Genomic DNA, 129,540 nt, shown 5'->3' with positions numbered 1-129,540 from the left:
GCTGGGGGTCCAACCTATCTCAAAACAGTGAGCCAAAGAGGAGCCCCCCACCCCAAATGCTGTGCACAGGGTAACTTCAGCAGCACTCAGAAAGTTCTGGATGCTGGGAAGGCTAAGAGGAGCCTTTTTGTTGCTGGTGAAGGGGTTCTGAGCCCAGTGTTTCCAGGTTCTTGACCTCTTTATCCAGAGAATTGAAAATAAGGATTTGCTCATACAGAAATGCATAGATAGCAGTCTCGCTTTGTTTGGGATGAAGTGTAGGCAGATACACAGTTAAGATTGACGATGCACAAAAGTGAGGCTATAGCCTGAGTCCCATGAGGTCTCATGAAGGAGGAGCAGAGTGGTTGCTCCGTTTTGATTGACAGGTTAAGTCATATTTACTCATGGTTCTGGCAGGCTTTGCCCTTCTCCCCCCATTCCCTCTTCTGTGCTAAAAAAAAAAAAAAAAAAAAATGGTTGGCGTCCATCCCTAAAGTCAGCTGCCAAGGTCTAGTCCCTTATTTGGCCTCTTCCTCCTGAGGCTGACCACCAAGGTCCAGTTATCAGAGTATTTAAGTCCAGCAATCAAAAGCCCCCTTTGGCTGCCCTAATTAACATGCCCAATAAAAATTAAACACCTCATCCTAACATGGGGTTTCCCATTTTACCTCTATAAACTGCCATTTGCCTATGGGCCACGTCTGCCTCTTCTCTATCCAGAGGCGGGCCTCAGTCACCGTCCACCCCCAGAAAACGTTCCCCTTCTCCTCTCTCTGTGCCCCTTCTCTCTCCCCCTCGTTCCTTTTCTTTCTCCCTCTTTATCTCCTGCCCTTTGTCCCTCTGGGGCAAGTTAATCTTTGTGCTGAGAACTTGGTCTTGGGCCCTCCTGAGCCTACTCCAAGGTTCCCTACATTCTCTTCTCTACTGTGTTTGTCCTATCCCATAGTGCATCTGATTTTAATCATTTGCATAGTCATTTGTGCATAATATAAGGTAGTAAGTAGGGGATTCTCCCTGTAAGTTCACTTGAGGGATAGTTTTCCTAGTGCATTGCACACCCAAAACAAGGTCACGATAGATTAAGTTTTCTGTTCCTCATAAGGATGCATTGGGAATAAGCTTGAATAGAAACTGCCCAAATCTGATTATTACCAGGGGCCAAGAAATGTATATTTTATTCTGAGACGGGAGTAAGCCTAAGGCGCGTTGGGGGTCGGGTGGTTCTGGGGTTGCTAGATGCATTATTTGGAGGGATGTGTGCGCAGTACTCGGGAGTGAAGGATCTGTACTGCTAAGTGCTTTATGACAAGAGGGGGCCTGTGAGTACAGCCCAAACCACAAGGCCCTAGGCTAGACTACCTGTTTGCCTCCATCAGTATTACAAATCCAAGCGTATCTTCCATTTCACTGGTCCCCACAAGTTGTCCCCTGTGACCTTCACATGCTACAGGTGGCATACACTCACACACTGAGACTCAAAATTGTACTTAAAAAAAGAAAAGATTAAGTAAAAATGTTTTGGTCAGGCTGGGCCTGGTAGTGCATTCCTGTAATCTCAGCACTCCTGAGACCGAGGCAGGGAGATCTTGTTTGAGGATAGCCGGAGCCACATGAGACTCTCTAAAATAAAATGGTAAACTACAGAAACTAGTACTTAATCCCAGAATCTGATGCAGGCTGGCTTTGGAGGCCGGAGGACATGCTGCTGAGGTGTCGGGCACAGCACTCGAGTGGCTGCACTGCTCCCGTGTCTCCCCAGGATACCAAGAGCCACCTATTCTCCAAGGATGTCCTACCCCTGCCATCTTTTCTTGTTGATGATGATTTTGAGATAGGGTTTCGTATAACCCAGGGTGGCCTCAAATTTATTATGTAGTCTAGAATGACCTGAACTTCTGATTCTCCTGCCTTCCAAGTACTGGAATTACAGGTATGTGGCACCACATTCCCTTGTGATCACCTTAACCTTTGAGCTGTAGAGGATTGTTCACTAAGTGCGCTAGGCTAGCTGGCCATGGAGACCCTGGGACCCTCCTGTCCCCACTTCCCCTGTCGTACACCCAGCTTTTGTGTAGGTATTGGGGATCAAACTCCAATGCTCATGCTTGTTCCGCAAGAATCTCACTGGTTGAACAATCTCCGTAGTTGCCTTCAGCCTGGTTTTCTAGGCAGAGAAAAGCTTGCCATGGGCTTGAGAGATGGCTCAGCGGTTAAGAGCACTGACTGCTCTTCCAGAGGTCCTGAGTTCAATCCCAGCAACCACAGGGTGGCTCACAACCATCTGTAATGGGATCTGATGGCCTCTTCTGGTGTGTCTGAAGAGAGCAATGGTGAATACATGAAATAAATAAATAAATCTTAAAAATAAAAAAGCTTGCCAGCTATGTGCTTCTTTCTATCCTGGACCCACGCTGGGCACAATGCACACAGTTGTTGTGAAGCATTTTGGATGGAATCCTGCTTGCTTCCCACAGCCTGGCTTTCCTTCCTATCTGCTAAGAACTGTCTGGGCTTAGCACTCCTGTCCCGAGCTGTGGCTCCGCGCCTTCTACGCTTAGGGACCGTCAGGTTCTGTTCAGCTGCCAGTGAGGTCTGCCCCGCAGGGCTCTAGATTTGTTACTGAGCAGCGCCTGGACTGCATAGCCCCTTCCTAGCTTGTCCTTTCTGTTTTTCTTACCTTGACTTTCAGCCTAGGGGTTTATCCCCGGTCCACAGCCTGAGATAAGTCACACCAATAAGCTGGTTGGAATTTTCATTTCATTGCTATCCTATGACTTCCAGACTCCTGGGTTCTTTCATGGAAAGCAACAGGGTCCCCCGGAGCCTCAGGCAGAGGCCATGTTTTATGGCCTTGTTTTGATCCTGTGGCATTTAACTATAAAATTTTCCCTGATTAGACTTAATCAGGCAGGCCTGATACCATCTGGCCTTGTTTGTGCCTGCACCAGAGACAAAATAGTGGTTTCACTGATTAATGGTTGAAATACTCCAGTAGCAGCCAGGCCTGCCCTGAACTGGGTAATGGGCAATGTTTATTTGTGGGAATGTAGTTGTTATGGAAACACACTATTTGGTGGTGTTGGGCTTACGAGACACTTGGCTTGTCACACAAAAGCAGTGTTTTGTTTCATTGTTGTTTTGAGTTTCTGGAGACAGAATCTCCCTATATAGCTATTGCTGGCCTGAAACTTGCTCTGTAGACCAAGGTACCCCCAAACTTGAGGTGATCCTTCTGCCTCTGCCTCCCAAGTGCTACATAGGTCTACACTACCAAGCCCAGCAAAGAGCAAAGCAGTACTGAAAGGAACCATCACATACTAGACACCTCCCACTTGACAGGCAATTAGTACAAGACTTTGGTTTTTATACTTAATTTTTAAGGGCTGGGCAGTGGTGGCGCACGCCTTTAATCCCAGCACTTGGGAAGCAGAGGCTGGTGAATTTCTATGAGTTCGGGGCCAGCCTGGCCTACAGAGTGAGGTCCAGGAGAGTCAGGGCTACACAGAGAAACCCTGTCTTGAAAAAAAACATAAGATTTTCTTTTTAATCACATATATATGTGAGTCTGGGTTTGTACATGTGACTGCAATACTTAATGAGGTCAAAATAGGTCATCAGGTCCCTGGAACTGAAGCTGTAGGCTGCAGTTGAATCACCCTCTGTGGGTGTTGGGACCCACACCCAGGTCTTCTGCAAGAGCATCCAACATCCTCTTCTGGCCTCTGGGTGATGCACACATGGTACACAGACACACATGTGAGTAAAGTACCAATACACATAAAATTTTTAAAAAATTAAAAATTTGAGCTAGCTATCACAGCTAGCCACTGTCCCTAGTGATCCCCGGACAGACCACAGGGCTGGAGCTTCACTCCGTTCCTTGGCTCTACCTACCTGGAACATTTGAACATTTGCCATTTGAACAACCCGAGCCTCTGTTTCTTCACTTGTGAAGACAACCACCGTATCTTCTGTTAGGATGACTAGTGACTGGCTTATGTGGACCCCACTTAGGACAGTGACTTAGCCGGAAAGCACTTGGAAAGTTCAAGTGTCTCTGGTAGTGCTTACAATGCACTGAGAGGTGGAGTGGCTCCCTCAAGGTTCCCAGCTCGGACGCAGCCACGATGAGTCATTCTGCTGAGCCGTTCTGTCTTACCAGTACTGACAATGGACGGAATGTGAGGAGCAGTGAATATAGAGAGAATCTGGGGGCTGGGCTGGGGCTTGGGTTGGGGCTGAGCTGGAGCTGGGGGTGTGAGCTGCCGTGTGGGTGCTAGGAACTGAACCTGGGTCCTCTGCAAGAATATCAAGTGCTTGTAACCCTGAGCCATTTTCAGACCCCCAGGAGTTCTTTTTAAAGAGTTTAAATTATGTGTATACATATACATTTACATATGAGTATGTACATGTGAGTGTAGGGGCCTTGGAGGCCAGAAAAGGGCATCCAATCCCTCATAGCTGCAGTTACAGGTTGTTATGAGCTGCCCAACATGGGTGCTAGGAACTGAACTTGGGTCTTCTGCAAGAGCCGCAAGCACTCTTAACTGCTGAGCCATCACTCGGGTTTTTCTAGGTGCACCCTGGTTGATTCTACCATCCCACACCCTCAGCAGCTCCCTCGCCCCTCAGTGTGTGCACAGTGCCCTCCTGGGCTGCCTCTTTGTCCTGTTTCCCGGTTATGCCTTCTCCACCTCCTTGTGGCCCAGCAGTGCTGACTTCGGACAACAGCCCTGCTGTCTTCACCTTGCCTGCCTCTGCTCTCCGCTCAGTCACCGCAGCAGCCCCTGCAAAGTCTTGAAAATGAAACTGGGGCGGGGCACTTGTCTTCCCACCTGCGGGTCCCACATACCGTGTGGCTTCTGTGCTGGATCCAAGCAGCCCCTTGTGGACAGAAGGGAGGCTTGGAGGCCCAGGAAACTCACAGAGAAACTGACTGTGTTGGCGATCTGTGAGTGTGGCCCCTCTTCCCCGGGATTAGTGGTGCTTGAGCCCTTGTTTCCCAGCAGTGACACTACTTTGGAAAGCTGTGAAATTTTTCAGGAGGAAGCAAATCTTTGGGGTGGGCTTTGAGGTTCTCTACTGTAATCCCATTTCTGTCTGCTCTCTGCTTTCTGACTGAGGAACCAGTGTGACCAGCTGCCCTGTGATCCTGAGACCATGCCTTCTACACTGTGATAGACCTTTTTTTTTTTTTTAAGATTTGTACTTATTATATTAAGTACACTGTAGCTGTCTTCAGACACTCCAGAAGAGGGCATCAAATCTCCTTATGAATGGTTGTGAGCTACCATGTGGTTGCTGGGATTTGAACTCCTGACTCTCAGACAAGCAGCCAAAACTCTTAACCACTGAGCCATCTCTCCAACCCTATTTATTTTATGTATCTGAGTACACTGTCTCTCTCTTCAGACACACCAGAAGAGGGCATCAGATCTGATTGCAGATGCTTGTGAACCACCATGTGGTTTGCGGGAATTAAACTCAGGACCTTCGAAAGAGCAGTCAGTGCTCTCAACTGCTGAGCCTACCTGTGTGTCTTCTCTTCAACTTGAAGCTGAAACAGACCTTTCTCCTTTCATCTTGTCAGATACTGGGTCATAGGACTATAGAAGCCCACAAGACTCGCAGCACCCACCTGGTGTTACCTAAACCCTTGCTCAAGGAGCGGCCACATTAGTGGAGCTTCAATGGCACAGCTCTCTGATTGTGGCCCATGCTTGGGTGGGCTTTCAAGGGATGCGGCTGTGGGAGTCCCCCACACTCCCCTAAGTAACCAGTAAGTTCACCGGCTCACCAGGCTGGACTTGGGCGGAAATCCGTACTTACTCTGCCCTTGCACCATCTGGGGTGAATTGACATTGAGAATTAATGCAACCTCTGGAAAAAGCCCACATTCACTCTGACATTTCCATTATAAATATTTTCTTTTAATTTAAGAATACTGATTAACACAGGAAACATTTAATTCATGGGACTGTGCACGTGGTCACCAGTTACACTGTGACGGGTTAGTGTCCTCACCCCTTATTGGCACTGTTGACGGTTACTGTAAACAAGATCACTTGGTTCGCATGAGTCTGCGATGCTCGCTAGCTGTGGTTTTCTACAGTGAGCTGATATATATGCGTACAGAGAGAGACAGCTGCAGATCTGTTAGTACATGAATGTACAGTTTTGCACGGCTACGGAGCATCAGTAAAAATTATAAAAAAGCCATTTATAATAAAAAGGGAGGATATGCTAAGACTGGCTAATACCAGACCTTGTTTTCTGCACAACTGACAAGACTGGCTAGAGACGCTTGCTTACTAAACTCTACTGCACTAATGCATGATGGGTGTTCATCCAGACCTTCTGCTCAGATGGGCCTGTTGGTGGGTTCTACCCTAGGCAGAAGCCTGCCTACTAGGCTTCCTGGGTTTTCATGAACCTTCTCTTGAGTTTTGTGGAAAATTCTTTTCCTTGGAATTCTTCCAGCTCACCTCCTGTACTCCCAAAGAGGGTGTCTCAGAATGCACTGTACCCTTGAGTCAAGAACCCTTAAATTTTGTTTAAAATGGGAAGAATTATCTCCAGGCAAGAGGTGGACAATACAACTGGAGATGACTTTTTACAAAGAATTCCATTCTTCTGTCAACATGCCCTGTGGCAAGAAAATGAAATAACTCCTTTCCCCTTCACTAAAGAGAGCGATTTCTGCTGATGTCCTGGATTAAAACCCTTTGCACTCTAAGGACCTGCTGGAGAATCTGCACGTGATATTGTGGTTCTCGGGAGGCGGCAAGCTTAAACCAAGGCGATGAATTAGGGCTTGGCCTGCATTTTTGTTTTGTTAAATAAGACCTTGAACCTTGGGATTTCTGGGTGGGGCCTGGGTCCCCAGGGACAGGGCTGAGACATGCACAGGTGTGCCTCTGCAGACGCTTTTCGATTCCTTCACTCTTCCTTGCCTTTTCTGCTTGGCTAACTCCTATTCTTTCTGGAGAATTCTGCTCAAACGTCCTTTCCCTGTGAAGGCTCATTGGATTTAGTGTTCAGAAATCCTTGCTGGCACACGTGCCATTCTGACTTCAACATTAGGGGTCTGTGGTTCCCGAGAGAGTTCCTGGGAGCAAGGACTTTCTCTCATTTCATGTTTGGTGCCCGTGCTTAGCACAGGACCTGGAGCAACACAAATATTTCATGACAGTCTGATGAGTGAGTGAATAATGGATGTGGAAATAAATACGCTGGTGAGTGAAGGCTTACGGGGAGGAGGGGGGAGGAAAGGGGGGAGCAGACCCCGTCACTGATGGAAATGACCTTAAACACTGCTACAAAGAGGGGCCTGAATCTCGGACTGCAGGGCTGTGGTATAAACTGGTATCCGTGGATCTGCGGTTGCGTTAAGCGTGTCAGCGCCTTTCTTCTTCCAGACAAGTAAGTTGAGGGTCATGGCTAAGGAGCATGAAAGCCAGGTCTTTGGCTGATTCATCATTACGAGAGCAAACGGGCTGAAATGGAAACCCTGGAATACTCATCTCCCCAGGCAGTCAATGAAGGTGCCAGGATGGAAAGAGGTGTCTGGATAAAACAGCACCCCTGCAGTCTACGCGTTAAATAAACCCTGCCTCTCTGAAGGGTTGGGGGTCTGCTCAGGAGCCTCTCAGGTCAAGTCAGATCTAAGAACATCTGGCCTCTGGCTGAGATGCTGGAGCCTGCATGAGCATTGTCTGCTGGCTGCCAGGAAAGCCCCATACTCAGGAGAAATCCAGGCTTGGGGTGGGGGCGGGGACAAGTCCAAGGAAACCGTCAGGAACCAGCAAGTGGTGTGGCGTCCTTACGCCTTTATAATGAACACACTGCCCCTAACAGGAAGCCGAGCTGCAGCCCTCTGGGATGGACCAGCCCTGCTCAGGAATGGAGGGAAGGTGGGTGTGTAAGATGCACCACGGGAACTCCCAGGATGAGGGGTCACAAGTCAGAGGCCCTGGAGACGGGATGGAGGGCTTTGCTGTCCGTGTTCCTCTGCACACACCCCAGAGACAACGTCGGGTTCCACGAGTCTCCTGGCTGCTCAGGATGTTGTCTCCCTCGCCCGAGTCCAGATTGGCCCAGGATGGAAATGTTGACTAAACTATATCATTGACACAACTGGAGATCCTCCAGACAGAATTCACAGGCCAGGGACATCATCAGGGCCCAGGGCTGAGTGGATCTTGGTGTTTAGCATACCAGAAACCTCCAAACACAGTCCTTACCTCCCTACCTTGTCATCTTCCTGACAGCCATTCAGACCCTCAGTAAGTCATGAGTGGGGCATGAAGCTAGGGATTAGATGAGGGACAAGAGAACGCCATTATCTCTGACCCCAAGATAGGGTACTTGAGCCGGACAGAGACCCACCCACCTCGGAGCATGTGTAATACCCTTGAGTGGCTTCTAAAAGACTGCTTGGTCCAGGGTTGGCAGAAATATGGCCTCAGGGCCTTTCCTAAGACAGTGTTCAATGCTTACACAGAACTTCTGGGCTTTAACCAATGGCCACCATGAGCTCTGCAGGGGGTGTTCCTCAAACTGTGGTCCTCCCTACCTGCTCCTTCACAAGCACTAACCAATGAGCCTGCCCCACAAATGACCCTTTAGTTTATGCATTCGCCTCTGATAAACTTTGAAGTGAAAATATGAATTAGGCAAACTAATCAAGTTGACACCACTGAGACAGGGCTTTCTCTGAGCGTCATGGAGATGGCTTCATTACTTGAAATCTGCTAAGATGCCACTGAAAATGTTGAGGAACAGATGGGCGTGGTGATCCCTGAAGACCAGCGTGGGGCGGAAACGGATGGATTTGTCACCGCAGCCCCCCAGTACCACACCTGGAAGGAGGCAGGAATAGATTAGTGTGAGTTTCTAGGGCTACATTTGGGAGACTTGGTGGGTGAGTGGCTACTGCCATCCACCCTCAATTCCGCTCTCCCAGGCAGGGCCCTCTGATCTCCCCTCCACCATCCACCCCTCCATCCCTGCCTTCTCTCTCCCCTCACCCACCCTTTTCTTTTCTTCACTCCTATTCTTGATTTCTGTTTGTTTTCTTTTTATCTCCCCCACTTCGAGACAGGGTCTCACTGCGTGGTCCTGGCTGGCCTAGCATTTGCTACGCAGACCAGGCTGGCCCTGAAGTCACAGAGGCCTACCTGCCAGGGATTAAGGTGTGAGCCACCAGACCCACCCCCTCTAACTTTGAACGTCTGCTCTCCTCCGTCTATTGGTTAAATGGTAGAGACATCTCAAGGTAAAAAAAGTTTTGCTTGCCAAAAACTTATGGCACAGTGGAGTCAGAAAACAGGCAAACAAAGACATTAGAAAAGCACACACAGAAGGGGCGGAGCCATTACGAAGAAGGGAGGACTCTGCTGATTTTCAAAGGCAGATTTCATCATTCATATTGGGAGTACTTGTCTGGGTTGCTCACTGTCTTTGGGACTGTTTTCCACATTTAAAAAAGGATGTGAAAGCCGGGCAGTGGTGGCGCACGCCTGTAATCCCAGCACTCTGGGAGGCAGAGGCAGGCAGATTTCTTGAGTTCGAGGCCAGCCTGGTCTACAGAGTGAGTTCCAAGACAGCCAGGGCTATACAGAGAAACCCTGTCTCGAAAAACCAAAAAAAAAAAAAAAAAAAAAAAAAGGAGGTGAAGCCAGGCACGTTAGCGCATGTCTGTAATCGCAGCACTTGAGAGGCAGGGGCAGAAGGATTCCAAGTCCTAGGCCTTGGCTATACACTAAGGCCCTATCTCAAACCATAAATAAATAAAAATGTAAAAACTAGGAACATGCCTGTTATCCTACTGTTTGGGAGGCTTGTGAAGGAGGATCGCAGGTCAGGGCCAGTCTCAGTTATAGGGGACTTCAAGGCTACTCTGACCAATTTAATGGGACTCTTGTCTCCAAATTAAAAGGGGCAAGGGATGAGGTGGTTCATTAGATAAAGCACTTATGCAAACCAAACGTCCTGAACTCAATTCCTGGGACCCACATAAGGCTCGAGAGAACGTCCCCATGAAGTTATTGTCTGACCTCTGCATATCCACCGTGACACATGACACAGATCACACATGCATATACTCAGGTTAGGGCTTGCCTACAAGGCCCTTGGTTCAGTCCCCCATACTAACACCGAAAAACACACAGCAAAAGAAACAGAAGATAACAAGAAAACAGTCCGACTGTGTGCATGACCCAGAGTGGGTACTCAGATTTCAGTACAACATCCTTCCACTTAAAAACTCTCAAAAGGGGACAGGGGAGCTGGAGAAATGGCTCAACGGTTAAGAACACCGGCTGCTCTCCTAAAGGTCCCGAGTTCAATTCCCAGCAACCACATGGTGGCTTTCAGCCATCTGGAATGGGATCTGCTTCCCTCTTCAGGCATGTAGACAGAGGACTCCTACACATAAGATAAATATAAACAAAACAAAAAACTCTCAATGGTTTCCCATAGCTCTTTAGAAAACTCCAGAGCACTGGAATTGTCACAGGCCTGATCTATCCCCCAGCATCACTTCTTCCATCTGTCTGTCCCAATTTATTTCTCCACCTGTCCTAGTGCCATCCTGCCTCAGGATATCACACGCCCTTCCTCCTGCCTAGGTCATCACACATAACCACCCCCACCTCAGGTATCACACCCTGCCCTGCCCCCTGCCCAGGGTACTGTTCCTTTCTTTACCTAGCCAGTCCATGCTCATTCTCAAGCCTTCTGGGAAATAGCAACACCTCTAGAAAGCCTTCCCAGACAAACAGCGCCCCTCCACCTCCACTCTCCTTCCTTGTTCCCTGGGCTGAGGCAGTGACTGCCGGCCAAATGCACTGTGTTTGCTATCTGCTTTCCTGATAAACCATGGCATCCCGGAGGAAGGGCTGCAGGTTTCCGTGTGCCTGTTTTCACCATTAGTACAGCTTGGCTTCTCAGTGGATGCCTGCAACCCAAGAGTGGATGGAGACATCTCTCCTGGGCCGGCGGGGTGCAGCCCTGTGGTAGGGCTTGCCTAGCCTACATGAGGGCCTGGGTTCGATGCTCAGCATTGAATAAGCTGGGTGTGGTAGTATACGCCTGTAAGCCGAACACTGGGAAAGTGGACCAGACGTTCAAAGCATTCTCAATCAGCTACATAGCAGGTTTGATTTTGGATTTGTTTTTTTCCAGACAGGGTTTCTCTGTGTAGCCCTGGCTGTCCTGGAACTCACTCTGTAGACCAGGCTGGCCTCAAACTCAGAAATTTGCCTGCCTCTGCATCCCAGAGTGCTGGGATTACAGGCGTGCGCCACCATCACCCGGCTATATAGCAGGTTTGAAATGAACCTGGGACGCATGACCCGCGACCTCAAAAATACAGGAAAAAGAAATAGACGGGAGGAAAGAGGGAAAATGAATCCCACAGTACGTGTTCTTCTTCTGAGAAAGAAAACTGAGTCTGTTTATCTGCTGCAACTCCAGTTCCCCCACCCTGGACTTAATAAAGCTTAGCATACTGGGGAGAGTAGGCACCAGTAGATGCTGATGAAATGATTAAGTTCGGTGACCACCTCCCCTCCTCCTTACCTTTGTTCCTGGCAATTAGGATGAGTTTATTCCGTATGGCTTCGTCGGGAGTGTCGAAGGAACAGAAGGTGCCTCGTCCCCTCACCCTGCTGATGAACTGGGGGTACTGGGCCTGCAACAGGAAGACAAACTGAGATCAAAGCTGGTTATCTGGGTACCAGCTGGTGCTGCCATGCCCACATAATTTTTCTGTGGGGACTGGGAATCAAGTCTCAGTCTTCAGCCCTTGCTGGCCTAGAACTTGCTATGTGGACCAGGCTGTTCTCCAACATGCAATGACCTGTTTTTCTTTTCTTTTTTCCCCCTTTTATTGGATATTTTCTTAATTTACATTTCAAATGTTATCCCCTTTCCAAATCTCCCCTCCAGAAACCCCCTCCCCCTGCCTCTATGAGGGTGCTTCCCCACCCACCCACTCCCCCACCCACTCCCCCACCCACTCGCCTTCCCGCCCTGGCATTCCCCTACATTGGAGCATCAAACCCCCTCAGGCCCAAGGGCTGCTCTTCCCACTGATGTCCAACAAGCCATCCTGTGCCACATATGTGGTTGGAAACATGGGTCCTTCCATGTGTACTCTTTGGTTGGTGGTCCAGTCCCTGGGAGTGCTGGGGAGTCTGGCCAGTTGATACTGTTACTCCCCGCATGGGGCTGCAAACACCCTCAGCTCCTTTAGTCCCTTCTCCATCTCCTCCACTGGGGACCCTACGCTCAGTCCAATGGTTAACTGCGAGCATCTGCCTCTTAGTCAGGCTCTGGCAGAGCCTCTGAGGAGACAGCCATATCAGGCTTCCGTCAGCAAGCACTTCCTGGCATCCACACTAACGTCTGGGTCTGGTGGCTGTATATGGGATGATCCCCAGGTGGGGCAGTCTCTGGATGGCCTTTCCTTCAGTCTCTGCTCCACACTTTGTCTCCATATATCTTCCTGTGAGTATTTTGACCTGCTTTTCTCTCTGTTTCTTCAGTATTGAGATCACTGAAGTGAAACACAGTCCTGGCATGACCTACTCTCTATGTTGTTGACTCTTAGGATTAATGGTATTTTGGACATCAGATAGTTTAAGTAAAACATATCACTAAAGGTAACTTTACCTAGTCTAAGTTGCTTTTTATCTGGCTTCTAAGATATTTAAAATAACTGTGAGCCAGGCATGGCACTGCACATCTGTAATCCCTGAACTTGGAGGCAGAGGCAGGGGGATGGGGAGTTCAAGGCCATTCTTGATACAATATCAAGTTCAAGGCCAGCCTGGGCAACAAATTACACGCGTGGCTTGCAACAGACCGAACTGGACAGCACAGAGAAGGGAATTATGGCCACAAAAGCATTGTGGGGGAATCTTCTCAAAGGAACGTTTGAATTTCATGTCAAGAGATAATGAGGGACTAGGAATGGGGTTGAGATGGAGGAACGGATCTACAGAGTTTTGTGCTTGCAAGGGCCTGGGAACCTGAAAGCAACACAGCTAGCTGTGAACTGCTGGGCAGCAAGCTCAGTGTCTTAGCATTTCCTCTAGGCTCCGCCCAACAGTTACCTAGCAACAGCCAGGTATGAGCCTGGTTCACCTATAAAAAGACTGTTAGGGCTCCTTTCTCTCACTCTGTATGTTTCCCCTCCCTATCCTCATCTCTCTCCTCCCTCTCCCTCTCCACATGTTCCCACATGGCCTCTTCCCTCCTTTCTCTCTTTCCATCCTCTGTCCCCTTTCTTTCTCTCCCTCTACTCCCTTTCCCAGACCCTCTTCCCATGCATGTCCCAGATAAATGTCCTTTTATACTAGACCCATCATATGGCTGATTCCTTGGGGGAGGGTGCCCCAGCATGGGCCCACTAAGGCACCCCCTCCTGCCACCTCATGCCATCGCATTGGGCCAGATACCTGGAGGTCTAGCAGCCCCGTGAGTAGGGTCTTCCCAGCGTGGGTCACGTTGGTGAGCAGGTCTTCTCGCTTGATAATGTTGATGACCTCAGTCAGCAGCAAGTTCTTGGATGGGTCCCCCAGCCAGGTGTTGAAGATCCGGTAAGGCTGGAATGAGACCCGGGATCCATCAGAAGAGGCACGCCACAGCAGAGTACTTCACAGGGTCTGCCCCCACCCCCCAGGCATGACTTTCCCTGCCTCTCGGTTTGGATTCCACCCCTTGATTCTGTTCTTTCAGACCTGACTCTGCAGAGTTCTCTGTGGGCCCTCCACTGCCCAGAAGAGAAACGGCATTACATGACTGCCTTTAGCTGAGTGGTGTTTGTTTACCATTGGAGGGATTCAGTGAGTGATTCTTGAAGTTTCTAACTGTCCCCTTGCCTTCCCTGCAAAATGGTGTTATATGTGTATATATAACATATATGTGTTAATAAACAGTGAGAACGGTCCTGGGAGTCTCCCTGTTGTCTCTGCTGGAGATGAGCACTGGAGAGAGACACTGTCCCCGCAGGCTGTGCGCACGGTGAGGTCTGGTGAAGCTCTTCTGACCCTGCCATGGGCTTCTTTGGCATTTCCAGGTTCAACTGGCTGGCTGTCGTGCCCCGTGTCCATGAAGAGCTAGAAGCTGTAAACTGGTAGTGGCCATCCTGGCTCGTCATTTCTCTGGCTTATGCTAGGGAGACATTTCCTCCCTGACACTCCTTCATGTGGGTAAGCCAGGCCTGCTGCACCTGGGACCCCCAGTCCCAGGCCACCTGGCAGCATCCACAGACACTGAACCCTGGAAGCTGCTTCTCAGTCACTGTGCAGGGAACGTGATGGCACTCAGAGCGGCTACAGAAATCCCCCTCCACCACAGCCCACTGGCACTGCAGTGCGGGCTTATGTCCAGGCTAGGGGACCGCTCTTCTCTGGGGTCCGTGAGGAGTTGCGGGAGGGATTGCCAGCCAGTGTAAGCTTTGCTCCCTTTGTTTCTGGAGGTCTCTTTAGCTCTGGTTCCACAGCACCAACCGCAGGTTGTCCAGGCAAATGTCCTCTGTCACAATATTGAGATGCTTTACCTGAAACCAGTGTACTGGCTCGTTTTGTGTGTCAACTTGACACAAGCTGGAGTTTTCACAGAGAAAGGAGCGTCAGGTGAGGAAGTGCCTCCATGAGATCCAGCTGTTAGGCAATTTCTCAATTAGTGATTAAGGGGGAGGGTGGCAGGGCCCCCTTGTGGGTAGTGCCATCCCTGGGCAGGTAGTTCTGGGTTCTATAAGAGAGCAAGCTGAGCAAGCCAGGGGAAGCAGCCAGTAAGGAACATCCCTCCATGGCCTCTGCATTAGCTCCTGCATCCTGACCTGCTTCAGTTCTAGTCCTGACTTCCTTTAGTGATGAACAGCAGTGTGGAAGTGTAAGCTCAATAAACCCTTTCCTCCCCAACTTGCTTCTTGGTCAGGATGTTTTGTGCAGGAATACAAACCCTTACAAAAACAAACAAACAAACAAAAAATGCCGGACGGTGGTGGCGCACGCCTTTGATCCCAGCACTTGGGAGGCAGAGGCAGGCAGATTTCTGAGTTCGAGGCCAGCCTGGTCTACAGAGTGAGTTCTAGGACAGCCAGGGCTACACAGAGAAACCCTGTCTCGGAAAAAAACAAAAAAACAAACAAAAAAACCCCCCAAAAACCAAAGCCAAACCCTGACTAAGACACACAGGGTCTCACAGAGAAGCCCACTCAAGCCCCATCTGTTTGTTTGTCCCCCCCTCCCCTCAAAGAAGGCACCGCTTTCCTCAGAATCTACTTACATTTGAGCCTCACAGGGGTATCTCGCCTCTAGCAGGATGTCTTGCTCTTATACCGGCATATATGGTGTTCCCAGCCACCCAGCCAGAGCTGCATGATGCCCAGTTGGAAGTCAGTCATGGCCTGGCCTACACTGATGGTGCTTGCCCCTTGGAGGTTCCTAGCTCAATGGGGCCAGGGCAAGCCTGTGATCCTCTGGCCAGTCAGTAAGTGTCAGCTCTAGGGAAGACGGTGGGCAGCTCCTGCGGAACAATCCTGTTCCTCAGCCAGGTTGAGCCCAGGTGGGTTGACCTGGTTTGAGCAACCTAACACCAAACCTTTTTTTGTGTAAGTGTGTATGTATGTAGGAGCATGTGTGTCACAAGCATGATCACACACACATCTATATGCACATATGAGAATCTGTGCTGTATATGCAGTTATAGATGGGCTCTGTGAGACTCCTGACTCTATCACTAACAGGCTCAGTGACCTTGGAGACTGATGAGATATAAAAGTGTCCCCTATAGGCACACAAGTTTGAAAATTTAGTCCCCAGCTGCTGGTGGGCCTTTAAGGAGTGGATCCTTGCTGAGGAGGTGGGCACTGGGTACCCACCCACCTTAAGGTTTTATTGTCCAACCTCATTTCCCTTCTGTTTCCTGACTGTGGATACAATGTAACTAGCCATCTCCTCCTGTCATCACGCCTCCTTCATGGTGGATTAAATCCCTTCAAATTGTAACCTCGAACAAACTTTTTCTTTTTTCTTTTTTTTGGATTTGTTTTTTTTTCCCCCGAGACAGGGTTTCTGTGCATAGCTCTGGCTGTCCTGGAACTCACTCTGTAGACCAGGCTGGCCTCCAACTCAGAAATCTGCCTGCCTCTGCCTCCCAGAGTGCTGGGATTACAGGCGTGCACCACCACCACCCGGCGAACAAACTTTTTCTTAAGACATCCTTGTCAGGTACTGGGTCACAGCAATGAGAAAAGTAACTATGGCAGAAGCTTACTTAACTGCTATATCTGATCTGCTATTAGTAAAGTGCTACAAAGATAATACAAGGCTCCTTGATTAGATTGTTGTGTGAATTAAGGGACCATCAGAAATAGGCACAGAGTGTCCATACTGCATGTGACACCAAACCTCTGTGTCAACCAAGAATGGCCCTGGGTTCCTCAGGTATAGAAAGGGACCAGTCATGTGCTCTTAACAGAGCTGGGGACACTCACAGCACTTGGCCGAAACTCCTCCTTGTGGAAGAAGCCCCCAGTCATCATCTTCTTGCTGAACGACATGACATCGGCAGGGTCATCCAAGCCCCAGTGTTCGTGGGCCCAGAACTTGCCTGTACACCCTCCTCCAGTCTGAACCTCGTCCACCAAGAAGGCACAGCCATGCTGTCCCAAGAAAATGGGAGAAGAAACAAACACTTGTAAGCCTCCAGGGACTCCCCTACTGCCCCCAACCCCTGCAAGCTGGAGCCCAGCTGTGCACCTTACCCTTGTGTTCTAAACTGTAAGGTCAAGCCCCATTCCTCAGCTGTGCAGAGGAAACCAGAACAATTTGGATCATAGCTGCGCCTGAACATGCCCCAGAACTGTCCAGATGGAACAAAACCAGAACATCTAACACACCCCATACCATCTCCGAGTTCTTTTGCAGATGGCTGTAGTCCTGGGTATGACTGCGTCCGAGGGCAATGTGTGTGAGCTTGAAGCTGAAAAGTCACCCCCTCTGAGCCAGCTGCCACCTCCTCTGCATTACCCAGATTCACTAGTTCCACATGTGTATGCAAAATGGCTCAGGTTCTGCGTTTTCTTATCTGCACATGGACTGGTTTTGTATGTCTGTTGTACATATACCTGTTACCACTGACTCTCCTGCCAGGGTGCTACTAGGAAACTCTAGAAGGGAGGATCTAGCCAGAGGGAATAGGCCCCCGGGAGGCAGGTCTCTGGAGGGTTAGAGCATCTCTGGGTCGCTTCCTGTCTCATTCTGTTTCTTGTCAGCTATGACGTGATGGTTCTCCTCTGTCATATAATTCTGCTGCCATGGTGATCTGCCCGAGCACGTGGGGCCAGATGACTAGTGACTGAGCCCTCTGAAATAGAGTAAAGTCAGTCTTGCCTCTGGGGCCTTGCTCTGTTTAAGTCAAATATTTGGTTGCAGAGATAAAAAGCTAGTGCATACAATGGCCAATCTACTAATCAGTTGATATTGACATTGCCCATTTTATCCCTGCTGACTAGAGACAAGGCAAGCCTCAGCCATCTCAGGGATCTCCTAACTGAACAAGTCCCGATGTACTGGCTGGTCTTGTGTCAATTCAACACACAAAGCAGAGTTATCTGAAAGGACGGAACCATAACTGAGGAAATGCTTCTATAAGATCTGACTGTTGGTCATTCTCTTAATTGGTGATTGATGGGAGAGAGCCCAGCCCACTGTGGGTGGGGCCATCCCTGGGCTGATGGTCCTGGGCTCTATAAGAAAGCAGGCTGAGCAAGGCACCCCTCCGTGGCCTCTACTTCACTCCTGTCTCCAGGTTCCTGCCTTGTGTGAGTTCCTGTCCTGGCTTCTTTGATGATGAACAGCAACGTGGAAGTGTAAGCCAAACAAACCCTTTCCTTCCCAACTTGCATTTCAGTTATGGTGGTGTTGCATTGCAGGAATAGAGACCCTAAATAAGACACCTGATTAAAACAGTTTGGGGCTGGAGAGATGGCTCGTGTTTCAGGGCACCAATTGCTCTTCCATAGGACCCTGGTTTGATCCCCAGAGCCTACATGGCTACAACTCACAACTGTGACTCCAGTTCCAGGGGATCTGATGCCCTCTTCTGGATTCTGCAGGCATTGCATGCACATGCTGCACAGATAAAGGTGCAAGCAAAACACCCATATACATGAAATAAAATAAGTAAATATATTGAATATGAAACACATATAACTCCAGTAGTTTGGAGGCTTGTTTTGCTAGTTTGTTTTTCAGCTGTGCCTCGCTCTATCACCCAGTCAGGTCTTAAACTCTCTACATACCCAGCCTAGCCTTGAACCTGTGTTAATCTTCCTGCCTCAGCCTCTGAATGCCAGGATTGTAGACATGAGCCTTCACATCACACAAAACTTTTCTTTTCCTTCAGTGCTGAGAACTGAAGCCAGAACCTTGTGCATACTATGCCTTAGCACTGAACTATAACCCCAGCCGCAGAGGCCGATCCAGCAAAATGAATTTAAACAAAAATCACTCATGCCTCCCAGTTCAAGCCTGCTCCCCTCCTCGAATGGAAGGGAGCCCTGTCCAAGCTAAGTAAACCCCTACCATTGACCTATACTCCGAGTACCAACTCCAACTTCTCTGCCCTCAATAAAGCCAGTCAGTTTCTGCACATGTGTAAGTTTTCATGGCCCCAAGGCAGAAGTGGAGCCAACTTTTTTCCCCGGGGAACCCAGAATCCTTGTGGTCCTGTCCAGCCTCAGTCCACACACTCTCACCTTTCTGGCTATGTCTCTCAGCTTCCGGAAGAAGTCATCGGACGCGTGGTTGTCCCCGCCCTCGGACTGGATGGGCTCCACGATGATTCCAGCCACCGTTCTCTTCTTTTTCCGATATTTCACAATTAGATCCTCCACCTAGAACCCGGAAGGGGAACAACCTGCTCTCAGAGCCTTTGGACCATGAGCAGAGTCCATGGATGAGCACTGGGATTGGGAGGGGTGCCTGTGAACCCCTTGAGATCACATTGAAAGTGTGCTGTGTCTGTGGCATTTCCCATGGCAAGTGGGGACCTGCTAGGAGCCACACTATGTACAGGACTGTGCCCCTCTGTTGTTCCGACTAACACACATGGGGCGAGTAATTTAGCTTCCTGAAGCCTCCCTTTCTCAATCTGCAAGTGGATACACATATAGCTCAGACTAGCCTCAAATCTGTTATGCAGTGCCTGGCCTGGTGGTGCATCCCAGCACTCAGAAGGCAGAGGCAAGTGAAACTCTGTGAGTTCAAGGACTGCTTGAACTTCAGAGTAAGTGCTCGATCAGACAGAACTACATAGTGAAACCTTTTTAAAAATACCTTTGGCTGTCCTGGAGCTCACTATGTAGGCCAGGCTGGCTTTGAACTCACAGAGATCCACCTGCCTCTGCCTCCCCAATGCTCGGATTAAAGGTGTGTGCTATAAAGCCAATCATGGATATGCACTCTAGAGTCTCCTGCCTCTTCCTCCAAATTCTGGGATTACAAGCCTGTGGCATCATGCCAGGTTCACTGTTGCTGCAGCCGTAAAGCTCTTCCTATACTGTTCCGATTCGTGCATGAGACAGATTAAAGGCGGCTGTTTCTGTGGAAATGGAGACATGGAGGCAAAGGATTGGAAGTCCTCATTTTTTCTAGAGTGACAACCCAGGAAACAAAAAGAAGCTCTAGAACTTGGGGAAAGTGACAACCGCAGAACTAGACCACGGAGCCATTTTACTACCAGACACCCAGTTTTAAAATAAAACTGCTATCCCTTATTTTGAAGTCACTTAAAGTTGTCCCCAAAGAAATGGTGAGAAATTGGTACCAGATGTGGGGGATAAATGCAAGTTAGGAAAACAATGTCTCTTGGGCACTGGAGAGATGGCTCAGCGGTTAAGAGAACTGACTGCTCTTCCAGAGGTCCTGAGTTCAATTCCCAGCAATCACACGGTGGCTCACGAGCATCTGTAATGGGATGCAGTGCCCTCTTCTGGTGTGTCTGAAGACAGCTACAGTGGGCTCACATACACATAAAATAAATAGATCTAAAAAAAAAAACAAAGCCCAAACAAACAACAAAAGGCAATGCCTCTTGTCTCTTCCCTTACAGGCCTCCATGTCCTCCTTCCTCCTTGGGGACCATCGCCCACCTCCTGCATTTTCTGGGTTCAGACTTGGGAGACTGAGAAACAGAGATACTGGACGGAGGCTGTGGGGCCCTGGTTACCTCCTCTAGGCATCGGGCCTCCTCTTGCTGGTTGTCCGTCACGAACTCCTCCAGGGGATATTTCAGCCGTGGGAATGGAGCAATGGGCCAGTCGAAGGAAGGGATGTCAATCTTGTGAATTGCTTTGGAGTGTGTGGTCGCTAAGCAGCCTGAGCCCAGCAAAACAGAAAAACAGATACTTGGCTTGGGTCAGTAGCATACAGTGTCCTTAAAACAGGGTATGGCGAGTTTTTCAGTCCTGTGCATGTAGAACCTTGGATTGTATGTGTGTGTGTGTGTGTGTATGTGTGTGTGTGTGTGTGTGCAATTTGTTTTATGATTTATCACAAATTAAACCCTGAAGAGGAGAGACAATGGTTCAAATCCTTGCTCTGTAACTAAATGGCCTTGAGTTTCTCCCATTGCTGAGCCATAATCCATATTTGCACATGGGCATAATCAATCATCCCCTCTCTGTAGGGAACTGATGGAACTGATTGGGTTACAAGTCTTACCACATGCCTTCCCTGTAGGAAAAGCAGATGGGGCATTTTAGTATTCTATGCTATTGTTATTATTTTATCAATGTGTATAATCATGTCTGTGTGGATGTATGTCATGTGAGTGCAATGCCTGAGAGGGGCAGGAAAGGCCAGGACCTTCCAGACCTGAACTTGCATGTGGCTGTGAGCCACCCATCATGGATGCTGGGAATCAACACTTAGGTCTCCTGAAGAGTATCAAGCACTCTCAACCTCTGACTGCCTTTCTTACCCTTTATATTCTATATTGTAGGAATATATTTGTCTTTTGTATTATTGAAAGGAATCTACAGGTACACTGTTTTTTCCAAAACTTTATTTTGGAAATACTTTATTTTACATATATGAGTGTTTTGCATGCACTACGTGCTGGAGGAGGTCATCAGATTCCCTGGCCCAGGAGTCACAGATGGTTGTGAGCTGCCATGTGTGTGCTGGGAACTGAACCCAGGTCCTCTGCAAGAGCACCAAGTGCTCTTAACCACTGAGTGCCTTGTTTTAAGGACATTTATTTATTATCTGCCTGCCTGCCTGCCTGTCTGTCTGTCTATCAATCATCTATTTATCCATTATCTATCCATCATCTATTTATCCATTATCTATCTATCTATCTATCTATCTATCTATCTATCATTTATCCATTATCTATCTATCTATCTATCTATCTATCTATCTATGTATGTATTATCTATCTATCCATTATCTATCTATCTATTCATTATCTATCTTTCATCTATCTATCTATCTATCTATCTATCTATCTATCTATCTAGGTGCGTGGATGTGTCATAATGTAGATATGAGGGCAATATGACAGCTAATGGAGTCCCATCTACCATTTAGGTTCTGAGGACCAAATTCAGGGCAACAAGTTTGATGACAGGCACTTTATACCCATTGAGCCATTTCAGCCCCAAGTGTCCACACTGCAATAGCCTGTTTTGTACACTGCTAACAGTTTGTTCTGAGCTAACCTTTGGCCTAGGTGGTGCTTAGGGAGGACTGTGAGGCTCAGCAGGCTTGAGAAATATGAACGCTGCTGCACAGGGAGAGATAACGAGGGAAAAGTTCAGGAGGAGATAAGGAGGAATGGACAGATGCCAGCATCTCAGAGAGGAGGCTGACCCTTGATCCGAGGGCAATGCTGAACTTCAGAATGACTGATACCTCTGTTCTTACTCCCTGTAACCCATGCTGGCTGGAGATAAGAGGGGAGAAGGGATAAGTACACACAGATGTTCGCACATGCACACTTTTAACTCTGTCTTCTAGATACAAGGCAGCTTCTGTCCCTGCTCATTAGCATCTGTGGTGACAGACAACATTCTGGGACCATAATGGTCTTTCCTTACCCATGGTCCTCCCATGGAAAGCACCCATGAAGGACAGGATGCTGTAGTCTGGGCATCCAGGACTCTAGAATAGAAAAGAGGACAGGTATCAGTCACCATAATGAGCACAGGTGTGTGTGTGTGTGTGTGTGTGTGTGTGTGTGTGTGCGTGCGCGTGCATTCCCAGGATTGAACTCAGACTATCGAGCTTAGAACTAAGCAGCTTTGCTGAGCCAGCTCTCCAGCTCTGCACCTACCTGGTTAACCATGCAGGTCTCCAGCTCCTCTTTGGAGAAACCTCTCTGCCCTCGTTCCTTACTCTGCCAAAACAGAACAGAGTACATCAGAGACAGGCTGGGCTCAAAGAGGCATCCCTTCCCCCACCAAGGTTATGCTTAATCCAGACAACCATTTTCTTAAGAGTTGACTTAATGTTCTATCATGACACATGACACTAATTGAGCTTGCAATGAAATAAATGCAAATTCTGCTATACGATATATTAATATTTTATCAGTTGCAACTAGGGTTTGTTGAGATGAACAATTTATTTTTTAATTAAATTATTTATTTATTTATTTATTTATTTATTTATTTAGTTAGTTAGTTAGTTAGTTTTGAGACAGGGTTTCTCTGTATAGCCCTAGTTGTCCTGGAACTCACTCTGTAGACCAGGCTGGTCTTGAACTCAGAAATCCACCTGCCTCTGCCTCCCAAGTGCTGGGATTAAAGGCGTGCTCCACCACCACCCAGCTGAGATGGAACAATTTATGATAGTAAAAAAAATGAGACTATAATCCTGGCAGGAATAAAGAGCTATGGCTGCCAGGCCGCAGAAACAATCGGCCCTCAGGAACCTGAAGTTCCCCCCAGGGTCTCGAATTGTGAGAAAAAAGTGCTGAAGCCCAAGGGGCAACTGGACGGGAACTTGTCTCCCTGAGACGGATTTACAAATCGTCAGCACCTTACAGGAGGCAGTGGCAGGGTGGGGCCACACCCTGACCAGGGCTGCCTCGGTATATAGATCTCTGCCCTTCTATTTAAACCAAAGTCTCATATCTGGACCTGGGAGACAGACTGGGGTGTGACTAGACCTTTCTATTTGTCCTTCTTCCTAACATGGCTACACTGAATAAATCCCCCTGGTTTGTTTTCTCCATTAACCTAAGTGACGGCCGCCCGCTTGCTTGTCAGGCTCCGCCCCGATAGCTCCGTATAACCGCACTGATGGCAGAGCCTGAGTCTCTGGTGCCAGGACACACAGGGATGCTGGGGAAGACAGCCAGGCTCTCTCTAGATTAGATCAAGTAGAGCATGCTGGGTGGAGGGAGGGGCAACGGTGGGCACGCCTGCGCCATGGCTCACCCGGTACCACATGAAGATGGTCTTGAATGCATTCTCGTTGGAGCAGGAACCACAGGCCATGGTGATGAGCTGGGACATGCCTTTGGGCGCCACCTGCAGAGGGGTCCACTATGAGCCATTTGGACTGTTTCTACCCCGAAGCAGAATCTTCCAGCATTGGTGGGAGGGGTGAGGGAGGGAACCAGGAATGCACCAGAAACAGCAGGTTGGAAGAGTGGGCTCAGACTTTTCCAGTGGAGAAGCCCAGGAAGAGCTTTGAGGTCAGCAGAGAGGAAAGAAGGCAGGAGAAACGGCAGCGGCAGAGCCCAGGCCAGTGTGATGTTACACCTGTCCATCTCAGCACTAGCTGGGACCACGAGGTGAGACTCTCAAATTTAAATAAAAATGTGTGTGTGTGTGTGTGTGTGTGTGCGCGCACACACACACACACACACACACACACGTGTCCATGTAAATAGGCCATTCTAGGCTACATGAGACTTGCACTCGTACTCGAACTTACACACACACACACACACACACACACACACAATTTAAGAAAGAACCAAGTAGTAAATTGGTCATTTTGGCAAGGCTGTCTTTTTTTGTTTTTTTTGGTTCTTCGAGACAGGGTTTCTCTGTGTAGCCCTGGCTGTCCTGGAACTCACTCTGTAGACCAGGCTGGCCTCGAACTCAGAAATCTGCCTGCTTCTGCCTCCCAAGTGCTGGGACTAAAGGCATGTGACACCACCGCCCGGCTAAGGCTGTCTCTTATATCCTTCTTTCAAAATATTTTTCCTCCCTCCCTCCCTGCCTCCCTTCTTCCTTTTGAGATGGCCTCATATAGCCAGACAGCTCCAGCAGCAGCTGACCCCTGCCTGCCCATCCTAACCAGCTCTGCCTGGGCCACCTCTGAGGACAGACAGGCAGACTGGAAGACAGTGGTGGTGGGACCACAAACCTGGGAGGGGCCATCCCCCAAACTCACCGACATCAAGGACTCCCGGAGCTTGTCCACAAAGTTCTCTGGAGGCAGGATGCCCAGGGCAGGTCTGTTGATGAACGTGCTCTGTAAAAGACCATCAGGCAGACATGTCAGTTCTTGGGGCCTGCCCCAGGCCCTCTTCCACGAGGCATCTTTACATGGCTGAGGCATCAGATAGGCGTCCGGTGCATCGCAGGCTCACTGGTGTCACTGTAGTGGTTTAAGCCCTCACACACACAGCTGGCCTGTGGGAACGCACTAGTTTACCTTCATCAAAAGAAAAAAAAAAGGCAGGGGCCGAGAGCTGGCATGGTGGGTGAAGCACCATGTAACTGTGAGGGTTCAGAGCCCAGAACTCGTGTGCAGTGTGTGGTAGTGTGTAAAGTGTGTGGTGGCGAGAGTCCATAACCCCAGTGTCTCTGTGTCAAGATGGGAGGCAGAGACAGGAGAATCCTTAGCTCAAGCTAGCCAGCCTGGCGTGCACAGTGGGGAACAAGAGTCTATGTCACAAAGAAGAGGAAGGTAGGGACGGACATCTGGGATTGCCCTCTGACCTACACACACACACACACACACACACACACACATGCACACGCACCAGCTCCATTTTGATAGATATCAGTGCAGAGAATTCATTCCCTCTGCAAGGACGTCGACAGTGTGAGTCAATTCTGAAACTGATGCTATTCGCTCCTCATACCTGAGAAGTGAGGGGTTCAGAGGAGGGATCAGTCTATTCGAGGATGAGTCTGCCCTGCCCTGTGGCTGCTGGGCTTGCACTGGGGAGACAGCATGAACACATTTCCAAAGAAACGGGATGTATGCACTGACTCTCTGGTTCTGATAAAAATGTAGCTTCAAATGGCCTCTGGCTGAGGGACAGTAGTGCGAGCCCCTAAGAGCGGCAGATACCTTTAAGAGTAGAATCCTGTATTAATACACCTCCAGGGGCTGGCGTGGCGGCAAAGCTCAGGTGGCAGTGTCTGCCTAGTGTGGAGGAAGCTCTGGGCTCCATCCACAGCACCCCATAGATCAGGTGTGCTGGCACTTATCTGTAATCCAAGAACTGGGGAAGTAGAGGCAGAAGGATCAGACGTTCAAGGTCATCCCCACCTACAAATTGAATTCAAAGCCTGGCTACATGCGACCCTGTCTCAAAAAACCACTAAGCAAAACAAAGTTAAAGTTATTAAGCATATATAACCACGTAAAATGAAGCCTCAACGGTTGTATCTTTAATCAGAGGGAAGGGTTGTGCCTGTCTTTGCTTACAGGGGTTCTAGGAACACTCTGAGAGGTGGCGACTTCCTACCCACAACCTTCCTCCTTGTCCCATCCCACCAGGAGATGACTCCAGACAGCATGCAACAGAGAGACCAGGGCGGAAGCATGGTGCATGTGGTCACCTGCTCCCTGGTAGGCACTGGACAGGGCCTTTCCACATCCTTAAGATAACTTGTGACTGGTCAGATGAACAGCTAAGGTCGCATAAGACCGTCGGAAAACACAGATATTTACATTATGACTTGTAACAGTAGCAAAACTACAGTTATGAAGTAGCAACGAAAATAATCTTATGGTTGGGTGCGCATCACAACATGAGGAAGTGTATTAAAGGATTGCAGCGTTAGGAAAGTCGAGAACCACTGAGCTGGAGGTTTGGGCTGGGTTTAATGGCGTACTGTGCAAAGCTATGAATTCAGATTAGTTCAGGTTTTCAAGACAGCGATGAGGTTGTCACTCTGGGCTCACGGAATGGGAAGCCAAGGACACAGCTGGAGGTCGACCTGGAGCCCAGATCCCTTCCTGTCCTGGTGCTGGAGTTGGCCTTCATGCTAGTGACCAAACACACACACCTGCAGTGGACTTAGAAAAGAGCAGTCCTGGGGTTCACCCACGCAGCACCAAGCAGGGACGGGGGATGTCAGGGGGGAGGTTGTTGTGACATGAAAGGATCTATGGACTATGAAAGGGATCACACCAAATGCACCATGGCATCTTGGCTTGGATTCTAGGGCACGTCACAAAAGGAAAGTATGGGGAAGACCAGCAAGTTCTAAGGGAAGCCTGTGGCTTGGCCTTAGGAGTAGCTGGAGAAAGGAGACAAGAACTATCTTTGCAGTTTGTAAATCAAAAAGTATTCTCTTGCTATGAATAGGAACATTTATTATAAAAAGTAGGGATCTGAAGGGTGTGGTATAGCTTCCTATCAAGCTCAAGTTCAAGGCCAGCCTGGGTCACACACAGAGTTCTAGGCTGAGGATAGCTCTCTGTTGGTAGAGTGCTTACCTGCTATGCACAAAGCCCTGGGCTCCATCCCCAGCACTGCAGAGACCTAGCACCGCACCGTGGCTCATTCCCACAGTTGCAAGCACTTGGGAAGTGGAGGCAGGAAGCTCAGAAACTCAAGGCTATCCAGCTACAAAGAGAGGTTGAGGCCAGTCTAGATTACAGGAGACCCTTTCTCAAAAACAAACCAAAGCAAACAAGTAGAGACCCCCTGGAATGTGGGGGCCTCTTGGACACTTGCCTCTTTTGGACACTATAGGATGGTAAGCTCAATGCCAGTCTGAACAGTGTCATTGCTCCTCAGGACGGGACTCCTAGCAGCCATTCTGGTGGCTGTGGGATATGGCTTGGGCCAGTAGAAAGGGGGGGGCAGATTCATACTTCTGTCGCTTTCCCTGCTTTGTGACCCCTCCCTGGTGTGTCTAGGAGACATGGGGGGTGGTGGGCAGGAAGGATGAGAAGTATGAACTTTGAACTTTCTTCACTGATCAGAGAGGTCAGGCAGTTTGTCCCAAGACACACAGGCATGCCTCCAGGGTGGGTTTGCCAGCTTCTGATAGCATTCTGGGCCAGGCACTCCAGGGACCTCTGCTCAGAAATGCCAACGCTGGGTACACACTTGCTCGGCACAGCTAAAGACCTTGCTCTGTAGGTGAGAGCCTTAGAAAAGCATTTCCTTCTGGCTCTGCCCTGCTCATGAGGCCCGTGAGAAATCAGGACCATGATGAGACCAGGCTGGAAGCAAACTGCTGCTATGGGCTGAGGGGGAAAGGCCTCCGGAGAGAGACAGGCAGGCTGGCAGCTTACTTGCCTATCTGGGCCCAGAAAAGATGTGGGGGTGGCATTCTTGCTTGGCAAAGCGTGACATTAAGAACAGAAGATATCTGGGACATGTGGCTGCAGGAACAAATGAGGACAGGTTTCCAGGAGGTTTGCCTGCCTTAGAGTGCAGCAACCGGAGAACTGGCTTTGGCTGTGTAGCCTTGAGCAAATCACTTAACATCTCTGAACTTCAGGGTCTTCATCTGCCAGTGTGGGCATCTCTTGCCAGGTACTGATTGAGAACCTTCAGGAGAGAAGTCATAGATAGAGTACGGGGCTCCTGAGGTATGGCACAATAGCCTGGAGGTCTCAGATTGGTGAGTGTCTTCCCTGGCCCACTGTGCACATCTAGCCCAGGTGTAGGGAAGTCAGACCATAGCCGTTTCTCATGGCAGTGTGGCCATGCACAGGCACAGCACAGTGCACAGTGTGGGGGAACTGTATTGAGATGGCCCTAGAGACATTAGAACTGGAACCCAGATAGATTCGATGGGACAGTATCCATATCTGCAGTGACATGCAATCACCAGGCTGTGATTCACAGTGGTGCTATTGTGGCCCGTGAGGCCAGATAAGAAGCCAGGAGTGGGCTGGGGAGATGGTGGGTAAAGCTCTTGTTGGGCAAGCATGAGGACCAGACGCTAAGCCAATGCTTGGTGGGCGTGGTGGCCTACCTGCCCAAGGTGGTTCCAGCCTTGAAAGACTAGATGGAAGATGGGGTCTCACAGCAAGCTGGCTAGCAAGACTTGCCATGCCTCCTAGTGGGGAGGTAAGGTGAGGGCCAGTCCTTGCCTGGGTGAGATGGCGGGTATGTGGGGAGACAGGCAAGGTTCCTCTAAGAGCAGGGAGATGTCATTGCAAGAATCAGAGTCCTCGGGCCTTGACGGCAAGTGTTGTTGGGAAGACTGCCTCCGCAGGCAGCTGACACTGCAAATACGCGTGACATGTTTGTTGACACGTTTGCTCAGCACCAGCTGCCAAGGCATCTGGGATCTGCACAAGTTTGGAAACAAAGCAGCTTTGAGCGTAAACACATCCCCTGTGCCTCTGGCTTCACAGGCCACCTTCTCGGGATGCCCTTTGTACCTGCTCAGTTAACTGCAGGCAAGACTGTCTTCTAGTCTTTCCTGGGCAGGCAGCCCCTCTCATGCCCTCTGATCATGGCTCTTTGGGGAGAGCTTCAATTCTGAGTTTAAGAGAACACACACACACACACACTCGCACACATCACACACACACTCGCACACATCACACACACACACACACACACAGTCACACACACATACTTACACACACACTCACACACATCACACACATACATCACACACACTCACACACATCACATACATACACATACATCACACACACTCACATACATCACAACATCACATACACACACTCACATCACACACATACACACATCACACACACATTCACTCATACACACACATCACACACATCACATATACACACATCACACACATACACACATCACACACATACATACACTCACACACATCACATATACACACATCACATACATAATACTCACACACACACACTCATACACACACTCACACACATCACATGCACACACACACATTCACACACATTCTCTCTCTCTCTCTCTCTCTCTCTCTCTCTCTCTCTCTCTCACACACACACACACACACACACACACACACACACACACACACACACATTTAGAACAGGGTCTTTTGTAGCCTTGGCCAGTCTTGAACTTGTTAGATAGCTAAGGATGTCCTGGAACTTCTGACATCATTGCGTCTGTGTCCTGAGGGCTGGAATGAGAGTCATGCACAACCACGCCCAGTTTACACAGTGCCAGAGATTCAAATGTAGGGCTTTGAGTGTGCAAGGCAAGCACTTGCCCAAGAGCTACACCCCCAGCACAGGTAAGAGCTGAGCTCAGTTCTTGACCAGGTCAGGGCCTTTCTTTTTGGTCCCCTGATTTCCATTAAGGATCAAGTTTCCCATCATAAGTGGACAAATGTCCTCCTCTGAGTCACACAGAAAATCACACATACTAAGTGTGGGGCAGGACATGAAGAGATGGAGACCCCACCCTAGGCCGGTGTTGGTGGGAAAGGAAATCAGGTCAGTATGTTTGCCAACTGGCAGGATCTGCAGAAACAGAACATGGACACCCACAGGGGCCACAGTTCTGTGGCTGGCTCTATATCCAGTAGAAACACAAGTGGAGCCCCCAGTGGATATGGGCTCCATTGTCTACGGCAGCCATCTTCCTGAGAGTCCCAAAGTGGTAAACAAGCTGGTTGTTGCATATTCACATAGGCATTGCCATGAAACCACCGGAAGGGACAGGCTCCTGCCCACAAGAGGATGCATGAGGATGAAAGGCAAGGTGGTTTTTTGAGAAAAGTAATCAGACATGATAAAGAGTACACAAGGAGTGATTCTATTCATGGGAAAGTGCAGAGGAGTGACCCAGGTGTCTTTTAGGAGAGGGGCAGGGTCTTTCTCATTGGATGGGGGAATCATAGCCCCCATAACATCATAGCTGAGGGTGACCCGGTCTGATTCCTGCTACTGCGCATGCTCTCTCAGCGGAAGGTGAAGCATATCACTTCTTGTTATGTAGCACAGATTTATCGTGGTGCCTGTTCAGCATATCTATGTTGCAAGAGCAACCACAGGATGCTAGATCTCAGGTCCACCTCTGCCCCCACGACAGTGTCTATGTCACCAGGAGGCTGTCCCAAAGGCTTCTAACCTGGGAGATGGTTCTCTATTTCTTTTGGGCCCAGTGTGACCACATGAACAGAAGCAGAAGAGGAAAAAGACTTCTGTAGCCTTCTCAGCTTTGAGTAGGCCTTTCCCAGCCTTGAAAAGGCAGAGCAGTTTTCCCAACCTTGAGCAGGCTGAGCAGACCTTGAACATGACAGGTCTTATCAACCGGGACAGAGACATCTGTCCTGGCTGCAGTTTCAAGTTCCCATGGGGACCTTGCTGCTACAACATACTCCAGCTGAAGAAGGGGACAGGTTTTGTGTTTTTCCCTTTATAAATGCAAAACTTATTATTAAATCTGGAGTCTCGATCAGCACTTTTGTCTTGGCTTCATTTTTTTCTCCCCCTCCTAGTTCATTTCCAGTTTCCCTTTCAGGTAAACCCGGTTTGCCCATGGCTGTTGGACAGCTACAGGGGGCACCCAAGGGGCAGGGGGACTACTGAGGAACGCTGTCTTGGGTGGAGCTCCAGAGAAAACAGAAGACAAGTGAAAGTACCCATGAAGCACGGTAAGGAACACACAGAACGAATGCTAGCACTAACCTTTGAAAACTGTGCATTCAGGTGGATACAACTGTGAAAGGGTGCATTCAGAGGGATACAGGCTAGGCTGAAGAGGTGTTGGCCCAACATCGACTTCACCTAGGTGTGGCAGTGTAATGGGGCAGGGGAATTCTAAACAGGCATTTGTTCTCAGTCAAGAAATGCTCCGGGTAAGAGGAATAGGGTTTAAAATAAAATAAAAAGTGTAAAAATCAAAGAACAAAAATAAAAAAACAGATGCTAGAAAAATTCTTAGCTCAAGCTGTGCATGGCTCCCAGAAGTAGGAATGGTAAATATATAAATGAAAGAATTAGACAAGTTGGGGAGGAATTGGGGAAGTTAGAAATGCAGGGTGCTGGGAAACAACTATCAGAAGCTACCACGGTGCCTCCTCTCCCTTCTCTGGAAGAATTCCCAGAAGAAGGGGATGAAGAGTTAGATCTTGAACGAGAGAGAGAGAGAGAGAGAGAGAGAGAGAGAGAGAGAGAGAGAGAGAGAGAGAGAGAGAGAGAGAGAGAGAGAGAATAGGTTTCAGAAAAGGGGCATTTTATTTTATCAAGAGAAGGAAAATGGATATAAGCTATTTCAGAGCTCTCCTAGGAACAGGAGGAAATCAGGAGACACCCCGCTTCCTCTCTGGCTCCTACTGGAGATATCCTCAGTTCTAGTTAGGATATCTGGGTCTCTTTGGGATATCTAGTTCTTTTCCTTCTCTATTGTCTGTCCTTGGTACACCAATCTATCCATATGTCTGTCAATTTATGTTTGTTTTTGTTTTGTTGTTTGAATGATTGTTGTTCTGTGTTTCATGCTGAAAAAAAATGGTTAAAACTTTATCTGCTGGCTGTCCACCCTTTGATTTAGTTTAACTTGTTTAAAAGGCAGTCTCAATTTTTACAGCAGAAATTGTTTCCCTGTACTGTAGCTGGAAGCCAAGCACAGCTTGAGAAGTCCTGCTGAGGGCTGATTATCTACATAAGCCGCTCTTAAAGGAGCCAACAGCTTTTCAGCATCATTGGTAAGGGAGATGATGGCTGCTTTTTCCTAGAAAAATCTCTGTGATTGTGTTTATTGGGTTCAGTGAGTGACAAGGTGCTTTTCTCTTGAAATTACAGCTAAACAAAAAAAGTAAGAAACTTTTGTCTGGTTTAAATAAGTAAATGTGTGTAGCCACTTCACTTTTGTTTCTGACTGGTTTTTAAGGTATAAATATGTCCTGCATGTCTTGGTTATAGAATATTGGCTTATAAGTTATTGGGTATAAATAAAAATGTATAACATTGGTAACAGAAAGTTAGCTTAAAATTGGTAACTCATCCTAAACAACACGTGGCATGAGCCAACCCAGGAAACAGATCTCTAAAGATACTTCTAAATTGGGATAATATTTTATGTAATTCTTATCCTAGAACCTAGACTTATAAAGGATAGAATTTTAAATGATGTCTCTTTAATGAGGTATTAAAAGCTGTACTGTCATGCACTTACATATAAGAACTGGCAGCCAAACTTTGTATGTGAAAGTAATGCTGAGAATGGATTATTTAAAACTGAGTTTTGTTTTTCAAAATTATGGGCATGCTCTAATATTGCAAAAGAAACTTAAAAATATAGTTAAACTGTCAATGTTCCATTAGCTGCAGTTTACAATTCAATCACAAGCTTAAGATTTTAACTCAACTATATTGGTAGTTAAGAGAAAATCGGGTAAGTGGATTAATTATATCCTAAACAAATTGTGGCATAGAAAATTCAAATAAGAAAAGAGAGTTTGCTTGCTTTAAATGATTTTCAAACGTTTTTAGGAAATGTTAATTGGTTAAGACCTCACCTTAAGCTTGCCACAGGAGAACTTAAAACTCTGTTTGATAGTCTCAAGGGGAATGCAAATCCTAATTCCCCTGGACAGTTAACTGATGAGGGATGATTAGCTTTGCAGAAAAGTCAATTGTTGGTGGTTTAATATCAGTCCCTTGGCAAAAGGGACCATTAATGTGAATTCATCCTTCTTCATCTCCAAGTAAAGTTTGAACACCCTATTATGAAGCTGTTGCTATGTTAATACAGAATTGTAAATAGAATCATGAACATATTTTGTAAAAGTACTTGACGGAATATTTATTCCTTAGTCCAAACAGCAATTAAATTGGTTACTGCAGAATACTGATATTTGGCCTATTGTGTGGCAAATTTTTTAGGTAAATTTGATAATAATTATTCAAAAGACAAGTTGTTAGAATTTGCCTATGCATACTTTTGCAAATTTTTACATGCAGTCAATAAAGAATGCATTTGCTGTATTTATAAACAGCTCATTTAATAGAAGAGAAATATATGTAATTGGATCACGTTTATTCTCTTAAATTTCCCCCTGCTTCACAAATAATTGAATTATGTGCTACAGCCACTGTTTTTTGAAACGTTGAATAATCACGCTTTTAATTTGTACACTGATAACCAAAATATATTACTCATAGCTTATAATTGCTTGAAATTGCACCTTTTCTAAAGATATTGCTCATTTTCAAATTTTGCAATTATTTATGCAAATACAATTCAATTTAAGAGAATGTACTGTTTGTTCCTTAGTTTATAGGACATTTAAGAGCTCATACTATATTGCCTGGATCCCTTCATGAGGGCAATGCCACAGCAGGTTTGCATACCAGGCAGAATATGGGCTTTACACAGGAACAATTAGCCAAAATAGTAATCTTTCTTTACATCATCAAAATAGCAATAGTTTAAGGCAACAATTTGGTATTTGTAGAAAATATGCACTTCAAATTATAAAGACTTGTCCTCAGTGTCCTCAATTTCTTCATGTACCACATAATGATGTTAATCCTGGAGATTCACACTTAATCAATTATGGCAAATGGATGTTACTCATATTTGATTTAAAAAAATTAAAAAATGCACATATGACTATTGAGAGCTTTTCAGGCTTTCTAGTTACAACTGCCTTAACAGAGAAGCAACTAAAAATGAAATTCGTCATTGCCTGTGTTGTTTTTCTATACTGGGTTTTCTAAATCAGATTAAGACAGATGACAGAACTAACTGGCTATTGCAGTCAGGCATTCGAGATGTTTTGTTAACAATTTAATATTAGTCATATTACTGGGATTCCTTACAACCCTCAAGGACAGGGTATCGTAGAACAGGCCCATAGAACTTTAAAACAATATTTTTATAAAATAAAGGGGGAATAATATTCCTGAACACCACAAAAATTTTTAAATTTTGGTATCAAGGAACTCTGAGTGTGGGGAAGAGGGCATGTTTGTGTTTTTTTCTGCAGGATGCTGAAGGAGCGTGCTAGCTGCCAGAGTGGCTAATGAGACATGCTGGTGCTGGGACAAAGAGTGATGCTGATCGTGAGCTTGTAGCGTGTCCTGACCATGATGACAGGGAGGCTGTACTGAGCCTGTGCTCCTGATCCACCTCTTTTCCCCATTCATCTGTATGGGAAGGCCTAGAAGTTGTGGTCATGGTAAACAACACTAAGTTGATGGATATGCCTGCAGGAGGAAATTTCACTATCAACAGAGAAATTAATTACCAAGGCTTGGGAACTGGTGACTCTACATGTTTTTTTGTGGGAAGAGCAGCTACAGGCGCTTCTGCCCTAGTTTTGCAAGGAAAAAAACAGATATAGAAAAGATAGAAACTTCTATTTCTTATTTGCAAGAGTCTCTAACATCCTTGTCTGAGGTAGTTCTTCAGAACAGAAGGGGACTTGATCTTTTATTCCTTCCACAGGGAGGACCCTCCATGAAGAATGTTGTTTCTACACCGATCATTCAGGAGTAATAAAGGATTCTATGGCTAAAGTTTGAGAAGGACTTGCAAAAAGGAAAGGAGAAGGAGAACAGAATCAGGGATGGTCTGAATCTTGGTTTTCCAATTCTCCATGGCTTACAATGTTAATTTCTACATTGCTTGGACCCTCAATTATAATGTTGTTGCTTTTAATTTGGGGACCTTGTATCTTAAACAGGTTGGTTGCTTTCATTCAAGATCGCTTCCAGCAAGCTCAGCTATTCACAATGGCAGCTGTTCATCGTTACGGAGAGAGGCATTAAGTGACTGTGCAGCATGCAGCTGTGATACGTCCTTCGTGGCTTGTATGGGAAAGAGTATGCTATAGAAGGTGGTTCGTGAGAGACGGGTAAGAGTGTTCTTGTGGTCCTACCAACCTAAGACAGAGACAAACACCAACAAGCTGTGTTTGCTTTCCAGGACGGGTAAGAAGGAGCAATACAGACACCAACCTCAGTCAGGCACGGATGCCTGGCTACTCTATACCCTAGGCGGGATTATACAAAACAAGTAAATCTTGTGCCCCTGTCCTACAACTCGTACTGCTCATCTTTAAAAAACAAAAGAGGGGGAAAGGCTGAAACCCTGAAAAGGCTGAGCAGTTTCCCAGCCTTGAGCAGGCTAAGCAGACCTTGAACATTCGCCATGACAGGTCTTATCAACCTGGACAGAGACATCTGTCCTGGCTGCAGTTGCAGGTTCCCGTGGGAACTTTGATGTTTTGGCTGCCTGGGGTGACCTTGCTGCTACAACATACTCCAGGTGAAGAAGGGAATGGGTCTTGTGTGTTTTTTCCCTTTATAAATGCAAAACTTATTATTAAACTTGGAGCCTTGATCAGAACTTTGTCTTGGCTTCACTCTTCTCTCACCCCACCCCACCCCCTACCTTATTTCTAGCCTCACTTTCAGGTAAACCCAGTTTTCCTGTGGCTGCTGGATGGCTACAGACTTCTATTGCCTGTGGTGATGTAGGCTTCAAGGAGACCAAGAAGAAAGGAATCTGCCAACAGGCTGAATGAGCCTCACACACATACTCTGAGAGCCTCCATCTGGGAGACCCGCCCCTAGGAGCAGAGTCCACACCTGCGCTCAACAGACCTGAAGCAGAGGCCACACACAGGCATTGTTCTGAACTTGTCTCATGTAGCCTAGGCTGGCTTTAAACTAGCTATGCAGCTGAGGATGAACTTAAACTCCTGATCCTCTCCTGCCTCAGCTCCCAGAGAACATATGCCACTATGTGTATCTTTTAAGTATTATTTTAATTAAATTTGTGACTATCTGTTAGTATAGTAATTGAAAATGAGTATATAAAAGCATCAAAATTGCATGGTGGTAGAACAAACAGGAAAGTAAAATGTCTATTATTATTATTATTATTATTATTATTACTACTTTTTTTGAACTCACTCTGTAGACCAGGCTGTCCTTGAACTCAGAAACCTGCCTGCCTCTGCCTCCCAAGTGCTGGGATTAAAGGCATGTGCCACCACTGCCTGTATTATTTAATCTTTTTAGATAGGATCTCATGTAACCCATTCTGGTCTCAAATTCATTATATAGTCGAGGGTGCTCTTGAACTTGTGACCATCTTGCCTCCATTTCTTGAGAACTAGGATTACTGATATTCACCACAATTGTTGGTTTCACTATTGGTGTGGATAGAACTCAGGGCTTCTTGCATAGTGGGCACTTTGACAAGTAACACCCCGACCTGAGGAAAATGACATCTAAAAAGGATGCTTAAAAGGACAAACATGGGAAGCAATAGGCTTCGTGGACAGATTCACTGAGTATGCCATGGAGGGGCACTGAGGACAGACACAGGTCTTCTTAGGGTGTCCCACCGTGCTCAGGAGAGCTCTTCTATCATGAGGCTTCTCCACCGAGGTTACTATAACCACTTCTAAGACATTTCCTTTTTTGCCATGACAAGAGGCCCCATAACTTGGAATGATCTGGATCTAAGCACCGTCAGTACCAAGACTAAGAAAGTCCACTGGAGGTTGAACTGGGTTGTTTCTATCAGTTTGACAGAAACGTGTATTTGTCTGGGAAGAGTTGGAACCTCAGTTGAGGCTTTGCCTCTGTCAGGCTGGCCTGAGGGCATGTCTGTGGGACATCTTCTTGATTAGAGACTGATGACAGAAGGGGTGGCCTTCCCCCTGCCAGTGGTCCTGGCGTGAGCGGGCTCTGAGGAACAAGCTAAGCAGCGCCCTTCACCGCCTCTGCTGCAGCTCCTGCCTCCGAGTCTTTACCCTGACTTCTGTGAGCGATGGACCTTAACTTTAAGCCAAAAAAATACTTTCTTCTTCCAGTCTGTTTCTGGTTAGCCTTTGTTCACCGGCACAGGAGACAAACTACGACAAAGGAGCGGGAACTCTGGGGCTGTTCTGGTCCGACCTGAACCCTGCCCGCTGCTGGCTCTGCTCAGGCCATCCTATCCTTTATTCTTCAAGCATGTCTCACTTTCATTGGCCTGTCACCTCCCAGCCTCTCCTCCTTCAGATCTCTGTTTAAAGTCACTTCCCTGGGAGGTTTCTCCTGACCTCTGACTGCCCCGTCACAGATGAACTCGGTTCTTTGGATTTGTTCCAAGCACCTCTGCTAGCCTACCCGACCTCAGATGGCATGATGGTTGATAGAGTCACCCCTAAGAATGTCTGTGAGGAACTTTCTAGACTGCATTGCCCTGGGAGGACCCACCCTAAGTGTGTGTGTGGTACCACCCCACGGGCTGGCCTGGCGTTCTGGTCTGAATAAAACAGAGCTAGTGAACTAAGCTGTGATTCTTATTGCTCTGCCCCCTGAATGCAGGCGTGCTGTAGGGAGCTACTCTTGTTTTCCCACTGCGCCTACCTCCCCCGCCCCCCACCACAAATACCCCATGATGGCGTACCCTCAAGTGAGGAGCCAAAATAACCCCCCTTTCCCTTAAGCTACTCTGTTATAGCAAATGAAACAACCAATACAGGCAGATATATAATCTTTCTGCTCTCCAGTTTCTTTAGCTGTTAAACATTCTTGAATCCTAGAATGTTATAGTTATAATGTATATGCCATATAGGTGGTTATGGGGGGAGTAGGCTCAACATATAATATACACACATACTAAAGCTTGATAGAAGTACATTTAAAATGAAGGTCTATAGAGAAGACTCAGGGTGAAGAGCTGCTCTTGGAGAAGACCTGGGCTTGGGTCCCAGCACCCACATCGGGGTACCCACAGGAGCCTGTAACTCTTGTTCCCTGGGGACGGACGCCCTCTGCTGGCCTCTAAGAGTGATGCATACACACAGCACACTCAAATATGCAAATACAAACACAGAACACAAGACTTGGCATATACTACATTGTTCATGTATGTTAACCATTGCCGTTGTCTTATGCCTATACTGTATCTTTTGTTCTGTATCCTCGATGTGGTTACAGTTCTCCCCTGATGTATGGAGTTAAGTAACTGTGTCCACGGGAATGGCTATGTTGAGTTTCTGTGTGGTCATAGTTACGTTCTGCCACTGTGATAAATACCACAACTAAAACAGCTTTGCGGGAGAAAGGCTTATTTGGCTTTCACGTTACACTCCATCACTGAGAGAAGCCAGGGCAGGAGCTCAAGGCAGGAACCTGGAGGCAGAACTGAAGCAGAGGCCATGGAGGAGTGCCTATCACCGGCATGTTGCCCATGACTTGCTCAGATTTTTTTTTTCCAATAAGATTTATCTCATTTTATGGGTGTGCCTGAGTATGTGTACCACATGCATACAGGAGCCTGCAGAGGTCAGAAGAAGTATTGGATCCCCTGGAACTGGAGTTACAGATAGTGGTGACCCGCCATGTGGATGCTGGAAACCCAATCCAGCTCCTCTGCAAGAGCAACACGTGCTTTTAACAAGATGCTATTAAGCCGCCGCTCTAGCCCCTCAGTTTGCTTTCTTAAACAACCCAGGAATGCTGCCAAGGGCGGCACGGCCCTCCCACATCTATCGCTAATCAAAGGAAACATTTCACAGACACACCCACAGAACCGTCTGATGGGAGGCATGTTCTCCATGGAGGGGCTCCTTTTCCCAGGTGACTTAGTTTATGTCAAGTTGAAGAAAAGTCACCAACACTTCTCCAAGGCCTGAACGGGGCACAAGCTCAGCAAACACCCAAGTGCTGAGTATGAAACACGCCTATCAGGTCTGGCCTTGAGCACACTCTGTCCTTAGTCCTCCTGTCAGGGAGACATACCGCGTTCTGAGGCTGTTGGATGAGTTTCGCCAGAGCTGGATGGTTGTAACCTGGGGAGAGGAAGGTACAGCAGGGTTAGAGGGTGCTCCTGCATCTGAGATTTCCCTCTGAACTACTTCTCTCTCCGCCCCTTGGCTTCTGTCTCTGAAGTGTTCTGTATGTGTCAAAGGCTCTGACCCCTGACTAGAAGTCTCTCTCAGTGCAGCCTGGAGAGCTTCAAGTTCCCTGGGGACGCTCAGATGTTTGTTTGAGTTTGAGATCTGCTAGACCAGACAATCATAAATTCCAAGGCCATACCATTACCATAAACGGCAAGGACAGTGCCAGCATCAAGAGGTCAATACTGCGGACTGTGTGTGTGGTCTTCCTCATTTCCCAGCGTCTACAGGCTGAGGTTGAGCCCAATAAATGTTTTCTCAAGGACCAAAGGACATCACCTGGAAAGTGACCGCTGTGTCACATGCCACATCCTGCCTTCACATATACACATGCATGTTTCAAGGTCCCACTGTAGCTGATGTCACACACCTTGGCTCAGGATATCCTGGGACTCAGTAATAGTTCTCCTATAAAGTTATCCTTTCTATAGTGTTAATAGAAACTCAGTATCTCCAGATTTGAAAGCATCTTACATCCATCAACTGTGATTGAAGTGCACATGAACTCCTTGCAGTGTTACCATGCCGATGGACTCCCACTGCACTTGTGTGCATATGCAATATTATAAAAACAACTCTGTGTGTATTGGGGTGGTGGTTGGGGTGGTGGTGCCCGCCTTTACTTCCAACACCTGGAAGACAGGCAGTCGGATCTCTGTTCAAGCCAGCCTGGTCTACAGAGGGAGTTCCAGGACAGCTAGGGCTACACAGAGAAATCTTGTCTTGAAAAAAGAAATAAAAAAACAAAACAAAAACACAAACAAACTCTCATAAACAAACAAAAAGTGAACAGTATTTCTTTCTTTTTTCTTTTTTTCTGAGACAGGGTTTCTCTGTGTAGCCCTGGCTGTCCTGGAACTCACTCTGTAGACCAGGCTGGCCTCGAACTGAGAAATCTGCCTGCCTCTGCCTCCTATGTGCTGGGATTAAAGGTGTGCGCCACCATTGCCGGGTTGTGAACAGTATTTCTATTCACTTGCAATGAATGACCCAAAACTGAGTAAGAAAAGTGTACTAAACGGCACCATTACTAACATTTCCTCTCCAGCAGGTGCCTCCTGAACACTGGGTGCCTGCTGCTCTGTGAATGAATAAAAGTATGTAAACTATAGCTTGATCCGATTCAGTAGCCTTAGAAAATGTTCACAGAAACTTAGCCCTACCTATAAATTTCTAAAACACACACATATAACATATATAAATATACATATATATAACACATATAAACACACACACACATACATGTCAGATAGGTGGATGAGCAGGTAAAAATATTTGCCACATGCCTGATGACCTGGGTTCAATACCTCGGACCCATACAGTAGAGCGTTGACTCCCCAGTTTTCCTCTGATCTCCATGTGCACAGCATGGTACATGTGTACATGAGGACATACACATAAAGTATGATGATAATTTTTAAAAAGCCAGCAGGCATCGTAAGAGGTTGAGGCAGGAGAATTGTGATTTTTGAGGCCAGCCTAGACTACATAAAGAGTTCTAAGTCAGCTTGAGGTACACAGCAAGACTCTGCAGAAAACAAAACGAAATGAGTGATGCTGTAGTTCATTCCAATTCCCATTTTCTGAGCATCAGCTCTGTGTCTGGCTCCAAGCTAATTTTGATCCTGATAATCCTTCCTCATTCTGCCAGAAGCCCTGTGGGGTCAGGCATGGCTAGTCTGCTGATACAGAGGAAATCAGGAGATGCAGCTGGGTGTGGTAGTGTGCATCTATAACCCCAGCACTCTGGAAATGGAGGCAGGGGAGTCAGGAATTCCCAGTTTGCGCTATAGTGAATTTGAGGTCAGCCTGGGCTCCATGAGATCCTCCCCACTCTACACCAAGAAAAAAAAAGTATGACTGAGAAATTAGAGCACATCCCAGTCTCCTTTATGCCAAGGCAGGCTTTGGACCCTGTAAGTCTGCATAGAACCACCCTCCCCTCTTTTATGACAATTTATTGAATATCTGCCATGTACAGGGAGCTTTCTATTCATTATTGCTAGTCCCATTGTCATAGTTTATATCGACTGTCAACTTGATAGCATTTAGAATCAACTGAGAATTTACCTTGGAAATCCTGCCCAGAAAAGCCTTGGCAGGATTTTCTTGATTAGGTTAACTGAGGTAGGTAGACTCATTCCAAAAGTGGGTGGCATATACTGAATTCTAGGCCATCCAGGAATGCACAATGAGACCTGTCTCCACGATGGATAGATAGATAGAGGATAGATAAATTGATTGATAGATGGCAGATAGATAGAATGAATGTGCTGAGCACCAGCATTCATTACTTTATGTTTGTCTGTGGATACAGTGTGACTCAACATTTTACTGTCCCAACACCACTTTTCCCCTGACTTGATGGACTGTACCTTTAAACTGTGAGCCAGAATAAACCTTTTCTCTCTTAAATTGCTTTTGTCAGGGTGTTTTTTTCTTTTTCTTTTTTTTTTTTAAGATTTGTTTATTTATTTATTTATTATTATATGTAAGTACACTGTAGCTATCCATAAGAGAGAAGCAGATCTCATTACAGATGGTTGTGAGCCATCATGCAGCTGCTGGGAATTGAACTCAGGACCTTTGGAAGAGCAGTTGGTGCTCTTAAGCGCTGAGCCATCTCTCCAGCCCTGTCAGGGTGTTTTAAGACAGTAATAGGGACAGAAATGGACATAGCTCTGGCAGAAAGGCCAGAGGAAGACTAGGCACTGGTGTCTGGAGTATGTGTCCAGGCACTGGTGTTAGAGACCAGCGTGAGACACCTTTGCCCACACCACATCACCAAGGCTCACTCTGCTCAATACAGTGTAATTGAATGAGTTAATAGCACAGTAAGCCAGTGATGTGGGCAAGAACACAAGTTTACAAGCTGTATGAGGAAAGAACAGTAAGAGGAGCTTAGAGCAGGAAGGTTTTACTACACATAACTGCAGCTCCTCTGTTGAGATCCTCACCCCTGAGGTGATAGTATGCAGACCTTGTTTGCAGCCTCTCCCAGATCTTTAAAAGGTGATTAGGTCACGAGAGTGGAATCCTGGTGAAGGGAGTTAGTGCCTTTATAAAGACCCCTGAGGGGGTTTTCAGCCTCCCAGATTGTGAGGACACTGTGGAGGACACTTGTTCTAGAAAGAAAGCACTCTTCAGGGGCCTGGATCTTGCACTCCCAGCTTTGAAAATTGGGAGAAACTTTTGTTCTTTATGAGCTACTCAGTCTCCAGTATTTTGTCTTAGCAGCTTCCCGTGAGGAAGGCAGATGCTTTTTAACTGAAAGATCGTTACTTTGAAAGGAGACATTGTGTGGCTGAGGCTCCAGGCTGAGTGCACTGGAAACAATGTTTCTGTTGTCTGCCTGAGGCGCTGGGCCCCAGGCCTGTTCTTCTCCCTCCAAGACCATTAGGTTTAGACAAGTATTAATCACCAAGCATCACCTAGGGGAGACTTTGTCCTGAGGGTAAAAAAGATTTGAAGAGAAGGGAAATCTTTGCGGTTTCACCCTGCCAGCTCGGGAGGGTACATTGTGGAGACTGAAGCAGAAGACCATGGGGAGAGAATTGAACATATTCTGGTCTCTTCCCTAGGCCATGCAAGGCTTCTAAGGCCCAGGACTAGACACTGCTCATCATTCAAGGACAGAACATTCTCTGGGTTTTTCCAAACGTTTTCTGGCCAGAGTTTTGGCTTATCATCCTGCCTGGGTGTTTATGACTTTTCTGCCTCAGTAGATAAGCCTGGTCCTACTAAAGCTCATTAAACTGCAGAGGCAGCCTGACTCACTGGCTCCTGAAGGAGAGAGATGAAAAACAGAACACCGATTAGGGAACTGGAAACCCTGCTTTGAGTGGTAAGACCTCTGAAAGCAAGGCAGTTGTCTGCAACACTGCTCAGTAGGAACAAAAGTAGGAACAAAACCAAGACTCACTGGTCCATGTCTTGACAGGACCTCAGACTCTGAACCACCAGGCAGATCCTGTGACCTCTTGGAATCTGAAGCGAGGTCAGTTGGAGGTAATAGCTTAAGACCCTGTAATAGGGATGTCATGGCCATTTATTAATGTGTGAAGACCTTGGCAACAGCCAGGCATCTGGTAAATTCTCAGGGAGTATGAGCTTAAAATCTGGAAGCCAGGTTGGTAGTACATGCCCTTGACAGTATACAAGCAACACACACACACACACACACACACGCACACGCACACGCACACGCACACGCGCACACACACATATGCAAACAACAACAAATAAAAACCAAGGGGAGAAAGGGTTTGTACATCTTGAAATCCTTGGTGCCTTCAGAGGCTGAGATACCCCTGAAGGAAGATCCATGGCTGCTGTCTGTTCTTATCTCAATAGGACATGAGTAGGTCCGAGGACAGATGCTGGGGAGGTAGAAGAGGAATGGGCACCCAAGGCTGGGTGTTTAGAGGACATCTCAGGTACCAGGAGGTGGGGGTGGAGAGCTGCCAACACACAGCACACAACCAGCCCCCCCCCCCCCATGCCTGTCTTCTCTTTAGAAGACAAGCAGTATTATCTGCGAAGGGACAGGCACAGCCCACAGGCCACTGGGCACAGCTGGACATCTATCAATTCAAGAGACAATAACAGTCCAAGCTGCAAATAACAGCTACCTCATTTCCAAATTAACCCTGTCTGTCCCATTGTCTGGGTCACACTCTGTGTGGCTGGGCGGTGAGCCGAGGTGAGGCAGGGGCTGCTAACATCCACCGAGCCATGCTTTCTGGGCAGATCATCCCATTTCCAGCAGCTATCTGTGTTGGCTGGTAATGGCTTCCGCTGCCTCCTCCTCTGGAAATTGCCTTCCATGCATGGAAGGTCCATTTGCTGGGCTTCCTCCTGGTGGCGGGCAGGCAATGAGCAGCTAGCTTGGGGTGGCGGTTGGGGGTGGGGGTGCAAAAAGACCAGTGGTCCGCGTCAATCTGACATGAAGAGCCCCCTGTGAGAGCAGGCTGTCGTTCTAGCAGAGTCCTTTTGATCTCTTGTTTCCCAGCCTTCCCTTTCAACTGAGGGTGTTCCCTCCATACACTACTCAAGAACCCTCACCTCAGGCTCCGCTAGGAAACCCAACCTAGACAACTCCACTGGGCTATTGTTCTGCAAGTTTATCTCTTCAAGCCTTCACCTAGCTGCAAGATAGGGAAAGGAGTTTGGAGGCAAAAAGGAGAGAAGGCCCCACTATGTGTTAGGTCTCAGAAAGGCTGCACCTACTGAGTGCCTTAGCAACCCAGCATCTAGCAGCCAAGGCTGGTGGGGGAAAGCAGACAGTATTATGTGCAATCTAGAGTTCCTTCACTCACCTGCTAAACTCAGAGGTCATTTCCTTCTTAAGCTCAGTGATACCCCTAACGTCTATAAGTGTAAGGATTTCTTCCGCCCTGTGAGTTGCTGCTGGCTTTCATACACTAGCTTCCCTCACCTCCCGTGCTGGAGTCATTAAAGGATCTGATCACCTGAAATCGATTGCATCACAATCTGTCTGCCAAACCTGGAAAGAATCTTTATCGTTTCAAACAGTCTCTAAAGGACTGGGGCTCAGTGGTTATGAGTACTTTCTGCTCTTGCAAAAAAGATCCAAGTTCAGTTTTCAACACCGATATTAGGCAGTTCACATCTGAGGCTTCATCTCCAGGAATTCATGGGCACCTACACTCACATACATGTGTGTACATGTACACATATACGAATTAAAAATAAATCTTAAAAAAAAAACAACATAAATGAACAGTGTCTTGGGAGTGGAAAATTGGCTCAGCAGTTAAGTGCACTGGCTACTCTTCTAGAGGCCTCTGGGTTTATTTCCAGCATCCAGATGGCAGCTCACAACCATCTGTAATTTGGGTCTCAGGGGATGAAATGCCCTCTTCAGGCCTCTGCAGGTACTGCACACAGGTGGTACACAGGCATCCATGGGAGCAAAACACCCACATACTTAAAATTAAACTCCTAGCAATGACAATGTCTAATCATGCTCTCTCCACTATTACTTGTCCATCCGCATACCCTTGTAGGAGAGGCTGGTAAAACACTGGAGACAGACATCTGAAGTCTGATGGCCATAACAGAGAAGGATCGAGGGGTCCAACTCTTACCTATGGGCACAGAGGAGATCTGAGAATACAGGTCCAGCATGCGGTTGCCGTCCACGTCCACGAGGTAGTTGCCTCGGCTCTCTTCATAGTTGCAGAAAAAGTGCACGGCCTCTGCATTCTTGGGAAAGAGGAAACTGGTTCAGGCTGGCTACTATTCCCCAGATTCGTAGGAATAAACTCAAACTATGGAAACACACTGTTCTGTATCCTGTTCGTCCTATACCAAGTGGGAATCTGGGTGCTGCCGACCAGCTTCCATGCTTTTCTCTGGGAGAAATGACAGAGGCAGTTTGCTTTACATTGGTTCCTGAAGCCACGGTCTTGTATTTTGTGAAATTTTATGTCTGGTTTGTTTATCACAGGAAGGTTGAGAAGAACCTCGGAAGCAAGTTCTGACAAGTTAAAGAAAATGTGGTAAGCCTCAGAGAAGCCACTAACAAAACTAGAAGTGAATAGAAATTAAGAAATAAAAACGTGCCTGGAGAGATGGCTCAGTGGTTCAGAGCTGTTCTGAGTCCCCATGGGAAATGGCTCACATCCGCCCACAACTCCAGCTCAGGGGGAATCTGTCTCCCTCTTCTGGCCTCCACGGGCAACTACACATATGCTCATTCACAAATGTGACAGACATGGCACATGTAAATAAAACCATTTTTTAAAAGGAAGAGAAAAGGAATCGCCTTGCGCCCACTTACCTGGATTGTGTTCAGCTGTTTCATTAGCTCCTGCAGGCGAGAACAAAGACGTCAGTCACAGGTGGCGCAGTCCGGCCAAAGCTCAAATACCTCCCCTGTCTTACCACTCTGATGCCAAGAACTCGACAGACTATTAGTCAATATTGTACTAAGTAAATATTTTTAAATTACTTAACATAACTGGAAAAATCTCTTGCACAGCACAGTAGGGGGCAATTATAGTAGATACATAAAGATTCAGATTTTAATATATTTCAAAATGAAATGTAATTTATTTTATTCTTTTAGAGGTAGGGTCTAATTGTGTCATTCCAGCTGCCCTAGAGCTCAGTAAGTAGGCTGCACTGTCCTTGAACTTACAAAGATAAGCTGCCTCGACTTTAGAGTTCTGGGTTTAAGGGCGTTGTTGCACCACACCCACTCTGGAAGTTCATACATAACAAAAAACTTATGCTGAAGGCATTTAATATCCAAAAATAAAGGGTTCTCTTTTCTTTTCTTTTCTTCTCTTCTTTCTTTTGGTGCTGCTGCAGCTAGAACTCAGGGTCTTACTTATTCTGGGCTAGTGCTCTACATTGGGCTACACCACGAGCTCTAGTTTTACTTTTCATTTTTATTTATTTTATTTTGTTTGTGGGTGGGTATGTAGCCACCATACTACACATGTTAAGATCAGAGGACAATTTGCAAGAGTTAGCTCTTTCCTTCCACCATATGGGTTCCTGAGACTCAATCCCAGGTCATCGGGCTTTGTGGCGAATGCCTTTATCAGCCATGTGCCAACCCATGTTCTCACATCTCTCTCTCTATATATACACACATACATACATTATATAATTATACTATTTATACACATATATGTTATATATATATATATGTTATTTGATGTTTGAGTGCTCTGCTCTTATGCATGAATATCCGTAGGCCAGAAGAGGGCATCAGACCCTCTTATAGTCACCTATGAGCCACCATGTGGTTGCTGAGATTTGAACTCAGGACCTCTGGAAGAGCAGCCAGAGCCACCTCTCCATCCCCTGTTCTCATTTTAAAATAGCTTAGTCAGGCTGGAGTGATAGCTCAGAAGTTAAGAGCACTGAATGAGGTTCAATCCCAGAATCCATGTGGCAGCTCAGAACTGTGTGTAACTCTAGCTCCAGGGGATGCAATCACCGTCTCCAGTCACCACAGACACGACATGTACATGGTACGTAGACTTATATCCACATAAAATTATTAATTCAAAACTCAGTGGTAAAGCATGTTTCAAGTGTGGGTGAAGCCCTGAATTTGAACTTTGATCTCCAGCACTTGGGAAGAACGAAAAGAAAAAATATAACTTCCTTATCAGGAGCTGGGGGTAAAAATCAACTGACAATATTAATTTTCTCAACAAAGAACCACTTCTGATTAAAATTCACTTTTCCTAGTTTCAAACACAAATTAGGAAGAGAAAGCTAGTTGCTTGATATTAACAAGTTTTCAGCCTCCAAAATAATTCAGCATAAAGAAGTCTTCAGCAATTAGCATTCTGACATTACACATTCCCACACAAAAATATAAAATAATATTAACAACAAAAATATGAAAAGTTATTCTAGGCGTTTCTCCATTAAATTAGAATCCACCCCAACGGAAATATGCCTGAGAAAGCACTCTCCTTCTGTTTGACAAAAAACATCCAAAAGAAATATAAACACTTAGAATAAGACAAATATTTCTGAACTCATGAAACAGATGCTGGGGGGGCGGGGTGGATGTGGAGATAAACCTGGTGGAGGAGGAAGTGGGCAGGAGGGCAGGGCACCACAAGCTCCTCCCACTCCTTGAAGGGTCCTGACCCACTGTACACAGGATGTGGTCTGACATGGCCCCAGCATACCGGTGCGACAACACAAAGGACCCAAGTCGGTGGCTGCTTCCCCTGTCTTCATAGAAATCTCCCTGGGGGATTGGACTCTTCCCCTACAGGCTCATGGACAGGGAGTCAGATTCGGCTAAACAACATGGATTGGACCCCATTTGCCCTTGAATACATAAACATACCCTAATTGGTTAAAAAGTTATATATATGCTTATATAATAAACAAGTCTGCACTCTGATTCTGGTCTCTGGAGCCTGAGTCCCAGGCATCTTTGTGGGTTCGTCCCCACTCTTGCCGAGGAGACAGCTTCTCCTGTTTGTCTTATGGAAAGAGCCTCCCAGGTGTCCCAGGCTGGCCTTGAACTCCTGACACAGCAGAGGATGACCCTGAATTCCTGGTTCTTCTGCTTCCGCCTCCCAAGAGCTGGGATTACAGGTGTGAGCCACCCAGCCCAGCGTGAACAGCTCCAGGCCTGAAGATCACATCTTATTATTGGATTTTATTGGGTTAGAATACAAAGTAATGAATTCATCATGGTACCCTTGCTTTCGCTGTCTCTCTCCCTCATTCCCTGCCCCCATGGCCTCTGCCTACCTCTGGCTCCCTTCTCTCCTTCCCCAAGTTAGTCAGTCCCCTGTCCTTCCTGTTATCATTTGTACAGACTGCCTTCTTTATGTTACATTTCTCGTTGTCCTTCAAGATGAAAGCCTGTCAGAGGTCTTTGACGCTGGGGCCCTCTGCTGTGACTTCTCATGCTGCTTGTGAGTTTGACTCCAGCCCTTAACTCCAGACAGCCATGCAACTTGCTTTAGGCAAATAGAACAGGTGGGAGCATTCGAAAGTCAGTGTGGAGCTTCAGTCTAAATAGACTTAGATCAAGATCAGAATGAGCCCAGTGTGACAAGTTGGAGGGTCAGCATCCCCTGGAGCAGAGGCAAACCACGTCAGGCATACATTACACCAGGTGATAGCCAGCTACTTCTTAGGCCTACAGATGGCTCCAACTAGGCCAACAAGCTAAGTGCTGGTTAGCCCCAAATGCACAAGCAATCTGAACGCCATGCAATGTCCTCATGACAGCAGACATGAGACACTTTCGAAACCTTCATAATGGTTGGGTACTACATCTCTAGTAGAGGCTCTGAAAGTGCTCCTAAGCAGCCTGTGTACCTGCCTCCTGGGTCTTTGTTTCTGGGAGATTGACTAACCTTAGATCTAGGCCCTGGGACTTCTGTCTTCATGAGTGGTCCATCATAATCAAATTCAATGTCAACTTTGGCAGCGGCTTGGCTGATATATCTGGATCCTGCAATACAGAAGGCAAATGAGACCTTTGGTGACAAGATACCAGGAGAAGCAGTCCCAACGGGTGCCCTCAGTCCTTAACAGGTAGACCTCGGCTTTGTTCTGACAGGTCACCTTAGTACACTGCATGTGAACAAATTTAGACACCTAGACACTAAGAACAACAAAGATTCCAAAATGGAAAAACCAGGGCCAATGAAGTTGTAGGAAAGCAGGCATGCTCCTGTCCTAAGGCAGCAGGATGAGCTGTGGTAGGCGTGTATGTGTGTGTGTGTGTGTGTGTGAGAGAGAGAGAGAGAGAGAGAGATTGAGAGAGAGAGATTGAGAGAGAGAGAGAGATTGAGAGAGAGAGATTGAGATTACAGACTGTTGTGGTCTGCCTAATCTAATGTGGGTGCCAGGAACCTAACTTGGTCCTCTGTAAGAGCAACAGATACTTTTAGCAACTGAGCCATCTCCCCAACTCCTAGAAAGAAATTTTTGGATTGGTAGGATCGCTCAGCAGGTGAAAGCACTTGTCATTCAAGAGTAAAATCCTAAGTTCAATTCCTGAACCCATAGTGGAAGGAAAGAGCTAAGCCCCCAAAAGTTGTCCTCTGACCTACACACAAACACACACACACACACACACACACACACACACACACACACACAGAGAGAGAGAGAGAGAGAGAGAGAGAGAGAGAGAGAGAGAGAGAGAGAGAGAGAGAAGAAATTCAAGGGCTTGAGAGATGGCTCAGTGGTTAAGGCCAAAGGCTGCTCTTCCAGATGTCTTGAGTTTAAATTTCTAACATCCACGTGGTGCCTCAGAACACTTTATAATAGGTTGTGATGCCTTTTTCTGGTGTGCAGATAAAGCATCAATATACAAAAAAATGCATAAAAACAAAACAAAAACAAAGCCAGTCCAAGTAGCATCATATATATGTGTGTATATATATTTATATACTCCACTATATATAGTGGAGTCTCTCAGCTTTGGCTGGTGACCCTTTGCTGCTCAAACACTGCAGGATGCCCAGGGGCATCCTTACATCTGACTACAGGGTACCACGTGCAGCCATTTTCAGGAGTGTTTCAAGAGGGGAGCTGGGTACAAGGTCATGCATCTAGTTCAAGACTTCAGTCTGCTGCTGCTTGTATTCAAATGCTAAATTCTGTACCCCAAGATCTGGTTGCTCTAAGGTAAGCAGATATAGCAGCTTTTGTTGTATAAACCTTGTCCCCAAGTTATCCTTGATCGGTTAATAACGATGCCTATGGCCTGAGCTGGGCGGAAGAGAGGTAGTGAATGAACCCACCTCATCAGTTCCTGGGCTTGGGGTCTGAGGTAAGGACCACAAGAGTTGCTGTGGGATGGGTGGATGGTGAGCACATGACCACGAGGGCCAGGCAAAACCCGGCAAGTTATATCTTGAAGTTATTGACAGAGAAGTAGACAAAATAGCATAGAGGGTGGACATCTGCACAGCTCTAGTGCTTTAAGGCTTATTATAGCCGGGTGGTGGTGGCGCACGCCTGTAATCCCAGCACTTGGGAGGCAGAGGCAGGCAGATTTCTGAGTTCGAGGCCAGCCTGGTCTACAGAGTGAGTTCCAGGACAGCCAGGGCTATACAGGAAACCCTGTCTTGGGAAAAAAACCAAATTAAAAAAACAAACAAACAAACAAAGAAGTCTTATTATAAATGTAAAGGTTTTGTGTCTTTTATCTGGGAACTAAATGATCTAAGATAGGGTAGAAACCCCCAATTAATATTTACTACAACACCTGGCCTCAAGGGCAGCACTGCTGAAGGGGAACAGAGGACAGTCCTCAAAAGTCCTTGATGTCCAATTGATCGTTAAAGAAACAACTTGTTTAGAGTGGGTGTGTGCGAGTACATGGTGGTGCATGCGTGCCTCAGGGACTGTGTGGAGGTCAGAGGACAACTTTGAGGAGTCCTCTCTTTTCCTGCCTTCCCCCTTGTTGTGTCCCGTCATTTCTGCTGCTGCTGCGCTGCACACTTTGGGCTAGCCTGGCTCCCATGCTTCTGGCCACTTCTCCTGCCTGTCATAGGAGTGCTGGGAATATTGCTCTACGCTCCTCTCCCTAATCTGGCTTGTTCACTCGGGTTTCGGGAGGTGAACTCAGGTTGTCAGGCTGGAGTGTTATCTTAGGCTAGTGTGATGAAACACCATGACCAGAAGCAAGTTGGGAAGGAAAAGGTTTATTTGGCTCACACTTCCACACCCTAGTCCATCACGGAAGGAAGTGAGGAGTTCAGGCAGGGCAGGGACCCGGAGGAGGAGCTGATGCAGAGGCCATGGAGGGCGCTGCTTACTGGCTTGCTCAGCCTGCTTTGTCATAGGATGCAGGGTCACCAGCCCAGGGATGGCACCATCCACAATGGTCTGGGCTCTTCCCCATCAATCACTAATTAAGGAAATGCCTCAGAGTCAGATCTTATCTTCACTCAGATGACTGTAGCTTGTGTCAAGTTGTCAGAAAAGTAACCAGCACAAGCAACAAATGTTTTTACCGACTGAGCCAACTCTCCTGTCCAGAAAACAGTTGTTCTTTAGGTAAACCTGAACAATGTGAAGGTAAAGTCCAGGTAGAGCCCCGCCCCGCCCCACCCACCTCATTCATTCAGTCATTGTGTGTGTGTGTGTGTGTGTGTGTGTGTGTGTGTGTGAAGTGAATGTCCATCTCTCTCCCCCTCATTTTTGGAGACAGGGTCTCTCAGTGAACCAGGAACTCAATGATTTGGTAGACTAAACGCCAGGGACTCTCCTGCCTCTGTCTACAAGGCTGGAATTGCAGGGGTGTCCGCCCCAGCTTTTACACAGCCAGCTTTTAAGTGACTGCTGATCCTACTTGTGTGGCAAGTCTCTTTATTGAGACCAGCTGACTCAGCTGAAAGCGCCGCCTGACAGCCTGAGCTCAGTCTCCACAATGCAGGTTAAAAACGCCGAGCCAGCTCCCCAGGCCCTTTGCGTTTGTTTTTGAGACAAGATCTTACACATCCTAAGAGCTGGCCTAGAACTCCTTATGGAGGGAGCTCTCCAGACTGGCCTTAGAGGATCCTTCTGCCCCAGCATCCTGGGTGCTGGGATCACTGAGCTAACAGGCTACAAGAGACCTTGTTTCAAAAATAAGTAAGTGATGAATTCCTGACTTGCTGCAGGTCAGCACGGCCAGACAGCCCCATGCTGTGCACGATTTGAAGATGCAGTAGGTCAGAGTTCACAGCTGGAGCTCAGCGCCTGAACACTCAAGTCAGACAGTCACCAGCTGGAGGCAGTGTGCCCCCTCCTGGCACTGTTCTCTTAGCTTCCTCTTTTCACACTCTGTCTTCCTCCCCGCCCCTCCCCCACTTCAAAGGCAAGGCTGCCCTTGAACTCTTTTTGTTTGTTTGTCTTTGGTTTTTTTTGTTTTTTTGTTTTTGTTTTTGTTTTCTTTCTTTCTTTGAGACAGGGTTTCTCTGAGTAGTCCTGGCTGTCCTGGAACTCACTCTGTAGACCAGGCTGGCCTCAAACTCAGAAATCCGCCTGCCTCTGCCTCTCAAGTGCTGGGATTACAGGCGTGTGCCACCGGCTTGTCCTTGAACTCTTGACCTTCCTTCCTTAACCTTCCTTAACCTTAACTGTATGACCGTTGGGCAACATGCTTGTAACTTCTGCTTTTTCTTTTTTCCTTTTAATTCATGTTTCATATACCCAAGGTAGTCTTGGGTACCTAATCCTAATCCTTCTTCCTAATCCTTCTGAGCTACTGAGTTTTGGGATTAAAGGTAGTTACCACCTTACCCATTTGTGTAATTGTGTGTGTGTGTGTGTGTGTGTGTGTGTGTGTAACTGTTCAGATGCATGTGTTGGGCACTAGGAGCTGACATGAGGTTTTCTTCAGTTCTCCTTCTGAGGCAGATGCTCTTGATGAACCCGAGACTGATTTATCTAGTCTACCCACCGCCTGCCTTGGGGATCTCCTCTCTAAATCAATCCTAAAGGCTGGAAGAATAAGCAGGCTGCCACGCCCATCTCCAGTTCTCACAATAAATTCCTTATCTGTTGACCTGCCTCCTCAGCCCAGCTGCCCCAGTTTACACAGCTCTGGGGATTAAGCCTAGTGTGTGCTTGTGTGCTAGGTACACACTCTGCCCTGAGGTACACACACCCTCAGCCTCCCTGTTGTGGCTTTCTGTACTCTTTCTGGGTTCTTCTGGCTTAGAGGCCACCCCTCCAGAGCAGAGTGGCTCTGAGCTGCATCGACTCCCTTCCTACATGAGAAGCGTCCATCTATGGACGGGGTCAGCGGTAGCCATGGTGATAGTCTCACTGAAGAAGCTAGGGAAGGAGGACTTTGACCACAGAGCCCACATTTGCACCGTGTCTTTTAAGGAGCAGGTCATGTCAAGGTTTTGGTGGGGCTTACCAGTTGTGAAGAGGTGGAGGTTTTTCTGGGAACTGCAGGCCAGCCGTCGGGTAATCAACAGGAAGGCCATGACCCCCTCCTTCAGGAAGAGGAACCCCTTCACTTGCTGCTGTACTGAAAGAGACCAAAACCACAGACTTAGACCCATGGGGACCATACCTCTGCATTCTAAATCCACCACTACCCACTTTGTACCCTCTTAGGATACAAATTCCCTTGCTGTATGTGAATACTCTCTTTAGTCAAGCACATTTTGTGCCGAATAGAAAATACACTTAAATTTATGTTCTTTTTCTTTCCACATTCCTGACAGGGGGAGCATACCCACTTACTAGACAGAAAAATGGAGGCCCAGAGAAATGGTTCGACTGCTAAAGAAGCATGAAGATTTGAGTTTGATGCTTAGAGACCTTGAGAAAAAGCTGGGTGTGGTGGCACACCGAAGGAGATAGTGTTGCATTCACTGATGTCCCCTTATGCAAAAGGAAACCAGAGGACTATGAGGAAGGTGTTCCTACCTGAGCAATACCTTTGTAAGCAAGTGTAGAAGTTTCTTTGCAGCCTGACCACCCTTGCTTTGCTTGCCAGCTCGAGCTGGAGTAGTTTCTGTTGTTTGTGGACAGAGAGTTCTTGAGGGACACTGCACAGTAGCAAATTTTGTGCAATCTTATCTTTTGTCTCTGGGAGAATCCACCCCATAGCTAGATGCGCTGTGATTCGGGAATCTTCACTCTTCCTGGGCGGAAAGGCTGTCATGGGGGTATTGGCTGAAATGCTCAGAGACTGCACTGTCTGGCTCCAGATATCTGCTCCCTTGTCCATCAGACAGGGCTCAGCCCATTTCAAGTCTGAGGAGGGGATCTTTCAGGGGTGACTCCCTGACCCCAAAATCTTTCTTTACTTGTAAGAGACTAATTTATTCAGTTAACCTAGCCACAGTAGATAGAAGGCTTGAATAATAATAATAATAATAATAATAATAATAGATACAGTTCAAGGTTGGGCATGGTAGTTCATGACTTTAACCCCAGTGCTTAGGAGGAAGAGGCAGGCCGGCCACAACTTCGTTATGACCTACTCTCCACAATGAATTCCAGTCCAGCCAGAGGCTACACAGTGAGAGCCCGTCTCAAAAAGGAAGCAATTCAGAGACTCCATCTTATTTCTTTTTATAAGAGGAAACCTTAGGAGAAAACAGTAGGCTTTAAAATTGTGACCATAAATTAACGTAGAAACCATATTCTTCTCTTGACAATTTAATGTACTTTTTAAAAGTTGATTCTAATATCCAACTCAAGGCAGGCCTATTAATTCAGCCTTAGAATAACTATGTAGAAAAGGCAGCCACATGGGCCATTAGTCTTAGAGCGCTGAGCTGTCCATCACAATCCAAGTTTCGTCTATCAAATATGTTTTAGAAGAAGTGTCTTGAAGGACTTGAGCCTTAATGTTTGAATAGCTTATAAAAGTGAGAGCCACACCTATGCACTTTCAGTTGACAAGTCGCTTTGGAAAACATGCCCTAGTGACAAGTGACATTGTGTACCCCGCAGCTGACGCTCACCTTTTAGTGAAACAATATGCCAGTCACTCATTCTCAATGCATTTTTCAAATACTCAGAAGAGTCCATTTTCATTCACTTTCTTGCCCCACTAAGCAACCAAAGTTAATTAGGCAGCTGTTACAGGCAAGGCACCGAATCACTTAGGAGGAAGGAAAAACGGGGAAAACACGCTCATAAGTTTTTTGGCAGAGGACTACAACCAGAGAAAGGGAGGGGGAGTCCAATGTACCTGCATCTTGTTCACAATGTCATTAACTTCTTAAAGTAACCCGGCCAGGTGCTCATATCAAACGTTTCCTTATCACTGTCAACAACGAGCCTCACATAACACAAAACGGAAGCCCTGGCATAGTGCTGCACCTGCAACCCCAGGATGCGAGAGGTTGAGGCAGGAGGATGGTGAGTTCAAGGCCACTCTAGGCTACATAGCAAGGTCAAGGTCCAGTGATACAAGGAAAAGCCTTGCAACCAAACAACTCCAGAACAGAATCATGAGTGACTGCCTGATGTGCGCAAGGTGCTATGGGAAGATGGGCGTGTCATCTGAGCTGCAAAGTTAAGTAGATTCCAAACACTGAAGGGGAGTTGAGACAGAGTGACAGAGAGACATCTCCAAGAAGACAAGACTACCTAGCCATGCTGTCAGGTTTCTGAGAGGGGCAGGATGTGCATCAACTTGGCACCAGAGTTACCACTGAGCAGACAATGGGCTTGCTGCGGGGCATTGACACGGGAGAGAGGGTGGAGCAGGCCAGAGGACAACTCCATAATCCTCAGCCTTGATGTTGCTGTGGATGCTTGGATGACAGCGCACACCTGTAATTCCAGCCGCTCAGAGCCTGTGTGTGATGCTGTAATTCAATGAGAATATTCCACATGGGTTCGTGCCTTTGAACACTCAGTTCTCAGCTGGTGGTGCTGTTTGGGGAGGTTTAGAGGGTGTGGGTTTGTGGGAGTCACTAGAGGCAGGCTTTGATACGTTACACACCCACACCATTTCCAGTGGCTCTCTTTCACGCTGTTCTTCTAGATATGAGCTCTCAGTCTGCGGCCCCAGCCACCGCCCCTGCCTGCTGCCAAGCCTGAGATAGGAACCCATGGTGGTGATGGCCTCTCGCCCCTCTGGAATGACAGGTGCAAATAAACCCTTCCTCTGCAAGCTGCCTTGGTCATGGTGCTTTATCATAACAATAGAAAACTGACTAATACACTGCGGCAGGATTATAGAGTTTGGGGCCAGCAAGGGCTACTGGGTTCTTCTAAAAAAAAAAAAAAATTACCTCTCCCTCCACCGTGTGTGTAGCTTTTGGATATAGAAAAGTAGAGGTCAAAGGACAAACTCTAGGAGTTGGTTCTCCCTTCTTCCATCATCTGGGTCTCAGCCACTGAGTTTAGATTCTCAGGTTTTGGTGCCAAGTGCCTTTACCGTCTGAGCCATCTTGTCGGCCCAGAGTTACGGATTCCATGAGAATCCAAGTTATGCGTCAAGTTTTAATGGCTAAGAGATCCATAAGATGAGAATGCCCCTAACCTATAATCCTCTTGCCCAGGGACAGACACTTCCTGAAATTCTGGAGGCTACTGTTTAGGGGCGACAACAAGCCACATATTTTCACCCCTCAAACCTGTTGGTCTGACCCACCTGCATGGGGAGTGCTTGATCCCATGGTGGCAGGAGGTACCTCGGGAGGTATGCCTGCCCGGTTGGACCTGGTGGGAAATAGTCTTATGGGCTTATCTTTATAAGCCTCTGGGAAATTTGACTCGTCACCATTTTCTGAGAACTCCAGAACGGACCTGGCCAGAGTCCTGGCCAGTATTTAATTAAGGCTTACTTCAGATTTGGCTCAAAAATTGTGGTAGTGGTCTTATTTTTGACTGGTGGAATTAACAGTTCCTAAACAGAGTGCAGTACTACACTGCTGTAGTTCTATCACTCAGGGAGACTAGATCCAGCTTGTGCTATATACAGAGACTCTAAAACAACAAGAGTCTATGAGTTCTTCTTAAGAAGTTCTACAGAATTGCCACATAAAAGATTGCACCCAGACACTGTAACAAGAAAGCTGAAAACAGGACTTAAACACGCCATTCATCCGCTCCCTGCACTGTTGTTCAAAAGAGCCAAGAGGCTCCCATAATCCAAGTGTCCATCAATGGATGACAGGTAACACAGAAAGGAGCAAAGGACAGACACCAGCTACGTCTCAGACAAAGCCCTGTGTTAACTGTTCCATTGGTGTGACACAGGGAAATCCAGGGCTGTCAAGGTAGACCAGTTGACTGATAGAGTGCTCGTCCAGCATGCGGAGGCCATGGGGTCTATTTCCAGGGCTGCTTATTGTGGCACTGGCTCTCCCAGCACTGAGGTGAATGGAGAAAGAAGTAGTTTAAGGATATTCTTAAGATATATATTGAGTTCTAGGACAGCCTGTTCTATATGAGGTCTTGTCTCAAAACAACGGATGCCTCCCAAGATCCTCCTACTTCCCATCCCTCTCCCCCTTTCCCCAAGCAACCAAGTAAGCAAAATGGTAGACTGGGAACCGAGCTGAGAACAGACAGTTTTAAAGGAGCCTAAAGTCCAGCGGGGCCTTTTCCTTAGGTGTGGTCAGAAAGGAAAGAAATTTAAAATCAATTAAAGCCCCAGTGAGTGCATGGCAAACCAAGAGAACTTTGGCTCCAGCTGAGCCTCCATTCTGCAGTAATTCTGGTCTAGCCAGGGAGCTGATGCCTCAGTCCTGCCCACCTTAGTTAAAATGCTAATTGGTTCCTGTGCTGCCTCTTATCTGCCCTCTGCAAAGGGAGAGAGGTGGGCTGGAGTAGGACTGGTAGAGAGTTCAACGTTTAGATCAACAAGGTGAGAAGAATTCAGGTAAAATGGCAGGGAAGGAAACTAAAGCCACCTCTTGTAAGTAAAATCCAAAATTCCATCTGTTCTGGGGGAGGTCACAAAGCCATGTGGTGCTTGCCTGGTAAGCACAGTGTCCGGTATCACATAAAAAACGAACAATACGCAGACAACATAACCCTCTCTGGGGAATTTCTCTGCAGGGACAGTGACTTCCTCTTATATTTATTACTTACCTAGACTTCCCCTCCAACCCCCATCCCTTTTAAGGCCATGTAGCTAAGGTTGACCTTGAACCTCCTGCTTCCAACTCCTGAGTCCTGGGGTTGCAGGCACGCACCACCATGCCCAGTTTTGCGCTGTAATTCCAACCTGAAGCACTTGACCCACTGGGCCACATCCCAGCCTTTGGTGTATTTTATATCTAACCTAATTTATCAGTAGGGTCTGCCGTGGTTCACAGGGTCAGACGTTCAATGGGCTTGTCTAAGTTCCTAGAGATGTCAAACCAGGGGCTGGAGAGAGAGCTGGCTTAGCAGTTAAGAGCAATGACTGTTCTTCCAAAGGTCCTGAGTTCAAATCCCAGCAACTACATGGTGGCTCACAACCATCTGTAATGGGATCTGATGCCCTCTTCTGATGTGTCTGAAGTGTGGTGGCACCTGCAGAGGAGATGTGTGGTATTTCGAAGAAAACCAGATTCGTTCCCATTCTTTGCACATCACCCAATTCTTTACACCTCAGGGGCTGGGGAGATGGGTCACTCACTTTATAAAGTGCTTGTACTATAAGGTAGAGGATATTAAGTCACAGCACACACATTAAAAGTTACACTCTTTTGAGCGCCTCTGGGAACATCTGTAATTCCAGCGCTGGAAGGATCCCTGGGGGACATGGGTTAGCCAGTTTACCCCAGTCTGAGAGCTGCAGGATCCGTGAGAGAGACAGTTTAAAAAACTAGGTGGAGCCAGGCTGGTGAGCATGCCTTTAATTCTAGTTCTCAGGAGGCAGAAGAGGTGGATTTCTCAGAGTTTGAGGACAGCCTAATCCTCACAGTGAATTCTAGGACAGTCAGGATTACATAATGAGATCTTCTCTCACAAACAAACAAACAAATAAGCAAAAATAAATTAATATAGGCGAGGAGTAAAGGATGCAAACTCCTGGTGTGTGTGTGTGGGGGGGTGTCACACACACACACACACACACACACACACACTTTTCATCCCTGATTGCAATTCTTCATTTTCCTGGGCTGTGACTCTGGCATGTTAAGTTTCCTCCTCTACAAAATGGGGGTTATATCAAATATACCTGCTTTGTGGCTGGGTGGAGTCTGCCCTGAGAACCCAGCGATCGGCCCCTGCTATCTGCTTGCCTCAGGAGCAAAGTCTGCTTGCGCAATCATTGAATCAACACTACGTGCTTGACACAAACTTTGAAGATGGCATCTGACATGTCTTCATTGCACTGCTCAGGCCCTTTACACAGGAAGTCTTTGCTAGAGGGCAAGGCCCCTTCCCGGCAGCCCCTCTCGGGCCTCAGAACGGCTTTTCATTCCCCTGTCTCACTCAGCCTGAAACAAGTACTGACAGGGTCTCAGGACATTCCTTTCTTGATTTGCAGCTGGCATTTTTCCTGCAGACTCAATGGGACACAAAGGCACACAATGGCCAAGTGTCCCTCAAGGTCAGGGGTCTCCATGGAAACCAATAAAGGCAGCCCCAGCTGGGTCTTTGCAGATGGTTAGCAGGGCCTCCTTCACAAGTAGTAATGGGTGGCTTGTAACATGGGTTTCAGTTCCATCACCGTCCTCCCACCATCCTCCCACAATCCTCCCTCCCTCCCCCTCCTCCCTCCCTTTTTCCCTCCCTCCCTCCCTTCCTTCCTTCTTTCCTCCTCTTCCTCCAGAAGAGGTCTGGAGGCGTCCACCTGCACTCACTCTAGGAGGGCCACTCCCTCCCTCAGTACAGAATGCTCCCCCTCAGCCTGCCTCATGGAGTTTTATAATCTCATGGTGACCTGTGTGAGCACAGAGGAACAGTGTTCTAGAAATGAGCCAGGGTGGGCACCTGAGAAACACCGAGGGGTGCAGCGGGGAGGAGCCAGGAGCTGAGCACAAAGCCAGCTGTGCTTGGCGACCCCAGACAAGCATTTTATAGCAGCAACAGAATGAGACCAGAGCCTCGCCTTTGCATCAAGGCTGCCCAGGTGCTGTTTCCTCAGATCCTGGAAGCCAAATGCACCTATCCTTGTTTACTGGGAGGAGAAATAGTTTTGCTTTCCACACAAGACCACTCAGCAATAGCCAGTGAATTAGGGCAGAAGAGTTAAGTTAGGTTTAAATGTAACGACCCAATCATATCAATATTCTGTCCCATCCCCCCTCGAAATCCACTTGTTGCAGGCTATGCCTGCAGATCTTATTTGGAGGTGTAGGCTTTGGGAGTGCATTAGGTCACAAGGGTAAATCTGTCACACGAATGAGATTAATGCTCTCCTCAAAAGATCAGAGAGATCCCTCAACCCTTCCTCCATGTGAAGACACTGAGAAAAGTTGGTCATCCATGAATCAGAAAGTGGGCCTTCTAGAGACACGAGATCTATTAGCATCTCAGTCTAAATCTCGGAACCCCAGCCTCCAACACCTCGAGGAATAACTTTCTGTTGTCTAAAAAGCATCCAAGCCAATGCCATTTTGTTATAGTAATTTGCGTGCACAGTTGGTTCTAGGCCAACCAGAGTTGCAAAGTGATATCATGTCTCAAAAGTAATGTGTAATTTCTCACCTTTCTCCTTTATTGTTCTCATTAACCCTTTAAAAATTTCGTTGTCTAGGTACAGTGAAGAGAGACCCAAGGTTGTAGTAAAGAAAAATATCTCAAGTACTGATGTCTTGCCTTCCATAAAAGAACAATAAACAAGCAGATTCATACTCCAGTGTGTGTGTGTGTGTGTGTGTGTGTGTGTGTGTGTATTATGGGTTTTGAACTTAAGGCTTTAAATATTTATTATTTCTCTCATTATTAATTTAAATTATGTGCATCTATATGCATCTGTATGTAGGTATGGACACATGAATACAGGGCCTCCAGGAGTCAGAGGTGTTGGACCCCCTGGAGTTATGGTTCTAGGCAGTTGTGAACTGCCTGACACTGGTGCTAGGAACCAAACTAGGGTTCTCTGCAAGAGCTGTGTGCGCGCTTAATCACTAAGCCATGACTCCAGCCCCTGAACTCAAAGCTTCATGAATACTAAGCACAGGGCCTACTGCTGAATCACATCCCAGCCCCACAGTGTATGTGGAAGTCAGGTAGTAGAATTACTACTCTGCTCTTTATCTAAGCTCTCTCTCTCTCTCTCTCTCTCTCTCTCTCTCTCTCTCTCTGTGTGTGTGTGTGTGTCTGTGCATATAATTTTCAGGCTTGTGTTTGTTTCTATTTATGTGGAAACGCCATTTGAATCTTGTTAGGGATCGAATTTAATCCATATACCACTTTGGGTACTGCGGTTATGTTAACAAGATTGTTTTTATCTAGTTCATCACACGGATGCTTTCCACGTGTGTGCCCTCTTTGGTTTCTTTCATCAGAGCTTTATAGTGTGCATTAGCGATCCTCTGACTTTTGATCGAACTTACTCGTAGGCACTTTATTCTGTTTTTGTAGCTACCATGAAAGGGACTGCTTCCTTGATTAGTTTTTCCACATCATTTGCTATCGGGTTAGAGAAGCGTCAGCCCAGGAAATGATACAGTGAAAACGCTATATTAACAAAGGACCTACCGAGTCAACACAATCCTCTAAGACTATTCCAATGACATTCACACAGAACTAAAAACCAACAGTCCTAAAATGTGCGTCAAAGCACAAAAGACAGAGCAACGCAGTCCTGAGCACAAAGGAAATTGCTGGAGGCTTTGCATTACAGTCCTGGATTTCAGCTATGCCACAGAGACGCAAAACTGGCTAACAAACACTGTTGCGCAAAAAATAAACCCGGGGCACTGGGACAGAACATAGGACAGAGAGTTGAACCCAGCTCGACATCTGAGCCTGAGCCTGCCCAGCTGCCTGATTTTTCAAAAGTGCAAAAAGAATGCTCTGGAGAAAAGACAGCCTCTTCCACACATAGCGCTAGCAGTAGTGAACATCCCCACAGACAAGAATGGAGACAGATTGCTCTCTCCCACCCCGGATCAAAAAAATCCCAAACAGACCAACCTGTTTCCTGCTGAACGCCTGGACCTCTGAAGCTGGGAAAGGAACGCACAGAGACACTTCAAGACGCAGGCCCAGAAAAGGTCTTTCCAAAAGGTCTCCCAGAGCGCAAGAAACAACCAAGAACCAACTGATGAGAGAGCAGGAAATCGACAAGCTTCTCCTCAGCAAAGCAGCAATCAGCTGAGTGAAGGAATCACCCAGGTGGGAGCAACCTGCCGGCTACACCTCTGACAGAGGAGGGATAGCCGAAGAACCTGGGTACTAATGAGGGGTGAAAGCACAGAAGTGTTTTCAGGTTCCTGGCATCAGAAATGCAAATGTCATCTCCCTCCGATCAGAAACGCTACTATAGAGAAATCAGACAGAAACATGCACGGATGGGGGAGCAGGTGCAGCCTGCCGTTGGAAATACTAAATTGGTCAGTTGCTGTGGGAGTCAGTAGAGGTTCCTCAAAGTGCTAGGACTAGAACCACCACGAGACTCAGGACACTGTGACTCCTGGGTCTCTAGCTGAGAGGGAGTCTAAGTCAGCACATCACAGACACTTAGACATCCATGACGACGGCAGCACCACTCACAACAGCCAAGTATCAGCCTGCCCAGAGAGGACTGGATAACGGGAGTCTGGCTCACATGCACAGAGGAGTTTCCTTCAGATCCAAATGATCATTTGCAGGAAAATTGAAGGAACTGGAGATCATCATACTAAACAAGACAGACTCAGAAAGATGACATTTATTTTCTCTTATTTGTGAATTCTAGATTTTACATAGATACATAAATAACTATAAATTCATGTATAGGTATGTGCATATACATGTGAGTTCAATGCAATCTCTGTCCGGATTTGGCAAGGCATATATGTTTGAAATATTGTCTTCATAAAGCCTATCACTATTTATACTTAATACATACCAATAAAAAGGTTTCTATAAAAATGTAGCCAGCGAGTGGCTCAGTGAGTAAAGGCATTTACCACCAAGCCTGATGATCTGAGTTTGATCCCCAGGACCTGTTATAAGATATTTGAACTGGTTTCTAGTTGTGGTGTGGCTCAGCCCTTAGCACACACCTTTAATCCCGCTGGCCTGAATACACACATGCCCTTACTACACACTTTTAATCTCAAACAATGAAAGTAAAGGTAGTTTATAGAAGGAAGCACCAATGTTTGAAAGTGATGTCTAACTGAGTGGTAGAAAAAGTGATGAATCAGAGAAAGATTTGACAGGATAGGATCCGCCCAACTCTCCCTAGAAGAGAGGAGAGGGAAACTACTTAGGGAGAGGCGGACAGTACAGGGGAAGAGAGTACAGTGAAGGAGTACAGGAGAGTTCATGGAGACATTACAGTAGAGTTGAGAGCAGAGCAGCAGAGAGGGAGGAGGAGGCAGGGTTACCGCAGAGTGTTTCAGAGACAGACTGAAGAGAGAACAAGCTAGACACAGACAAAGACAGGGTGGTCAAGACAATGAGAAGGAGTCAGAAGATTAGAAAAGATTGTTAGAGTTAGTTTGAGGCCAAGTGGAGCAAGGTTGGGAGAAAAATCCAGCTGGAATCAGTCAGCTTGGAGGGGAGTCTGAGCCAGAACAGCTGAGTTGAACCAGCCAGCCACAGTTCAGAAAGAAGACAGGGTCAGCTGATTCTGCAGCGAGCCTCAGAGGCTGAAATCATTCGAGGCTTAGATTAGATTGTACGGGAGGCTAGAAGCTTCCAGAACTAGGCCAAGGTTAGCAAGATAATCATATATAGCTCAGAGACAATTATATCAGGGGAATAAAAGTTACTTTTCCAAGGAGTCACATGGCAGGAGACTTCCTGAAAGCTGTCCTCTGACTTTTACAAGAGTGCCCACATACATACAGGCACACAAAATAACTAAAAACCTAACTTCAAATATAATGCAGGTGTTTGAAAGTGCAAAGATGAAAGACATGCTGATGGACAGTATGACACTTTGCTGAATTGGTTTATTGGTTCTAATGTTTTTGGTAATCTTTAGTGTTTTCTATACCACGCTGCCTCAAGCAATGACCATGGGACTTACTAGTAAATCTGAACAGTCTTATTTTTTTCTTTTGATTGATTATTTTTTTCCTAGCTCTCTGGGATGCAACGATAGCTTGTTCGGTGTGATCTTTTGACCTTTTCAGTGTAGGTTCTGATTCCTTCCCAGATCCTGCTTACTGCTTCTTTTTGTTGGGTCCTAGAATCTTCAGAAGTCTGCTGAGGTAAAGTGCTGGAAGTGGCCATTTTTATCTCGTTCCAGGTTTTCCAGGGAAAGCGTTGGCCCCCATTCTGCACGTTGGCTTCAGCTTGCTACACACAGCCTGCGTTACCTTATGTTCCTTGTAATACCTAATTTACTCAGGTTTCAAAATCAGCGATGCTAAGTTGCAGTAGTTTCCCCCTGTGTCTCCTGGGAAAAGCATACAGGGTTTTATTCCTCGTTCTGCTTGGAATGCCATGTTTTCTAATGTGTTGAATCACTCTTACCTCCCTGTATGCCTCCTATGTACTTGATCAGGTGACCACTCTTGTCAGGTACTGTGGACCTCAGTTTGGCAGTGTTTTGTTGAAGATTTTTGGCTGAGTGGCAAATTGGTCTGTGGGATTCTACTCAATACTGAGATTCGCTCCCACTGGCCTCGTAGTTCTGAAGTCTGAGACCTAGACTTAGTTCCTTCCCTCTAAGGTGAGAGAGTGTACGTCCATGAAGTATGCCTCAGAGCTGGGGAGGAGTGAGGAAGCAGCTCTTTCCTTTTGTCTTCTTCAGTGTGTGTGTGTGTCTGTGTGTGTGCGCAAGTGTGCAATGAATGCATCTTGCCTGTCAGGGGTCCATATCAGGTCTTCAATGACTCTCTGCCTTATTTTTAAAACAGTCTTTTCTTGAGCCTGGAGCTCACCAATTCATCCAGACAGGCCATCAAAGCCCAGAGATTCCTTTGAGTATTGGGACTACAGGTACACCGGCCCACGCCTGGCCCCCTCCTGAGTTCTGGGAGCCAAGCCTCTTCTCATGCTCACATGGTATTTTACCATTTTCCCCCCAGGCATATCTTTTCTTATTACAGTGATTTCTTTAGCTCTTTTAATTGTTCAAGACAAGGTTTCTCAGTATAAGCAGCTCTGGCTGTCCTGGACTCACTTTGTAGATCAGGCTGGCCTCAAACTCACACCGCCGTGCCATAGTCCCTTAACCCCCATTCTCTCTTTTTAAGCCCCTTCATTTGGTGCCAAGACTCGGATGAGAAACACCGTGGGTTTTGCTTAAGCCCCCTTCATTGGTGCGGAAACCCGGGACAAGAAACACCATGGGTACACTTGCTTAAGCTTCTTTCATTGGTGCGTTGGCCGGGAAATGAGAAATACTGCGGGTTTGGTTGGATGGGTAAGTCCCCTAGCCCCACTGGTCAGAGCAACAGTTTACATAGTTCTAGGGTACTGATGCATTGTCTTGAGGACAGGAGCCTTTAACTTTTCCCCTTTCCCTCATCTGAGAACTGCTAATTAGCTGCGTTTGCCTGAAGTGTCCTTCCAACCCCTGCTAGTTCTATTCTCCTGGACAGTCTATGTTTGCACTATCACAGCTTGCACGCCACTGCAGGGCGGCAGCTTTTCCTTTTCACTAGACCCTGCTTTCCTTATGCCCTCGCAGCGGCGTTTCGACCCCCCCTCCAACCACAGCCTCATAGAGGTCCGGGCGCAGCATGTGCCAGCCTGCTGCTGTGCAAAACTAGCGCACTGATGTCCGGGTGGTAGGATACTCCATGGTGTGCACGCGAGTGGTAGGATACGAGGTTGGGTGCACGAGAATAGTAGGATACTTCCAGCAGCAGTGGTCTCCCCCCCCTTCCGCGCTGTTGCTAGGATACAAAACAAGCTACTTCCCAGCTAGTGCGGGCTACAACTTCTGCCGCTGGCAGGAAGTCCCGCCCTGCGCCTGCACAACCACCTTTCCAGCCACGCCGCACAGTGGGTCTCAGGCTAATGGTTCTCCTGAACCGAACAACCCTGCACTCCATCCCCTTTGCTGTGCGGTCTCGCCGCCACTGCTCCCAGAGCCCTGCCGCCTCTGTCGCTGCCGCTGCTGTTCATATGGCGGGCCATGGTGGGTCTTGCGGCCGCGCACAGGCGGGAGAAGCAGGATTGGGGGGCCGGGCCCCCGCAGCCAGGCGGTTCAGAATGCTACTTGACAGCCAATTACACCGGCTCCCACAATGTGCGCGCTGCCTGTCAGGTTCTTCCTTCTACCAGATTACAAATTCAAATAAACATTAACCATAGTAATAAATAACCCTTAGCCTTCCAATAAAGTATGGCCAACCTCTTTGGAACGAAGGGTTTCCTCTCATGCCTAGCCCACGCGCAACTGGCATTCCAGATAATGTTCCTGCTTAGGACATTTAGACCCTCCTTTGGGTGTACCCCCAAACACTCGGAAGCAACCCATATTCCCTCTTCTTCTTGCCGCCGAAAATCCTAGAACCAGGTTGGGTTCTTCCTTCTGTTTGCCACCTAGATTTCTCGTGACGACCTGAATTTCTAGCCTTGACTATAACACACTGCTAATAGTCTCTAGCAGGTACCCCTCCCTCACCCAGTGGGCACTAATTGTCTTTGACCATATATTTTTTAAAATTAACAGTCTGGTAAATGATAAAGAACCTAAACCTCACCTATTCCGTGTTCCCACACCCTTAACTTGTTTGTTCCTATAGCCTGCATGCTCATGTTGATGTTAACAATCCTAGCTGGGTGGTGGTGGCGCACGCCTGTAATCCCAGCACTCTGGGAGGCAGAGGCAGGCAGATTTCTGAGTTCGAGGCCAGCCTGGTCTACAGAGTGAGCTCCAGGACAGCCAGGGCTACACAGAGAAACCCTGTCTCGGAAAAACCAAATCTAAAAAAAAAAATCCTAAATCTGCCTAGACAAACTCATTTTCTGTCACCATGATTTAATCCATTGCTGCCAGATTTCTTACTCTGATCTTAGCATCTTCACTAACCAAAGCAATATACTTTCCTCTACCTATGCAACCTGTCAAAGCCACTTAAGATTCCCATTCCTATCCTCTCTTAACTATTGCTCTCCTATCTTGCGCTCAATCTTGTCAGAAGCTTGTTATTAAATTTAAGACAGACAGAATTTCCAAAGGCCTGACAGCCTCTCCCAGGAGGTCTCAGAAGAAAGATGGACACCGCCACAGGATGCTGCCTAAAAGAGTGTAGTGGACAAGACCAGATACCTTGAGTCAAATGACTTAGCTAAACAAAGGTAAGCCATTTCTCATGTCATGGGTATCCATTCCAGAGAAAAAGCCATGCATCTTCTGTGCTTGAAAGCCGGTTTGACATCCAAAGCCACCATGGAGACCAGAGACCACAAAGAACTGCTGGCTACTGGAATCTGTCACCTTTTAATAACATAACTGCTAAGTTATTGTTCATTCCTCAAACTTCTGACTACATTGACAACTAGACAGTTATCTCCTTACCTAAACTCTGTTTCCACTAAATGCTTCATATTTCCTCTTCTTGCTCTGTCACTGTCCTAACATCCGCGTTCCTATAGATTTGCCTAACTCTAATAATAAATATTCCACTATACGATCCAACTTTCAATCCTATTCCTTCCGAGCCACAAAAGGCTCATCTTAAAGACTGTTCATGTGGTTAACTCATGTTGTTATCTCTTTAATAAGCTTGTTAGCTACAGAAAACCTACCCAGATCTACTGCTCATGGACCAAATAGGCTCCATCCAGATAAGTACATCTGCCCACGTTCCCACTTTTTGTTTTGTTTTTTTTTGTTTGTTTGTTTTTTTGTTTTTTTTTCAAGACAGGGTTTCTCTGTGTAGCCCTGGCTGTCCTGGAACTCACTTTGTAGACCAGGCTGGCCTCAAACTCAGAAATCCACCTGCCTCTGCCTCCCAAGTGCTGGGATTACAGGTGTGCACCACCACCGCCTGGCCAAGTTCCCACTTTACTACCTTTCCAAAGGGTGGGATTCCTCTGGGTTTCAATTGTACATCTTAAGAAAAATTTTCCTTTCTCCCAAATGTACTTAGTCTTATTCCCTAACTATACTAATGTGTTCCAACATCTTGTTAAGTCCAAGCCCTTGCCATATCCAGGACAGCTCCAGAGAAGCAACCTTCAGATGCTCCAATCTCCTCTCAGCTCCTCTAGACACAGACAGCTTCTACTGGACCTGCTCTTCTGACCTTCCTCAAATGGCTCCACAGGCAGACCCTGGACAGCAAGGAAGCAGCCAGTCCTCCTGAGACTGGACAAACACCCCCATACCCCTTTCTCTAGGTTCCCCAGAGACACATCACCCCAATGTCAGATGAAGCATCCAGATCTCAACAACAACGGTATTCCTGCTTCGCCGTCACCTCTTTTTATTTTTCTTTTTTAATTAAGCAAATACTGGCGAATGTTGGTATTCTGTCTAAGCTCCACCCCACACCTACCTGGCAATAGCCAGGTATGCCCCGCCCCATAGATCTGGTCCACTGTAAAAGGGGCTACTTGCCCCTCCTCTCTCTCTCTCTCTCTCTCTCTCTCTCTCTCTCTCTCTCTCTCTCTCTCTCTCTCTCTCTCTGTGCCTCTGTAACTCCCATCCTCTACCCTGAATAAACTCTATTCTATACCAAGCCCATGTGCGTGTGGTCCTCAGGGGAAAGAGGTGCTGGGGCAGGGGCCCGCCTGGGTACCCCCTTCCCCCACACCACCGTGCCACATTCACTTAACCCCCAATTCTCTCTTTTTAAGCCCCCTTCATTGGTGCTGAAACCCAGGACGAGAAACACCATGGGTACACTTGCTTAAGCCTCTTTCACATTTACCCCAGGCTAGCTCACTGTGAACTCACTATATATCCAAGAATGACCCTTAACACCCGTCTTTCTTTTTTCACTTCCCTCATCTGGGAGATACAGATGAGGACCGCCACGCCTGGGTTTATGTGATGTTGGTGATCAAGCCCAGGGCTTTGTGATTTCTCGGCAAGTTCTCTTACCAACGGAGCTACATTCCTGGCCCCAGACTGCTAGCTGGGGGGTTGACTCTGCAGCTGTGTGTCTGTGTCTGCCCTTACTCATCCTTCTGGTGTGTCTCTAACAGCCACCTGACACCCACCAAACTCTCAGGCCATCTGGATGGCACTTGGTCTTTTTTTTAGAAAATCCTCATGCCTAGACCCACCTCCCTGGGGCTCCGCTGCATGAGATACAATTCCGTTCATCCACTTGGAGGGCGCTTGGACCTTTTCCCGTGGGCTAGCAGGAAGCAGATGGTTGGAGTCATTAAAGGATTAACCGCACCACCCACAATGCCACCCACAAGAGCTCAGGTTTGCTTAGTGAAGAGAATGGGAATGAAGGGCTGAGGTGGGGGGGGGAGGGAAACAGTCTCTGCGGGAAGCTCGCCATCTTTGCATTAGGCTCGCCATCTCTGCGGGAGGCTCGCAGTGGCATGCAGGCTGCTTCGGGCTAAGGGTGCTCAAGGCCGGCAACTGTTACTTTGTCTCTCTTAAAAAGAATCAACTTTTCTCCACCACTTTGCCCACACGGAGCAAAGTATCTAAGTAAAACTGGGACAGAATTTTTGCTGTGTGGCATCCTTTCCAGGATGGGGGAGGCCATCCAAGTGCCCACAGCTACTGGAGCGCTTGAAGTCCCTTGCTCCCAACTTGGTTTGGAGACGAAGTCCCCTTTCTTATTTCTGATTGGCACTTATCTGGGAAAAGCAGCTTGCTAGTTGAAGTAGAGCAGACCTGTAAGCCAATCCTAGGGAAAGGGTTGAAATCCCAGCTGTTCTGCCTAGAGGCGAAGGGTTACAAACGTCAGCTTCAGGGCTTTCATTATACTCTTTTATTTTCTTCCCTAGCAAAACTAACATAGTCACTCTCTTGCTTGGAGACGACCTGGCTCCCAGGTACCCTGAGGCTACAGTCTTCCTTTGCTGTTTGCCTCACCTGAGCTGACCCTACCGTGCCCTTCTGTTGCTCAACCAGTATCCTTGCTGTGGACTTTCCCATCTTCATCCCCTGCTGACATTCGCCAGAGTCTTGGTGTGTGTGTGTGTGTGTGTGTGTGTGTTACAGATGAGCTCATCCCATGGGTGCGTGCATGTGTGTGAGTCTGTGTGCACCTGCATGTGGAGTTAGAGGCTCAGGGTGAGCGTTTTCCTCCATCACTCTCAACCTTACTGTTTGGAGACTGTTGGTTGGTTGTTCACAGGAGCTCACGGAGCTGGGCTGGCAGCCAGTGAGGTTCAGGAGTCCTCCCGCCTTTGCTCCCGAAGCCCTAGGGTAACAGGCACAGTGGTTTGTTCTTGGGTGCCAGGTATCTGATCTCAGGCCTTCATGCTTCTGAGGCAGGAACTTTACCAACTGAGCTGCCTTCCCTTGGGCATCGTTGTATATTGTAGCTCAGGCTATCCCTCTAGGAAGCTTTTTTTACCTTTATTACCAGGTGAGATGCCACTTATCTGTATTTTCTGCTTCTCTCTCTGTGTGTCTCTGTCTCTCTCTGTGTCTCTGTGTCTTTCTCTCTTTCTCTCCTTCCTTCTCTCCTTCCCACCCTCTCTCCCTCTCTTTTGAGACAATTTTTGAGACAGCCTGACTCTGTACCTCAAATTGGACTAAAATTCACTCGATAGCCCAGGCTAAGTTCCTCCTGCCTCAGTTTCCTAAGTGCTATAATTACAGGCATGGACCAGCATGCCTGGCTTTGTTATAAAAGATTTCATATACAGGGTGTCTGACTAGCCTGGGCTATGCTCATCCTCCACCCTTCAGGGTTAACAGCAGCTAATATCCATCATGCATGCTCAGGTTATCTACAAACGTTTCTGAGACACTTGGCCTTGAAGTAGTTACGTCAATGAGTATAACCTTGAACCTCTGATTCCCTTGCCTCTACTTCCTGAGTTCTAGAATTACAGACGTATATCACTACACGCAGTTCATGTGGTACTGAGGCTCAAACTCAGATCTTCATGCATTCTAGGCAAGCACTCTACAACTGAGTTAGCCTCAGCCCAGAACAGCATGCACCATTTCACTGTTTACCTGCCACAGTTTGTATTGGTCTTTCCCTTTAGGCCATCTATCTGTCCCTTCATTGTTAGATACTGATAATTCCTGGGCACCCACTGCCACAAGATACAATATTAAGTTTTAAGGACCTGGGGAGGGGTGTAGAAGCAGGTAGGAAAGCTTCTGCATCCTTTCCACCAGAAAAAGGCAGACCATAAATAAGAAGACACGTATCTGACCTCACAGAGTGAAGTTCTTTGCTCTCCAGATCCTGGACTCACAGGACGCTACCCACACCTGTTCAAAATGGTGGCGCCTCCTCCTTCACTTGTTGTTGTTGTTGTTTTTGATTTGGTTTTTTTGAAACGGGGTTTCTCTGTGTAGCCCTGGCTGTCCTGGAACTCACTCTGTAGACCAGGCTGGCCTTGAACTCAGAAATCTGCCTACCTCTGCCTCTCAGAGTGCTGGGGTTACAGGGGTGCGCCACCACCGCCCAGCTCCTCCTTCATTTCTTCTCCAAAGAGCCTGAAGAGTCAGGAGAACAATTCCAAATACTTCAGTCTCTGATTCCTCTAAGGAGAGATCATATTGAGGAAGAGAAATACCACAAACCAAATCCAATACAGGAGCCCATTCCAGCTCTGCAGGGCCACTGTGTCACAGAGCCCGGTGGTTGGAAGCCACAGAGCTGGTCCTGTACACAGAAGAAGTCCCACTGGGCTTATTCATCACCAGTCAATCAGGGGATGGCGTGATCAGGCGGCAGGCAGCAGTAACAGCAGAACCAGCAGCAATGCTCACGTCCTAACCACTACTTCTGCACTGAGCCTTGTCCTATGTTTCAGATCTAAAAACATCTTTAAATTTCCTAACAGTCCCCAAAGTAGATACATTCTTATCTGCTCACTAAAAGTAACAGATGGCAGAGAAGGTCAGTGGTCAGCGTCACGTCACGCAGCAGCTAGGTTGCTGAGCCAGGGCGTGAGCCCAGCCAGGTTGGCTCTCCATCCTGTGTTCTTTGTTTTGAGGCTAGGTCCCATGGAGCTCAAGATACCTTAGGACTTGTTAGGCAGCCATGACTGCCTTTGACCTCCTGATCTTCCTGCCTCTGTTTCCCAAGATCCAGGATTCTGGGTGCGAGTGTCACACCCCACTCTCTGCTGTCCTCTTCTCCGTGCAGTGAAGGAAGGAGCAAATGCCCCTCAGACTCAATGGCAAAGCACTTCTTGTAGATAAAACCCTGCTGGGTTGACTTCAGTAATTCCACACAGAAATCAGCAAGCACGGATCTGCCTCTTATTCCTCAACTAGAAAACGGTATGAGGGGCTCTCTGATTCCCAGGCTGTTCTGAGGGTGAAAGGAGACAATCTGTGTACAGACACAACACAGACTTTCATGCCTATAAAGATGTTCTGAACACGGTGCAGGGATGACTGGTGGCCTGTTGTATTGACACACCGGTAATAATTCTGGCACTGGGGAGACTGAGGCAGGGGGATTACATGCTCAAGGCCAGCCTGGGCTACAGAATGACTCAAGGGGCAGTCAGTCGGAGTAACTTGATGAGATCTTGTCTCAAACATTAATAAATATAAAGGCCAGGCATGCAGCTCCGTGGAAGAATTCTTGCTTGCATACACAGGACCCTGAATCCTACCTCCAGGACACCTAGAGAACAGAGACTTAAACTAAAGGCAAGTCTAAGCACTAGTGACCACAGAACCCTCAACTGTTAGATGAACCCTTCACCACACTCTCTACATACTGTCTGTTTCTCCTTTCATGTCTAGAACAGGTATACAGAGGCCAGGGAAGGGTTTTGGGTTTAACTAGGGTCTCTCACTGAAACTGGACCTAGACCGGAAGCCAGGACACCCCAGCAATCTCTACCCTCCACAGCACGGGGTTACAGGTCTGTATCACACCTAGCTTTTCACACGGGTGCTGGAATCTGAACTCGAGTTCTTATATTTTACATTTTACTGGACACTGTGGAATCCACTGAGCTTTCTCTAACCTTCCCCTCTTCACCCACTGGCCCCAGCCATGAAATCTGCCTTCTGAGCTGAGTCACCACCATTGTGACAGTTCATCCCTTCATCCCCAGCCTGTCCCTTCTAAGAACCATTTTCCTGTAGACTCTCAGAATCACTCTGGAGCAAATCGAGTGAAATGTGTCACCAAGATAGTATTATTATCTAACATGTAGTCTATGTTCAAACTTCTCTGTTTGTTTCCAGAATGTCTCTGTGGCTCTTTTAGGCTCCCTGGGTTCAGCTCCACCCCAGGTTACAAATTGCATTTCAATCTGTAGCTTTTTATATCATCTAACCCGGAAACAATCCTTAGCCATTTTGCCTTTAGAGACCCTGACATTTAAGAGCTGAAGGCAGTTAATTTACAGATACTCTTTCTTAGTTGATCAATATTTTTCTTGAATTCTCTGCAAAATAGACTGGAGTTAAGGGCAAATGTGAGAGGAGAGGTCAAAACAGACATCTGAGCAGCCCACGTGGGTAGGAGTTAAAGGTTTCCCAGAGTGGCGTGGGGTAGTGACTGCCTGTGATCATTATTTGGGAAATGAGCATAGGAAGATCAAGGGTTCAAGGCCAGGGTTGGGGCTCAGGAGGGCCCACTGGAGGAGCTACTGGAAGATCATGATTAATGAGGGAAACATTTTCTCCAGTGATCTAGCCATTAGTAAGTTGCACAAGTTCTTCCAAATAGCTCCTCGGTCATTCATGCAAGTACCACTAATGTAACTCCGTGGGTCACAGGCACCCCAAAAGATATGCAGGAGGAGTAAGGAACTCACTGAGGTGGCGGGGAGCAAGAGGAATAAATATGGTAAAATACATGATATATGTATGGAATTGTTAAATATCCTTTAAAGTCGATCAGCAATTAAGAAATGAGATCATTGACAAAATAAAATCCTCCTTTAAATTGGCAAAGAAGAGTTCAAGGCTAGCCTGCAGCAGCTCAAGGACAGCCTGGGTTACATGAAGCCCTGTCACAAACCAACACTTCTCCGCAAGCAATGAACAGGGAAGTTTACAGACGGCTGTATCTCCACAAGATAACAGAGGTGGCCATGACAGAGGCTGAAGAGACGCAATTAAGGAGCAGAACAGAGTGCAGAAAGAGAGATGGATGGGAGGAGGAAAATGGCCACGGAACTCTTGAGTGGGTGGGTGGGTGGGGTCCCGGTGAGCCTGGAGCCACGTGATCTGTTCTGCTCTGGAGCAGAGACTCCCAGAGGTTGCAGTCTGCCTGTCCCCTCTCTCAGGGTACCTGGGACATTTTCCATGCTACAGTCAGCTTTCACACAGCCTACTGTCTGTCAGCTGCTTGCCAAGTCTCCCAAGTATTCAGGGCCAAGCACAAAGGATTCCCTGCCAGGGTGACTTGGCTGCCAGCTCCCAGACACTGGCCGCAGGATCTTAGCAGGCAAGCGGCCAGGATTCCCACATCTCGCCCTGCAAATGAAATTCTGAAATCACTTCCTCTGGCTGCCTCTTGGGGCATGGGATGCTTCCCAGAGAAAAATGAAAAATGAACTTCTAATCGAGCAGGAAACACGCAAGGAGCTGGGCTGCCCACGCTTGCTCTCAGCACCGGCTTTCCAGGTTGTACCTGCGATTCTTAATGGAAATTTTCTGTCTTGCCAAAGCAGGTAACTGATGCAGGTTGTACCTCTGGGCACCCTGTTCAGTGGCTTCAAACACAAAGAGATGCCAGTACAATGTCAGTCCTGAACAGGGGAGGGAGAGATGTATTCTGGGGCTTGAGTAAAATGCTTCTTCAAGGTGACCTTACACCTCTTCCAGAGAACAAATGCCTTCAGCGTTTCTCCATCTTCTCCGTGAAAGGGCATCCCAGGTCTATTGTTTTAACAACTGTCTTTATTTGCTCTTTTCGTAAAGCATCCTTCAACATTTTTATGCATATCTGTGTTCTTCACACAGAAAGCCACACACGGGTTGCACACACAACTGTATAGGGCTGTGAGCATACAATTACATACTCTGATGTCACATTGAGAGACACCTCCATATATACCAGGAGAAAGGTGTGAATGCAACGCACGCACGCACGCACGCACGCACGCACGCACGTTCTTGCTGGCCAGCGTTCTGAAACCGGCTCAGCTCTCCTGTCTTAAAACAGTTCCGCTATGCCATTCCGTAGGAGCCAGAGATGCTGCTGGGCTCATCCTCTGACTATAAGAGTCTCTGGATGTCCAGGGAGTCCCCAGAACACAGGCTCAAGGCAAAGGGGGCCCTCCGGAAGGAAAGCAGTCCTGGGGAAATGGTGTACTGACTGAGTTGGTACCCAGATCATTCATGCATGAGGGAAAGGGATGGAGAGAAGGTGAAGTAATCAGGGAAAAAACAAACAAAAACAAAACAAAGAAAATGGGCAGAGGGAAAAGAAAGGCAGGGAGAGGTAATAGAACCCAGCTGTTTCAAAAAGACGTGTTAAGCCCAATTTGGTTCAAACCCAAAAGAGGAAACGAAGCACCTGGGACCTCTTAAAACTGGCTTCTTCCCCGTTTTCTCATTCCAGGGGCCTCTCCTCAGATATTTCCTTGTAGGGCTGAGGCATCCCTGAGAAATGTGCTGACAGGCAACGCCTCAGACCCCTAAATGGTTCCCCTGGACTCAGGTGTCTGCAATGATGCTAAGCAGACGCAGCCCTGCCATGCAGGAGTGTATGTGGTCACCCCAAGACCTCCAGGGACCAGGGACTTCTCTGGCTCTGTGGTCCACCTGCCCTCCCTTCTCAGGGTGAGATGACGACCTTGGGAATACTTTGTCCTACAGCCCAAACCAGAATCACTGCCTTTGGGGTTCAGAAGAGGAAGAGGGGATGGTCGCAGGATGTAAGGGGAGGGGAGTGAGGGGTGTGATACAGAGCATTTGGTCATGTGCTGCTCATCAGTTGCCATGACAACGACAGCAAGAGAGTGGGGGCACCCAGACGGGAGGCTGAGATTCGCTGGTTCTAAATCACAGTGACAGCACTCCAGTTGAGCTATTACGCCGTTGCCGGGACAACCAATGGGATGAAATCGCAGAGGAAATCTATAATTATTACAAGCCAGATACTGGTGCGTTCAGCACAGTAATCAGCACGTCAGGGTGATTCAACCTGAACCCCAGGAAGGAGAAACGCCGACCGCTGGTCCCCAGATCTGGGGAGAATAGGCCAAAGGAGGCCCGGGGAGGTAGAAACATTGATGTTACAGTTGGCAAACTTGAAAGAATTGCTTAGCCAAGGGACAAATAAATATTAGGAGAAGCTACATGAAATCGCCAATTAATTGTCGTTGAAATGTTTCTTATGAATTTAACTTGGGAATATCCGATGCACAGCAAGGTTGAAACAAAGACTAAAATGAATACTTGTGTGCTCCCCCCCCTCCCCAGGCATCAACAGTGTCACCATGATGGCTTCCCTTCACCATGTAATTTCAATGCATTTTAAACCAAACTGCAGATGCTGTTCCTGTTCCTAAAATGCTCCAGCCTCTATAAAATGAAATATTCAATCATCTTAAAAGGACAAAACCAATTACTTGTGGTTCAACACAAACCGAATAAAGTCAGTTAGGTTTTTCTGTGTGCTCACCCAGCCGCTCTTTTATCCCGCTTCCTAGTCATCCTTTACATCCTCCATCCTAGCAGCTCCCACATCTTCAGATCACACAGTTCATGCTCTACCCATTGTGGAACCATCTCTACTTCTTAAATGATATGTTTGGGGAAGTGCTGGAGATGTAACTCAGTGGTAGAGTGTTTGCCTAGCAGGCAGGAGGGTCTGAGGTCAATCCCTACAAACACACACACACACACACACACACACACACACACACACACACAGAGAGAGAGAGAGAGAGAGAGAGAGAGAGAAAGACATAAGTCATATTTGTGACTTCAATTTTTCTATTAGTTCACAATAAAAAGTGAAGAAATTGATGTTAATGTGAGAAATATGTTCCACTTAGCCCGTGTCCAAAACCTCATCATGTCAACATCTAATCAGCACAAAAGCTAATAAATGGAATGTTCCTATTCCTCGCCTTCTGAATTAGGTATGTATATTATGCTATGGGGTCTCAGTGGTTAGGAATCTGCCCAGTTTATTCACACTAATCTGAGGAGCTGCTTGGTAAAGCAAGAGTTCGTCAAAAACTTGACCTCTCATGCTGTTGCTAATCAATGACAATCATTTTGTTACTGTCAATCACACATGTATAGAGAAAACTGATCGGCCACTACATAACATATTGTTTATGCATTCATTTAAAAAGTATACATCGGGGGCTGGAGAGATGGCTCAGTGTTTAAGAGCTCTTGCTGCTCATATGACCTCCAGAGGCTGAGGCAGCACACACAGGACCTGCACAGGTCTGCACCAGGTCCTCTGTGTATGGACTATGGTTCCAGTTTAGTGCTTTGATGGGGTTCTTGAGTGTGAACGAGTGAGTCTCTGATTCTTTTGCCTTCTCTTGGGCTCTCTTCCTTACGTTGGTTTGTCTTGTCCATCTTTAATGTGATGGATTTTGCTTTATTTTATACTTTATACTACCACTGGGACAAAGGTTAACTCCCGAACAGTCACTTAAACCTGCTGGGAGAGGGAAAATCAGTTCTCTCCAATGAGTGACACAGGGTGTATCGACCACTCCAGGGAAGACCTCAGATTTAGGAGTAGTGACCAACACATAACTGACTCACAATGTGTGTAGTCCTGGAGGGCAGAGGTCAACTTGTGGGAAGTAGGTTTTCTCCTTCTACTATGTGCCCCCCGCCCCCAGAGATTGAACATGGGCTTGGCGACATATGCTTCGCCCCACAGAGCCTTCTCACCAGCCTCTGTTGAGTTACTCTCCCATTTTACAGATGGAGAAGACTGCTCAGAAGGGACACAGCCTCTGTAAATGGCGGGACTGCCCTGAAAGCTTACTGAGCACAAGGTCCAATTCTGAGAGAACAGCTGCTCTACTGAGGATCATGGGAAATGGCCAGTGCTTACAATTGGGCCAAGGCTCAGCTGCAGGGACTGTGGAATCTGTCCTCTTTCTTAACTGCTTAAAAACAAACAACAACAACAAGTATAAAAACCTGAGGGTGTGTGTTCAACAAGTGGAGTCAGTTAAGAAACTGCCCAGGCATTAATACTATCTGCACGTCACACGTTTGAGAGTCAAAATGCTCCCAGGACCCCCTGCGTCCAACCCTATTGGGAAACAATATGGCCTCAAAGGCTAACGAGAGGTTCTGGCTTTTATTCCTTTGTCTTTAGTTGTGAAGGCCCTCAAGCATACATGCTCCTCCGTTCTTGCAGAGACCAGAAGACGGCAAGTGTACTTTATCTATTTCCACCTTATCCCCTTGAGATAAGTTTCTTGACGAACAGGAGACCCGCCATTTCTCCATAAGCCTGTCTGGCCGGTGAGTCCCAGGGACTCTGTTGTTCCCCTGTTTTTGCTGTTTGGTTTTATGTGGGTGCTGGGATCAGAACTCAGGTCCTTGGGTTTGCAAAGCAAGCACTCTCAGCTCCTGAACCCTCTCCCCAGTCCAAGATCTTAAATTGTTTGATCTAAAACATTTTTTTTTTTGGATTTGGTTCTTTCGAGACAGGGTTTCTCTGTATAGCCCTGGCTGTCCTGGAACTCACTCTGTAGACCAGGCTGGCCTCAAACTCAGAAATCTGCCTGCCTCTGCCTCTCAGAGTGCTGGGATTACGGGCATGCACCACCCACTGCCTGGCTGATCTAAAACAATCTCAACTCCAGGAAATTGGCTACTTTGGGTAGTTCCCAATGAAGGGAGAGTTCTCCAACATAGCTGTGATTCTCAAGAGTGGACAATGGGGGGGGGGGGGCTGGAGAGATGGCTCAGCGGTTAAGAGCATGGAAGGCTCTTCTACAGGTCCTGAGTTTGAAAGAGTTAACTCAAGAACTTTGAAAGGGTCAGGGGCTGAGTTGCATTCCTCAGACCACAAGGGGGAGGGAGAGACTGACCTAGGGGTGGGGATGCATTCCGAAGGACTGATTGGGTGGGGATGCATTCCGAAGGACTGACCTGACTGACTGTTGGCCACCAACCCCATCACCTAACAACCAATTAGTTTGTATATAACACTGCTCTGTCAATCACTGGTTATCATTATTGTGCTTAAAGGCAACAGCCCTGAAGGGAGTATAAAAGCCTGAGCAACACTAGATGCAGGGTCGCTTGCTCTTCATATGCAGAGTGGCCCTAGCATGCTAGTATTTTTAATAAAAAAAAAGTCCTCATGCATTTTGCATCAATTTTCCATCTCCGTGTAGTCCACGCAGGGGGTCCGGTAAGTTAAGACTGGTTGAGTCTTACAAGTTCAATTCCCAGCAACCAATGGTGGCTCACAAGCATCTGTAATGGGATCTGATGCCCTCTTCTGGTGTGTCTGAAGACAGCTATAGTCTACTCATATACATTAATCTTAAAAAGTGGACAACTGAAGCAATGGAAGCTGCTCACACTGAGGTTTGCCCAGAGAAGGCACCGTACAAGCGAAGGCCTGAGGCTTTTTACCCTCCTTTTCTCCTTCCTTGTGAACTCCTGACAGTTACCAGAAACTACAAAAAGCTGGATATATGATTTCTGAAGCCTTGTAATGAGAAAGAAAAGGAATCTTTTTTTTTTTTTCTTTGAGACAGGATTTCATTGTGTAACTATGGTTGGCTTGAAACTCACTCTGGCCGGCCTCAAACTCAGAAATGCCTCCTGAGTGCTGGGATTAAAGGGGTGTGCCACCGACACCTGGCCATAGAAACCCATAGAATTTTACATAAAATCTGAAAGACATAAATTAAGTCCACGGTAAAGGAAGGCTGGCAGAAGAGCAGAGCCTGGTTTTTGTTTTGTTTTTTTCAAGACAGGGTTTCTCTGTGTAGCCCTGGCTGTCCTGGAACTCACTCTGTAGACCAGGCTGGCCTTGAACTCTGAAATCTGCCTGCCTCTGTCTCCCAAGTGCTGGGATTAAAGGCATGCACCACCACTGCCCAGCTAGCAGAGCTTGTTTACGTTCTAGGATATAAGGCTCTGGGTGGAAGTTACTGTCTTTTACCCTTTTCTCCTTCCTTCCCCCGTCCCCCCCCACCTCTTCTCCCACCCCCCACCTCTTTGTTTCCAGTTTGCTCTGCTTTGTTTTTGAGAGAGTGTCATCTCTGACCCAGACTGTGCCTGCTATGTAGCTTAAGATGACTTTGAACTTCTGACCTCTTACTCAAGAGCTGGTGTTACAGGCATGTGCCACCCTACCTGTGGCACATGTGGTACTGTGGATCGAACCCAATACCTTGGGCACACTAGGCAAGCACTGTACCAACAGTCACATCCTCAGCCTACATTCTGATTGCTTGTTAATGATATCAAGTTAATTTCACAAAGTTAATTTTACCAAGTGGGTAAAAGGCCATTCTGGTTTCTTCAATAAATGGGAACTGTCTCGGGTCAGAGGGGAACATGGGTAGATAACAACAGAATGTTTCTAGGTACTTAATTATGGAAAAACACTCGAGTTACATGATCGGGTATTAGCAGAGAGCCCAAAGGCGTTTCGACATTGATCTGTATTCAGTTTGGTTTTGAGCAGTGCGAAAAGAGATGAGCTTACAAACTGATATAAAAGGACTTTAGTGTTCTGGCACTGAACCAGGTCAAAATGGCTTCCAGCCCCCAGGGGGAAACACTTAAAAGCTGAAAGTAGGTCGGCACAACCGGGGAGTTTAGCACATTCACAGCCTAAAGTGAAACTTTATCATCTCACATCAGTGGATTGCAGGGAAGCTCGGACTGAGGGCGACACCCAGAATTCCTAGAAGGCCAGGATTGAAGGCGTTCCTGGGACCAGGTTGCTCTGGCCTATTAGGTTCTGGTCGGAGCCTGCAACCCATGGCCATGGCCTTTTAAAATAAACTTTTATTGCAGCACAGACATACCCTCTCATCAGTGGTTGCCTTTGCACTGCAGAGCTGAGTTTGGTAGCTGGGAAATGGCTCCTAGCCTAGCCTGGGTATTCCAGGCTTAGCTGTGCAGTTGCAAATGGTCTGTAAAGAAATGGCGATGCTCTGCCCTTAGTTACCAGGAGTTCAAGGTCAGAGAATGCTCCCAGACTCTGGGTCCCTTTGCTATCAGAAATCATCTCCTGTTCTCCTTAATGTGTCAGCAAGGCACAAAGCACATCTCTTCCCAAGTCTATGTTAGCGTGTCTGTCGTTTATAGCATTTCTCCTTGGACTGGGAATGTAGGTCAGAGAGGAAGAGACTGGAGAGGGGTGGGGAGAGAAGCTGGGGAGATGGCTCGGTGTGTAAGGGCCTGCCACTAAGACCAAGGACCTGAGTTGGAGCCTTGAACCCCACATGGTGGAAGGAGAAACCTGACTCCCATAAGTTGTCCTCTGACCTTCACACGCACTGAGGCACTACCCCCACCACATACACACAGAATAAAACGTGGAAATCCAAATTACAAGGAGAGGAAACATAAGCTGGTGGTGGCAGCGGCGGCTCAGGCCTTTAATCCCAGCAAGCAGGTGGATCTCTGTGAGTTCAAGGTCAGCTTGATCTACAGAGCTAGTTCTAGGACAGCCAGGACTACACAGAGAGACTTGGTTTTAAAAAAACAAAACAAAACAAAACAAAACAAAACAAAACAAAACAGAGGGTGTGGAATAGAAGATGGTTTCTTAGAATCATCCTAAGTATTTTCATAGAGTAGATAAGTTTAAATTTTTTTATTTTTATTATTATTGTATGTATGTGAGTGTTTTGCCTACATGTATGTTGTGAACCTCATGCATGTCAGATGCTTGTGGAAGCCAGCAGAGGGAGTCAGTCATTCCTACCCCCAGCCAGAGTTAAAGACAGTCGTGAGCATTCTATGCCTATGCAAGGAATCAAACAGTTCTCTGGAAGGGCAGCCAGGGCTTTTAACTGCCGATCCAACTCTCCAGCCCTGCGCCTTAACATTTAAGAGAAATAAATTTAAGTGGACAGCTGTACCGCTATTGAATCTAGAAAGCCCATATAGTTTCATATAGATAAACAGCTTCTGTAAAAACTATTCAACAAGACTGTTCCTCAACTCTATTGAACGCCAGTGCCTGGGATTAGGCTCCACCTCCAGAACAGCTCCAGAATGACCGTCCTTTCTCCCTTTTATTCCCACCCTTGCCTTCCAGGTCCAAGCTCAGTTAACCTGCCATGGTGCCCTTGCCCCATTTGGGCCTTTCTCAGTGTCCTGTGGCCTGTCTGTACGCCACAGTGGTCCTGTGTACAAGCTGTCCCTGCCTCTGGCCTTAGTCCTGCAATGGTCCCTGTCCCAGGTAAAAGACAACCCTGTCACAGTGGGCTCAAGGAGGCTCTGTATGACCCTCCCCCCTTGCTCCTCTCCTCCCAGCTAGTCCCAGTCAGGGTGCCCCTTGCTGTCCCTACACTATGCAAAGTGAGCCCTACTCCCAAAGTTTCACTGTTCCCTCTCCACTGGTCAAAGATCTCATCTATGGCCACGCCCTCCCTGGCGCCCTTCCCTTTTCTTCTGTGTCCAGTTCTGCTTTGCTCTGCACCCCCTTAGTTCTTCCTCAGGCAGTAGTTAATAGGGAAGTGTCCGGCTTCAGAGAGTGGGGTCCTGCTAACACCTGGCTTTGTAAGAGAATCTATCCTCGCTGCTTTAAGAAACCCAGTTAATGTTCATGTCTTTCAGCAATCCTAGGAAACCAGTTAGTCAGCTCTGGTTCCTGTGGGGATTTGTTTCAGGGCCTCTGTGAGATTAAAAGTCTGCGCATGTTCAAACCTCATGTGTAAAGCACGGTACCATCTTCACAGGACCTGTGCGTGTCCTGTGCACGTCACATCACCTCCCGCTGACCGATACTATTGTACTGCCACAGGGAGTGTGCCTTAAGGCTCCACCTCTTCCCATCTCTTCCTCGCTGCTTCCTGTCCACTAGGAGGCAAACAGCTTTCGACCCCACACGCTCCACTCTTGAGATGTTTTCCCTCCATGTGGAGCCACGTGACCAGATTGAACCTTCAGAAACCGTGCACCAAATAAGCCCTGGTTTTCTTGTTTGTTTTATTTTGTTACAGGTATTTGTTGCGGCTATTCAAGAGGAAATGGCATGTCTGCCAAAGGGCTGATTGCAAGAGAGTTAGGAACAGCTCCGTGACCATAGGCTGCTCTTTTCTCTCCAATGGGCCCTTCTGTACACCTGCTGGCCTCCACCTGATACTGGCGGCTCCTTCCTCATGCTAAATATCACTGGAGTGAGACCTAGCCTGCGCTGGGACTTGATCAAAGCAGCCCTGACACTTTGGAGCACCATATTCCACTTGTGTTTATCTGTGATTGGTGCACCAATCTTCTCGGGCACACCGGCTTCACATCTTCCTTGTTCACCTCTGTTACTGCAGCCCAGCAGCTCCTGCAAGGGGGACAGCATGGCAACTTTCCAACAGGAAAAATTAAAGCCAACAAATGATAACTTCACTTGAGGGGCGCTTCCTCCACAAGGAACATAGACCACTTTTGGTCAGCTGAGACAGGTTTGCACAAGATCAGCCTTCTTAAGAATGTCTCTTAGAAGACCTGGCTGTCGCCGGGGATGGTGATGGTGGTGGTGGTGGTGGTGGTGGTGGTGGTGGTGGTGGTGGTGGCGGCGGTGCATGCCTGTAATCCCAGCACTTGGGAGGCAGAGGCAAGCAGATTTCTGAGTTCGAGGACAGCCTGGGCTATACAGAGAAACCCTGTCTCAAAAAACCAAGACAACAACAACAACAAAACACCAACACCTGGCTGCCATGAATGTCCCCTGATTCTTCCTGTAGTGCCTCCACAATCCCATAAGCACCCACAGATAGGAATCAGCTACTGCTCTAGCAACACAGATAGATTTCTTGTTGATCCCCAAACTCCCAGAGAACTGGGTACAGGGACCTGCCTTTCACTGCGAATCCTCATGAACAGTCAGGCTCCTTTTGGTGTGCCCAGCGATGTGCTAAGCCCTGGGTAGAATGCCATGCAGCAGGAGAAAGCTGGGTTGTAGAGGACACAGGGTTCAGGTGTCACAGGTGTGATTTGTGTACTCTGACCTGGATTTAAGTCCTAGCTCTCCTGATACCACACACGCAGTGTTTTATAATTTGCAAAATGGGAAAGAAGGAACTGGAAGCTCCTTGCATGAGATTGGTCCCAAAGCCTCTATACAAGCACATTCTGGCACAAGCACCAGGAGCACCTCCAAACACACATACACACACACACAAACACGCACACGCGCGTGCGCGCACACCAAGTCTTGCTCAGTTGTCCCTGCTGGCCTTGAACTTGTGATTCTCCTTTGGCTTCCATAATGGCTGGGGTGAAAGGTTTGTATCACCACAATGAGCTTCTGTTCCTTGCTAGCTGTACACTCCCTCGGACAAACCCTTTGCTCCAGGGAAGGACAGGTCCATGCTCGGGTGTCCCAGGAGGAAGGCACTCTTCAGTTTCCACCCAAAGCTGTCCTGGGACTCTCTGAACCATGAGTACTGTTTGTGTCCAGACTAGAGTGAGCATCTCTCCACCACAGGAGACTTTCCTCGCACTCGGCAGATGAGAAGAAACCAGGACGGAGCTGCAAAGCCCTTCCATGGGGCGGGCTTCTCCGGTGCTCGCCCTATGGAAACTAATTTTCAGACATGCCTGACTCTTTACTATTTATGTAGCCTGTGTGTATTGCATGCAGGAGCACAGGAATGCTTGCCTGGGTAGGCAACACACGTAGGCAGAAGCTGACACTGGAATGTGACTACATAGCCACTCATTCTAGTTAATTAAGAAGCAGAGTCTCTTACTAAGCTAGCAGGTTGCTGTTTGGACTAGACTAGCTGACCAGCGAGCTGTGGATCTGTCTGTCTGTCTGTCTGTCTGCTTCTCCTTAGCACCAGGGTCACAGTGCGCGCTGCCTTGCCTGGCCTTTTACAGGGGTGCTGGGGATCTGAACTCCGGTCCTCAGGCTTGACTAGCGCTCTACCCACTGAGCCATCTCCCCAGCCCCAATGACAGCCAGTCATGGTTATGTGTCTTGTGACACAGGATTGTGCTATTTTGTCAAGGGAGAAACTGACTCTTAGGGAACCTGCCTCTGTTCTTGTGGGTCGTTTTTTTTTTTTTTTTTTGCAGAGTCACAGCCGGAGCTCAGGGGTGCTCCACAGAGGTCGGGAAAGGCAATCTTCACGATGGATCATTTGGCTCCTGCAGGAAATTAAAACTGCAGCTAGTGCCAGGCTCTTATCGAGGAACTCGGAAGCCATCTGGTTCTCATGCCATCTTTAAACAGAAGCCTCTGAGGAGTTCTCCTCTCTGCCACAACCCAGCTCAACCGGGGAGATGTCCTGTCGACTCAGCAACTTTCCCCAGAAGCCATGTGGTGTCAGCACGACACTCTTGTTCCCAGAGGACATCCCAAGAAAAGGCTGGAGCTTGCCATTCCAGACTCAAGGAGACCAAACTGCACTCACACGGATTCAGGCACTGGTCAGACAAGGACAGACTCCATGTCTTCAAGCACGAGGAACCCCGGGCTCCGTCCTGGAATGGAGTTAATGGGTTGTGGCAGCTTGCTGGGTTTTCCTTTTTCTGCATTTCTTTCCTTGTTCAGGAGCTCTTGGCTTAACCTAGCTCAGGACAGAAACCAGAACTTACCTCAGGGATGTCTCCGTTCTGTAAATGTGCCTGTCACAGCCATACCACTACTCGACCTTGGGTGCAAACCTTTCTTCCCACTCCTAACCAAGTGGTTGTAATAGCTGATGACTTTGAATCAAACCCTTTCAGAGCTGGATAAAAACCCCAGTCCAGTTTTTACTGACAAGCCTGACAGTCTGAGTTTGAACCAAAAAAACATGCCCCCCCCCTTGCAAGTTGTTCTCTGATCTCCACATATGTGTCCTGGAATGAACACACACACACACACACACACACACACACACTCACTCACTCATGACACAGAGGGTGTGTGTGTGAGCACTAAATAATGTAATTTGAAAGCCTCAGTGAGATCATGTTTAACTTTTCTGTTTCCAAGGCCCAGAGAAGGCAATGTGATACCTCGGGATGCATGCACCAGAAAGAAGGGACAATTCTGGAGGGCCTATTATGTGTTTAACAACCCAAATCTCCTGATAGATTCTGCAAGGCAGATCATGTTCCCCATATGAAGAAACTGAGGCTCAGAGTCACAGGACTTGACCAACACATGCTAGATAGCATCCTCTAAGGTCCCAGAGTCTTGAAATGCATTTTCCAATTTCCAGTGAGGATAAGTGACATCTATCTATCTATCTATCTATCTATCTATCTATCTATCTATCTGGTTTCTCTGTGTAGTCCTGGTTGTCCTGGAACTCACTCTGTAGCCCAGACTGAACTCAAACTCAAAGATCTGCCTGCCTCTGCCTCTCAAGTGCTGGGATTAAAGGCGTGCGCCACGACTATCCAGCTCAATGACATTTATTTTAATGGCAACATTTTTTGCTTTAATGTGCACTAAGAAAAAAACAGGATGCTAGGCAGATGCTTCGGCTGGTAAAGTGCTTGCTGTGCAAACACGAGGGGGTAAATTTGGATCTCTAGTATCCACTGAAAAAGCCAGGCCCAGTAGCATTCACCAGTCACCTCGGGGGTGGGGGTGGGGGCAGGAGGAGCCCTGGGATCACTGATCAGATAGTGTAGCTGGATCAGTGACCCTGTCTCAGAAAACAAGTCGGAGCCTAACTGAGGCAGACGCCACCCTACATCATCTTCTGACTTCCACATGAACACACACACACACACACAAGCAGGCAGAGAGAAAGAGACAGTGACAGAGAAACAGAGACGAGACACACAGAAAGTCAGAGAGAACCAGGCATGGTGAAGGGGAATTTTTGGAATCCTAGCACTTGGGAGGTAGAACAAAAGGATCTAGAGTTCAAGGATAGCCCAGGCTACACAGACTCTGTCTCTAAGAAAGAAAAGGATAACCCAGGCTACATGAGACCCTGTGTTTAAGAGAAGGAAGCAGGCATGCAAACATCAGAGATCTGTGACCACTCACCTATAGCCGAAGCTCATAATTAAGTACACCAGTCTAATTAAAAGAAAGAATGGGTACTAAAAACAGCAGTCACATTTAGTTAGCATCCCCAAGCTTCAGGACTGCTCCTGTTCCTGACGCCTTCCCGTAAACCCCTCCTTTAACCCCCTCAGCACTCCTGTGTCCATCAGGAGGTGTGCAGAGGTTCGTCAGCTTGACCAAGGTTTCTCTCCTGGGAAGCAGCTAAGCTGGGATTCGAACCTGTAAACTAGGTTTAGGTGGCGCTTGGCAAAGACAAAACCCCAGAGTGCGTGATGAGAAGAATGGAAACAAGGAGCTGCATTGCTTATACTCTCAAAACCACGTGGCTACGGCCTCCATGTCACCTCCTTCCCTGCCCCATGCCCTGCAAGATGCCTTCCCTGTCCCACAGAGGCAGGTCTTAGGATGTCTTACGCCACGGCCTTGACTCTGCCTCATAGCTCTGTTCACTCTGCATAGCCTCTCCTGCAGACTCTGGGGGTCCTGAGTCGGTGATCCCTGTGGTTTCACTTGCATCCCGACGAGATTGATAACTGCTTAAAAATACACTGGGGGGGGGGGTGGGCTGCTGAGAGACTAGTAGGTTGTGTATAGTGTCTTGAGTTTGATTTCAGCACCACTCCAAAAAAAAAAAAAGTGCACAATGGGAGGAAATCCCACCGAAGGGTGGCTGTGTCCGCATCGATTTCCTAGTCCATCTGGTGTGCTATCTATTTATGGGTTAGTAAGATGGGGGTCATGGGGAAACAGTTGACGAAAGCACACGGGGTCTCTGTGTATCTTTTACCCTTTCACGGCCATCTCAGTGTAAAACGATTATTTATAAGAAAGGCAAGTAGCTGAAGAACATTTGGTGCAGGTCACATGGGGTCTTTGTACCCCTTACACTTTGATGGTCATTTTAGTGTAAAAAGTTTCTAAGGAAGGCAGGTACCCAGACGCAGCGTTTCATGCCTATGATCCTGTCTGACACCGTGTGCTACCTGAGACTCTGTCTCAAAACAACAAGAAAAGAGGGGAGGAAGGCAAGGTAAAAGGGAACAAGCCTGTCTGAGCGAATCAGGACACCAGACATCCTGGGAGCATCAACTAACAAGGCCTCATACTCAGTCAGCTAACAGTGTTCCGTTGCTTTGACGCTCATGCTAGAGTGATGATGCTGGAGACAGAAAGGGCTGACGTGTGGAATCTTAACCTAAGAGACGTGTGGTCGACTGCTAGGGACAGAGAGATGAATGAACCAAGGGTTATAACAGAGTGCTAAACTTGCTTAAAGTGTGGATATTTGATCCTTGTTGGAAAGTGGATCAAAACACCCTCGGCTCATAGCCAACCAATAGAAAGAGCACAGGGTCCCCAGTGGAGCAGCTAGAGAAAGGACCCAGGGAGCTGAAGAGGATTGCAGCCCTGCAGGAGGAACAACAATATGTAAAAACCAGTATCCCCAGAGCTCCCAGGGACTAAACCACCATGCATGGAGGGACCCATGGCTCCATGGAGCAGAAGATGACCATTTCAGACATCAATGAGAGGAGAGGGAAGGCTTGAGTCCCCAGAATAGGGGAATGCAAGTCAGGAAATTGGAGGGGGGGTGAGCAGGGGGAGTGGGGATGGGATAGAGGGTTTTCAGAGGGGTAATGTGGAAAGGGGATACCATTTGAAATGTAAATAAAGCAAATATCTAATTAAAAATAGTCAAGTTAAAAAAAATTGTGTGTGTGTGTGTGTGTGTGTGTGTGTGTGTGTGACTGGGAAATTCCTTCCCCAAAGAGCAAGCAGTGGTGGAGCTTCTCTGGACTGATAGGCCTATTGTGTCCCCCAATTTCTGTGCTCACGGATCAAGCCACCCAGTGCCTCATGTGTGGAAGCCAAACACTCTACTACTGAGCTAAAGGGCCAGCCCTGCCCTTGGCACAACTCTAATCAAATAGTTGGGAATTTCAGGTATGTACAACTTGGGCTTCATTTTCTTCTTTCCTATGTGCCTCACTTTCCTTGCTTGTAAAATACCAATGATGGCTCTGGGCGTTGCTGTAGGGATCAATGATTAATAGGTGCAAGGCCTCAAGTGCCCTTTGGCTCCCTATTAAAAGCATAGCCCAACGCTTCCTCCAGATCCTGGGTGTGGCTCCCAGAGTCAGCCTATAGTGATAAGTTCCCAGGTGAGGGGCCTCTGACTCCTGCAGTTGTCCTTGCTTCCCAAATTTGGAGAAGGGCAGCTGCAGTTCCTAGCTGACTCTCCGTAAAGACTCGACTATCAGCTCAGGGGGAAAGGGCTGTGCTTCCATTGTATGCTTGCCCAAGTTAAAGAGTAGCCATCTTGGTGAGCCCCAGGTGTAATCTACAATCACTTAGGATAAAGGATCTTTGGCCTGGGGTGAAATATCCTTTGGATCCTGAGCCCTTCTCTCTTTCCATTGATTGGAGGAAGTGTTCATTCACAGAACAGGGGCAAAACACCCATCAGAAAATTAGAATATAAAAGGCAAGATATGTGTGCTTGCTTGCCCCCACCCCAACTCTAAATAGTCACTGGGAACTGGGGTGAAGGGGACCAGTTTCCGCAAATAGAAAAGGAGAATCCAAACAGGACAAATGTGCAGGGAGCTGACCTGGATAATGACAGTGACCTTGTGAGCCACAGCAAGCAACAAGAATGCAAACTCTGAGCCTGCTCCATTCCAAGAAGGACTATCAGAACATGGCGGCTGCTAAGAGTTTCCAGTCTCCGTGGGGAAGATGTTCCTCTCATCAGTCTACCCTGAATCATCCCTGAATCGGCAGTAGCAGAAAGGCTTTAGAGAGTAGCATGCAGGAGCCAAGCTCCGCCAGCTTCCTCCTGAGTGCTTGCGTGAGGGTTTTGTTTGAGATAGTATCATTATATAGTTCTGGCTGTTCTGTAAACCAGGCTGGCCTTGAACTCACAAAGATCTGTCTGCCTTAGCCTCTGCAGTGCTGATATTAAAGGGGTGGGCCACCAAGCCTGGCTGTTCATTTTTTTAAGTAGTGTCTTAGTCTGTGACCCAGACTGGTCTGAGACTAAAGGTGATCCTCCTGCCTCAGTCTCTCAAATGTTGAGATTATAGATGTGAGCATGAATGCACAGCACTCACTCCCTACAGCCTCCTCGGGATAGGATCTCACCACACTCAACCTCAAACTTGCTAAATAGTTGTAGCTAAGGATGACCTTAAAATTCTTATCCCTTTGCCTCTAGTCCTTGGTGCTAGGGTTACAGGCGTGTGTGCACCACCACGTCTGGTTTGTGTGTGTGTGCTGTGCAGACCCTCTACCATCGGAGCTGCACCCTCCACGCACCCACCCCACCCCAGCCCCATCTTATTATACAGCCCCGGCTGGATAGAACCATATCCCATGCTGACTTCAAATTCACAATTCTCCTGCCTCTGCTTCTGGAATACTGAGATTACAGCCATTCATCATCCCACACAGCAGAATTTTTAATTACAGTTTTTAAATTGCTCAATTTACCTGGGGATGCACACATGTGGCAGGCAGAGGGTAACTTGCAGGAGTCAGTTCTCTGCTCCCACTGTGTAGGTCTGGGGGATCCCACCCCACCCTTTCCCTTCCTGAGCCATCTCATCAGCCCCATTTTTTTTAAAAAATATTTTGACTTTACTTTTCTACTTGTGTGGTAGCTGGGCCCCCTCACCCCAGTTCTCAGTGACTAGAAACATTCTTGCTTGAACTGACAGATAATTCCCCTGAAACCAGGGAGCTGCAAGATTGCCCAGACACATCCGTGCGGCTAGCAGACAGTGGATGCTACTCGTATGAACGGCCTTCTCTGGGCTCTGCTTTCTGAGTCTGTTTCCCGTGTTTGAAATCTACTCAGTCCTGCCTTGTGGGGTGCATAGGTCCAGGCATGCTCTTAGGATGTCTGCCCCTTTGTCGTTCATGAGTTACTGCCATGATCATGAAACTTGGTCTGGGTCTTTTGAAGGTTTGCTTCTCTTCTTAACTTGACTACTACTTCAGCTTGGAAGCCTTCCTCAAGTTTGTCCCTAGGTCACAATGTCCACGCTCTTGTGTGTGTCTGTTCTTTGAGCCTGGCTTGCAGCGCAGCCTCCGTGGACACTATGTATTCAGTCAGAAATTTGCACAAACACTTCTCAGTATGTTCATTTCCAGCCTGTCCCCACAAAGGAGCTCAGACTGCAGAGCCAGCGGAGAGCTATTTACAGCCGTGGACGAGGAGAGGGGAGGCGGCCTTTGTTCCTGCTTGGGCACAGCCTGCTTGTGTGGTGGTGCCTTGCTCTTTTGGCTGGCATTCTGCCAACATTGCCCCCCAAGGCGCTTTTAAGGTCTTTAAAGCTCTTGGTACAAGGCCAGGATTGGCTGGTTCCGGGTGGAACCTGGGCTCAAGGGCGGAAGAAGATAAGTTGTCACACACTGTGCAGTTTCTTCAAGTGCTAATGAAATCACCTCACTACCTGGCTCAGAACCCCACTGTAGTCCACAGTGGATCTCTGGGTCCAGTCCAAAATCATAAAGGGGTAAAAGTTCACCTGGCTGGTAGCTGCTCCTTCCTGAACTCTCCTGTCTCTGCCCTGCCAGGAGCCTCCCCATTCTGGAAACCTTGTTTTTACAGGGAGAAACTGTCCGTGAATGGGAAACTATACCTTACCCACATAAAGCCCAGCCTCTGGGTTATCTGGCTCTGGCCTTGTTCCTTGCATTCGAGCCAGCTTATTTATTTTTTAAAGTCCTTGTAAGTTGCAGGAAACTGATAGAGAAGCAAGTTCTGCCCCATCGGGACTATTTCTCCCTCCACTTGTGATCCCCGACATTATTTCTCTCAGCATGCCCTGCTGTGTTGTATTTGATTTTTCTTTTCAACTTGTAACATCTGCTTGTTAAACCCAATGACTATTATTTTTTTTGCATTTCACAAGATCCATGAACTTTCACCCTACCCTCACGACTTATTTTTCTCTTATATGCACAGGTACGTGTGAAAATGCATGTGTGATATATGTGGGTGGGGCAAAGGTCAACTTTGAGTGGCATTACTTAGGAACTCTCTGCCTTGCTCTCTTATGGGAACTGAGATACATTCTCTTGAGCTTGCTAGTCAGGCTACACTGGTGACCACTGAGCACTACGGATCCTTCTGGCTCCGCCTCCCCAGTGCAGGGGTGACCAGTGCACCACCAGGCCTGGCTCCTTATGCTGGGAGTCAAACTCAGGTCCTCAGGGCTTTGTGGCAAACACTTTACTTACTATGTGGCCTCCCAGTTCTTAAAGACTTCCTCTCCCTCCTTCTCTCCTTCCCTTCTTTCCTCTCTCTTTCTCTCTCTCTCTCTCTCTCTCTCTCTCTCTCTCTCTCTCTCCCTCTCCCCCCTCTCTCCCTCTCTCCCCCTCCTCTTCTCCCTCTCCCTCTCTCTCTCTGTTTCTTTTTCTTTCTGTACTGAAGAAAGTGTTGGACCTACCCAGGGCCTCTCGTGTGAACATCAGTGCTAGTGTGGGGGTCAGAGAACAATCTCAGGTGTCAGTCCTTGGCTTCCAACTTCTTTAGAGTCAGAGTCTCTTTGTTATTGTGTTGTTGTTGTTGGTGGCGTTTTACATGTTCTCCAGGCTAGCTAACTGCTGGGCTTCTGGGATTATCCTGATTTCATCTCTCATCTCCTCAAAGAAGCACTGGGATGCTTCTGATTTTTACACGCCACACATTTGACTTTTACATGGGTTACAGGGATTTGAACTCAGGTCCTCATCTTGTGTGATGAGGACTTTTATCCACTGAGCCATCTCTTTAGTCCAAATAAAGAGGTTTTAAAACACAGCGTGCCCAGGTTTGAAGTACTTAGTGAAGCCAAAGGACTCTACGCTGTCGGCACACTGCTCCTCTATGATGTCAGCATCTAAGGGGCTGGCAGAAGGCAATGGGACTTCCGGGAACTGTCAGATTGGTAAGACAGGGATTGATCGGGATTTTCAGAGGGCAAGGAAGCTGCTCTGAGAGTGGTCTGTCAGCTGGCGATCCTATTAAAAGCCAAATTCTGATGGGTACGCTTGTCTGTTTTACAAAGCTTTCCAGGGTGTGCCCATGTTAAAAGTGTGAGAATTACCACGCTCAGGAGTGAAGGTAGCATATTCCCATAGGAAAAGTGGAGCCTCAGCACAGCCTCAGGAACATGCCCAAATATTATGAAGTACAGTCAGTTATCCATCCATCCATCCATCCATCCATCCACCCATCCATCCATCCACCCATCCACCCATCCATCCATCCATCCATCCATCCATCCATCCATCCATCCATCCTTCCATCTTTCTGTCCATCCACCAATCTATTCATTCACACATTCATCCATCCATCCATCCATGCATCCATCCATCCATTCACACATTCATCCATCCATCCACCCATCCATCCATCCACCCATCCACCCATCCATCCATCCATCCATCCATCCATCCATCCATCCATCCTTCCATCTTTCTGTCCATCCACCAATCTATTCATTCACACATTCATCCATCCATCCATCCATCCATCCATCCATCCATCCATCCATCCATCTATTCGTTCACATACACATCTATCCATCCATCCACCCATCCATCCATCCATCCATCCATCCATCCATCCATCCATCCATCCATCAATCTGTCCAACAAATAAAGCTGCTCACCACTGATCCATGCATGCTTCCATCCATATGTCTACCCACACACCTGTCCAACACCCAACAATATGCCTCAAGACAGAAATTAGGGCTATCTATGTTTGTTCAGCCTCTTTGTAGTTGTTTCTCCTCCTGGAGCAAGGACAGGGAGACTTATAGGACTCCAGGAAGCCATGGAAACATACACGCTTCTGTGAGTGTCACCCATGTTGGGGTGGAACTTCTCAGTGATACAGCTGCTTCTGAGCTATTCACCCTGAGTAGAGAATTCTGGGAAACATATTAGTTCACCAAGATTGACCTGGGCCGAATGCTTTCTTTGGTCTGTTGTTGGGTATTCCAACAAATGTCTCCAAGGATCAGTCACACAGCACGTCTAAACAGGGGATTCTCAACCAGGAACAGTTCTGTTCCCCACAGAACATTCGGTGATGGAGAGGTGGTGGTTGTCACCACTTGTGTGGAGATATGCTACCGACATCTCAGAGAGAAGCATTAAAGCAGATGACTGCCCCCTCCTGTGAAGCCAGCAGTGTCCAAGCTGCAAAGCCTTTACACAGTGATTTCCTAGTGGGCAGGAACTGTCCTGGAGTCACCTGTATTCCAAGGCCACAGACAGTTCCTGACCATTACAGGAACTGAGCAACAGTTTAAATGGACCAGGAAATATTGACACAGATCACAACTTCATGGGCCAGCAAAATGGCTCAGTGGGTGAAGGGCCTTGATGCCAAGCCTGGCAGCCTGACTTTAATGCCCAGAACACACATGGAGGAGGGAACCAATTCCCAAGAGTTGTCCTCTGACTTCATATAAGCATGTGGCCTGTATATATATATGCATGGACACCAATCAGCCAACCAACCAACCAACCAACCAACCTACATATAAATAAATAAAGTAACATAACTTCAATTTAGAAAGACAAACTCAGTTGAAAAGCAGGCCAAGGGGACACGAGGGGTCAAGAAGACTCGGGTAAAGACTTTTGCCACCAAGCCTGATGACCAGAGTTTGATTCCCAGAACCCACATGGAAGAAGTTATCCTCGGATGTCCACAACCACACAACACATGTGTGACCCCCCCCCTAATAAATTAGTGTAATATTTTTTGTTTTATTGAAACTTTTGTTTAATGAGATTACTCACAAAGTAGCCCAGGCTGGCTTGCAGCTCTCTATTAGTCCAGACTGGGCTTGGGTTCAGATCCACCTGCCTCTGCCTCCCAAGTACTGGGATTAAACAGGGGCCCCACCACACCGAGTCTGTAATTTTTTTTTTTAAGTAGAAAAGGACTTGAAGAAGCATTCAGGAGCAGCAAGCACATGAACAGTGGATTCTCAACATCACAGCCATTACCAAAATATAAGCCAAAACAACCATGGAGCAATGTCGCACTGCCCAGACAGGCAGGACAAGGCAGAGGACAGTCACTACTGAGTATGTGTGGACACTGGAGCCCACACTGCAGACAGGATGTACACAGTCTCGCCCAGGGTCCTCAGGTCCAACAGGGAGTCAGCCCCACATGTCAGTTTGGCTCCTGGGTATATACTGAAAGCAGGCTTTTCTTTCTCTTTTTCCTGCATGTCTAGTGTGATGTGGTGGCGGTGGCGGTGGCAGCCAGCGAGTCTGCCTGGCTTTTATAAAGGCTCTGGAGATCCAAATTCCAGTCCTCATACGTGCAAGCAAAGCACTTTCCCTGCCTAAACCATTTCCCCAGCAAATACCTACCCTCCTTCTAAAGACAGGGTCTCCATGTACCCCAGATGAGCTTCAAGCTCATTTGTAGCTGTGGATGACTTTAAAGGCAGAGCTCCTTACCTGCTAGGCAAGCACTGTACCAAATCAAATGAGCTGCACCTGCAGCTCAAAAGCAGACCTTTAAGCCATGACCAGCACACATATGTTCACAGTAGGCAAGATTTCTATCACCTTCCCATGCCTATTGGCTGGCTGATAAGTGCAGGAGCAAGACGCAGTCAACCTCTATAACAGAATGCCGTTCCCTAAAATGGAAAGAAGTACTGTTGTATGCACTATCATGGGGAAGCTAAACACTACAGTCACACAGAGCGCAGGTCTGTCCACAGGAAGTATTCAGGACAGACAAGGCGTGAGGTGGGACCACTTCATCTTCCTTACGGGGTATCCTTACTGAGGATATCTTAGAGCTAGGTTATGCCACAGCAGCACTGTGGACATGCTTAATGTCACAGAACGGCAGTCTTTAAACTTAATGCATTGTCTGTTTTCTCACAATGACAATTCACAGAGTCTGACTGGACTCTAGCCCTGGAGCTCAGTAGATAAGAACACTTTCTGTTCTGGGCGAAGACCAGGGTTTGGTTCTCAGCAGCCGTGTGTCTACTTAGAACTGTCCATCAAGGTTATCTGGTGCTTCTTTTAACCTGCTCAGGGACTAGGTACACACAGCATATATATATGTGTGTGTGTGTGTGTGTGTGTGTGTGTGTGTATACACATACATATATACATATATACACATACATATATATGCATATATATATGTGTGTATGTGTATACATACATACATACATACACACATACATACAGGCAGGCAGGCAAAAACAGTGATACACATAAAATACAAAATAATTTTCCTTTTCCTTAAGTGACTTATTTATTTGTATTTTATGTGCACTGGTGCTTAGCCTGTATGTCAGTGTGAGGGTGTTAGATCTCCTGCCATGTGGACACTGGAAATTGAACCCAGGTTCTCTGGAAGAGCATGCAGTGCTTTTAACTGATGAGCCATCTATTCAGCCCCACAAATAATTTTACTAAATGCATTCAGCACTGTCTCTTGTTGCTAGAAACCGGGCGGTGCATTTGGAAGGTGGGCACAAACAAGGCTAGCCCTAATTGCTGGGGAATTAATGGAGAAAACCAGGCAACAGTGAAGGAACCAAGGGAGACTGGGATGCGGGTAGAGGGAGAAATGGTTTTGTGACGCAGGGTAGAGAAGGATTAAAGGGAAATTTCCATAAAGGTGCCGGAGTCTACAACTGAGCACATGGAGCCTGAGGCTGGAGGATTGTCATGAGTTTGGGATCAGCCTGAACTACATATCAAATGCAAGGATGGTCTAGGCTACATAGAGAGGACCAGGCTAGCCAGGGATAATAGTAAGGCCTTGTTCCAAAATTTAAGGGTTGGGGGAAAGGAAGTGAGGGGAGGGGAGAGGAGAGGAGGAGAGAAGAAGGGAAGGGAAATGGGAGGAGAGGAGATAAAAAAAAAAAAAAGAAAATAAGACAGATTTTGAGCAGCTTTTGAAGGACAATTTGCCCTTGGAATTGGAATTACTGACGGAATGTGTAATTGGAGGCCAGTCTTTTAAGAGCTTAACATTTAGTGTTAGAGGAAGAGGGTAGTCAGGCATGGGAGGAGGAACGGGAGCACGGCTCCCCTCAGAGTCCTCCCCTGACTTTCAGCCGAGAACCTGTCAGGCATGGTGGCACGTAGGACTATACATCCACTCTGCTGAGCGCTCTCGTAGGCCCCGGGCAGCTCAGCTGCCACTTAGGAGGGTTTTGTGGTCTGTCTCTTGCCAGGGCACAGGCAAACAGAAGGAGAAAGAGATGAGAGAGATAGTGGCTACTTAAATCAAGCGGCGACTGTTTACCAAGGGTTGGAACACAAGGTCCCAGTGAATCCTCACCCTAACAAGTCAGGTCACTTCTATTGTCCTCCCGACTTGGATGCCGCTGTTGTTTATTTGCAGTATTTACTAACACCTCGAACAAGGACTTATGGGTAAGGAGGGTCTGAAAGATCAGAGTGGTTGATAGCCATGTGACAGGTCACAGGTCTCTAAGTCCAAGACACCTCCACACCCTGAGCCGGTATAGATGACAGCTCTCATGCCTGTTTCTTAGCCTCAGAAGCCTCTGGAAGCTCAGAAGGTCTGAGCCTCTGCCTTTGGCAACTTCAGGTATGTATCAAGTATGGCTACACAAAGCGTGGACTTGGCTTTGCTCCAGCAGGAACCGCGGGCTGGGCTCCTCCTCTGGCCTCCTGAACGCATGGGAACGGGGCTGTCCCCCTCTCAGGACTTCCTTTCAATCCTTTTAACTATTGTTTTTTTTTTTTTCCCTCTCTTTAAGACTGATGAGCTGTCTGAAGGTGATTCATCTTCTTAAAAACTTAAATACATTTATCTGTGTGTACGTGTCATAGCGTTCTCATGGGAGCTGGAGAAGCAGGTTTTAGGAGTTTCTCTCCTTCGCTGTGTAGGCCCTGGGCATGGAACTCAGACCGCTGGTGATGAGTCTCTCCACCCACTCAGTCATCTCACTGGCCCCTAACTGTCCATTTTCTTGGGTATTGATATTATGTTTTTAAAATAAGACCATATTCTCTATATTGTTTCAGTGATTGTATTTCATTAATTATACATCTCCGAGACCGTTCCAAGCTCAGGGCCTAAATCTACCTTATTCTAAAACGTCACTTCCTTTCTCCACTGGAGCACACCAGGACGCTGCGTCTTCCCATGCTGGAGTGACAAGTGGGTGCCCTTTAATCATCTGCACACATGCGGGGACATTGCTGGAGCAGATTCCTGGCCGCTGGGTCTCCAGGGAGTTTAAATTGTGTGAGAGCCTCACATTCTTCTGCGAAAGTCTCTCAAACAAGATGGTCTCTAAAACTGTATTCCGGGCTCAGCAAGCAGGTAAAGGCACTTGCTCCCAAGACTAAAACCTGAGTTCCACCCTGGGGGACCCACCAATTAGAAAAGAGCCAGCCCTAAAGAGTTGTTCTCTGACTTCAGCATGCACGCTGTGGCGTGTCCAACCCCCCTCCATGTATAGAAATAGATGGAATCAATTTCAAGCGCCTTCTCCTTGAGCATCTCTTCGGCCTCTGTGGGGGAAGATGAGAAGCCCTCTGACCAGACTTCTCCTCTCCATGGTCTATAAAACAGGAATCCTAATGGTGCTCTGCAAATGGCAGATTTCTCCTGAGAGGACAGAGACTAAAGGGACCTGGTTGCTGGAGGCTTACCCACAGAGCGCTCCCCACCTACCCATCAGGGAGAAACCACAGCGAGGAGCTGGTGCAACAGGGGGGACTTAGCTCAATTACTAGCCATGTCTGAAGCCATACTAGGCCAGCTGTTCCCAATGAGGAAGGAGAGGAGGAAGAATTTAGCCTCTATCAGACATTGAGTCGTCTGGAGATTGTGTGTGCGTGTGTGTGTGTGTGTGTGTGTGTGTGTGGTGTGTATGTATGGTGTATGTGTGTGTGTGGTGTGTGTGGGGTATGTATGTGGTATATGTATAGTGTATGTGTATATATGGTGTATGTGTGTAGTGTGTGTGTATGTATGGTGTATGTGTGTGTGTGGTGTGTGTGTGGGTATGAGTGTGTGGTGTGTGTGTGTGGTATGTATGGTGTGTGTGTGGTGTGTGTGTGTCTGTGTGGTGTCTGTGTAGTGTGTGTGTTTGTGTGGTGTCTGTGTGGTGTGTGTGTATGTGTGGTGTATGGTGTTTATGGTGGGGAGTGTGGCGTCCAGAGGTCATCATTAGGTGTCTTACTGCTGCTACTCAGTTCATTCTTTGTGACGAGGTGTCACACTGAATCTGGAGCTCATCCTTTTGGCAAGACTGGCTCACTTAAGAGCTACCTGTCTCCATTCCCCAGCTGTCTAGCCTGGCTTTGAGGGGGGTGCTGGGGATCCAAACTGATGCTCACACACCAGACATTATACCCACGAATCCATCTCCCTATCCTAACAGGAGGTATTTCCTTTTCTATCAGCTGAAGATGTATTACTAGCATCAAGTGTATAAAATGCAAAGAAGAAAATAAAACTCACAGCTGAGAATCACCCAACTCAAAGTGCCAGTGGGGTTAAGAATAAGAAACCTCAATGCAAGCTACCCCTTACCCGATGCCCACCCTTTACCTGATGCACATCCTTTACCTGATGCCCACCCTTTACCTGATGCCCACCCCTTACCTCATGCCCACCTCATGCCTATCCCTACGGATACCCACCCTCCAGGCTAGAGAGAAGGAACTGAGGCTCAGACAAGTCAGTGACTGTGCATGCTGCTCCAGGCAGAGGTAGCCAGTCTGTGGCTGGCCCTAGGTTTCAGTTGGGTTTAAGGTCTGTGGTCCACTGCACACACTGCTCTGCTTCCTTTCCTCCCGTGGTCCGGGTTTCTCTGTTGCCTTTGTCCTGGTCGACTGTCTGCAACAGAGGTTCCTGGCCACATCCAGAGGCACTGCTGACACACTACCCATTTCAGCTGTCTCATTTGGAGAGGATGGTTTCTAGACAGGGTTTCTCTGTGTAGCGCTGGCTATCCTGGAACTTGTTCTATAGACCAGGCTGGCCTCAACTCACAGAGATCTATCTACCTGGGATTACAGGTGCGTGCCACCACCGCCTGGCTTGAATTGGTTGAAATTGTGAGCACTATTTGTACTTATTAGCTGTGCTGTCTTCTTTGAGGATCAACTTATTTCACTCTGAGGATAACTAACAGAGAGAGGAGGACTTTCCCAAAGGTCAGGGGATATAGCTCTGCTGGTAATATGCCCGCCTAGCATGTAGCCCTTTGCCCCGTCGTCAGCCCTGCACGAAAGCTGGCTGTGACGATGTGGTAAACTCACACAGTCCCCACATTCAGGGGGTGAAGGCAGAAGGATCAGAAGTTCAAGGTCATCTTCCACTATGCAGTGAGGTGGGGGCTAGCCTGTCCTATGTGAGACTGCCTTTAAAAAGAAAAGAAACAAGAAAAGAAAATCTTCCTAAGATCACACACCGGGAAGCAGATAGAAACCATCACTCTAAGTTTTCACCTTGAACTCAACACTTGGCTCCCCCTTGTCGGACGACAGCTACACTCCAGCTGGGAGGAAGGGGCAAGGAGAGTTGGTGCCCCAGACTCTCCCGTCTGCAGGGGTCTGGTCACTACTGCTTGGTGATCACTAAATGGTCCCAGAAACCCCCCAAGTGCCAGGAAAGGGTGCAGGATCTAAGCAGGGACGAGCCATTTCTGTCCAGAATGGAATCCGGAGAGAATGAGCAGAGGCGGGAGGAAAGGGGTGCACCTTCCTCAGGCACCCCTTCCTGGGGCAAACCATGCAGCCGAGGACCTCACAGTAGCCTTGGTTCTACATAGTGTCACTGATAACATCCACCCTACTGGGCTGGTCTTGATTTTGGCAAGCTTTGCACAGCAGTAACCCTTAAGCCCCCAGGAAAGGATTCCACCAGAGCTGTGGAGTGTCGACTTTCTACAAGCTCTGCTCCTTCTGGGATGACTTTCTCAGTGTTGCTGTGTCTGTGATGAGTGGACAGGGTGCTCAGAAGTGCCCACTGTCCATGTGAAGCCTGGAGCTAGTGTTGGGGATCCCCAGTGACTCTATAGGAGCTATGCTGGTTTTGTCAGGGACTGGTTGGGTGACCTTGAGTCAGTCCCTCTCTCTCTTTGTGCCTCAGTTTGTTCAAGTACCAAATGAACGCCCAGTCTTAATGTAGATGCTCTTTTACATGGAAGGGTTGCAGACAGGGCCATTTGTCTCCCCCAGCTGTCCTCTGGCCTCCAGGAAACACATCTCTCCATACCCCACATCCCAGATCCAGAGAACAGGCCAAGATTCAATGCTTTCCTGTTTCCTGACCTGCCCCCACCAGACCTCCTCGGGCTAGTGTGAGGGAGGCACACAGCTAAGCCAACAATGTTAAGCACACAGCTAAGCCACCAGTGTCCCTAGACCAGTGGACAAGCTCAGTGGCATCCCTCTCTTGGCCTAATGCCCAGGGAATTCCATCAGGCAGTAGCCACAGGAGTTGATGGGGGCAAGAAACAAACAAGGGGCCCTTGGAAGTGGGCCAGCAGCGCTTTCTCTATGTTGACAGCCCTTTGTCCAGGAGAGACCTGCGTCTGTAGGGTAACACTGAATAAGAGCCTTTTATATTTGTGTTGGAGGTGGGGGAGGAAGGGGGTGCCTGCTGGTCCTGCCGTGTCAAGGCCATCTGTGTTCTTAGAGTTTGGAGACCCTGAAGGAAGCTCTGGGCCTGGGAAGCAGAGGCCCCTAAAAGCCTTGTTGGGGGGGGGGGTTATGGCCTCTCCTATGGGTGGGAAAGAGTCTTCATAGGGATAGAAGAGAAGTCATCTGTTCCCAGAATCCAGAACCTGGTTTCTGGAATGGGCATGCAGGTGATTTGGCCTGGAATGTCCTTGTTGTAGGCAGGGTCTTACTCTCCAGGACTTTCACAGTCGGGGAGGGATAGGACCGTTCTGTACAAGCTGTGACCTCAGCATTCCAAGGAGACAAAAATGAGAGAGAAACAAGAGACCCTAACTTAGATTTTTAGGACAGGAAGGGGATGAGAGAGGGTCTAGATATTAGCGGAGGCAGTACTCCACTTTGGGGGTGGGGGGCATCGATTTCAAGGATTGAAACAAGGGAGGAATTTCCCCCCTCCAGTCAGCGGGCAGGAGAGACAGCCCCATTTCTGAAGGTTACACGAAGCTTTCTGGGGCCTGGGAAGTGGGAGACCCTTCCCTTTCGGAGCAGGAGCCCGCGTCCTGGTTGGATGGAGGGCCCGGATTTTAGAGGAAGATGCCCGTCTCTGGCTTCTCGGGTGTAGGGCTTCCTTCGGAAGGGCCGGCCACGCGCGTCCAGACGCGTCGCACTTACCTCCAGGCCCGGGCTGCGATCTACAGGCTGCGATCCGCGGGTCCGACTAGCGCGATCACCTTCCGACACTCCGGGCTGCGCCTGGCGTCTGCTCAGCTTCCCCCAGCGACTCGCTAGGCTCCCAAGCTTCGCCGAGCCGCCCTGGCCAATCAGCATCACTGCCTCTGGCCCTTGCTTGCGCCTCAGCCAATGAGAGCACCCGCCATGGGCCACCGCCCCCGGGGGGAGGGGGAAGGCGGGGCGGGGGCAGAGTCCGACCTCGGTGGTTAGGATGCGCCCGGGGGTCTCGGAGGAGGGCCGCGAGGGCCGGAGCAAGGGGTTGGGGCAGAGGCAGCAGGAGGATCCCTAGCAAATCAGATGGGGGCTAGGAGTCCTCTCCTTAGCGGCGGGAGAGACTTTACAGTCTAAGGCGAATCTTCATTGTACCCCCACCCCACATCACTGTTTTAAGATACTGGGAATTGCTGATGAATGGAGCTGTTCCCCTACCCCAACCTCTGTGCTTCGGATCTGTTCTCTGGAGCCCGAGAATCGGGGTCTGAAACAGAGAGCTAAAGCACCTGTCGGCGGTGGCCCTCCATGCCACCTTCTGGTCCATCAGTGGTGCACAGCAGAGCGTTAAGAGTACTAAACTGGGAGTCAGACCAGGCAGGGCCCAGGGCAGCCTCTTTCCCAATTCTTCCTCCGCTTCCTCAATGGGAAAAGAAGGCAGGTTGTATCTCTTTTATGAGTAAAACCAAGATCTTAGATATAACAGATGCGTTCAGAATATTGAAGATGCTCTGAAAACCAGTTAAAACGAATATGTGAGTGACCAAGTCCCACACTTTTCTTTCATTAAAAATATTTATTTTAATCATGTGTCTAGCTGTCTATGTACATGTGTATGTGTATGTGCATTTGTATGTGTATGTGCATGTGCATGTGCATGTGTATGTGCATGTGTGTGTGCATGTGTATGTGTATGTGAATGTGCATGTGCGTGTACGTGTACATGTGTATGTGTGTGTGCGTGTGCATGTGTATGTGTATGTATATGTGCATGTGCATGTGTATGTGTATGTGTATGTATGCCTGAGGAGGCTATTGGACTCCTGGGATTGCCTGGAGCTATAGTTACAGGTGGTTGTGAGCTGACAGAATGGGGTGCTGGGGATGGAGCTCAGGGCTCCTGCAAGAGCAGTGTGTGCTCGTAGCTGCTCAGACATCTCCCCACTTTCTCCTTTTCTCTTTCTTGTTTCGTTTATTTTTTATTAGACAGGGTCTCTCTTCATAGCCCTGTCTATCCTGGAACCCACAATATAGACCAATCCAGGCTCCAGGTCACAGCGGTCTGGCTGCTTCTAGAGCCAGAGTGCTGGGATTAAAGGCGCTGCTATGCCTGGATGGATTTAAAGCTGCCACCATGCCTGGCTGTCACAGAGATCTGGTTGCCTCTGCCTCCTGAGCACTGGGATTAAAATTGCCACTGTGCCTGGCTCTTTTATTTTTTATTTTATTTTATTGTTTTAAGAGAGGGAGGATTTATTTTGGTTTGATGGGATGAAGTGTGTATTGCTTGCTCATTTCTAAAGGTCTCACAACTTTCCACAGTTATTTGGACGGAAGGTGTAATCATTCATTGATAAAATCAAAGACACAAACATTTAACCATCTCTAAACTTAACCCAGGCAACTGTGTCATGGACTGGTCAACTCTTACAGGGCTTGGAGGTCCCTTTAGAGTCCAGGAATCCAAGCAGCCTCATATCTAGTTATCATGGATTGTAAACCTAAAAGTAAAGCGATCAAGTTAGACTTGAAATAAACAAATAAAATGCCTCCAAGCAAGCAATCTACTGCTATCCCTAACTGAACTCCTAGGGACAATGACTAGACTAATTGAAAGGAGCAGGTGAGAGCCCAGACCCTCACTCCCTTGGAAGCCCAGAAGGTCCTGCCAGGTGCTTCGCCCTGTTAACCTTGTCACCTGACCTGAGGAATTTTCTGCAGGCTGTGCTGTAAATCTAGCAATTTCTCCTTAAAACCTAACGCTGCTGATAATCCGTTTATTGCTTGTCCAAAGACAATGAATACTTCACAGAGAAAAGCAAGTTAAAGCAAAAGGCTGGGAACATCAGGTGTTTCCAGCCCCCAAGATGGCTCTGGCTTCCTCGATGCCGTGGGCTTTCCAGGTATTGCGCGGTTCTGTGTACTGCTAGTCCAGCTTCATCTCTGCCATGCTTGAGAGAAATTGGATATTTCCATCTTAAAAAAAACTTACAGGTGTGGCAGCACACACTTTTAATCCCAGCACTGGGGAGGTAGAGGCAGAGTTGGAGACATATATACATATATACATATATACATACATACATACATACATACATACATACATACTACATACATATGTACAATCTTATGGTGCATGCCTATAATCTCAATATTCATGAGGCAGAAGCAGAAAGGTCAGTCAAGGTCATCCTTCACTAAAATCAAGTTTAAGGCCTACCTGAAATACATGAGATGTTCACTCAGTAAAATGAGTTAATACGTATAATCCCAGCTCTCAGGAGCCTGAGGCAGGAGGATTGCCATGAGTCTGAGGCCAGCCTGAGCTATTTGTCAAATCCTAGGTCATGCATGGCCACAGTGTCAGATTCTGAGATTCTGTCTCAAGCATCACCCCTGTTGCCCACTAGAAAACAGACAGACAAGCATAAATGAGTAGCTATCATATTAGACAGAAACAATACAAGAAGCTAGCTAGAGAGGCAGGATGGGTAAATAATATCATCATTAGACACAGATACCTCTGCATATTGAAATTATGAATTATTCTAAATTTATTTTGTTTCTAAAGTTGCTCTTTATTATTGTTAGCCATATAACCCAACCTGGCTTCAAACGTCTGGCAATCTTTTTGTTGTTATTTTGAGGCAGGTCTCTCTGTTTAGCTCCGGTCGTCCTGGAATTCACTCTGTGGACTAAGCTGGTCTTGAACTCAGAGATCCACTTGTATCTGCCTCTGAAGTCCTAGGATTAAAGGCATGTGCCACTACATCTAACTAATTCTTGCTGATTCAACTTCTTGAGTGCTGAGATTGTGAGCATATGCTATAAAGTTATACACATACACACACACACACACACACACACACACACACACACACATCTTCCTTTGCTATGAAAAAATAGTTAAAATTTAAAAGAAATCAAAACAAATATCTAAGCATAGGTTGGCAAACTAGCTCAAAGGTCAAACGCATCAAGAGATACTTTTTGTGTGTGTATATGTGTGTGTGGTTTTTAAGACAGAGTTTCTTTGTGTAACCGTGCTGGCTGTCCTGGACTCACTTTGTAGACCAAGCTGGCCTCAAACTCACCTGAGTTGCTGGCCTGGCTCTGCCTCCTGAATGCTGGGATTAAAGGCATGCACCATTATGCCTGGCTGAGATAGTTATTTTCGACAGGGTCTCATATGTTGTCCAGGTTGGTCCTGAACTCCTGATTCCTCTTGCCTCACACTGCTTAGTGCTGGGATTAAAGGTCCAGGACTCATTTGTTTTTTTGAATGAAATTGAGCTAAATTTAGGCTTTATATTTTAAATGGCTGGAGAAAAATCTGAAAAAAGCCCTGTGAGATCATTCAGGAATTAAATCTTCAGTGAGCTTGAATAAAGTGTTCCTGGGACATGGCCACCCAGATTCATTTCTGTGCAGTCGGTGGCTCGGTTATGACAGGTTATGAGCAATGTGCTCTTGGTCGGAAAAGTTTGCTTCATCCCGAGCTCAGGCCTTTAGAAGAAGGGGCCCCATGGCTCAGCTCAGTACTCTATCTGTTCTGCATTCTTCACTCAGTCAGGTCTGGCGGCACTGTGGGGCTCCAGAGAGAGAGAGAGAGAGAGAGAGAGAGAGAGAGAGAGAGAGAGAGAGAGAGAGAGAGAAGTTGCTGCTGTCTCTCTGGCTAAGCGGGAGTAGGAAGGAGGTGTTTAGGGCCAGGTGCTTTGCAAGCTGATTCTCAAATAGCTTCACTTTGCCACCCGTGAAGAAAACTGTCAGCCTCTGGAGGCAGCCGTTGGCACATTTCCTTCCACAGTCCTGCAGGTTTCCTACCGCGGGGACAGTGGTTATCCTGGGAGTGCAGAGAGAACACCAGTCAGAGGATTCTCTTACATTCGGGGTCTGTCCTAGCTGTGGGGGTAGGGGTGAGGGGAGGGGTGGGGCACCACTGCGGAGATGCAGGTGAAGAGTGTGGAGAGTGTGAAGCTTAAAAAGAGCCTGGGTTCTGGTCAGAGATAACGGCTCTCTCTCCCTCAAAGAAGAAACTGAGGCCCAGAGACCCGGAAGAACTTGTTTGGAGTCATTATAAGACACATCTGTTTTCCAGGCCTGTGCTTTGGACAGCATACACCCTAAAAGTTAAGGGGTTAGGGAGAAGGCTCAGTCAGTAATGTACCTGCCTCAAAGACATAAGGGCCTGAGTTCAATCCCTAAAACCTAGGTTCAGAAGATCCAGGCATAGCCCAGGGTTGACAGTACACACCTTGAAGGTAGGGGGTACTGCTCTTGGGGTGCACAGGCAGGCTGATCGCTATGTGTATGAAGCCAGCCCAGTCTTACACAGTGAGTTCAGGCCAGCTGGGGCTACCATAGTCAGGTCACTGTTGCAGGAAATATTAAAAAAGTCACCCAGCCAACTCTCTGCAGGTTCTGACCACACTCCCGCCCTCCTGCTGCTGCCAACTCTCTGAAGCTGCTGGTCTCTAGGCCACAAACTCTCAGGCTCTGCGGGGCCATGGGGCCTCCGCTGGGCCATCTCACTCACTGGTGTCTGCCATCTCTCTGGTAGGGGACCCCAAGTTTCTTTTGCTATCATGCAATGCCCCACATACCCCACAATCTGCCTCTTCACCACCTAATTATCTGGTAGAATCAAGACTTTTTTTTTTTTTTTGGCTTTTTTTTTTTTTTTTGGCTTTTTGGATTTGGTTTTTTCGAGACAGGGTTTCTCTGTATAGCCCTGGCTGTCCTGGAGCTCACTCTGTAGACCAGAACTCAGAAATCCGCCTGCCTCTGTCTCCCAAGTGCTAGGATTACAGGCATGTGCCACCACCGCCCGGTGAATCAAGACTTTTAATGTTTAATTAACAAGTCAGATATATGTATAAATAATATCACAATTTACAAAATGTCAATACAATAATTTTAGGGCCAATTGATAATGATAAAAGCAATATCCCAATAATCTCTAACCTTATAAAAACACAACCATTTGTGGCTAGTAAATACCACGCAGGTCCACATCCAAAGCCATCTCAGATTCTCCTCCTCCTCCTCCTGTGATCTCTCTGTCCCCACTACTCCTAGCTTCGCCTCCCTTTTCCTGTACAATCACAGGCCTTCCACTGTCCTACTGTGATGGGACGTGGAAAATCCTGCAACAGGTCATGACTCCAAAAACAAACCAACCACCACCAAAAGGGGTCCAGTGGTGTGTGTACTTGTAATTCCACGGCTGGGAAACCAGAGGCAAAATGACTTAGGATCTAAAACTAGAAACTCGTTAGGAAACAAACACACATAAAGGTGGGGCCAAATCTTCATGGCTGAAATTTGAACTTGCAATGTTTTCTCCTCCTTTTCTCTTCTTTTTAATCCATCAGTACTGTGAATCAAACTAACGGCATTACTCTGTGAGGGCCAGACAGACACTCTATAGCACTAAGCCTTTGACTGTGTCTTAGTTAGGTTTCTATTGCTGTGATAAACACCACGGCCAAATGCAGCCCGGGGAGAAAAGGGTTTACTTCAGTTTACAGAAAAGTCCACCATGACGGGAAGAGTCGAGCTGAAGCCTGGAGGCAGGACCTGCAGCAGAGGCCATGGAGGACGCCTTAGAGGCTTGCTGCCCATGGCTTGCTCAGCCTGCTTTCTTACAGCACTCAGGACCACTGAGTGTCCAGAGATGGCCCCTCTGCAGGCCCTCCCACAGCCCTCATTAATCAAAAAAAAAAAAAATTCCCCCATATACTCGTGTGCACGCCAGTCTGTGATGGACAGATTTTTCTCTAGTCCTAGCTGGTCCTCTTCCCAGCAAATTCATGCTTTTGTCAAGTTGACAAACAAAACGATGACAAAATAAAAACCTAGACTTCTGATTCCCATGCCTCTACCAAGTGCTGGAGCCACAAGCATGCGCCACCTCATTGGTTTAACCGTGTGCTGGGTGTGGGACACTGGGCTTCGAACACGGGGCTTTGCGCATTCAAAGCAAGCCCTCTATTAATAAAGCTACACCTGCAGCCCAATGAATAAACAAAACCAAAGCCGTGTGTGGTTGGGTTTGCCTACATGTATGTCTGTGTGCCATGTGTATGCTTGTGTCCATGGAAGCCAGAAGAGGGTGCTGAATTTCCTGGTGTTAGGTTATGAGCCACCAGGTGGGTGCTGGGAATTGAACCTAGGTCCTCCAGAAGAGTAGCTAGTGCTTTTAAGTACTAAGCTATCTAAGCCTTCTACCCATACCCTCCTCTCCCTTTTAAACTGTCTTAGTATGTAGCCCAGGTTGGTATGGAACTTAAAATCCTGCCTCTGCTTGTAGTAACTGGGTCTACAGGTATGCCCACCACAGCAACAATCTCTCTCTCTCTCCCTCTCTCTCTCTCTCTCTCTCTCTCCCTTGTTTCCTCCTTTCTTCTGTTTCTGTCTTCTAGGGTGTGTTTATGTGTGTGTGTGTGTGTGTTCAGACATGACAAGTTTTGGCTTAGTCTACCTTAGTGCACACTGACAATAATGTCAGAACTTGGGACAGAACTTGGGAGACTGGAGCAGGAGGATTTCTATCAGGCCAAGGGCATCCTGGGCTATTGAGAGGTTCTGTCTTGAAAACAAAGAGGGAGCCAGGCGGTGGTGGCGCACACCTGCAATCCCAGCACTCTGGGAGGCAGAGGCAGGCAGATTTCTGAGTTCGAGGCTAGCCTGGTCTACAGAGTGAGTTCCAGGACAGCCAGGGCTATACAGAGAAACCCTGTCTCAGAAAAACCAAAATCCAAAAAACCAAAAACCAAAACCAAAAAAAAAAAAAAAAAAAAAAAAAAAAAAAAGAAAAAGAAAAGAAAAGAAAAACAAAGAGGGGAGGAGAGAGCATGAAGGGGAGGAACTGTGCTGTCCCCAGGCGAGCACTGAACTCAGTGGAGTAACTGCAGTTGGGCCACACCTACTGCTTCTTTCGGGCAGACAATGTATGCGCAGCCATGGCCGTCTAGAAGTGTCAGTAAGCTGATGAGAGATGCACTCATCAATGTGTATAGAATTTCAAGAACATAGAAGGGGCTGGAGAGATGGTTCAGCGGTTAAGAGCACGGAACTCTAACTTCTAGAGGTCCTGAGTTCAAATCCTAGCAACCACAAATTCCAATGCAGTCAGTCTATAACTTGCCACTATTCAGCTTATAGTTTTCCGCAAGGGTTTATCACAAGGTAACCTTGTAAGTAATAATTCAGTGGAGGAAAATAAAATACTCAATTTACCTTTAAAACATTTATAGCAAACGTTCATAGGTGTGAGAGGTTGGTATCCCCAAACTCTGTGACTTGGAATATGGGGGCAGAGAAGAACATACCACACAAGGTCTGAGAATAGGATTTTGTAGTTGAGAACAAGAAGTGGGGGAAGGCCTGGCTTTGATAGGCCCAGAAATTGCTATTTGGGTGAACTATTTTTTTTTCCTAATGTCAGGGTGGGAGGTCAGTCAAATTGCCTGGGTTTTCAATCTCCATGCTCAAGGGTTTGTGAGATGAAGGTGGCTGTTTTCCAGAACTCCACCAACAGCAGTTTTCTTGAAAAGTTGGACCTGTTTCATGGCCCTGCTGGTGGTGGTTGGGAGGAGGTGTTGTCCTTTAAACCCCATTGTAAGTCTGGTGCCATCTTTACATCCCCAGGGAGTCCTCGAGGTCAGATGGAACTTGATTTCCATTCCCACTTTCACTGCTGCAAGGCTGAGCGGTAGAGCCTTTGTCTGGACACTGGAAGACTTTCAGTCAATCACTAGCACTGCAGAACCAAGACTCAAAGGAGGCACCGCCATCTTCACTGCTGGAGAGAACTACCAGCCTGATGTGTCCTGTGAGCTCCTGGAGGGCCTTGTTCCTGATGCCATCTGTCCTGGACGGAATGGTCTGTTTATGTTTCCTAATCGGTCTGCAGTCTCACCTCTCCCCTCCCTGGGGAGCCGCTGCCCAGAGGAGCTGTCCAGAACCTCGCCTGCTGAAATTTCACAGTAGCTAAAACTCAAACCAAGTTGGAGCTTTTACTGCATTGGATCAGAAAATCCAAATATCCTTTCTTCTCCTCTTCTCCATTTTTCCTCTTAGCAGTCAAGGAAAGACAAAACACAGACAACTTCCCGCCCCAGGAAAGAGTGTGACACAAAGGACATGCCATCAGACTGTGTAGTTATACAAATCTGCGCTCATAATTCTAACTGCAGCCTTAAAGACTTCCACAGGGCTGGTGAGATGACTCAGTGGTCAAGCCCTCGGAGGGGACCGGAGTGCAGTTTTCTGTACCCACATCTGGCAGTTCATAATTGCCTTTAACTCCAGCTACATGAGATCCAATGTCCTCTTCTGGTTCCTACAGTTACCCAAACCCATATGCACATATCCATACATAGACAAGTATATAAAATTAAAAATAAATATTTTAAAAAATACTTGTGCGAGGAGGCTTGAGAGATAACTCAATGGTTAAGAGTAGTGGCTGCTCTTCCAGAGGACCTGGGTTCAATTCTCAGCACCCTCATGGCAGCACAAAACTGTCTGCAACTCCAATTCCAGGGAATCTTATACCCTCACACAGACATACGGGCAAAACACCAACGCACATAAAATAAAAATATACTTACTGGTGAATATAAAAATACTTGTGTGAGTTTACATGGGTCACCTAAGATCTTTGAGCCTTAGTAAACTTTCATCTACAAAGTGCAGATGATGGTTTTAATGCATGTGTGTGTAATGTTGTGAGTGTGATGTGGAAGGAAACACCCTAGAATTTGTAGTGTGGAATGGAGTGGCTGACAGGCAGGAAGCTCTGAGTAAGGTTAGCCTATAATATTGTGAGTCTCACTATGTTCACCAAAATTATAATTTGTGCTCCTCAAAAATCAGATGATCTTTAGACAAGGACTTGAGGGCTTTATTTGATTCCCTAGCTAATGACTGTGAAGGGAAACTGGGATTCCATTCCTTTGGGGATGCTGGGACCAGTGCAGGACAGTCACCCCATCAGCCCACCGAGAGGGAAGGGGGCTGGAGGGCGTCAGCTACGGGCCATCAGTCAAGAGCTACTCACTGGCCCACCACTCCTCAGAACTTCCCCTGATCCTTCAGACTGAGCGGGTTCCAGCAGAGTCCTCAGGCTGCGTCTCAGGGGCAGAGGACAGGTGGCCGTGCCAAGACTAAAGAATACTGAGAGCCGGGGCTTTCTTTCATTCTCTCTTGGGTTTTGTTTGTTTTGGGGGGTGTGTGTATGTGTGTGTGTTACTTACTTTCTACTGCTGCAAAAAATGCTATGCCCAAGGCAACTTTTGGAAGAAAGAGTTTAATTTCAACTTAGGGTTTCAAAGGGATGTTAGTCCATCATGCTGAGGAAGCGGCGGCTGGCATGGCAGCTGGAACAGGAGGCTGAGAGGGTGGTACATCCTCAACTGTGAGCAAGAGGCAGAGAGAACAGACTGGAAGTAAACGGGACTTTTGTGACATAATTCCTCCATCTAAGTCACACTTCCTAAACCTCCCCAAACCCTGTCACAACTGGGGACCAGGTGTTCATATATCTGGGCCTACAGGGGGGGGTAGGGGGCAGTCTCTTCTATACCACTGCAGTATGGATATATGTGTGGTGCATGTACATGTTCCTGTGTGTGCATATGTGTGTGAGGTTATGGATGTGTGTGAGAATATACGAGTGTGTGTGTGTGTAGGCATAATGTTTTTGTGAACTATATAAAGATTATCCTTGTATTATTCAAATGCTAATTTCTCTGCTCCCTGGATCTTGCTCCAATCCAGCCGTGGCATTGCAATACTTTTTCTAAGTAGCCTATCTCAAGTTTGTGTAAACATAGCTCCCCATTTATTCTCTTATTTGTCAATAAAACTGATCAGCCGCCAGGCAGTGGTGGCGCTCGCCTTTGATCCCAGCACTTGGGAGGAAGAGGCAGGCGATTTCTAAGTTCGAGGCCAGCCTGGCCTACAGAGTGAGTTCCAGGATAGCCAGGGCTACACAGAGAAACCCTGTCTCAAAAAACCAAAACAAACAAAAAAATCCAAAATAAAACAAAACAAACAAACAAAAAAAAAAACAAAAACCCAAAAACCAAACCAACCAGCCAACCAAAAAACCCCACTGATCAGCCAATAGCTGAGTAGAGGAGAGACTAGGTAGGGCTGGACTCCTGTCAGTAAGGAGAGGAGAGGAGAGGAGAGGAGAGGAGAGGAGAGGAGAGGAGAGGAGAGGAGAGGAGAGGAGAGGAGAGGAGAGAAGATTCCTCTTGTGGAGAGGGCCTGGATACACCATGGGGAAACCCCTGGAGCAGAGAAAGCCAGACCAAGACGAAAATGCATGTATCTCAGGGATATTGGTTGGGAGGTAGCCAGATTAGCTTAGAGGATTAGAATAGATTAATAACTGCTCAGCTATTAATGCTGTAAAGCTTATCAAATAAATCTTTAGTCTCTGTCTCATTTATTTGGGAGATAGCCAGGATAAGGAAAAACTGCCACTTTTAAAATTACTTTAACATATACATGTGTGTGAGAATATATCTGTGTGTGAGATTATACGTGTGAACATATATGTGTGTGTACATGAGAATATCTGTGTGTGTGAGGATATGCATGTAGGTAAGAATATACATATGTGAGGACATACCTGTGTGTGAGGATATACGTGTGTGTGTGTGAGGATATATGTGTTTGAAAATATAAGTATGTGCATGAGGATATGTATGTGTGTGTGTGAGGATATGCATGTGTGTAGCTCAAAGACTGAGGTCAGATGTCTTTCTTAATCATTCTTTACCGTAGTTTTTAAAATGGTCTTCCTCTCTCCCGCACCCTCTCGCTCCCCTTCTCTCTCTCTCCCTCCCCTCCAACCCCCCTCTACCTACTACCTGCAGTTCAGGATGAAACTGTCAGCTCCCTTTCCAGCACCATGTCTGGCTCCCTGCTGCTCAGCTCCCCACTGTGATGGTCACGGACTAATCCTCTAAGACAGTAAGCAAGCTTTCATTTATAAGTAACCTTGGCCGTGGTGTCTCTTCACAGCACTGGAAAATAGCTAGGACACAGGACTTTTTACTGAACCCCGTCTGGGCCATTCTGGTTGGCCCTCAGGCCCATGGGATCTGTCTCCATTCCCTAAGCACTGGGGTTATAGACATGTGACGTCACGGTGGGCTCTTTGAAGAGGTGTTAGGGGGATCTGAACTCAGGTCATCAGGGTGGGCAGCAAACACCTCTGCCCACTGAGCGATCCTGCCAATCCCAGGATGAATTTTGAGCAGCACAATGCTTCTGTCCTCTGGACACTCTGGATGTCACTTGGATGCTGGGGGAAGGGAGCCACTCCACTTCCCATAGGTGAAGATGCTGATCATAGGTCAGTGTACAGGGAGCCCCAAGTCACCCAGCATGATCCTGATTAACCTGCTCCAGCCACACACCTCTAGTTTGGCAAGTAAAATTCCAAAGGTCCAGATCACCAGTACATGATAAGCTGACTCATCTTGACAAAGTTTTAACCTCTCTGGGCCTCAGTTTTTTCATCTGTAGGATGGGGGTCAGAATCATAGCACTGTTGCATAGGGCTGTATCAAGATTTTAGAGCTCTGAATGAAGTATCTTACCCAGAGGTGATATAGCTGGGGCTGGGTGAGCACAGCCAGAAACAGAGGAGTGGGAGGACTCCCATCTTGTGACTCTCCTAACTCCTCCCTGAGAGGTTGCCCTTCCCCTGGAACATCTAGGTGTGTGTTGTCATGGAAACCTTTCAGTGGTAATGCTCTTAAGAACTTGGCATATTGTTTTCCTCCCCAAAATAACCCACCTCATCAATCAAGTAATGCTCAGGTGAAGCAGTTAGATAAGTGAGATTGTTTTACTGTCATTAACTTCTGAGTGAGGCACCTGCCTGGGGAATTTCCATCACCTAGAAATAGGCACTTAATAGAAATGAAGCAGGGATGGTGGTGATGATGATGATGATGATGATGATGATTGTCTTAGGTACTCTTCTATTGTGTGACAAAACTCCATGACTGAGGCAACTTATAAAGCACTTAATTGGAGAAATCATGGATCCAGAGTCCATGACCATCATGATGGGGAGCGTGGCAGCAGGCAGGCAGGAAGTAGCCGAGAGCTCACATCTGATACACAAACACAAGGTAGAGAAGTTGAGGGGAAGAGAGAAAGGGAGCGAGGGAGATGGGGTGCTGGCATGGGATTTTGAAACCTCAAAGCTTGTCCCCAGTGACATATTTCCTCCATTAAGACCAAACCTCCTAATCTTTCCTAAGCAGTCCACCAGTTGGGGACCACACATTTAAACATATGAACCCATGGCACACAATGCTGATGATGGAGGTGGTGGTGGCCGTTGCTATGGTAATACCGATGATGGTCATAACAATGGCTATGATGGTGGTAGTGTGATGGTCATGGTGGGGATGGTGGTGGTGTAAGCTGCCATGTCTTGAAGTCCTTCTGCTGCAGCTCACATGCTAGATACTGTGATCACATTACTAAATGCAACCTTGACAAGGAAGTCCTGGAGGCCAGGGCACTGAGAGCAGCTGGGGTGGGCTTGAGTTTGGATGCCAGGAGCTATGCTCTAGTTACTGAGCTCATTCACTTTTCAGGAAACCCCAGAGGAAAAGGGCATGGGGCGAGAGCTTGCTTTGTCTCTTCCCTAGCATTCAGGCCACCAGCCTTTCCCAGGTTACCCCTGAAGCTGGAGATTTTACCATCTGCTTGTGGGACTCGGCTGGAGACACTGCAGCTCTAAACAAAGGTGTGGAGAAACTTTGCTAATGAAGGTTGACCAGATAGCTTTTTGGGGCTCTGCGCATAACAGGGGCTCCCTTCATTAGTGGGGCTTCTCCTTCTCTGACCATGTCTGGGAAATTCTAAGCCCCCACACGCACCTCTACCTGAGCAATGTTATGTAGCCTCAATTAGATCACAGGATCGATTTCTGTTCTCCTGATAAGAACCTGCTCAGTTAGCACCCGAGATGTCCAAAATGCTGCCCATGCAAATGAGGCATTTCGGTCCTGAAGTCCCCACCCAATGACCTTTGCCCACCCTGGATGTTTCTACCTTCAGTCCCCCAAAACTTTTTATAAGCTTTGAATGACCCTAAGTAAAGTTGATTCGCCTCCTGATAGCTGCCCCTGGTGTGGTCATTCACTGTACACATTCACAGGCCTTCCAAATCCTCCTCCCCTTCGTCATCTCTGCTTCCACTGCCCTTGTGGATCATGGACTGTATAGGTGGATGATCCACCAGTGGGGAGACCCACACAAAAGCTTAACACTTAGCTGTTTCCTGAATCCCAAAGAAGTAAGGAAAAGGCTGGGACCACCTCTTATTCTTGACAGGGCTCGCCCTTCTACTCATCCTAGGACTATGGAACGTCCAGGTCTCTCACCCACTTAGTCCCTGACCACCTGCCTCCTTGCCAGGCAGCCAGAAAGAAAACACTGGGCTTTTGCTTTTAAGATGATAGAGCAAGGTTTAAACTACATATTTGCTATTTCTAACCTCCATGACCTTGGTTAGCCCATGTGAACCTCTGGGCCTTGGCTTATGAGCATCTTAAATGTTTATAGAATCTGGGGATGTAGCTTAGAGGTAGTGTGTTGCTCAGTCTGTATAAAGCCCTGAGTGCCATCCCCAACACTGCTAGAAATAAAATGGGTAAAGATACTATTCAGATAACTGAGACCAACGGTCGACAAATGCTTAAGTCTTGAGGGTGTGATTTGAGTTTGGGTTCAGGAGTAACTGAGTGCTAAGGCTCACAGCACTACTGTCTGACAACTGTACGGTATGGTCATGTCCCTGAAGGGATCTCAAGGGTCCTTGGGGACTCACTTTGGAGTAGTTGTCAAGGTGGAAACCTCCAGATGCCTTTCCCGTGCACCCCACTGTTGGTTCATGAAGTTAGGATGCCACCGTGTGGTGAGAACTGTTACCCGCTCTAGGGAGAATAATGGATGGGGGAGTTGTTCTCCAGCCTTGGACCATAGCGGAAGAATCTCATCTCCAGGAGTCCTTTCCTGGTGATCTATCTTGGAGATGGAATCAAGAACAAAAATGAGGGCTAGGACTGCAGTTCTGTCGCTCCAAGGCTTGCCTAGAACCCAAGCAGCCCTCGCTTCCATCCCTAGCACCACATAAACTAGATATACTGGTGGGTCTATAATCCTAGCACTCAGGAGGTGGAGGCAGAGGGATTTTAACTTTAAGGTCATCATCAGCTATCTTTGAGGCCAGCTTGAGGTACATGAGGCTCTGTTTTAAAAAATAAGAGATAGCACATGTCAAGGTCTGTCTTACATTATTACGAATGAAGGACTAGACAGGAACACGTTCACCAAAGGACGTGAGGAACCAGAGATTTTTATAGGTAATGTGGTCGGGGTGAAATGACGAGACACAAGCACTATGGGACATAAACCCAGTTAATGTCTTACAGGGCAACATCATGGTTTCCATGGCGACTATCACCCGATGCAGAAAAACATCCTGTGGCTTTAGTTGTTATGGTGTTGTAAAACTCACACATTCTAATCAATGATGTATAAAATCATTCCTGTCAAGGTCTTGGTCTAAGGTCACCTTGCACCTTACTTCTGGGTATTGGGTCTTCTATTATGTATGGATAGCTGCTCCTCAGTTGACTGTGAAATCTTGTCTCCGCAAACCTGCCGTTAAGTTGAAAATGTCAACAGAAAGCACTTAGTACCACCTAATTTCCCTAACAACCTAACAGTGTAGCAAAACAGCATATCAATAGCCCCATGGTGAAACTGGGGTGGAATCCCATTAGGGACCATATGCATCAGATGTGAATCAGATGCTCCATTGGGTGTAGCTCCCTGGTGAGAGGTGGAAGGCCCTCGCCCTTGTGTATGTAGCACATACAGAGATTCTGATAGACATTTGCAGAATGACTACAGCATCAGGCTGGGAGATGAATGCAAAGCCAGCTGTGTCCCCTCTCCCGCAGGGGGTATCTCTATCTCAGGCTGGCTTTGAATTCCCTGAGTGATGGAGGAGGCCCGGCGTGGAATCAATCTACATACTTTGGTACTCAGAGTATTCCTGAATACAGGATCTTGTAGGCCCAAATCCATTTGAGAACTGGTCTACCAACCTCTCTTTTCAAGTCTTTCTGGAATCTTTGAGCCAAAATTGCTTTTGCTTTTCTGAACGACTGATAGAGCCATACTTTGAAAGAATGGTTGGTTTAGGTCACTTGTTTGAGACTTGCCACTTGGGAGAGGGCTGCTTTGGGGTATGTGCAGTAAGTTCATTTATATCCTCCTTTCCCACCTGCACAGGGTTGCTCTGTGGAGTCCTGACTTTCTAGGAACTCACTCTAGAGATCAGCCTTGCCTTGGATTCAGAGATCTGCCTCCCAATATTTTATCATTTTAATCAATTACAAACAAAACAAAACAACCTGGGGGCTGGAAAGATGGCTTAGTGGTTAAGAGCACTAGCTGCTCTTCCAGAGGACCAGGTTTGAGATACCAGACACCCTCTTTCCTCTGTGGGCACTGCATGTATGTGTGCTTAGACACAGATGCAGGAAAAACACTCAGGCACACTAAAACAACAAACACTGACTATAACAAAACATGTGGCCCGTGCCTTTAATTCCAGCACTCTGGAGGCAGAGGCTGGAAGATCTCTATGAGTTCAAGACCAGCCTGGTCTAAAGAGAGACAGGACAGCCAGGGCTACATAGAGATACCCTGGTCACAGTGACTTCAAAGAAAAAACTGAAGGAAGTCACAGAGAGAGGACATTGGTATTAGTTTCTTTGACTTATGTCTGTTTGTCTTTTTTTTTTTCTTTTAGACAGGGTCTCTCTTTATGTTGTCCTGAAATTCACTATGTAGACCAGGCTGGCTTCAAATACTTAGATATCTACCCATCTCTGCCTCCCAAGTGCTGGGATTAAAGGTGTGTTTCACTGCTTCTCAAGTTTCTTTTGGAACAGGGGGCCAAACACGAGCCATTTCATTTAGTGAGTGTTTGCCCTCTGTATAGGAGGCCAAACAGTGAAACACATAGAACACAGAAGTCAACTGTGTGCAAGCCAAGAATGCTCCACACTAGAATAGTGTGGAATAGTGTAGAATAGTATCTGTCACTGAAGCATCCCCAGTGTCCGAACCTTAAATCACCCAATGAAGATCCTCATGGTGCCTGGAGAAAAGGAGTCTTACTTTTATACAGATGAATTTGATGCTAAAAGAGGGCTAGGCACTTGCCAGAGGCGGACCTGAGTTAGCCCATTAAAGTTGGTATGTATTATTACTAAGATCGGGTCTATTGTAGGCGGACCTTGAACTTGTTCTGTGGCAGAGGCTGGCCTTGGCCTTCTAGTCTCCCTCAGATGCTGGGATGGTAGGTGCAGGTATATGCACCATGTTCAACTTATATATATATGTTTTTGGGGTTGTTGCTGGTGGTCTGTGTGTTCATGCTGAGGCCAGAGGTCAACCTTGAGTGTTGTGCCACAGGACGGCAGCAAGCATGGTTTTCTTCTTTAACTTTTATCAATTTATTCTCTCTCCCCCCTTCTGTCTCTATGTATCTATTTATGTATGTGGGCACACAAGGGTCATGAATGGCATGTATGTGGAAGTCAAGAGGACAACTTGCAGGAGTTGGGTCTCTCCTTCTACCTTGTGTTTCCTTGGGGATTAAACTCACCAAACTCGGGCACCTTTACCTGTTAAGTCATCTCACTGGTTCATAGCTTATTTTAATATTTTATTTTTATACATTCAAGTGCTTTTGCCTACACACACACACACACACACACACACACACACACACACACACACAGCATATATATATACACTGCCTGAAGGAGCCAGAAGAAGGAGAGGGCATCAGATCCCCATAACTAGAATTATGGAAGGTTGTGAAATGTTTGGAATCCTATCCATGTCCTCTGCAAGAGCAGTCAGTGATCTTAGCGCTGAACCATCTCTCCAACCTTGTATTTTTTTTGAAACGGTCACTCACTGGCCTGAAACTCACCAAGCAGGCCAGGCAGTCTGGCCCATGAGCCCCCAAAGGTCCTTGTGCCTCTGCTTCCTCAGACCTGGGCTTACAAGTCAGTGCCACTGTGCCTGGGGACCAAACTTATATAGTACTGAGTCTTCATTGTTGTTGAGACTGGTTCTTATGTAGCTTGGGCTAGCCTCAGATTTACTCTGCATTCAAAGTTGATTGTCTCTCCTCCACCTTTCCCAGTGCTGGGAGTAAAGACATATGTTCAGTTTTATGCAGTGCTGGAGCCTAAACTCAAGGCTTTATGCGTGATAGGCAACTGACTCAAATCCCAAGCCCAGAGTGTGTCTGAAACCAGGAATGACACACAGCAGCCTTGGTGTTGCCCACGTGCTCTGGACAAGCATCATGGACCACTTCATGGGCAGAGTTGATTGCTGAGTGAGGCCCCATCCAGGAACCAGGTTAGAAACGGTAGCATCTGGAGCCCCGCTGGTTCTCATCTGAGAAGCTGGAGGGGAGCGGGGGCGGGATTCGGCACCAAGCTTTGTTGATCTGAACAACCTTTTCTGTTCAGGCTATGGCTGAGCAGTCACATGATCTCCTTGGGCCATATATTTCTCAGAAAATGTTAGAATGTGTCAACAGAAGACTCGAGTCTGACGACCTGGGTTAATTACCTAGCATGTATCTCACTGGTTTGAGGATTCTGAAATAGCGCAGCAAGTGAGCTCTGGCAGAGGCTCTCTGGAGGCTGTAAATCACAGAGGCTGGACTGGGACTGGAAGCTCTGATAGCGCTGTGAATTACAGTCACGATGTATTCTAGGCTGCATCAGGAGGAGGCTCTTAGGACCGTGGCCTAGACATAAGAGTGGCCTGCCCTCCTGAGCTAGGGGAAGTTGGGGTACTGCCACTCACCAGGCCTCTCTCTGGTCCTTTGTCTTGCTTTTTTTTTTTTAATTCGATATATTCTTTATTTAAATTTCAAATGCTTTCCCCTTTCCTTGATCCCCCTCCCTGCAAGTCCCATAAACCCTCTTCCCTCCCCCTGTTCCCCCATCCACCCCTTCCCACTTCCCTGTCCTGGTGTTCCCCTATACTGCTGCACTGAGCCTTTCCAGAACCAGGGGTCACTCCTTCCTTCTTCTTGGACATCATTTGATATGTGGATTGTGTCTTGGGTATTCCAAGCTTCTAGGCTATTATCTGCTTATCAGTGAGTGTTCTTTTTGCTTTGTTTTTTGAGATGGGGTTTCTCTATGTAGCCCTGAAGGCTGGTCTCAAATTCACATAGATCCACTTGCCTCGGTCTCCCAAGGACTAGAGTTAGAAGTGTGTGCCACCGTGACTGGATCTCTGTGAGGGTTGTCTTGAAGAGCATTTTATTTTAGAGGGAGAGACAGTCTCTCTGTGTGTTATGGTATGTGTACTTGTTAGTATGGATATAGGTACACCTGCACACAGATGTGCATTTGCGTGATGTGTGTGGAGGCCAGAGGTTGCTGCTGGCTGTCTTCCCTCTGTTGATCTCTACCTTTATAGTCTCACAGGACCTGAGCTCACTGAGTTGGCCAGGCTGGCTGGCCAATGACCAGTGTCTCTTCAGTACAGGTTGGGGGCCGAGGCGGATATCAGGCATCTTCCTCAATTGCTCTCCCCCTTATTTTGAGATAAGGGCTCGGTTGGATGGCCAATGAGTTCCAGATATCTGCCGTCTTTGCCTGCCCCGCTCCCCTCTGCAGGGCTGGGCCTAGATTTTCTCTCAGTGTTGGAGATCTGAACTCAGGTCCTCAAGCTCTGCTGTAAGCAGCCATTTCACCAGCCCAACCTTCAACTTTCATTCTCCTGCCTCAACCCCCTGAGAGCCTTGACTGTGGCACAATCCACCGATCCCAGGATAGAAGTTCCATTTAGTCCCTGGAATCCAGCATGCAGACACCGATATCTACCAAAATAATGACAATGGCCTCATCCACCAAAGCCCACAGTTCTGAGACAGCACTAAACCTGCTTTTTGATTTCTGTACATCCACGTCTGGCTGTTCTTGCTAACTGAGGCATGTCGACATAGGATGTGGATTTTATACTCAGGACTGTACTTGGGCTCAGAACGCTTGTGCAGTCACTCGCTGGCTAATTATCTATGTCAGGGTTTCTCTGTGTAGGTATCCTGGAACTGGGTCTGTTCCAGGCTGGCCTCAATGCCAGAGATCCCGCTGCGTGCGTCTCCTGAGCTCTGGGATTCCAGCATGCAGAAGCACACCCAGCCTGAGTGTGTCTTCTCCCGTGGAACCCTTAGAACACTGGCATTGCAGCTATAAACGGTCCACTTATGTGGTGCTAGGGAGAAGTTCAAGGTGCCGTGTGTCCGGGCGAGCGGCAGGTCCTACGAGCAGGGGGAGTATGGGATGATGGCAGAGCCATGGCCCTGCCCGGGCAGCACGCCGTGGGAACCACCAGTGCAGACAGTGCCTTTGCTCACTGTGACCAAGTGGCTTGGGAGCACTCAGGGGCTGTGTGACAAGTGAGGACTGCTGAGCCACCACAGTCTGAGCAATTACACGTTTGGGTTATTGTTGTAGGTAGTGATGGGCCCTAGGAAACCGGCTAGGGTCATGCAGGGGCCATTCACTGTATTTAAAATGACAGCATCTCAAGGGCAAGATGGCTGAGGGTTTGTCTTTATTTGAAATACATCAATAGTCAGAGGCCACAGAGGTGGCTCATGCTGCAGGTTCTACGACGATCTTCCAGAGCTCCTGGAACACACACAGAGGAAAGAGTCTGAGCTTCCACAAAGCAGAGCCGTAGGACACAGGGCAGGGCAGGGCAGGGCAGGGCCAGAAGCTGTTCCTTCCAGTCTTTGAGACTCTGCCCATTATATGGTGGCTGGGTAGAGCAAGTCTAGAACTAGCCATACGATACTGGTTTGTCACACTGTCACAAGGAACTGAAGGAACAGTAGCAGATGGCCAGGGTTGCCATCTGGGGCCATAAGCAGTCTGCCTGCTCCACTTCCTAAGAAGGGACACAGGAAGGAGCATGAGAAGCTGGCCTTCCTGACACTGTCCTCCCCTCTGCACGGAACGAGGCCTGATCTCCACAGCCAAAAGGCAAAGAGAACAGAAGGTGCCACATGGACTTCTGTGAGTCCAGCTCCTGGTAATTTTCAGGGTAATTTTGGGTTTTCAAATTTACTCTAAGTACTGGGTTTAGAAGCTGTAATAGCAGAAGCCTTGGCTCTAAGATGCCGTCCGTCCCAGACCTGCCAGTCCTGGCTGGGTATGCTAAGACAGTGGACAGAAGGTGTGTGGCACTGACACAATGCTGGCTACACCTGCCACAGAACTGTCAAGAGCCTGGTATGAGACTTCATGCTCGGCCAGAGGGGCAAGGCTCCTTGGAGCAAACGTGCCCATTAGCACCATGGTTAAAACCGTCAATCTGCAGGATCTAGAATCAGAGACAACCTCTGTGCATGTCTGTGGTAGAGTTTCTAGATTGGTAGGTTAAGGTGGGTGCACTGTGCTGAGGGCCAGCCACTGATTTAATAAACAGGAGAAAGCAAGTCGAGCACCACCATCCATCCACCTCTCTGCTTTGACTGCACGTACAAGGTTCTGGCTCTGCAGATCCCTACTGGGAAGGGCTGTCCTTGAACCATGAGCCAGAACAAAGCCCCCTTCCGCTTTCACCAGCATTGGCCAGGCCCCGCCTACCATCCTCAGTGCTTCCAGATCCTTCCCACTGACTCACTGCTCCCAAATAACCCTCTGCCTTGTGGTGTTTGAACTGGGAATGTCTCCCACAAGTTCCTGTGTCTGCACGCTTGGTTCCCTGGACACACTGGCTGGGAGGCTATGAAACCTTAGGAGACAGAGTCTTGCAGAGGAAGAGGAAATGGGTCACTGTGTATAGGCTAGTCCCACTTCCTGAGCATGGACATAATGTGACCAGCTGCCACCTGCCCCTGTGGCCTAGTCTTCCGTGGCATGATGACCGTACCCTCTTGATATATGAGTCAGAACAAAGCTGCTTTCCTGAAGTTGCTTTGGTTAAGGAGGAGAGTAATTGCCCCGGTGTCTTCACTGCTCATAGAGAACCTGAGATTAGCCACAGAGATGCTGTGGAGGTGTGACTGCTGAGAGCAGGTTAGCCCATCAGGGATCACAGTGCTAGGCCTGCAGCACCTCCCGGCAGACCATGGGTGGGACGGCAGGCCTGGCCCATTGCTCTGCTCCCCACCACCCCCATGGGGCTGCACCTACCAGCTGCCGGATGCGCTCGTAGACAAGCAGCTGTGGGAAGGAGGCCTCCACAGGCTCCACCACGAGGCGCAGCCTGCCGTCAGCCAGCTTCCCCAGTGAGTCCAGGGAGGCACGGAAGTGATCGTATGCTTCACACGTGACGTCCAAGTGTCTCAGCGTGAAGTTGAACCTGTAGAGTGAGCAGCAGCAACACACGCATCATGACCAGAGGGCCTCTGCTTCACCTTCACGGCTTGCTTCCTGCTCAGTGCATGTCTCGAGGCTGGCCCTTTGTTTTTTTGAGACAGGGTCTTATGGTAGTTGATTGGCCTGGAATTCACTATGTAGCCGAGGCTGGCCTGCAGCTCCCGATCCTCCGGGAGCGTCTCCAAGCGCTGGGGCCACGATGCCCAGCCAAACAACACGTCTTTAAATGTCATTTACAGTTCAGCTTTTCCCATCTGCCCCAAGTCTCGTGTTTACAAACTGTAGAGTAGGGTTCAAGAGCGGCCTCTCCTTCTCCAGGTCGCTGTGTCTGAAGGAGAAGCCCAGGCAGGGTGAACAGGCTGTGATGAGAGCCCAAGAACGTTTATCTGACCAAAAATCTGATGTGGAAGCAGCAAGGCTGAAGCCAAGAGATGTGGTGCAGGTCCTAGCGCACGGCAGGAGGGCAGTGTGCGAGATATGTGGCTCACAAGAGAACCCTTCCTATTTTTATTACTAACCTTTCAATTTTTCAAAGTTTTGTTGAAGACACAGGAACACAGAAAACTTCCTTCTCACAGAAAACCAGAGTAAAATTGGTGCTAACTGCAGGCCTTAATGACAATGGCCTTAGCACGTGGGAGACAGCCATGACCTGGTCTTGGGCAGGTCCTCTCACTGTGTCACTGTGGCTCTGGGACCATCACCCTGATGTCTCACAACCTCCCTGCTCCATCTGAAAAGGGACCAGGCTGGCTGAGCCTGACGGTAGAGTTTAAAAAGACTACGTGAGGGGAGGGAGAGGAAGGGAGGGTCCGGCCCAGCACGCAGTAGGTATATGACAAGCACAGGGACCGCCGTGATAGTGCATCTACTGCATTGAGGGATGCGGCTGTGGGCGGCACAGCTAGCTCACCTTTTTTCCACTGACAAGATGGCGGTGCAGGCATTTTTCAGTCTGAGGACCAGTCGGGACAGTGTGTTAAATAGAGCGTTGGTTAAGTCATCATCGTAGAACACTGGGGAAAGAAGGGGATTAGGAAAAAAGTGTACCTTTGGCAGAGATCCATTCAAAGGGGCCCATGGAACCACTATGGAGTGAGTGGCTCCTTATCATCGCACAGTGGCCACCGAGGAGGCTCTGGACTCTGCTTCTAAGATGTCTCTGAAAGCGCAGTGAGGCTCGAGCTCTTAGAGTCCTGGCTAGAGTCTCTCATGGAAAGTTACTGTTAGCTGTTCTACATGGCAGACCACAGAAAATCAAACCAGCCTCTTCACGGTTGGACAGTTTGCTGAGACACTCAGAAGAGCGAGGATGGAGCACGCGTGACTATTCTGACCTTTCTAGAATGTGGTGTGTGTGTGTGTGTGATGCATCTGAGCCTGTGGTTACTTCCATTGCTTGGATACGGGCCTTCATCAATTCTGCTGTGGACTGACAGGCACACAAAATAGGCGCTTGGTAAGTTGGGCTAGTGACTTTGGGGACACACAGATGGTCACAGTCTATCCCAATGTAGGGCAGGTGCTAATCTGATATCTCCCTGAAGAAGCCACTCAGAGCAGACGGGGGTTGGGGGTCCCTGCAAACCCCAGGGCTGGCAGGGGATGATCTGCCTGTGTGAGCCAGGACAGCTAGTTCAGGACTCAGCCAGCTGGCATTGGTTCAGATGTACAGTTTGTCACCAGGCAGGTTATTTTAGACATTTTTTTTTTAAAAAAAAGATTTATTTATTTATTTATTTATTTATATTTAATGTATGTGAGTACACTGGTGTGCTCTTCAGACACACCAGAAGAGGGCATCAGATTTGATTACAGATGGTTTTGAGCTACTATGTTGTTTGCTGGGAACTGGAACTCAGGACCCCTGGAAGAGCAGTCAATGAATGCTCTTAACCGCTGAGCCATCTCCCCAGCCCCTATCTTAGACATACTTAAGTATAATGAAACTTTGGAAAAGGTCTCCTGGAGACAATTATCTCAATAAAACTTAAGGTGTGGCTGCACCAAAACTCCTCAAAGTACATGTGCAAAGTACATGTGACCTCTTCCATAAAAATGGGTTCTATACTTTTAGGGCTTAAGGTGTGGTCTAGGTCATTCTAGAGGTCACCAAGCTACCTAGCATAAGTGACATCTTGCTACTAAGAAACAAAATTGAAGATAACGTCTAGGGAGGGAAAGTCTGGGCTAGACACACTACTCTGGGAATGGGGTGTGGCCTACACACAGCACAGGTCACTGGGCTGTTAACTCACCCAGCCTTCTGGGTGGCAAACAGGCATCCATCTCCTCCTGCTTTCCCTTGTGTCCCTGCCCCAGGGGACACTGTGACACACACAGTGATGACAGGTCACAGGATGACAGAGGATCGTCTTACCTTCCGCTGCAAGCAGCACAGTGGTGTGGTCATACAGGTCGGCGATTTCTTCTTCTGACCAGCTGAAGGGGACTTTGGGATCTACCAAAGAAGAGGAGACTGAGTGGCCCATTCCTTCCCGTGCTGGCCACCAGCTCTTACTGCAGACTGACTGAAGGAAGCTTTGGAACAAAAGACAAGGCCGAGCTGGGTATGCTGGTACACCCTGGGATTCTAGCGCTCAGAAGGCAGAGCTCTGAGTGCTGGGCCAGCTGTGGCTACCTAATGAGGCCTTGCTGAACAAAAGAAAGAAAGAAGGAAGGGAAGGAGAGAGGGAGGGAGGGAGGGAGGTAAAGAGGGAGGGGGAGGGAGAGAGGGAGAGGGGGAGAGAGGGAGAGAGGGAGGTGGGGCTGGAGACTGGTCGGTTTGCACCTAGGGACAGCCACACAGTTAAGGGCACCTTCTCCACCAGGGAGGGGCAGGTAGGTCCCACCCTCACTTACCCCTTGGCCAGGAGCCCTGTGAGAACATTATCTGTCAATCACCATTCCAATCAACTCACTGTGTGACACCAGGAACCTGGTCACTCTGGATTTCAGTTTTTGTGTTTACAGAAAGGTTACTAAAACCTCTCAGAAGATGTCTGGGATGGCCAAGGGTGTGGCCACAGTGTGCTTGGCAGGTGACAGGCACTTAGAGTTTCCTTACTGACAGGTAAAAGGAAAGAAGCTGCTGTATAAATTGCAAACATCATGTCTGATGTTGTCTGTGGAAGAATCTAGAAACTCTTGCACCTCCTCACTGTGCTTTCTAGGAAGTGGTTTAGGCCCTGGTCACAGACCTGGGATCACTCCCTGGCCTCTCTGTGTGCTGGTTTCTCCACTCCCACTTGGAACTGATTCCCCCACGGTGACCTGGGAGGTGTGCACAGCATGTGATCAAGGGCCCAGCGTGGCAGCTGTTCAGAGAAGAGCTGGGGCCCAGCAGCCTGTGGAGACCTTCCACCAGATGTGGGGCCGTGGAAGTAGCCAGGACTCTGACTCAATGAGGTCACAGAGCTGAGAACTCTAGGTGCTGCAGAGGAGCCACTGAAGCAGGGGACACAAGCACACACCTGTGCAGAGGTCTTCCTTCAGCCAGTCTAGCTCCTTGACCTTGACCACACCACCTGCAAACGCAGAGACAGAACTCCCAGACTGCACACGAATGGGGATAAGAGCACCCTGACGCCGCAACTCATCACCCAAGCAGGCATCCATCAGTTCCTCTCTCAGCCCCCTCTCGCATACCCCCTTCTTCCTACAGGTTCTCTGCGCTCAATGACAGTGACTCGATAGACAAGACACAGGGAATGTAAATCTATCAGTCCTGGTCTCCATCCCTAGAGGGATGGCAGTTGGTGGAGGACTTCAGACTGAGATTATGGTAGTACCAAGAGGATGAACCAAATGCACGAGGGAAAGAACTAGTCCATCAGCCCAGGGATGTCAGGAAGGGGCTTCATGGCGTCAGGGCAGCCATGTGCGCTCAGAAGCTGTTACACCAAGGGACAGTTCCCCTTCATCTCACGCAAAGGGAAGCCACCACCAACGCTGGGCCCACTGAGTGACTCCCACCTGACCCCGACCCTCTGCTACTGGCCCTCACCTCCAGTGGCAGCCAGGTGGCTGTTGAGGGCAACATTTCGTTGGCACATGGCCAGGAGGTCTGTGCCGACATCTGGAATGACAGAAGGGCGCACCATGACACATGGGTTAACAAGTGACACAAGTGACACATGGACACTTGTCTCCAGCGTGTTCATAGTGAGCCACCACCAATGGCCGGACTGCTGCGCTTCGGTCATTTAAGGTGGTGGCATCTCTGGAAGCTAGATGAAGGCTATGTGACACGTTCTGAATTACTTTAGGAACTTCTCTGTGAGTCTGACGTAATTTCAAATTTAAATATTAAACAGTACTCAGTTTGCCTAGGGATTCCCTGAGTCGTTGGCTCGTCCCTGGAGGGTGAGCAGAGAAAGGCCACCAGACACTGCATGGCCGTAATCTCCTGCCGCAGGGTGACACTGTGGAGGCTGGGTGTTGAGAGCCATTTGTACACAAGATGGGGCTGGGGGGGTGGAGAGAACCTGGTGACCTTGTTCATTTTTACAGCTGGTACAAGTCATGGGCCACCGTTCCCTACTGTACCGGTAAAGCGTTGTTACCTGTACAGTAAACGGTGTGAGCCATGGTGGCTGCCACAATGCTGGCCAGCCCTGTGCCCGCCCCAAGCTCCAGCACAGTGCATCCCTGGAAGAGGTCCCTTCGGAACAGGATATAGTCTGCCAGGAGGAGGGCACCCCGCCACACCTGCAGGACAGGACAAAGAAGCACAGGTGAGTCAAGGCTCAGAAGAGACCCTCCAGGGGCCACAGGAAGGGCACAGGGCCTACCCACCTGCTTGCCTACATCCTCCAGGGGCGTAGCCATGGTGTGCTCTAGACAGGATAGAAACCAAGAAAGAAGCATCCATTGTGAAATGGAAGTGGACAGCAAACAGAGGTGGGAGTAATTTGGGGGTCTGCCCTCCTTGCTAGACAGGTGGCAGAGTTAAATGACCAAAAGAGAAGCAGAAGCATGGGCTGCACTGACACGTGGGAGCAGGTGGAGCAAGTGGGAGCAGGTGGGAGCAGGTGGGGCAGGTGGGGGCAGGTGGGGGCAGGTGGGAGCAGGTGGGAGCAGGTGGGAGCAGGGGGAGCAGGTGGGAGCAGGTGGGAGCAAGGTGGAACAGTGGGAGCAGGTGGGAGCAAGT

At 47.8% G+C, this 129,540-nt stretch overlaps 2 protein-coding genes across 5 annotated transcripts in view; both read right to left on the bottom strand.

The window, feature by feature from the left end:
- Positions 1 to 7,966: 7,966 nt before the first annotated feature.
- Positions 7,967 to 102,717, bottom strand: Abat (4-aminobutyrate aminotransferase). Of its 3 annotated transcripts, XM_052194880.1 has the most exons (16): positions 102,625 to 102,717; positions 53,445 to 53,558; positions 48,934 to 49,031; positions 45,864 to 45,893; positions 45,169 to 45,286; positions 38,901 to 38,950; positions 24,414 to 24,494; positions 23,447 to 23,539; positions 22,339 to 22,401; positions 22,103 to 22,166; positions 20,230 to 20,378; positions 18,758 to 18,895; positions 16,493 to 16,660; positions 13,449 to 13,595; positions 11,566 to 11,677; positions 7,967 to 8,843 (listed from the first exon to the last, which is right to left on the bottom strand). In XM_052194880.1, exons 2-16 carry the CDS (start codon positions 53,512 to 53,514, stop codon positions 8,722 to 8,724), a joined length of 1,503 nt encoding a protein of 500 aa, XP_052050840.1. In that variant the 5' UTR covers positions 53,515 to 53,558; positions 102,625 to 102,717; the 3' UTR covers positions 7,967 to 8,721. The 3 variants fall into 3 exon arrangements, with proteins under 3 accessions (XP_052050840.1, XP_052050842.1, XP_052050841.1); XM_052194882.1 differs by lacking the exons at positions 48,934 to 49,031; positions 53,445 to 53,558; positions 102,625 to 102,717 and adding an exon at positions 45,968 to 46,212; XM_052194881.1 differs by lacking the exons at positions 45,864 to 45,893; positions 48,934 to 49,031; positions 53,445 to 53,558; positions 102,625 to 102,717 and adding an exon at positions 45,392 to 45,686.
- Positions 102,718 to 122,597: 19,880 nt separating this feature from the next.
- Positions 122,598 to 129,540, bottom strand: part of Mettl22 (methyltransferase 22, Kin17 lysine) — a 17,670-nt gene continuing 10,727 nt past the window's right edge. For both annotated transcript variants that reach the window (XM_052194884.1, XM_052194883.1), the window contains 8 exons: positions 129,186 to 129,226; positions 128,954 to 129,098; positions 128,395 to 128,466; positions 127,862 to 127,915; positions 126,769 to 126,849; positions 125,302 to 125,404; positions 124,203 to 124,371; positions 122,598 to 122,693 (listed from right to left, as the gene is read on the bottom strand). In XM_052194884.1, the coding sequence (XP_052050844.1) occupies positions 122,658 to 122,693; positions 124,203 to 124,371; positions 125,302 to 125,404; positions 126,769 to 126,849; positions 127,862 to 127,915; positions 128,395 to 128,466; positions 128,954 to 129,098; positions 129,186 to 129,226 (701 nt within the window). In that variant the 3' untranslated portion in view covers positions 122,598 to 122,657. The remainder of the gene's footprint in view (positions 122,694 to 124,202; positions 124,372 to 125,301; positions 125,405 to 126,768; positions 126,850 to 127,861; positions 127,916 to 128,394; positions 128,467 to 128,953; positions 129,099 to 129,185; positions 129,227 to 129,540) is intronic.

Source organism: Apodemus sylvaticus, chromosome 10 (genome assembly GCF_947179515.1).
Source record: "Apodemus sylvaticus chromosome 10, mApoSyl1.1, whole genome shotgun sequence".
Taxonomy (NCBI): Eukaryota; Metazoa; Chordata; class Mammalia; order Rodentia; family Muridae; genus Apodemus; species Apodemus sylvaticus.
Note: the sequence above shows the minus strand (reverse complement) of the source record. Positions and strands in the feature narration are given on the sequence as shown.

Excerpts from the sequence above, each read along its gene's own strand:
- Abat (XM_052194880.1), bottom strand. The coding sequence starts at position 53,514 with ATGGCCTTCCTGTTGATTACCCGACGGCTGGCCTGCAGTTCCCAGAAA. Across the intron at positions 24,495-38,900 it reads TCCAACAGCCTCAGAACGCG|AGCACGTTCATCAACAGACC; the intron begins GTATGTCTCCCT and ends GGTCTTTTACAG. Across the intron at positions 18,896-20,229 it reads AGGCCCGATGCCTAGAGGAG|GTGGAGGATCTAATTGTGAA; the intron begins GTAACCAGGGCC and ends TCCGGGTTCTAG.